This window comes from Rhipicephalus microplus, chromosome 1 (assembly GCF_043290135.1).
Source record: "Rhipicephalus microplus isolate Deutch F79 chromosome 1, USDA_Rmic, whole genome shotgun sequence".
NCBI classification, from domain to species: domain Eukaryota; kingdom Metazoa; phylum Arthropoda; class Arachnida; order Ixodida; family Ixodidae; genus Rhipicephalus; species Rhipicephalus microplus.
This window is the reverse complement of record NC_134700.1, coordinates 210,608,272-210,752,450: the sequence shown is the minus strand read 5'-3', so window position 1 is coordinate 210,752,450 and position 144,179 is coordinate 210,608,272. Positions and strand designations below refer to the sequence as shown.

Here is a 144,179-nt window from a genome sequence, read left to right as displayed (position 1 = left end):
GATTGGACTGTAGCCACATCCCTAGAATTCGAACGGTCATTTTCTCAAGAATAATATTGCCGTCTAGCTTGACCTCAAAGCGGGCGCTCGGGTCTGTCCTTTGTTCTTTACTTTTGGGGAACCGAATGTGTTTCGATTTGTCTGCTGAGCACTGAAGTCCCCTTTCTTTAGTGTACTCTTCGATTGTTGTAGCTGCTAGTTGGAGTCACTCTTCTTTTTCTGCTAAGCTACCCTTGGTTGTCCACATAGTGATGTAATCCGCATAGAAGGAGTGTCGGATGTTGTTAATATCTTCGAGTTTTTTGGCTAGATCAATCATGGCTATGTTGAAAAGCGTAGGCGAGATCACAGCGCCTTGTGGTGTGCCTTTGCGCGGTGGGTGAGACACTTTGGATTCGTCTTCTCTTACTTTGATGAGAACGGTTCTTTTAGTAAGGAAGTTTTGTACATATTGGGACGTCCTTCAACCGCAGTTTGTCGCTGCTAGCCTATCTAGTATGGCCTTATGGCATACGTTGTCGAAAGCAACTTTTATGTCAATGGCCAGACAATTTTTTCTCCTGCTTTTGGAACATTTGTTAGTACTCCCTTCTTTAAAAGCAGAAGGATATCTTGTGTCGGGAGGTTTGAGCGGAAACCAAACATGGTGTTTGGCAACAAGTTATTTTGTTCAAGATTCTGTTGAAGTCTGGTATTTATTAGTCTCTCACACTTTGCCTAAGCACGAGGCAAGAAAGATTGGCCTAAGGTTTTCTATTGCCAATTTCTTCACTGGTTTGGTTATCATAGTTATTACAGCATGCTTCCATTGCTGAGGTATAGTGCCATTTACCCGGTGTTTGTTAATGAAGTTTAGAAGCGCTGTCATGGCTTCATTATTCATGTTGCTAATCATGGCATTGCTGATTTGATCCGCTCCAGGCGTTGTGTTGCGTTTCATGCTGACGATTGCCGCTCTGAACTCGGCAAGCGTGAAAGGTGCATTCAGTTCTGAGTTTTGGAGCCCAGTGTATTTAGCCTGGTAAGGGGCTGTGATGGCTCGGGCGCCAAAACGTTTGATATAAATATATTAAAGGAGGTCGTCTCGTGTGCCCGGATATGTGTGCAATTATCTTTTTAAAGATATTTGTCATTTGCGTTTAGTTTTCAGAGGGTCAATCATGACTCTTCGCTGTTCCAAGGGTTCCATTTAGCGAATCACGAAATTGTTCCGATTTGGCTGTCGCGAGTTGATTAGCCTACTCTTCGGCTTGCGTTGTTATTTCTTTAGGTTTCGCTTTGAGTTTATTATTTCATTTTTGCCTTTTCCATCGTTTAGTGAGGTTCTTTCTTGCTTCCAACAGGGAGAGAAGGTGAGTGCCTACTTCAGGAATGTCGTCCGCTCTAGCGACAGTTTTGGTGTGCATTTGCTTTTCATTTAGGATTACTTTGCACCACTCGTCCAAGTCTTCTATGACAGTCACGTGCACTTCTAGCTATTTTCTATATGCATGTCAGTCTGTTATTTTAGCTGTGCTGATGTGTTTGCGGATTCGGCCTGTGCGGATTGTGGTGCTTAGTATGTAACGATTGCTGCCCAGGTTTTCAAGGGTGTTGTACCAGCCCACGCTGTGGTAGTTTTGCACTATCGTCAAGTCCGGACTTGTGTCCATGGATATGCTGCTGCCTGTTCTCGTTAGGATTGCAGGGTCCGTAAACAGCGTCATTCTTAGTTTCTATATTTGTCTTGCAATATTCTTTTATTTGGTGTCCTGGATAATATATCCCCAGATTGCATGCCTGGCATTAAATTCTCTAACTATGATTAATGAGTTCCCTTTCGCCAGTTTTGCTGTCTCTTGAAAGAGCTTGTCGAACGTTGTTCTCTTTAGTCTCGGGGGACTATAGTACGAAGGCGTTCTTTCCATGGCTCTCTTTGTAGGTGATTTCTGTTATGAGATGCGGGATATCTGTCTCCTCTATGGGCTGATGACATATTGCTGTGATTGAGTTGTTGACTAATGCGGCAACTTTCTATTGTGCGTCCCCGGTACAATAAGTCTCGTAGCCCCGTAGTTTTGGTTGTGTTCCGGCTTCCTGGACTGCTATGACAGCAGGAGGCCTTTGTTGCGACGCCACCAGCTGCAACAGTTGCCCTCTTTTCCACCAGAAACCACGGCAGTTCCACTGCCACGTTTCGCACTCTTCTGACCACTGCATTTGACATTTAGCCTTTTTGCGTCTCCTGGTTCAAGGCCGACAATACGGGTCTGTTGTAAATTTTCTCAGTTTTTTTTTGATGTTGGCGCTTGTGACATGCTTTCGGAAAGCTTTCGTGAATTGTATGTGTTGTGCCTGGATTTGCTTGTCCAGAACCTCGAGCTTTCTATCTATCTTTATCATTACTTGCTCTATAACTGTCAGTACAACTTCCTTTAATGTTTCTTTCAGCATGAAGTTTAAATTTTGACGGAAGCCTGTCTGGTCGGGATGATGCATGGCTGAAGGTAAAAAACCTGGATGCACTGCACCTCCAAGTTTATTAATGAGTCGCTTCCGGCATTCGGTTGTGTCTGCAATTTCTGGCCACTCTATAGGCTAGTATAGAGTTTTGCGGCGGGTGCTGGGTTTGTTGCTTTTTTAGTTCCCTATGTTCGCGTTCTAGGTCACTTACTCTCACCGCATTATCTGTAATTCGCGTTCTAAGTGCGTGGTGTTTGGTCTGTGTGTAGCGAGGATTTTGCTGCCCACCTCTTTGGTTCTTTGCTGTCTTCTTCTGCGCCTTCTTGCCCTTGTGTTATTCTTGCTTTGCTTGGGCCTGCTTGTGGTCACCATTCCTGGAGTTGCAGCGTGGAGCGAGAGCCGGACCTGGATCAGGACGTAGACCGAGACCTGTATCGGGAACTGGAACGGGCCCCGCCTGGCGGTGCCGAGTACTCACGGTCTGTGCTGAACCAGCGTCTAATAAATATTCCAGTGGTTTGTGGTTTGCTGTGTTTATGCGACAGCAGCGATCGGCCCCTTGCACTCCCATGACACCGGGGGGTGGCCTCCACCACACAGGGCACATTCCGGTTCACAAGTGTTGTCGTCGTCTTAGCCGGCAGTTACTGAACACCTTTGTCGCCAAAGTAGGGCAAACATCCGTCATATATCCCTGGCTCTTGCAGAGTTTACAGTACTGCCGTGTGGGTTGATAAGGCACGTACGGCATTTCGCCACCTTAATAATACACGAAGCGCGGCAGTATTGGTTCATCGAACGTGATCACTGCAGTTTGGACTGTCCGAGCATGCGGGATTGAACGATTGTCACTCCTTCAGTGCGCACTCGGAGATGGCTCAGGAGTTCAGCTTCTGGGGTTTCGCGTTCTAATTCGAGTACCACTCCTTTCAAATATCCTACAGGTGTGAATATGTAGGTGTTTATGGGGTAGTTGGTGCCATTGAGCTCCAGTGTCTATATCTTCAAGATCTTTTCCGCTACATCTTCGTAGGAAGTGCTTGCAATGATTATGTTTGATCCGCTGCGAATGCGAAGCAGAAATGTGTGGCTGTTATAGGCCTCTGGGTGACCGCTTGCATGTTCTATCGCTCGCGCAACCTCGTAGACTTTCAGTTCCTTCACAACTAATTCTGGTCTGGGCTACATGATAACCTTCATATCGTTTTTCGGCAGCGGCGCCGCGCGCGTTCGCCGTCAGCCCCTTTCAGATGCTCTTCCGCGTCGCTCTTCTGCAAGCGTTCTGGTGCCGCAGCTGTTGCTCTCAGTTGCTCCTCAAGCAACGCTGTCATCACGGACTGCGCGTTCTTGTTTCCCTGATGCGTTTTCGCTGTCACAATGACATTACAACCTGCGACTGACCATTCCTGGGTTCGTCGTCGCGTTCCTCCGCAGAGTATTTTTCCTCGCTCTTGGCGTCGCTGGTCCACTCCGCTTGTAGCCCCACGCCAGGTGAACAGAAAACTCCCAAGCATTTCCCCGAGGGTGAACATGGTTAAGTGCGAATACACGGGGTGATGCTATGAGGAGATTTATTACTTCGCACTATTATATTTATTAATCACACTATGGTGCCTTTATGGTGTAATGGTTCCTGGGAATCGCAATTTGATCACACGGGGGAGTTTACGTTAACTCACTGGCGAATGCCAATGGATTTTAACTTTACTCCCCCTCACGACCCGCTCTCGACGGGAGGCTGAGAGAGAAGGTGGGCACGCGAGAGAGAGGGGTGCGCGCGCAGCTGCAGCGAGCGAGGAGAGCGGAGGAGCGAGCGGAGGAGGAGGGGGTATAAGGCGCGAAGGGGGAGGGGGTATAAGAGAGAAGACTGCGGACGCCGCCGACAGCGGTGGATGGTTTGGGGTCGCTTATAAAGTGTATTCACACTTAAAATCTTCGTCCGCGTCCGCCACAGAGCTCACTTGGGTTTCGATGCCTTGGTCATCCATGTCCATGATTGCCTTGGCTAGTTCTGGGTCGTTGTCCGTTGGGGTTCGGGCCGGTGCAACGCTGCGTGCGGCCCAAGAGCTGGCTGCCAGGTCTCCGCGTTCCGCTTCGCCGCGAGGCTTTGCGTGGCGAAGGTCTTCACTTCTCAGAGTAAACCGGGTTCGCTTGTCGAAAAAGGTGGTGTCAGCGTGCACCTGACGTCTTCCTGGACAATTCCCGTAGTTTCACTGGTAGTCACATGATTTTAACCGCTGCTAGGCACGATGACTGACGGAGCCGATGTGAACGCGTGCACGTGCACTCCTCGACGCCCCCTGGCGGTCTCCTCCTTCTGAACACTTTAAATAATTTTCGGGGTATGTTTCGATGCTTAAACTGAAAAAAAATGGCCCGAATCTACATGTTACACTGTAAATGTCGTCGAAAGACGCTAGTCTTGCGTCTGGAGACAGTGAATAAAACGTTTATTTGGTGTTCTGCGCAAGAAAATCGGTGAATGGTATTCTGCAGGCGCTGCGTTATTCCTAGTTCACACTGAAACATCTGCTTTCTACAGCGACCGAAAATCCCCTGCCGCCGAAACGCAGCGTTGTTCGCACTGGACGCGCCCCGCGCCGCCGAATATGCCATCTACTATACGGGGCGAACGCGGGATGGATGCGCTGTCACCCGGTTGTTGTCGCGGCTCGCAAATGCTACTACGATATCCGGTGCTGTATACTTCGACGATTCTCGTACGCAAGAAGCAATAAAAGACAGTACTGCTTACTTTGCTGGCAAGTCGCTGTCTCGTAATGCACGAAGAGCAGAAAAAACACCGACGCCAGCGGCGTTGGTTGGTTCGTTTTGCTCTTCAAGACCACAACAAGCTCGGTCACGCCAACAGCAAGGTCGGTCACCTCTTCCACGAAATACGGACGCGAAGTAGGCACAGAGTAGATTAAACTCCCGTTGGTTTCAACATTCAGTTACGTGCACTGCGGCATAAGAAGCGAGTAGGGCTTGGCCACCATTTTTCAAAATTCCTTGACTAGCGCTCCTATTGGTCCGCGGTGACCGATTCGGCGGCAGACGCCGCAAAAATCGGTCCGAGAGCGACCGGCGCGGAGAGGGCCCTTTCGGCGGATTTCGCTGCCGCCGAACCGGATTCGGAGCACTTTCGGCGGCCGGAATGCTCAGTGCGAACGCGGCTTTAGAGTGCCTCGAGCGTGTGACGGAGGCGAACGAGCTCATCTAGGCACGTTAGACACAAGTGCCATCTGGCCGTTATCTTCAAAAACGAAGGCGTGCAGCACGTGGAGAAAGACACGCGCCAGTCTCGGAGGTGATAAGGTGTAGAACGCAAAGCGATGGGCAGGTGCCACCACCGTGACGTCATAGCAAAGCGTTAGAAACACCTTTTTGAGCATCGCGTTGCACTGCCAGCGCACGGTGATTAAACGCTACATTTCTTAGAGTTACTTGTGTGTGCCTCTTCTAGTATAAAGGCAGACATAGAAAACATCGAGGCGTTGTTTTGGCGCCTGAGATATGCGCAATAATTGCTTTTTAATTGACAATCGCACAACTATGAACGCTAAACTTTGAGCACTGGGGATGGGGTTGGTCGTTTGATGCCGTTTGAGGTATCGTTAGAGCGGACAAACAGACAAATGCACAGATAGACAGACAGACAGACAAGACAGACCAAAATTTTTCCGTCGAAGGTCCCCAAGAAAGACTATCGTTTTTAAAATTCAGTGGCAACCTTCAATGAACTTTGCCCTAAGAACTGCTTGCTATTGGCCAGTCAACTAGATTAGTCGTATGTCATGAGTCAGGATTGGTTGAAATATTCTCTTTAAAAAACTTATAGGGTATGAGACTTCTGTGAACACTGGCTTAGGTTTTCGGTTGCACAAGGAAAGCAGTTGCAGTGTGTCCAGCAGAAAATTTATGTCCTCCCCATTTTCGAAGTTAACAAAAAACTGTATACCCGTTTTTTAACGAGCACGTGAGAACGCCGGAACACCTGTTCTTTCCGTTCTTCGTAGAACCATCACACCTCACACTCTCCTGACGCATTCGTTAGCGGCTAACACCCCACCATTTCAATGGGAGCACTGATTATCGGTAGAACGTGAACGACTCATTAGTTTAACCAGCTGTCTTGGTCACACACCACATGCACTCTATAGAAAAGGTGTGCATAAAGGAAAGAAAAAAAAGTGGTAGGATTACATTGAGGGGCTTTTCGAAAGACCACACGCGGTCACCATCCGACCACGCACGGGCACTGGTGCGTATACAGGAGGAAAAGAACGCGTTTAACATAGCGCGGTCCTAGAAAAAAAGACGAAAAAAAAAACAGGAATGTTCATTTTACAGCCTTCACCGCGGGCGCAGAAGGAAGGGGAACGCGAAGAAGTCCGGAGGACATCAGACGAGAGGGATAGCTTTCGACGGTTCGACGACGTATACTAAACCGTCAAGGCGGCCCGCACGTCAGTCGGTGTCTTCCGCTTTTTAAAAGAGACGCCCGGAGAAAAGCTAAAGGAGCGCGCACGCTTTACGGCCGCGGCAGTGGGGCAGTGGAGCGTACTGCTTTAAACACACACACACACACACACACACACACACACACACACACACACACACACACACACACACACACACACACACACACACACACACACACACACACACACACACACACACACACACACACACACACACACACACACACAAAGAAACAGCTGAGAGCCAACCGCGGACGATAGCAGTTTCATAGGAGCGTCGACACGCAAACGCATGGGCCCGCCATCACAGCCGGCTTGATTGGGCGGCGGAGACGGAGTGTGGTCTGTACGGTGTGAACACACGCATGAAGTCAGATGTCGGCTCGTTCTCAAAAAGGCAAATGTGCCGGCGTGCTCGCGTGGAAATAAATAGGGAGTTCATCGCGAGACGAGTGATGGCTTCTATGGAGGTTTACCCATAGAACGGCGTCATGCAGTGCTCGCTTACATGCGTTGCTTGTGTTTCAGCTCCGTTTTCTCAGTGCGGTGTTGTTGTTTTTTTTTTCGTACGTGCAGGTTGGTTGGAGGAAGTGTAAATGAGGATGGGAACACGATTACCGGCAGGATAGCCATTGTTTGGGGTAGACGTGACTGCCGAACTAAATGACCGAAAACGAAACTATTGTCTGAACAGGGCCAGCAACTGACCGGGCTCGCGCGGTCTATATTTCATCAAACGTATACGCCACAGTTTAACTGTTGTTCGCACGTAGACATCACCTATATCGGTAACAAATAACACCAGGAAGCGACAAAGATATGTGGCACTAAAAACAAATGTGCAGTGCTGCAAGTTTTTGGAAAATTACTCAGGGGCCATGGGAATTTTCGCTCTTCTGTAAGGGTTAGCGTGTCTGGACAACCAACTCAAGTAAAACCTTCCGACTACAAGTTTGGAGGAAATGGGTGTATAGAAGAAAACTGGACCAGCATTTATTTGACCAAAAAAAGCAAAAAAAAAATATGGCAGCATATCCACGGAGTGAATGATGGAGAGTGGGGCGAAGAATTCGACCGTCCATTCGTTCTTGCTTCCGTCCATCCATGCGCCCGTCAGTGTGACCGTCCATGCGTCCATCAGCCCGTCCGTGCGTGCGTTTGTTCGTGCGTCCGTCCCTGCGTTCGTTCATGCAGCCGCCCCTGCGTCCGTTCATGCGTCCATCCATGCATCTGTCTATGTGTCCGTTCGTCCATCTATTCAACACTCCAAGTATCACCATCTCGCATCTTTTCATCATATATTCCCCATATAGAAGCACCGCCATCCAGCGGACATTCCAAGGACTAAACGAGAGGTGGCACACGCACACTTTCTTACGGCTTGCGCTTCGGGTCCACTTCCCACCTTTAACCACCTCGAGTTCATGGTATATACTAGTTCACTCTATTCATGGCACTGCGGCTGAACGCTCGCTAAACCTTTCTAAAGCTAAGGAGGTTACACCCAGCGAGTATAACGTAGCAACCCTTTCTTGTCAGATAGTGCTCAATGTACATGCCAATGGCTGCTAATGGTGATCGCAGCCTGCGCGTTAACTAAAAGCCGAATGCTCCTGTCTCTCATTCCCCATTAGCAGCCATTGACATGTACATTGAGCAGTATTTTTTATTGTTCAACAACGCACAGAAGAAGTCTCTCGCCGGCACCACCTTGGAGGTCAAAATGTTATACTTGTTACATACTACGGGGGACGAACGGGTGCCGCTATAAGGAGCTTCGCCCCTAAAAGGACGTGTCCTGCAACCTGAAAGGTAGTACTCGTAAGCACGCGCTCTTGTTCTGGGAAGACAGGGCATTTGCTAAGAAAAAGTAGTGCATGACCAGGTAAGACGAAGAATGAAACGATTCCCTCGTGCCTTGCTAATTGTCAAATATATATACCATGCGGGAGATAAAAAAACATCCTGGGTATTTATTACTAAGCCAAGTTGACCACTTTGATGAATGTCGATTGCAGGACAGCAACTGCACCGACCACGATGGTCTAGTGGCTAAGGTGCTCGTCTGCTGACCCGCAGGTCCCGGGATCAAATCCCAGCCGGGGCGTCTGCTTTTTCGATTGAGGCGGAAACGCTTGAGGCCCGTGTGCTTAGATTTAGGTGGGCGTTAAAGAACCCCAGGGGGGTCAAAACTTCTGGAGCCCTTCACGACGGTGTCTTTCATACTCATAGGGTAATTCTGGGACGCTAAACCTGAGGAAATAATATTGCATCATTAACATCAACAAAGGCACCATAAAGGCGATGAATATGACGATTGAACAAAAGCTCGTGGGTGGTTGCCACTCCGCCATCTTGGTTCAAGGACACTGTGTACTCCATCTACAATCGGTAAATATATTTCTACCCTCTGCCTACCCTCACCCCGTGACAATATTATTACAGCAACTGGAATTTTCCCAGTAAGACGTAGCACGCTTAGCAAAATATATGAAAAGTACAGTGCCGGCTATACATTGAAACAATGTACAATGTGGTGAACAAACGCATTCACAGTAAACTTTCGTGTTAGCCAAGAGAGAGAAACAAAAGAGAGAGACAGGGAGGTTAGCCAAGCTAGGCTCGGCTGGCTACCCTTCACGCGAAATGTGAAAAATAGGGAATAATAAAAGAAGAAACTAGAGAAAGAAAGAAACGGAAATAGCAGTTAGAACACACACAACACAAATTCGCGCTGACACTTCATAGACGCTCGTGAAGTCCGGTCTTCTTCAGGTAGCTCAGTAGGGCTTTCGTTGCCTTGTGCACGTCCGAAACCGTAGGCCACAAGGTCTCAGGACCTTCTCAGGATCTTCTCGGACAGCGGTCTCGCATCAAGACGGTCGAGTTGGGCTACGAGAACACGTCGTTGAGTCTGGTAAGATGGGCAGTGGCATAAAATGTGTTGAGTTGTCTCCTTTCAGTCGAATGAGTTGCATGCCGCAGTGTTTGTCATTCCTTTGAGATGCGAGTATGCATTCGTAAATGCCATTCCCAACCACATGCGACACAACTAAGTTTCACCTCGACGGGACAGTCCGTATGGCAAGCCGTGTTGTAATTGGGGGTCAGTTTAGAATATACGCGTGAGTTGGAGAAACCCTTCTTTCTCCACTGTAGAAGTGTGACGCGACGAGCAAGCGATTGCACTTGTTGCGCCACGTCTGTTCCAGATATGGGCATCCGCCGGTATTTTTCATAAGCCGATCGTGCAGCTTCATCGGCGCGGTCGTTATCGGCGATTTCACAATGACTCGGCAGCCACTGAAATTTAACATCATGTCCGCTCTCGAGTGCTTGATTGTAGCATTGTCTCATTTCATACAACAGTTGCTCGTGTAGTTCATGCCGCAATGCAAACCGTAGTTTTAGTAAAGCTCACCTCGAGTCGCAAGATATGGCGCATTTGATTAGGTGGCTGCCGAAGTATGTACTTGACCGCACCTTGTAGCCCTGCGAGTTCCGCAGCCAAAAGTGTTTGTTATGAGTGCATGTGTACCACACACGCAGGTTTGATCTAGAATACCGCGAATGCGGTAGATGCATGGCGCAAGGCGAAACCGACGAAGCACATCGTTGATGTCGCATACAATATAGGTCCTGCTTGTACAGCGCTCATGAATTAGCAATAATTGTCGGGGTTTTATGTGCCAAAATCGCGATATGTTTATGAGGCAATTCATTGTGGGGTATTCAAGGTTGCGCCCTCGAGCTCTGCAATGTGACACCCCATGTGCTATAATTTGCCACGGAGGGTATTGCTCACTTATTGAAACTTGGCACTTTAAAGCCAGAGGTGGGAGGATAAATAACACCTTTACAAATGAAGCCTGCGCGGCTCAATAGTATCCTTCAATACCCGGGGTGCATCGCGGCGGTATTTAGAGGTTACGGTGTGCGGCTGCTGACCCGAATGTAGCGCGTTCAAACCCGGCCACGCCTGTTTGCATTTCGAAGGAGGTGGAATTGCAGAGGGTCGTGTACTGCGTGATTTTAGTGCACGTCGAAAAACACCCGATGATCGAAATTAGCGGAGCCCTCTACTGCGTTTTTTTTTTCATTTCATGTCGTGGTTTTGGGACGTATAACCCCGATATCATTTCCATTATTACCATAAGCAAACGGGTGCTTTTGTTTCAAGCGCCTTCAGTTCATGTTCATATAGGTGCAATTTCGACTCAAGCACTTACATCAGAGCAAAAACTACCTTTAGCGGCCATAGTCGTAGCGAAGTGAGGCGGTTACCTCGAGAGTACTGATTGTAGCAATTATAATAAATGTTCTGAATTCGTGCTTCAATCCGTTAGCGCTGCATAAATAATAGAGAGTTTTAGTACTGCGGAATGGTGCTACGTATGCATCACGCAAGCGCCTTGCGTTACGTGGCGTCGTTTGCCACTAATCGGCTTTTAGTACGCCGCAGTACCCGCGTACGTAACGAGCGTGAAACGTGTTGCGTCATCTGGTAGATCAAAATAGAAGCACGTGTTGTTGACAGCCAATGTGAGCCAATCCAAGTGTTATAGCCAGATTATGGCCATATTTTAAGCCACAGAGCCGGTCGGTGCTTGCCTTCGATGCCGCCATTTTGCAAAACGAAGTCTCGCGCTGTCGCGAACTTCTTCGAGAGCGGCGCGATCAGCTCATACGTACGCACGCACGCATCTCATGCGTGCGTACGTAGCGGCTGCGGACGTAACGCGATACGTGCACGTTGCGGTCTGCGCATGCGCACTACGCAGAACGTGGCGTCCTTACGTACGCAACGCCGCCACGTACGCAGCGTACCCAGTACTAAAACTCTCTAATCTTACGTAAGTTACGTGGGTACCGCCATCATGGGCTGTAAACGAATGTTTTCTTACTTTTTGAATATTGCGTCGGGAATTAATAATGCTAGGATCAACCATTTTCATCGGTATGCACCCACTCTAGCAGCGTTTGTCCAGCTTTAAAATACAGAAAACGGCAATGTTGAGCTGCGAGTAGTGACCTCGTCTCTCGGTTATAGCTTCTGACGAGCACCGACTGACTTGCTCGTTCGCCTCTCCTGTCCGCGTATCGTTGAGTCGTCGCTCTGCAACGGCCTAAGAGGTCGCAGATGCCGTACAAAGGAAGATTGACACCCGCCGCCTCTACTACATCTGTCCATAAAGGACAGCATGCTCCTGCACAAGGAAACACTCCTGCGCTCCACGCCTGCACTCATTCCTCGGTGTGAATTGGAACTTCCCGGCTGCTTAACTCTCCTAGAGGAAGTTGTGCTCAGGAGTATTCGTGTGAACGCTGCCCTGACTCCTGCACATCCGAGCTGTGCGGACATCCGGTGCGAAACCTTCCCCAATGATATGCCCCTTCTGCGCAGCCCCAGCCACAGAGGCAATGCTCTGTGACCTACTGTGGACCTGTCCGGGCAGTCACAAGGCCTTGATTATACCACCTGACCTAACGAACTGGACGCACGGTCCTTTGTATCACCCACTCCTGCATGCATTTTGTCCAGAAAAGCCTTTTGTTTAGCTTATGCCGTAGGGCGTGCCAATATAAAAAAAGAAAAAAAAACACGGCGTACCCACGAAGTAAAGGATGATGAGTGGGCAAAGTAGTGGCATCTTTCGGCGTTATCGTAAATCACCCGCAACATTGACCACTCAAGCGTGTAAATGAGTACCAAGTGGTGTACAGATGGTCATAACTGGTATGTTAATTGTGTTCAGTTGGGAATTTCACTTTGCTTTCATTATTATTGCTTTGTGGTATTGAATCTAGAATGAAGTTGGCGAAAACAAGGTCTGGGCACTCCTGGTGATTGCTGGTTGATTCCAGTCATACGAAATAGATCGTAGAGCATATCGAGACGTCATCTACTGCCCAAGCCTATCGTTGTCCGTGATCATCACCGTCCTCATCCTCATCGTCATGGCGTATAGTGGGTGCGCTATATATGTTGTAGAGCGCATGTGTTTTGGCGTGATGGCAGCAAGATAATGTGTGATCTGGAACGCGCTTGTTCTTCATCGTCATCACCATCGTCAGCGGCGAGGCGCACAAAGCCAACACCAATAGTCAAGCTTCGACCGTAAAGAGCTTCGCCCCTAAAAAAAACGAAAATTGCGGCATCAAAAACACACATCCGTAAAACAGTCTGTACGTCACTTAAGAACGCAAGCGATGCTCACTTGGGACCACCTCATAAAGAGCCCGTTAAAAACACGTCATCAACGTCCGTAACTCGCTGTAGACAGCAAAACCACGCCGCTGATGTTGCTGCCACGCCGCTAAACGCGGAATGTCTGGCGTGGCGCGCCATGGCTTTATCTGTAGAATTTGCTCGGCCAAATGGACGCGGTATTTGTCTGAAGCGGACGAACAAGCCGAGGGCGGTAATCACGTGTGTACCACTCACTAGACACGCGCGCCGGCTGTAGCTTCCGTCAGCTGGCCACCGCCTGCAGGCCACATTAGGCGGAGAAGTATCTGCGTGGCTGACAACCATGTTCGGACCTATATAGCCATTTCCACCTCCATCGGAAATGCAGCCGCCGCAGCCGGGATTTGAACCCGCGACTGCGGGTCAGCAGCAAAGTACCTTAGCCACTAGACCACCATGGCGGGGCTTAGATAGATAGATAGATAGATAGATAGATAGATAGATAGATAGATAGATAGATAGATAGATAGATAGGTAGGTAGGTAGGTAGGTAGGTAGGTAGGTAGGTAGGTAGGTAGGTAGGTAGGTAGGTAGGTAGGTAGGAAGGTAGGTAGGTAGGTAGGTAGGTAGGTAGGTAGGTAGGTAGGTAGGTAGGTAGGTAGGTAGGTAGGTAGGTAGGTAGGTAGGTGCTCAAAGTGGCTGCAGTGCGCCAAGATATAGTTCACATTTAAAACACTCAGTCACGCCGTTGGGAAACCTATAGCCAAACTCGCCAATTCTACTAAGGTGCATATTTGTATCCTGCGTGTGCTCGACTTATGTGAGCCTATAACGTGCGCGGCGTATGCTCCTTGCTTTTTTTTTTTAAATTAATAACCAAGCAAGGGACCCTGCAGCAACTCCTTCACACGATGCACTCGCGTCGTTTTTCACATCGCGCGTGTATGATGGCACCATACGCGAAGTATCATGCATGAAAGCATGATACTATTGCTGTATGTCTTGCAGGCTACCCCTGAGAACCCACGCATTGGAAGAGGCACATGATAGCAACTATTACGCCTCAGTCGTAAAACTATTTATTGTCAGTCCTGACGTGGTCCTGACTTGCCACGTCTATGAATGTCTTTAGAGACACACGTCTCTTCTCTTTGGAAATCATTACTAGATCTTTGAGTTTTTGGACCCTATAGAGAGTTAACGGGGCTCATAAAAAATAGTTCATATGTGGCAATATAGGAGTCACATTCTTTTTTTGCTATATTTCTAAATGTAGATTCAAAGAACTATATTTTTCCATAATGTGGTGGTGGGCATTAGTGATTTTTTCTGTTCAATTGGCTTATTTGAATTAGTCATTTACGTGCTACTTGGTACGATGCAAAATTAACATAACTGCTGTCACTCGCATTCAATGCCCTTTAAATTAATCTAATCAAAGCTTATTTTTCTGCACGATAAGTATGAGTCATAAATATATTAAAACAAGAATGCTTGACAGAATTCTGTATAGTTACACATCCCTGGTGACTAAAGGAATCCTAGTTCGAATGAACAGTTTTGGTGCAGCATTACAGCGTCGACATCACGTTGTCCAAGAGATTTTGTATGAGTCAGCCCTCTTAGAACACATTGCTGTCATTTGGAGCAAATTTTTAATATAAAACGTGGCAAAATGTCCTGTAAGATGGCGACCATTTTTGTCTTGGCTGGAATTAAACGCACGCAAAAAAAAGAAAGAAAGTATTTTCACCTACCTATACAAAAACCCAGCAATTCTTAGTTCCTCCTACAGGTCGATTGTGAAGAAGAAATGTTTTTGATGTTGCATTTAATCCTGGTCTGCGTGCTTTAAATGAACTGAAAGTATATTTGCTTGGGACGCTTGCGCATGCTAAAATTTTCGGCGTCCAATACAGTAAAATAGCCTCATTGAAAAAATAAACAGAAACGTACGAACTTATTGAATCAGTAAAGTTGGTCTGCAGAGACATCATCCAAGCAATCATAACTCTTTACAGCCAGCACGCGGTGAACAACTGCGTGTTATCTCTGTTCTCTTATCTCTAGTAGTTTTCTGCAGTCTCCGAATATGAAAACAACATCGCTTGTGTGAATACATCCGCAGGGGCAGCTCCGCAGATCCGGCGTTGCGCTTAAAAGCTCCAGGACCTGTATGTAATCCCTAACACTGCGTCCACCTTTCGATCAAGGCGACATGTGAGAACGCTACTGTACCTACTTAGAGTTACGTTCACTTTAAAGAAGGCTATAGCATTCTTTAAAGCCTTCTTTAATCAGCCTTCTATAGCCTTCTTTAATTTAGGCAACCTATAGGTTGCCTAAATTGACCCAGAGACACTCCATCATGCAGCGCGCCTCATGGACGTACAGTATACAGTTTCGACGCTTGAAGGGCCCTCAGACCTCTGAAAATAAAAAAAGAGCGCGTTATTCTTTCCTGTCGTTTGCGGTCTTTCCGGCACAATTGCTGACGCCAGCAGTTTGTCGACGCCGCGACACGAGGAAATCAGCTATCGATTGGTCCATTTATGGGAGAAATATATCAGTCTCACACTGATGTTGCCTTGTTTCGCATGACTATCCTGTGCGATCAACTCGTTTAACTTCGTTACGCGCGTTCGCGACTGCGCAAGCAGAGATGACAGAGTGTACCCGTAAAGCACTGATTGCCGACAGGCTCAATGCTTAGTATTTCCCCGTGTTTAGAAATAAATAAGCAGTGAGGAGTAAATAGCGCCAGTATAGGAAGGGCAATGAAGGCCAGGAAGAAATCACTCTGTCGTCATCGAGCTCAGAGTGGTTTAGAGGTTCTTTGAAACCACACAACAAGTTCCTTTAGTATGACGTCACGCGAATACATATTGCCAATAGCGCGGAAATACAAGAACATGCAGGCTCACGTGCCCGCTTTGTATAGAATCCAGAGGGACTGCGCGGCGCAATTGTGCGGCCATTTTTCAACCTGGCTCTAAAGCGGAAGAGTTCACTTCAAATGTATCGTCGCAAAAGCTTTACAGATTGCCCCGCTCACGTGTGGCCGCGTTTGAACGGCGGCGAACAATAGCGAATGACGGCATACCTGTCACCTCGCAGCTGTACTAGGCTATATAGTTCGGAGTGGTGTTTTCCCTGCCATGGTTGCGTCTTTCATTTCTCCGGCCTAGGTGCGAAGTCACGTGATGTACTTTAGGAAAGTGAGCGCGCGCGTTCGGCCGGCAAACTGTTCTTATTTCTTGCGACGAATGAAAAAGAAATGAAGCAAAGCAGGGACGTTGAGGCAAAGAATGGAACGGTGATGCCACACCCGCATCTTTTGTGCATTCGAGTGTCTGCGCGCGTCACTGTTCGATCACGCTTCGAGCGCGTGCGGTAGCACCAAAACAAGGAACGAATAAATTTGACGGTAAACACGCACGAAAAATGTTCGGAACTTGAGGAAGCGATTTTAGAATTCCCTTTAAACGATTCCGGACCTGCCGGTTGCATGCGAGATTCTTATCTTGCGGGATCGAATCCGGAGGAACTTCGAAGATTGTGACGCCTGTGTCCCGGTTACTTCCTAAATAAAGCTCGGTTTACAAAGCGTTCACGACCATGTGGGTGCATTTTGAGCTTTAATAAATATACCGATCACTGTAGTATAAGTCTGAGTCCACAGCTCCACAGAAGAATGGGTCGGCACAGATACGACGGTGTGTTTGGGCGTTGGCGCGAGCGCGCGTCAGACTGTACAGCGGTTGAGACGGTGATGGGCCCGGCATATTTAAACGTGGACTCGATCGAAGGAAGTGCTGCAACCACTGTCCACCGCGCCGCTCCATCAATAGGTTGCCACTGATGGCGCCTCCGCAAGCTCCTTGGAACGCGTACACGCCCCGAGCGTCGTCATCTATAGCGATCGCCATGGATATGTCGTTGAATTCCTTTCGTCCTGTTCCATTTTTACGGTGCTTATGTTTCTAGAGGCGGCACGAAAGTGGCATGCGCGCCTCTTGAATCGGTGACCCACCGCACTGCGATCGTCTCTGTCACGAATGACGCTGTTTTACCGACGAGGTGTTTCCATCCGTATAAGATATACGTTGAGTATGTGCGAGAACGCAAGAAGGCGGGCGTGCCCGAAGCACGGCTCGCACGACTTGAACATCACTGTAACGCTACGTGCTGTTAAACAAACATCTTCTACAGTGTAGAACGTTTCGATGCACGCATATGCTGAGCGCCACCCTATCCCTTTTTCCCACCGGTAGCCTCATACCATAACCGAAGTTCCATTCATTAGTTCAAATGGTCGTGTCTTTTGTGTGGCGCAGTCGATCTTTGAGAGTCGAAGGGGGTTACTGCGAAAGACGGTGAGCTGGGAAATGTTGACGGAGCAAAGACGTAAGAACGAACATCGGTGATGCGCTGGGCGTTTCTTTGCGTTCCATTGTTCGCGAAGCCGTTCCTTTCAGAACTGGTGTGCTGAAGCCGCCTTGTTGGGAGAATTTCCGGGTGCATGCGTAAAAGCGGCACCGGCATCGGGTTCCGATAATTATAGGCTTGTGGTCGTGCGCTAACGCGGGGCTTGTCGCTTTTGATGGAACGGTCTATCAATCCCGGACGAGAACTGCATAAGCTGTGGTTTTTCGATGCATACGCGTCTTCCCCCTCCCTCTCCCCCCTCATTTTTTATGTGCTTGCGCAAGTGGAGAAGAAGATGCACTTCGGTGATTCATTGAGGACGTAGGAATGCTTGACAGGTTGCCATAAATGAAAGCGTGGGCTGCCTATTTGTGTAAAAAGAAAAATAAGAAGAATGGCGTGGCGGTTGAGAACTGGAAATTGAGGAAATTATACCACTTATTATGTCGTAAACAAGGACGTCAAGACTGAAACCTATAGCAGCGTGACATCGCCGCTTTTGTGTAATATTCTTTGCAAAGAAGGTTAAAAAAAACTGACGAAACAAGCACCGCAATAACGAAGTATGAAGTACGATATTTGAATAGATTTATACTGGAGACGTTTCGGTCAGAACGAGCTGGAAAGAATCGTTCGGAAGAATAAATTCTGTGAATTCGTTCTGTCATTTTCAAAACTTTTTTAGCAATTTACACTTCCTCTCTCCACCCACTCTGCTTGAACTACTACGTCAGTCCGCCGTGGTGGAGTGGTGGTCTCGGCTACTGACCCGAATGTCAAGGGTTTGAACCGAGCTGCAGTGGCCTCCTTTCAATGGAGACGAAATGGTAGAGACCCATGTGCCATTCACTAAGGCGATTCATAATCATATCGAGGTCTTGGGACGTATATATAAAAGACCAATTATTGTTACTGTTACTATCAAAAACACGCATGGCAAGCATAATATTAAAGTTATTCATCTACCTCGTTTTATTCAAACCAGGATGCTGCAAATATTCCTAGAATTTCGTGCCGCACACGTTAGCGGACTTACGAACTAATAGCGTTTTGAATGCGGCCTATTCTCTTTGCAGTTCAGCGCGTACGTGTACTGGTCTGATAAACGAGTCACAGGCAGTACTTTCACAACTTTGTCTGTGACAATGTGATGCAACTTAAAAAATATTCTCATATCTTACACTTTTGCTAATTACGTACTGAATACCTATTAAGCAAGAGGCCCTAAATCAAGCTTTCGAGCTTGAAATGCCGCACGATGTGAAACGTTGCGAACTAGCGCACATCAAGATCAAGCATTGCGAATAATATTGCGTAGGAGATATCTCTTTAAAAAATAATGACACTGTTTCTTCAGATTATTTCTTCCACATGCTTACAAGGTTATCAGACTTTGTTTTTGCTTATATCAGAGTGAAATGCAGCCCCTGTCATTTTACAAAACACTGTGAATAAGTAGCCCAAGTAAAATACCCTCAGAAACCATTACTATATACAAAACTTGTGAAGAAGTTCTCGGGGACATTCTTTTTTTTTTTTTACCTCGCTTCAAATTTTATCTCTCAATACCTCGACACACCGGGAGACTTGACTGTTTGCAGCTCTGAACACAAAGTCCAACAATCTACTAGAACTTATCCTCACCGTAGCTTACAAGAGCAGTCACGGTAAACTGAACCAAGCTACTACATGTTTCAGCAAGCGACACTGCCAACAGCGAAAAGCAAAGCCAACCATGCTTAGGTGAAAGCTGTAAACAAGCCGATAACATTGTCACCGTTCTCACGCACGCAGGCTGTCACCGCGAGTCATAGGACAGATCGCTTAGTGAGTTGATTGTGGACATACGCGAAGCAAGAGGGAAAATGTACTATTGTTGGAAAGAACGTGCTAGTTTTCTCGCGATAGCTGAATTTCCAAAACAAACAAAATTGGAAGTAACAGTGAAACACACTCAAACTTGTTTCATTAGGTTATGCATAGCCGGTGTTTAACGTGTGACGCCTGGAATGAATCGAACCGATCGACAGTCTCGAGTTATGTCCGCTTAAGAATGGGTCGCTTTTAAAAAATAGGTTAGAATGACGCCAGTGTCCCACCCTGCTTTTGAATTCACCTCCTACGTCAGCGACCCGCTTGTGCTCGCAGCGTATATGCTTTCAAGGACAACCCCTTCATTAAAATGTACACGACGTTGTCTCCGACTGATGTAGCATTGACGGTTTAGACCTGCGAGAATGACGCGTACGTCACCAGATAGTGCGCGGCCGAGAAACGCCGAAAATGTTACTAAGCGTCAAACATGAGTTATCACGAAGTAGTATACGCACTTGTCCAACGATTCTTTATATCGGTTGTTCTCCTTAGATTGGCTGAAGTGCAGAAATGACATCAAAATACCCCTATTCCGACGCTACATTACTTCTCTTGCTTCACCAGTGTTCTGAGTGGCATTTTATTTACATTACTATACATAACTAACCCAAAATGTTGCATGGTCACTCGTGTATTTTCATGAGACGACGGGAAGGCGAAAATCGCCTTCTTTTTAGTCTCACTCGATTGTATTTATCTCGCCCCAAGACTGATTTTCATAATCCGACGAGGCTTTACACAGCCTCTGGCATAGGAGGAACTGAGAGCTTTCTGCTCCTCATGTGGTTTTCCAGTATCTGCGTTACCATCTTATCTTTGACCGAAGTCACCCATTACGTCACCCCATGACGTTACGATGGCATCCTGGGGTGACGTCATCACGTGAAAGTTTTTTTTTTTTCGTGACCGGAGTTGACGTCGAAGAAATCTACGGTCACTTTCCACGTTTAGTGGGGCATCCAAGGTTTTCGCCCTATAAGCCAACCGTGAATGGCGTAATACTATAGAAAGGAACGGAATTACATAAAGAAACTACTTCACTCTCAGCGGCTATAAACCTTTTTAACAGAGTTAAAAAGAGATAAAACAGAGTTTAACAAAGTTAAAACACGTTTGAAATACAATGTAAAGCAATCCTGCTACATAAGGGTACGCGCGGCTATAGCGCACAGTTCAGTGCATTAGGTGCCAATGCCGGGATGTGATCATACGACATGTGATGTAGTCGTGGGTTAAAGACAGACTTTGATCACCTAGGAACGGCTCTTTGATATACCCCGAATCAAAGCATAAACACAGATCGTATGTGTATGTGAACTTAACCGAATAAGGCCACCGTGGCTAAAATCGAACCCACCACATCGAGCCAAGAAGGGCAGCAGTGCCATAGCGTCTGGGCTGCTACGAAAACTATTGACGCACTTGAGCTAACTAGACCCATTTTTTTGTGCTTTTATATTTAAAAATACAAGTAGTTTGGTATCACAGTGAGGCGAATTTCGGACTAATCTTCAGTGTAGTTTTTTGTTGATACGTCATCTTTGGGACTTTTAATAAAATAAGTTACAATTTAGGGCGTCTAAATTTTTGAAAGAATGGTAATACTGTGCAGATTCTCACGTCATTTAACCAAAATTTCAGGTTTCAAGTTCACTGTTGACAAATCAGCCATGCATAAAATGAAGGACGAGAGAAGAAAAAAATACCAGAAAGGTCGGGAGGTTAAGTTGACTAAGTCCAGTTTGCCTCCTCTCTCCTCCTCTCCTCTCCTCTCCTCTCTCCCGTGTAAATAACACGGGAGAGAGGAGAATGAGTGAGGATAAAGAAAACATTTTACGTACTACAGCAAACATATGTATACAATAATTTAAAGGTAATATCCTCCTTTAGCAGCTTCCATATATCTTCACGAGGCCTCCACCGTAGTTTTCCGAAGCCAACTAACGGCGAATTTCCCCTTTATTTACGTACAATTGTGATACGAGAGTCAGCAAAGTCATTTTTCCAAGAACGTGCTTCGTACCACGCGATGCCTTTGAGGACACCGCCGAACAGAGTGAGTCAGAAAAGGAACGAAAACACCGTAACACGTACTGCGCAGGCGTTTAACATCACACCTGTAGAGGCGGGAGGGATCTGTACGTGCGAGTGAACTCGTCATTTACAGCTGCCATTTGGAAAACAACTCACGTATATCCTTTTACCCTTGTGTATCGAGTGGGGAATGTTTGAAACTAAGAGAAATGCATTTCTTCCGCGTGGGATATCCCCCTCCATTGCCTGTTCGTGGTCTCAAAGCCGGAGAGATTATCTTGCTATTCTTCATACAAATCCTGCGACGCAGGCGACAGATGTAGAGCGTCCTTACAAACGGTACTTCCGTCGAAGCTCTTCTGTGCCGCTCCTATAAAACGCCTATCTCGAGCTGCTTTCACGTGCGTGACTAAATCGACACCCGGATGCCTTTCACACGCGGTGCGCAGCTCGATACTGTTCCCGATACGGCTTGTAGTGCCGTATCGTGCGTGTGGCATACTTGGACCAACCCGCGGTGCTCTCACGCTATAATCGCGACGTCTTGCGAGGAGACTTAATTCCGTTCAAGAGAAAGAGGCGTTCCTTCACGGACCTCTTTACATGTGGGCCCTGACGTGCGTGCAAATATACTGCGGTTTCTAATCCACTGTTGAGCGCCCCATTTTTCAGTTCTCTCATACTAAGCAAATAGCATTCTTTTCGTTTCTGTTTTTTTTTTTCGTCTCGTTTATTAAGCAACACTGTTTCCGCATTCGTATCGAAGGTAGAATCTCGCCGATGCATGCAGGCGGCATGTAGTGACAGCGTCCACCTATCGGCCGAACTCCTCGCTTGATTTTTTTTTTTCACACACCCAGCCGCATGGCAACCACTTGCCCTTTTCACGCCCGCACGTCAGAAAACTTGCATTTCGCGTGCTCACTTACCCGCGACGCTCGCTTTACCTTTCCTAACTCCGGCGGAGTGGCAGTAAATAACCACTTTGCGCACTGGTGCGGAAAAGAGACTATAAAGGGAGCAGTAGGAAAACAAAGAGTAATCGTGAGGTGCATAGGGGACGGCGTTTAAGACTGTAGGTGGTCGTGAAATTTAAGAGTGGTCTACACGCGGCTGTAAAAGAGGCTGTGACTTGACGTTTTGTTGCATCCGTAGCAAGCGGCAATAAAGAGGATGAACGAGGGTCTTCGATATGCTGCTTGCCTCTGCGGTATGCAGGCGTCATGTGCTATAAGGTGATATCGGCGATGAAATTTGTGCAGGTGTGTTACGCAGTGCGGGCGTGTAGATCTTTTTTTCGTGCGCTTTCGTTGAGGAAGGAAAGATGTAGTTGGTGGTTCCGGTGTTACGGAGTGCAAGCATTCGCTTCTGTGGAGCTCGTACGTCTATTGGACGTAACGGCGGCAGCCCGTTGCGCACCATAGCTTTAGATCTTATGAAGGGAAGAACGAGCTGTCTCAGAAACGGGGGTAGTCAGGCGTTACGCGAGCCACGGTAGCATCATGTTTATCTATGCGTCCACGCTCTGAATTCGATCCTTCGGGTGCCCGGTTGCTAAATGCGGGTCGCGCCCAAAATCTATACACAGTGTCTTTGAGAGGCGATTCCAACGGCTGGCTTTTATGACCCGTTATACCACGGCTCATTTGGGGTTGATCTTTTCGGGTGCAATCGCCCAGGCGGTGTCCGTTTAACTTCCGCAACATTTCGTGTCATTTATTAGCATCACTTCTTTTTTTCTTCGCCTTCGCGTGAGAGTAAGCATCAATAAAAAAACAACTTTTCCGTAATGTAGATGGCTCTGGTGTAATACTTACTGAAGCGTTCTGGGTTGAGCGGAATCACTGTTTACGAGGTTCCAGTTGACCTGGATAAAGGATGCATTAACATTGCGTGGAAAAGACAGGCGAACATAAGCATTATATTTTGCACTGTAGTAGTGGAGTCGTAGCCACACTGCTGATGCTTCCTTTTCTCTCTCATTGCTTTCTTTCTTTTCTTCATTCCAAGTGGCTACACACCTTACTGGCCACTGCAAAGACATCGCGGAATTAAGGAAGACGTCGTAAGGGACCATAACGACATCGCACATTGCAAAGAGAGCTACTTTCTTAGACTAATTAACTCGGGGAAAGCACTGTGGCTGCATTTCGCAGTTCTGTGTGTTTCAAACTGCCGAGTGAGGCTCATAGACTTGTATTGTACGTGATAATGCAGCTCAGTGAAATCCAATATGTGGAACAAGTACTGCGAAATAAGAGAAAGCAACTAAAATATTCTGCATATATCTCATGCATTGCGGGAATAAATGCCATGCGAAGCTGTCAGGCAGTAGCAGCTCATGCCAGATTTTTTTTTCTTGCTTTAGTTTGTGCGTTAAACGTCTACGTGTAAATTGAGTTGTTGTCAAAGTTGTTGTACGGCACTGAGCTAAAAAGCAAATAGTCATTATAAAAGTAAACAAAAAAGCGGGGTGACTTTCGGAAAGAGATGCGACAGAAACAAAACTTTTATTAATTTTCCAATGCTTGAAAATATCCTTAATATAATGAAATATATCACTCCAATGGGAAAGGACGTTAAAAAATTACTAATTATACTATACAAAGAAAATACGCGTATATGAACGAAAGCAAATATTTACCCCTTTTGACGCTGTCTCCATAGTAGCCTCCATTTTATTCAATGCACGTTCGCCAAGGCATAAATAGCAGTATAGTTCCTGATTTCCCTAACGCGTGTTTGACTTGAACACTCAGCTACTGAAAGTCATCGACAAATTCTCAATGAGTGAACGAGAAACACATTATTGTTGAACATTGTGATCACTAAAATATTTGCGTTTGCTGAAAAAATGATAATCAGCCCCAATATATATATAAATACCCGTCTCAGAGCCACTCGCTTCGCTTTTCCATGAAAACTGCCAGATAGCGCTCATCTCTCACGTCTGACGTGAGTTGATGCGCTCGTTCGCCTCCGCTGCATGCTCGAGGCACTCACTTTAACGCAGCGCCTTCAGAATAGCATTCACCGATTTCTTGCGCAGAACATCAAATTAATGTTTTGTTAACTCTCTCTACACGCAAGACTATCGACTTTCGATGACATTTGCAGATTACATGCAGATACGGGGTCAATTTTTATTCTGTTTCCTTACTGAATGAAAATCTGTTGTTAGTCAGCGCTGGTCTCTGCGTCCCTACGAGTGTGCGCGCTTCAGCTTCAGTACATAGCCAACCTAATTGACTTCGTTCTGACGGGGCGTTTGTATATTGTTTTTTTTTCGATACACATTGAAGCAATGGCGTGTCGCTGTGGTAGCATTCTTGACCCCAAACACAATGCCCGTAGAAGCGAGTGCTGCTTGAGCCATGATTTTTATTTATTCTTTGTTTTCATCGGGATTTTTTACGCATCGCCAACGCTGCCGACCCCAGCTTGGCGCTTTCTGTGACACGCTTTCCTTCACACTGTGGGACAGTTTTTTCCAAAATCTGATGTGATATTAACCGTGAACCATCTGTGGTGCGCACTCGCCCATCACGGGGTGCAGTATGTGGGTATGTGCCGCGCGTGACAGGTGAAAAAGATATCTTTTAAGTACGAAATAGGGCAGTCATGTTATTCATGTCGTGACCCCCAAATAGCTTCGTTGTATACGTTCGCGTCCTACTGAACATATTTTTGGATGAACGGATGAATGGACGGACGAATGGACAGACAAATAGATAGATAGATAGATAGATAGATAGATAGATAGATAGATAGATAGATAGATAGATAGATAGATAGATAGATAGATAGATAGATAGATAGATAGATAGATAGATAGATAGATAGATAGATAGATAGATAGATAGATAGATAGATAGATAGATAAGAATGGTCAGATTGCATTTGGTTCACTAAGAAATGCTACGCATTTCAAAAAGAAAATTTCCTCCTTCCCCTTTTCACCATTAAACAGAGAGTATACAGTTTTCTCAGTACATTCTATCAATCAAGCTAAATGTACACGACCAGACTCAAACGTGTGGTGTTATTTTTTACTTAGTGTATGTAGATTTTTACTATATGTTGCTATGTTGCATTGAGTAATAGCAGCGGTAACGGGTTCCCCCTCCCCCTCCCAGAGCCAGGCAAGGTCAATGGTGGAGTAACTTGCTGAAGCCTACCAAAGAAACATTTGATTACACGCATAGGATTATCCCGACATGCATATAGCGACCTTAATAGCAGTGCACTTGGGTAAGTTACCATGATATATAAAAGTTTTGTTGGAAGGACACAACGGTGATGGTGTTGATGCAGAAGCAGGCTGGCAATTGTAAACCAAACCATTATCTCCGCACGCTACCATTATCTTCAACAATTAAAACGAAACTTTAAAGCTGGACGTTGCTTTGAGGGACAACGCATTGTAAAAATTTTAATAGCATGCCACGACTTCCCGTAGTTTTGGTGATTATGGGACGAGAGTGTGTTTGCAGCGGTGTGTAGGTTCGTCCATTTTTCTCGTTACTTCTATACCAAATCACAGTCAATTCATCTGAATGCCGCAGAATAATAATAATAATAATAATAATAATAATAATAATAATAATAATAATAATAATAATAATACAATTTTCGGCTGGATTGTCCAGATTACAAAACATAAATTAAAGGCACATTCTCGTGTGATACTGATACAGTACGGACGTAAACACAAACGACAGACAGGCAGCTGTTTGAGGAGAGAGTTGACCACTTTCGCCTCCACGAGGTGGTCTTTCAGCGGACATGCTACCGAGGGGGGCGAGAATCGCCGAACCGCTGCGGGCCATCCTCCGGCGGTAGTCGTTCGCTGACCCAGTTCTTCCGCATCGGGTGTGTTGTGGGGGGGGCTCTCTTCTGTCCGAAGGAATACAACCGAGCGGACAGGTGAGGGGGGGGGGGATCCGCCCGTATATAAGGACACGTCGAGGGCCCCTTGTCTTTGACAAGAACCGTTCTCACCGCCGAAAGCCGCTCGGAAGCGGCAACCGAAAAAGCGCCACGCCCACCGACAGACGAGGAAGGAAAGGACGAAGCTAACGAAATTGCTTCCTCGGGATTGATTGCTCAAAAGGGACGTGCTTGCATCTATATACGGCCTTCTGGACCCCGCACTCCGTGCTGGTTGGTGGTGGTGACCCATCCGCTGTGATACTGGACAGTCAGTCAATACGGGCCTCTCGCGGATGCTCCTATAGAACATACGTGTACCCACTACGCTAGTAGTCACCGAGAAACTGCTGCCGCAAGAGGGAATTAAACTTTCGCGCATCTCCGGAGAAGAACCGACATGAACAAGGTGAGATACATGCATACATGTTTTGAGAGCGATATATGTAGAGCCAGCTAATGTTCGACGGGGGTATTCTGACGGGTTCTTTCTCTCGCATACTACCATAGGGTGGCTGATGCCGTAAACTGTTCTGCTTGCCGAGATTTTCGGGGGCCCTTTTCAGCACGTCGTCCGTGATAATGTGTACAAATAAAAGGTCATAGGAATGCACTCACCAAATGTTTAGTGCACTCGCCACTACGGCGGGCTATACCCGTTCTGACGTGAAGGTGAAACCGTCCAGTTACGTTTTTTTTGTACTTTCATCAACTTGATCGTGCGTTAAACGCGTTCCAATTTATTTAGTGGTATCCTGTCATCATAAGGGGTATTATTAATAAGCCTTAAAGTTATCGATGCCAGTGTCTTGGGCCCCCAATTCTCAAACTCTATAATAATGAACATAAGGAAAAATGAAGGTATAAGAGCACGAGTAACCTTCTGAGTGATATTAAGCACCTATAGTATCTGCCTCTGTGATATGATCGTCAATGCAGTTGATAGAGCGGCGTTCTAGAGAAGCTCGCCGTGATCTGTCTGGTTGTTACATTGATTTGCTGCTGACCCGAAGGTCACGGGATCGAATCCTGATGGCCACTGTGGCCGCATTTAGATGAACGCGATGCGCTAGATCCCCATGTGCTTAAATTTCATAATCAGTTTAAGTGCACTCCCAAGTTCTCTCCTAAGTTCTGCCAATCAACCCGGTCTTGTGCTACTGCCACGTTATACCTGCAAACCTTTGGTCTCATCTGCCCACCCAACGTTCTGTCTCCCTCTCACGCGCTTGCCTTCTCTTGGAATCGAGTCAGTCACCTTTAATGACCAGCAGTTATCCTGCCTACGCGCCACGTGCCCAGTCTATATCCTTAAATTCAGGAGCACGTTAAGGTATTCTAAAGGGTCGAAATTGCCGGAGGCCGTCACTATAGCTTCTTGATCACAGTGCAATATTTCCGTGTAAAACCTAAAGAATTAACATTCCTGACGCACTGACGTAGGTAGTCGATTTAGGCGTAGCGGCATGGGAGAACTCGGTCTTCAGAGCAAGCATGATTCATATGTCTAGAACGTTGCATCCCTCGCTGCAGTCCTTGCGCTGTGCACTATACTATATATCGGAGATTTTGTAGTAAGGCGCTGCTTATGTCATTTTGCGTGGGTAGGGACGTTGCTCTTCCGAGGAGTATGCAACGAAGGAATGTCGTTTTTCAGGGCCGCTCAGCGGGTAAACAAGGAAAATGTGGCATCTCGGTGCCGAAATTATTCCTATTTCAGGTTTCATTAATGCGTCTTGGCAATCGTGTTAGCAGCAAGGTTGAGCAAAATCAACTGAAAGTGCCACAATCGGGAAAAAAAAGAGTTGCTGCTGCTTCGCAGTATGGGGCGTTACATATTTTCTTTTTACGTTTGCATTTTCTTTTTCTCAGCAACTGCAACAGATTTCACATTTTAGCTTGCAAGAAGCCGCTATTTGCCAAAATTGTAGATAAAGACAGGCAGGAAAGCACTCAGCTTGAGAGCAATATAAATAAATCAAAACCATCGAATTTGTTTATGCGATTCACGTCCGCTAAGAGTAAGGTCCACTTACGCTGTAAAAAGGTGATGTAAGGTTTCAGAAAACTGCATGTAAAACGATGATAGTTATAGCGCGAGAACAGAACGACGACAAAGAGACAAGAAAGACACGAGCGCTAACTTCCAACCATCTCGTGTCCTTCTTGTCTCTTTGTCGTCGTTCTGTTCTCACGCTATTACTATCGTCAAGTCAAACCGACCAGCTCAAACTGCCATCCTTCTAAGCTGCGTGTAAACGTGTGGCGCGTTCTGCTGGGTAAAAGGCGCAAGATGGGAGAGCCATGAGCAGTCGATCTCTGAGAAAGCTGCAGAGATCACGCGCTCGCTGGGTTGGCGCCCGTATAGAAGAGACGCCGGCGTGCCCATCCGGTGTCATATTGTCCGTGCACGTGCGTGCGCGTCTTCGTTGCGTCTGCGCATGCGCAGCTACTCGTATACTGCCCCTATACTATTACCATCCGGCGAAATGTTCCGCACCTATCCGGTGACTGCATGCCGACTGCACACATACATTCGCCACACGTATTCGCTCGCTTCACGGGAGCATTGAGTTTCGTTCTGAGTTTCACAATATCCGAAAAGAGTATAGTGATCTCTGAAAAAAGCTCGGGTATGTCGTTAACGATAGTATTTAACGTAGTATATTAGGACTCAGAAAAAAACAAAAAGGAGCCTATAGTGTCTATCTTCTTTTTTTTTTTTTTTTACAGTGCACACAGGGGTGCGCAAGCGGACACAGTAAACACTGTGTGCTGAAACGGAGGCTTCTATATACTGCGGTGCAATGCACATTCGTGGCATCGCCGGAAAAAAACTCTCGTACTCGTATACAACGCGCACTGCTTGACGATACGCATTGCTCAGGCGCATTTAGTCTCGTTGTTCCTATGGGGCTCGGAAGGCCACATAGCTTCTTAAAACAGTGACTTACTTCCTCGAGTAAGTTAGGCTCGGCCACCCGGACGACATCTTTTGAGGAAATCCTTCTACACTATATATGCGCGAAGACTGTGAATAAACATTTACCGAAGATCTTCCGTTGTGTATAGGTAAAGAGTAACCTTCCTTTACTTCTTCCTACATGCCCTCAGCCTTGCCGCGTGGGTTACTGTCTTTTGAGGAAATCACTCTGTGGTATATGCAAACAAGGAAAGTCTGGTTAAATTTTACCTTAATCACAAAGGCAAATGATGGTTATCTTTTGCTCTCTCCTTTGCGTTGTCACCTCACCTGTACACCCACTTTCATTTGCTCCAAGCATTGTTCAGTGCCGTTCTTTTTTGAGCAACCGAAGCTGCACGGGCTTGTTACAGAACTTCAGCCGCAACTTCCTTTTCTTTCGCTTTGTTTACTTCTTCGTTTTATTGATTTTGCTAAACCAGCTATCGTGTAAAGCATCGGCGTTGTTTTACCGTTTTTGTCCTACTTTTGTTTCGCAGCTCACAGTGTTGCTGGCGTCTTCCCTGTGCGCCCTCGCTGTCCAAGCGGGGTACCTCGGCCATGGAGCTATTCCGACCTACGTTGCGACGCAACAGGTTTACGTAAGCGATGCTGCGGAGTCTCTTGTTACTCGCCTGTATAGCGCCGAGCTCGCCGACGCTGTCGCTTTGCCAAAGGAAGCGGCACGGAACGTTGCAGCAAGCCTTCCGTATTGTGATAAGGAATGCGATGCTTGAAAGAAGATGGGTAGAGGGGCATAAGCGCACGGCGTAGATTGCACAGACGTTGACGAGTTACTCTGGGTGCATTGCATCAGCCGTCGCAACCTTGAATATTATATGCTTTAACAGTGTGCTTGATTGGGATGGTTGGTACTGCATGGTATTAGATTGAATCGAATAAACTTGACGAAGAATAGACACAGCTTGAAGGACGAAAGTTGAAGAGGTACACGAACATGACGCTGAACTAACAGCCAATGCATATTGCAAAACTACGTCAATAGAAAGGACACAGGTGTCTGCACCAAAACCACGAAACGTAATCGGAAGTGCACGTACGTGTGATAAAGCACTAGAAGCGAAAGTTGGCATAGTTGGCACTTCATGCTTGGACATAAAAACAGCGCTAAAATATAGACAAAGACAGAAGAAGAGACCACAAAATGCTTTGTAGTCTCTTCTGTCGTTGTCCATATTTTTGTCATCTCTTCTTTTGTCTTTGTCTATATTTTCGCGCTGTTTTTACATCCATACATGTGATAAAGGCCATACGGCAAACATTATCAAGAACCTGTCACATCAGTGCAACTCAAATATCTAATTTGACAGACGTGAAACGCAATTTATGGTACGCTATAGCACAAGAAACATCATGTTGTTCAACGTAAAATACTTTGCTGATCTCACGTTGATGCTACTCGATATAGCACCCCATGACTACACATTTATCAAAAATTGGTTGACAACCCCAATTTTGAGAGTGGTCAACTAAGTGAAGTCGGACTGAGCCCGTCCTCCACGCTGTTTTTATACTTGGTTTATCATAGTGAATGGAGGTACTGGGATCGATACCCAGCACCTCCCCCAAATATGTTACGAGAAGGAGACCGACTCGGAGGGGTAGTCAGAGATGTATTTACAGCTGGTTAAGCAAGCAGCACCAGCCACAGAAATTAGCTCGCGCCTGTCTTCTTCTTCGTCTCCATGCACTGGCACGTAGCAATATCATACGCCGACGAGAGGATTAGGAACGATACAGAACGAAACGTACTAGTCAAACTACTTCGCAGAACGTATAGAAGGAGGTAGAACGAGTACACGTATTTAGTGCGCTCGCGAATGCGTTATCATACTGTTGTAGAAATAAAACATGCTTGCATTGTCGTAGACATTACAGAACTTTAAAAACGATAGTGCCCGGAATTTCGGATGCGTGATCACTCGGGCGAATGCAAAGGAACACAGAAAGAAAACAGAGAAACTGAAGCCGAGTTTGTGTTTCTATAGGTACCACTCGGGAGCCAACGCCTTAAGTACACCGGTACAAACACTGCAAAAAGTTTAAGTGCAAATCTTCAAAGTTACGCTCACAAGAGTATAACAGAAAATTGGCTCAAGCTTTTTCACGCCAGAGTGATTTCTCTTCCGCTCTGCAATCAAACTTTCCCCTTCTCCTTCCCCACCCATACGTGTCCCCCGAAAAAAAGAAAGTGTCACAGCACGGAAGTAAACTTCCTGTCTCTTGAGCCACGGCGTTTGTCACCTTTCCTGAGGTTAGCCTCCTCCGTCGCTTCCCAGTGCCTTCTTCATCTGTTTCGAAAGATAAGGCTTTAGGTATATTCTGTGTTTTGTTTCTCAATAACAGATTGTGTACACCCGCAAATGATCCTAAACTGTTGCACATTATCACTTTTTTTTCTTCACAGTACAAACCACAGCCATACAAGTTCGGCTACGAAATCAAGGACGCCTGGGGCAACACGCAACACCGGCACGAAGTGGGCGACGAGTACAACACCAAGCGCGGCTCGTACGGATTCACGGACGCGCACGGGATCTACCGGCGAGTCGAGTACGTGGCCGACAGCAACGGTTTCCGAGCCATTGTCAAGACCAATGAACCCGGCACGAAGACGCACCACCCGGCGCACGCGCTGTACCACTCGAATGCCCCTGAACACATAGTCCACAACAGCCAACAAGACAAGGAGCAACTCGAAGTGCCCATCTACGTGGACGCGATACCACAACACACCTTGGTCGTCGCTCCCGTGGGTGACGGGCATCACGGATACCATTGAGTTAGGCTATCAGTGAAGTTAGAAAGCTACCGTTAGTGTTGTCGCTAACGCTTCTTTCGAACTGCGCATGTGCCGTAAGTTCTTCGCATGCCCAGTCGGTCGCACAACTTTTATCAAGAGAGGGGGTGATGTGACAACTTGTTGACTACGCGGTGGGGCTTGCGAAGGTGGGTGTTGCCTTGAGTCGTTTTCATCTTGGTATCCCATTGCACGCAGAAGTGCCTGGTAGTCACGTACTAGTAGATGGTGTGCGATCATCTGCCCACGGCTATGTGGCAGTAGGCTGTATCAGTAACGGTAACAGAAGAGTGGTAGAGCTGCGGTAATTTATTCTAACTGGGGCCAGAGCGAGTCGTGTCGAGTGTTGTCAACCTTCGTTTCAATGAGATCCACTCGCATTTACATGATCCCCGAGAGGAAAACGTGCGCCAGACTGCAGCGCCGCTATTGTCGAGTGCGTGTAAACGAACCGCGTGTCACTCCTGAGCTCGACTGCAATTGCTGTCGAACAGGAATCATGTTCTTATGGATTCCTTGCGCCTAATGTTATACGGTAAGTCAAGTGCATTTGCAAAGCGCTTGTTTGAGCGAAGACCCTATTTGCGTACTAGCACAACTTGCATCAGTGCGTGTTGTGACTTGGGAGCGCTAGAATACAATGGCTGCCTATAGTACGTGCACCTTTAAATGGATTTTATTTGTTTTTTTTTCTTTTTTAAAATTATTATTGTAGCTTTACCTCGGAAGCTTCAGTTTAAGGGTATTTTGTTTTGCTGTTAGGTGGTTCAACACACTTATTATAGCAACATAAGGAAAAAATTTTATCGATATGCTATACCCTGGCTGTGAACCTTGATCACGAATAATTTATGTAGATGTACGTAGCTTCAGCTTCTATTGTACAGGGGATATGATGAGCGCTTGAAAAAAAAATGGGTTCTCCATCCCGTTAGGCTGGGTCTCCCTAAATATGTCTCGCGATGGCGTGTTGTCGTCATGCGTAGAACGTACAGTAAGTATAATGCGTAAGTATCTGGTCTGCCGGTGTGAGTGCGTGAAATAGTGCGACCAACAATCAAACAAATGAAAGAAAAAGCTCCAAGATAGCTGTTTTTAAACTGCGATTTGACAAAGCAGGCTTTGTTCGGCGGTGCGTCAACCGGCGAACAAAGTTCATCGAAGAAACGGTTGAACAAGTCGATTTTATGTCAGATGAAATGTACAGAGCATTACCGATTTCCTTGCAGAATAATTGTGATGCACGAAAAAATGCAGAAACTTAGCCAAAACTCTCACAGAGTTTAGACCATTGCTTCTTAGAAACATCCACTCGTTGCCTGTCTTAGAAGTAGTTCTCTGGTGGTGTTTGAATCTCTGATGAACTACGCAATGACGGTGTTGTGCAGCATGTGGCAAAGGAGGAAAACGAAGTGTATAATAAAAAAAGAACCTTCTTACATCCATAATGTCTCCTGAGTTACGAACGCGCATGCGAAAGGATCGCACTGCTGTTGTGCCTGACTGTATTTCGCGTTTAATGACGACATTTGCAAGTGCTGGCAAGAACGCTTATCCTACACACAGTATTACATCTATGCAAATTATTTTTTTATCGCACGTATGCTGTCCGAACGTCGTGTTACTGGTCTGCTCATTAAAAAAAAAGCTTTATTTCATCGTATTCACCAGTTCCTGAACGAATAGAGCGCAGGGAAGAATGTTTGCTGCGCTGTTGCGTGGCGAACGCCATCGCATACTCGTGGCTGAGTGCATAAATGTATTCGTGTTGGAAAGCGCTCCTCGGTTGTGGTCCGTCAACTTCGCAAGTAACATTCCTGTAAGCAGGATTACCCAACACCTTCTCTTTCGACGACATTTTACGTAAGGGTTCATTTGTAATTGTGGACCGCACAGCCTGCATGCTGCTTCTAAATACGGCTACATCAGTTTTAATCTAAACAGAGTAGCCACTGTGTGGCGAAATGATTAAAAATGGAAGCTTTCAAAACACGCATCTATACGAACGGGTAAACAGCTGCGAAATTATGGGAATTAGAAGACCATATATTTGTACAATGAAAGTGGCATTTCGTGTTTCGGGATAGAGTACCATTAGAAAAGTCAGTCATCATAGGTACAAAAATATTAGAAACGTTTCATATACGAACTCAACTCCTTTAGTTATTTAAAAAAATTATTTTATATTTGAAAGTGCTCAGCTTATTTCTACATTGATTTCATTATTTCCCTCCTTGTCTTGTGTGAGTCCTTCTTTTGAGTCCTGCGATGGTCACAATGTGATAACTGTCCTGCTTGATTTTTCTTCCATTCTCCACTGGCTCCAATACGGTGTTACATTCGCCATTTGTATCGTTCTCGACCTATCGACATGGAAACGTGAAGACCACTCCTTGCCTGTATTTCTCATTTACGTCATTATATTATTATTTTATTATTAGGTAGTATACTTATGTGTTCAGTGAGAAAGTAACCACAATTTCACCTTGGCAAAATCAAAATGCGAAGTTGTGAGACTAGAGCGATTTTTCGGCTATTCATTATCCTGATGATGAATAAGTGTTCAGTTTTGCAGACCAGCCGTATTTATCTCCGTTTTCGTGTTTCGCCAAATAGTCCTGAGCACACGAATTATGAGTACATGTTTTTCTGTTTCTTTTTTTTTTGTATTGCTTATGCAGAGCGTCGGAACTTGTTGTTATGTGAGTGTTTGATGTTTCCTGCTAATACTTTGCAGAAAACTTTGAATAAATATTTGCGAAGAAGCCTACTTTTATTGTTCACCTAAAATTGGCCAGCCTTATCGAGTTTCCAAAGTCTTTTTTTTTTTTTGAAAGGGGGAGGGGGACTCAAAAATCAAATTGTTATAAAGTTTCTTTGTTTTTAAGTGTAGCTTTCTTTTTACAGCGAACGCTGTTTGGAGAATCAAAAAACCGTCCGGAAGTGATGTCATGAGCGGTCTGCATTGGCTTTGTTATTAGTTACGTTCGCATGCAGCGTCGCACCCGAGCACACGCGTCATTAGATGCCTTGCGAGTTAGCCGCGATATTATATTGTCTAGAATATACACCTTTTCACAGGAAGGAAAAAACACCGCCATGATGGGCTGTGCGCGGGAGTACAAAGGCTAAGGAGGCAGCGTTGTCAGTGCATTTTCGAGGGGACGCGCCAATTTGCACAGCCCAAGGAGGGCTATGGCGGCGCCCAGGGAGGCGTTTATGAAAAGGTGAATACTTACGATAGCGATATCAAACGCTGGCAACAACGGGGCGTTGTAGCGTCAATAGAGAGTTTTAGTACTGCGGAATGGTGCTACGTACGCATCACGCAAGCGCCTTGCGTTACGTGGCGTCGTTTGCCACTAATGGGCTTTTAGTACGCCGTAGTACCCGCGTACGTAACGAGCGTGAAGCGTGTTGCGCCATCTGGTAGATCAAAATAGAAGCACGTGTTGTTGACAGCCAATGTGAGCCAATCCAAGTGTTATAGCCAGATTATGTCCATATTTCAAGCCACAGAGCCGGTCGGTGCTTGCTTTCGATGCCGCCATTTTGCAAAACGAAATCTCGCGCTGTCGCGAACTAGTTCGAGAGCGGCGCGATCACCTCATACGTACGCACGCACGCATCTCATGCATGCGTACGTAGCAGCTGCGTACGTAACGCGATACGTGCACGTTGCGGTCTGCGCATGCGCACTACGCAGAACGTGGCGTCCTTACGTACGCAACGCCGCCACGTACGCAGCGTACGCAGTACTAAAACTCTCTAATGTGATGGTGGTGGGAGCGCGTTCGCCGGAGCGAACGCCCGCTTTCAGCGAGAGTTTCTCCAGCAGCAAGGCATTACCCAGAGAACGCAACGCTGCGGACGCGCTTCACGTCGGCTCTGCCTTTTATGAATGTGTTCCACAGTTTTATCAAGTCAAATACCTGGAAATCGACCACCGCTAGTTAGAGCGGGTCCATCTGAACGCTTTGACACCAAAAACCTGGGTGAGAGACTATTTTTGAAGCTTTTTCGATGTGAAAAAACCACCCGAGTTACAAGTGTGCCCAGCTAAGCCTACACCGACAAGGCCGACGCCGGCCTCGGGAAGGGTGATCAACGGTGCCGAGTTGTAAGCCAAGGGATCGGACGCACATCCGAAATGGACGTAGATGATGCAGAAGTGGGGGAAACTCCAAGTAATGATACCAGAGAAGACGATAGCGATCCAACGAGACGAGACGCTGACGGCGACGCGGAGGGCTGGATCGCAGCCACGTATAAAAGGAAGGGCCGTGTGAGCTCTGGCAAAGAGACAGCTCAGAAAGGCACCCGCTCGAGAAGTCCGACGCGCAGAGGTGGGAAGAGCATCGTGAGCAAGATTTTACAAGCAAGCAAAATGCCAAGGCTACCTGCAGATGACATCAAGATAATCATCAGACCAAGAGACGGGCTGAGCATTAGACACACGTGCAGAGCTAGCCTTGACGAAGCGATACGGCAAGAAGCAGGGGTGAGCAACGACGAAATCTTCACGATCTGCCCCAACCCTACACAAAATATCCTGGTGATCAGCACAACAGATGAGAAGACGGCGACGAAATTTGTCAAAATCAAGAATTTAAAAATCAACGGGAGGAAGTACGAGACCAACGCATACGTCTCGGCACCGGAACACATGGCCAAGGGGATAATCCACAACATTCCCCTGAAGTACACACATGATCAGCTCATGCATGCCCTGGTGAACGCGAGGAACCCTTCATTGGCGTACGCCAAGTGACTGGGGAGCACGACCACCGTGATACTACTGTACGAAGGCAACAGGGTCCCCATGTGGGCTTACTTCAACAGCATCATGATGAATGTTTCCCTCTAGCGGAAGCAAATAGACTTTTGTAAAGAGTGCGGGACGCTCGGGCACAGGCCCGATGTGTGCCCAAGACCGACAGACAAGTTGTGCCCGGCGTGTAGTGCCAAAAATCCTACCAGAGACCATGAATGCATTCCCAAGCGCAAGCTCTGCAAAGACGCACACCCCACGGCTGACCGGACTTGCAGGGCTAAATTTAAGACGCCATACTTCGTAAAGCAACGAAGCTGCATGGGCTGCGACGAGAAACGAGGAAGAACTCCAGCGTGAAGCCGACTCACCAGACCAGGACACCTGGGGAAGCAGCAACACACAACCAGCCCGTCAACCCACATCAAGGTCCAGATCAAGATCCAAGTCCAGGCTGGGAGCCTGGGGACTACGTCGCTTGGGGTCAAGGTCCAGAAGCAGACCCAGGACCAGGAGCGAGCGGAGATCCACCTCGAGGGGAAGGACGTCGCCCGACGCGACAACGAAGCAGCAAGGAGAACAGAAGACGCCAGACAAGGTGGGCTGGTCAGACGTAGTGGCCAATCGCGATTCGGCATGGTCCGGCAATAATAGTAACGCTAGGGATAATTACAGAGACATAGAGAAACGCGTAGAGCAATACAGAACGGAAAACAAGCTACTCAGATGGGAGCTACAAAAATAAAAAAAAGCAAAACAGTGAATCAGCTAAAAAATTGATGAACTACGCAAACACCTAATAAAATACTCATGAAAATGCAGATACAGACGTCGCCTCCGTCGACCGCCATCGCGGCCTTCTCCACGCCAGCGACCAAAATCACAGGGCAGAGAGAGAATGAGGAGGTAGAAATGGTAGCAGTGGAAACACAGCAACTAGGCGCCAAGTGAAAAATCCCGCTGACGAATACCAAAGAGCAAAATGACTCAGAAAAAGAGGTCAAGAGGCCCCGTTCTAGCACGAAAAAAACAAGTGCCCTCGAGGACATGATAAAGAAACTGTCGGACAAAATGGAGAAAATGTTCGAGATGCTGGTCGTGCGACTTAGCGACAGTGAGGCGGAGAGTAAGGCGCTGGCACTAAAATACGACAAGCGGCTCGAAGAGCTAGAAAAGAAAATTTGTTAGACATGGCGGGCACCAAAATTAGAAAACTCGTCATATGGCAGTGGAACTGCCGTGGCTTCTAAATAAAAAAGCATCGATGGCGCAACTAATCAAAATTACCACAAAAAGAAAAAAAAAACTGACGTGATCATTTTGCAGAAGACATTCTACCACGCCAAAATTGCCGGGTATGCCACCCACAAACAACGCACAGAAGGAAAGGGGAGAGATATAGTCGTGACCACCTTAGTGAAGAAGGGGCTAGTTGCTATCCCACGCATTACGAAGCAAGTCACGGATATCAACGACATTCTTATAGAAGTCCTGCCACGCAGCAAAAAGGAGAGCAGCACTTGTGTCCTAAACGTATACAGCAGCCCGTCTAAAAAGGGCCTAAAGCATAATTTCGAAGAACTAATTAACGAAACGATGAACATCGCAGGTGACAACCGACTTGTTATTGAAGGAGATTTTAACGCTCCACGCACGCAGTGGCGATATGGGCACTCGTCGAAGAAAGGAAAAAACAATGCCGACCTCATCGAAAAGGCCGAGCTAACCATTCTGAATGAGCCAGCCTCGCACACCAGAATCGGTGTAGGTCCGCACAGAGACACCACGCCGGACCTAACCCTCTGCAAGAACGCCTGGCAAATCACGTGGGAAAACACCTTTGAAGACCTGGGAAGTGATCACAGGGTCCTCAGCATCGCCCTAGGGAATCCTCCCACCAGGAATCGCAAACGGACAATCAGGCGCGTAGATTGGGACAAATTCCGCAAAAGCAGAAACGAGAAAGAACAGGGACCCATCGAAAACATAGAAGAATGGAGCAGGGAAGGAAGGAAGGAAGGAAGGAAGGAAGGAAGGAAGGAAGGAAAGGAAGGAAGGAAGGAAGGAAGGAAGGAAGGAAGGAAGGAAGGAAGGAAAAACTTTATTTGCAAGGGTTTGGGACAGGGGTCATGAGCTTGATGGGTGGGGCCCCAAGTCCAGGGCTCCACTGGCTGCCGCCGTCTGTCTGGCGTGCCGCAGAAGTGCAAGCTGCACCTCTGGGTTAGAGCTGGCGAGCTGTGCCTCCCATTGCTCGAAAGTATTACAAAGCTTGTACTGACCTAAAAAGGTATCTAAATTTGGTGGTCGTTTTAGGCATCCCCACGAAATGTGGTAGAGCGATGGCGAGCCGCCACACCACGGACAAGCACACCCATACAGCGTTGGAAAAATTTTGTGCAACCTTTGAAGATTGGGAAAGACTCCCGTTTGAATTCGGCGGAGGTCAATCGCGTCCTCCCCTTCTAATGATTTGTAGCGGTGCTGTATTTTTGTCGCATGCCTCGCTGGTTAGCAAGAATTTCGCGAGGGGCCATTCTGGATGGGTCATTATCCTCCTCGATAGCTTCCTCCTGGAGTGTTTCAAAGGATTGAATGTGCTGTCGAAACTCTGCTCGGTTCGTGAGCCCTCGAGCACAAGCGTCAGCACTTTCGTTCCCCTCCAGGCCTGCGTGTCCTGGACACCAGATCAGTCTGTATTTGTTCGTCAAGCTCCCACCTAAAAACTTGCTATTTTTATCGGAAGGCGGCCTCTTAAAAAGAAACGGCACGCTTCCTGCGAGTCGGAAATCATAGTTGTCTGCGGTTCATCTCTTTGTTCCTGCGCTTTGATTGCGAGGGCAATGGCAAAGCATTCCGCCTTGGTGATCGAGGACGTGTACAGTGATGCACATGTCACCATGCAGTTGTCGTTGCTAAGTACCGATGCAACTGACCGTTTAAAATTGTACCTTGAAGCGTCCACATACAAAACATTTGATTTGTTTTTGAATGTTTTTCGGAGCCATCGCACTCTCCCCTCTCGGCGCTTTCTGTTTGTTTTTACGTCCATGTTCTTGGGCAGCGGTGAGATCGAGATCTTGCTGCGGACGGGATCCTGGATTTCTACAAGAACCTCGTCTATGTTCTGGGGGTATGGCGGAAAGCCCACCATAGAAAGTATTTCTCTCCCCGCTTTCGTTTGACTTAGACGATTTCTCTGCGCAATCAGTACCGCTGTCTTTAGCTCAGGGTATGTATTATATATACCGAGGTCCAAAAGCTTTTGGGTTGGTGTGCTTACCGGTAGCCCTATGGCCACTTTGTAGGCACCCCTAATTATAGACTCGATGGTTTCTTCTTCTGATTTGTTTAACACGTGGAAAGGTAGACTATACGTAACCTTACACAGTACAAGTGCCTGTACTAATCTAATTGTGTCTCCTTCCTTCATGCCCTGTTTGTGGTATGTTATTCTATGGATCATTCGTGCAACTTGTTTCGTGGCTGATTTTAATATGTTAATTGTATGATTCGCTCGTCCATTACTTTGAACCCAGTAACCCAGAATACGTGCGGTGGTCACCTCACGTACTTTGACGCCTTCAATGTTTATGTCAATGCTTCCGTTACTTTTGTATCTTTTTCCAAGTACCCTGATAATTTCAAATTTTTCTGGGGCACAGCTGAGCCCGCTTGCCTTCGCAAAGTTTTCAACGGCTGTTGCAGCCTCTTGAAGTGTCTGCTCTTCGTTAGCTAGAGATCCACGCGTTGCCCATAGGGCGATATCATCCGCATAGAGAGTGTATCCTAACTGCGGAACTCCATCCAGAGCTTGCGTGAGTCCTAACATGGCGATATTAAAGAGCAGGGGAGAGAGGATGGCTCTTTGAGGGGTACCTTTGTTTGGCATCTCAAAAGCGTCTGACGTGACTTGTGCTACGCTTATCGAAGCCCGCCTTTCTGTGAGAAATGCCTTGATGTAATTGTAGGTGTTTGTCCCACAGCCCATGTTGTTTAATTTTGTTAGGATGGCCTTATGCGAGATATTGTCGAATGCTCCTTTTAAATCAAGGGTTAGTATTAGATGTTCTCCTCCTGTAGGTATATAGCTCAAAACTTCCTCTTGTAATAGGAAAAATGCGTCTTGTGTGGAGAGGCCATTGCGGAAACCCAGCATAGTGGCTGGAAAAAGGCCGTTGTCCTCTATAAAGGTTTGGAGCCAATTATGAATAACCCTTTCGAAAAGCTTTCGCATGCATGACATCAAAGATATGGGCCTGAGTGCCTGCAGGGATGGCTTCTTCCCGGGTTTCGGTATCGTAATAATTTTGGCTACTTTCCATTCCTCGGGTATCTTCCCTTTGAGCCAATAGTTGTCATTAAAATGGTTTGTCAGTGCCTCTATAACCTTATCGCTGAGGTTCTTTATCATTGAATTTGTGATTTGATCTGAACCAGGGGTAGAATTTCTCTTGGCTGCTTGGGCAGCCGCAAAGACCTCTTCCGTGGTGATTGGGGCGTCGAGTCTCTCGTTTTTCACACCAGTGTACTGCCTTTCAATACCGCAACTATCGGTATTCTCTCCTATGTATCTGTCCTTAAGTGCTTGTATTAACTCCTTCTCTGTGCCCGGAAAATCATGCATTATTCGTTGTAGTGTTCTGCTCGAGGCCGATTTTGATTTTTCTGGGTCAAGCATGTTCCTTAGGATTGCCCAAGTTTTCGCAGTGCTCAGAGTGTCCTGTAGTGAACTGCAGAACTGGATCCATCCCTCAGTTGCAATTTTGTTAGCGTATTGATTTGCCTCCTCTCCTAAAGCAGCGATTTTGCGAAGAAGGTTCCGGTTGAGTCGCTGGTTTTTCCACCTTTTCAGCATACGGCGCCTGCTCTCCCACAGGTGGAGCAGAAGCCGGTCGACTGCAGGAGTCTCTGCTGTTCTTGCGATACGTTTAGATGTTTGTTTGTGAACTGAGATTATGTACTCTGACCATTCCCCAATCGACTCCGGTACAGAGTCGGGTGAGGGATCACGTCGTCTGTATCTTTCCCAGTCAGTGATCACCACGTCTCCTATGACCCTGCGTAGTTTTGGAGTTGAGAGGAAAATACTGATTGTGTAGTGATCGCTGCCGAGATTCTCTTCCAGGTTTGTCCAGTTAGCGTCGTTAACATTACGTGTGAATGTCAGATCTGGGAACGTGTCTCGACTTACGCTGTTACCCAGCCTCGTAGGTGTTGTGGGTAGAGTAATTGAGCTCAATCCTAGTTTGGATACGGCGTGTTCGAGACGTGTTCCTTTAGGGGAATCTCTCGAATAACCCCATGTGGTGCTGGGTGCGTTAAAGTCGCCCAATACCAGAAGTCGATCTTTCGCCCCTGCAATACCGACGACATTTTTAAGCAGTGCACCAAAGTCCTCGTGTTTCTCTTTGGGAGGGCTGTATATATTTAATATTACGGTTTTCACTTTGCCTGTCTTCAGAGGAAGAAGGGTGATTATCTGATGATTTATCCGTTGACTTTCTATGTGCTCAACCTTTGCTGCAATACTTTTGCTAACCAGCGAGGCTGCGCGGGGATAGTTTGGATCTTGCAAACAATAATATCCCTGCAGTTTGACCATCTTGGGCCCAACCTCCTGCAGGCATATTACGTCTGGCTGAATTGGTACCGAGTTCATGTAATTTTGGGGTGCTGCGGCGCTTGTGAAAAGTGCGACAGTTCCACTGCCAAATCTCTAAATGTTCTACACTTTTTATATTATTTTTGACCATGCTGCATGGTCGTATCCATGCTGTCGCGGCCCGCTTTGGATGGTTTGTCAATACCTGGGGCGGACATGGAGCGTTTGTTTAGTGCCCTCTGCAAGCCTCCTACAGCATCGTTAACATACTGCCTCTGAATTTTCAGTTCTTCTACGACAAACGTTTTCATTTCCGCCATGAAATCCCCTAGAAGTTTATGTAAAGTAGCTATGCTTTCCCTGTTTGCTTGAACCTGCGTCTGCACTAGCTTTACTAGTTCACTTCTGATTGATTAGCGAACGAGTCTTCGTCTATTGTTTCCGCGCTCGTTTCTGCACTATCCTTCATGCGGGCTAGACGCTCTCGCGCCTCTTTATTGCCCACTGTGGGGTTGCCTATCGACCCTGGGTTTTGTATTTTCTTAATTGCATTTTCTAATTTGATTTCCATTGACGAGATGGCCATTTTATACTCTTCCCGCTCCGCAGCCATTTGATTTCTAAGCTGTTTAATTTCTTGTGTTAATCTTTTGTTCTCCTCTAGAATTTACCTATACTGTGGGCTATTAGTTGCAGGAACATTGGGAGGCACTGGACTCGCCCAGCTCACCTTGTCTGGTTGGTTGTTTTGTACGTCCTGCGTACTAAGGCCAGTGGTTGCTGCTACTGCTTCTTCTTTCCTGGCATGGGCGGAGCTTGTTTCCAAGCTGCTGCTCGGTGTTTTCTTCAAGTTTGGCTTGCCAGGGGCCTCCGCAGGCTTGCTAATATTCCGCTGTTGTGGGGTCTTTGATGATGATCTCGATCTTGATCGTGATCTGGAGCTGGATCTAGATGCCTGCCGCGTCTGGAGCCTCGCTTCCTCTCAGTCTGAGCTGAACCAACGAGGAGGTTTCTGCTGGTGTTGCTCAAATTGCGGGAAATTCTTCTCGGCATAGGTACACTCTGTTTGTCTTCGAGGCGTCTCCACTCGTGATTTTCGGGAGGCCACATTTTTCAGTTTCTTTTTGCATGATTTGTCTCCTGTAGCGTGCTCTTCACCGCATATGGCGCAGTTCAGGGCACATTCATGTTCTTGAGTAGGATCACACGTCCCACACTTGCAGCACACATTGGCGTTCGGAGTCGGGCACATGTCAGTTCGGTGTCCAATTGACCGACAAATCTTGCAAACCTGTACGGTAGGCTTGTATGGATAATAGTTCGCCTCTGCACCCATAAAATAGACGCACCTGGGGAGCACGTCACCCGTAAAAGTTATTATTGCTGACTTCGAAGAGCCCAGCATTCTGGCTCTCTCTATCTTCACCCCTTGTGTCCGTATTCGTAGGTTTGCCATCAGGTTGGCCTGAGTGGTTCCGGGCGGTAGTCCGTGAACGATGCCTCGCAGCACGTCTTCTGGGTCGGCCACGTACGCATTGAAGGGGTGTATCCGTCCTCTGATTTTCAATTGGTTGATCTCTCTCAGCCTGCCCGCCACTTGTTCGTGTGGCGTGGACAATATTATGATGTTAGATCCGGGGTGGACCCGCGGCAAAAAACTTTCTTCTCCAAAGCTCTTCCGGCAGGTCTCTATCACTGCCATAGAGAGCTCGGATCCAAATAGATTTTTCACTGTGAGGCCCTTGTGCGGTCTCAGGAAAACCTTTATGTCTTCCTTTGGAAGGGGCGTCGGTCCTAGGCGTTTTCTGCGCTGGAAATCCCGCTTGACTTGGCTGTCCCGTGCTGCGTCGGCAAGCGGATGGCCTGCTGACTTTTCGTTTTTCTTCTCTAGTCCCTTCTCGGGTTCTTTCTGGCTTTTAGGAGCGAAGCTCCTTAAGGCGTGGGCTGTGCGTCCCCTGTATGTAGCCACCTCTCGTTCAGTTCTAAGTATTACGCTAGCCACCGCCCGATCTAAAGGGTACAGCCATATCCATCCGTCCATCCGTCCGTCCATCCATCCATCCATCCATCCATCCATCCATCCATCCATCCATCCATCCATCCATCCATCCATCCATCCATCCATGCATCCATCCATGCATCCATCCATCCATCCATCCATCTATCCATCCATCCGTCCGTCCGTCCGTCCATCCATCCGTCCGTCCGTCCGTCCGTCCATCCGTTCGTCCGTCCATCCATCCGTCCGTCCGTCCGTCCATCCGTCCGTCCGTCCGTCCGTCTATCTGTCCGTCCGTCCATCCGTCCGTCCGTCCGTCCAAAATATGCAAGACGTTATAAACTAGACGGTGGTACGTGTAGTTGATTATGAAAGATGCGAGGTGTTATAAAATAGGAATGATGCCACATATGGCGCGTGTCATCGTTCGATATAGTGCGGCGACGTACGCTAGGGGGAGCGTTGCAATAAAATCGAGTGGGCAAAATGTACGGAGGATTCATAGTTTACCAGGTTTACCTCCGGAGCTTTGCCCACTCATCATCATTCACTTCGTGGATATGACGGCATTTTTTTAAGGTTCTTTTTCTTCTGCGTGAAATGATGGTGTGCCAGCCGTCCCCCGTCCAAGTAAGAGCCAGATCCGCGTCGTCATCGTTCTTGTTATCGAGAGACGCGGCGCTGGGCGCTCGTGCGTCGTTACTTGGTTCCTCATTTGACGAGACGCTACTCGCGTCGCTCGGTCGATTCTCCGACACCAGAGATGCGCCGGGAGGGTCTTCGTCAACGTCCATGTAGACGAAGAATTTCTAGGCGTCCTTATGCATGCATGCTCAGTAGAAACAGGGGAATGGGCCGACCTCCATTTTCCTCTGCGCAAGACGCATAGTCCGAAAAGGAGGTTAAATGGCACTCACCATTGACCTCCAACTCGGTCAGAAAATGTCGGAGAAAGTCGGTCGAATAGTAGTAAGCCAGTCGACGCACCCGTCGCCGCACCGCGCCCGGTTACGCGTCCCGGCGCCGCCGACCGAAGCCGGTGATACGGTAAGCTGCGTTCGTGCACGTCGTATCTTCAAAGGTTGATAATTCCTCGTGAAGCTGGTCCAGGTCCCAGATTTTGGTGTCCTTCAAGTCCTCGCAACTTCACGGAAAAGATGACGCACTCTTCAAGTAGACTTGAATGAAATTTCCGCCTGAAAGCGTTTCATAAAGCGGAGAGCGATGTAAGCACGTCCTCACCGACCTACGCCACCTAGCGGATCCTGGAGTAGGGAACTTCTACGAGACGTAGAAAAAGCCACAACGGAAATGGAGTGGGATGACTGGTTGGCTCGATGAGAAGAGGAAGATGAGTGTGGCGGAACCCTCTCAATGCGGATGGACAGCAGGCTTGCACACCTTGTCGAAGTCAAAAAATCTATTCAGAGACGGCTGCATAGGCAAAAACACAATCGAAATTTAAGAAGAAAACTCGCCGAGCTAAACAAACACAACGAAAGACACTGTACCCAGCTATGCCATCAGGGATGAGATGAAGTGTGCGATGCCATGGACGGCAACATAAACAAAGGCAAGACATGGAAAATCCTCAAGTACCTGCTGGATTTGTCGGCCACCAAGACGGCGGTGAAAGCGTAAATGACCAAGTTAAGACACAGGTATAAAGGGAACATCCATCAGATGGGTGATGAAATCGTCAAGCTTTATCTCGGCAGACCCCCGGCAGTCGAACACCAGGAATACTCGGGTTCTGCCAACGAAGATCTTGACAGAGACTTTTCACAGCAAGAAATCAGGGCAGTCCTGCAGACTATCAGGACCAAGTCAGCTCCAGGTCCCGACAAAGTGTCCAACAAGATGCTCCGGAACCTCGACGACCAGGGAACGAGCCGTTTGACAGTCTTCATCAACGAGTGCTGGAGAAACGGGAAGATACCCGACGAATGGAAGAAATCCGACGTGATCCTCATTCCTAAGCCGGGTAAACCCCTAGAAATCCAGAACACGCGGCCCATCTCCCTGACTTCTTGCGTCGGTAAAGTAATGGAGCATGCTTGCCTGAACAGGGTTAACGGCTACCTTGAGTCCAACAACGTATACCGCAGCAACATGATCGGCTTCAAAAGAGGGCTCTCCACACAAGATGTCATGATACAACTAAAGGAGCAAGTCATAGACCCCATTGGACGAAGCATGAGGGCAATAATCGGGCTAGATCTAAGGAAGGCCTTCGACATGGTCGAGCACGCAGCCATTCTAAAACGAATTGCGCAACTCGGCCTAGGCGAGCGCACGTACAAGTAGATCAGAAATTTTCTTACGGGAAGAACTGCCACGGTTAGACTGGACGATGAGGAGAGCATACAAGTGGACATGGGCAGCGCTGGCACACCGCAAGGGTCCGTCGTGTCACCGATGCTGTTTAACCTCGTCATGATGGGATTATCAGAAAAATTAGAGCGAATCGAAGGCATCAAACACACAATTTATGCAGACGACATTACGATTTGGACTACGCAAGACACCAGTGAAGACGACATGGAGAATAGAATTCAAGAGGCGGTGCATGTAGTCGAGAGTCATCTGGATGGCACCGGATTGGAATGCTCACCGGCCAAATCAGAACTGCTACTATACCACCCCAAAAGACTGGACATACATTGCAGAAACGTAGCAGAGTTACACAAAAGAATCAGGATAACCACTAGAAATGGCACGGCAATACCTTTGGTTCAGAAGATCAGAGTCCTGGGTCTCTGAATTGAAGCCACGGGAGCCAATGGGGAAACTATAACGCGCCTGGAATAGAAAGTCATGGCGGCCGTTAGGCTAATACAATGAGTATCCAGTAAACGAAGGGGCATTAAAGAAAGAAACGTTGTACGACTCGTCCAGGCCTTCGCGATCAGCCATGTCGCGTACGTAGCGGCGTTCGCCCACTGGAACAAAGCCGAGAAAGACAAAGTCGACGCACTGATTAGAAAAGCGTATAGAGCTGCGCTGGGTCTACCGCAATACACAAAGAACGAAAGGCTGCTACAACTCGGAGTACATAACACGCTGGACGAGATCACTGAAGCGCAAATGATAGCGCAACTCGAACGATTGTCTGGAACCATGGCGGGTAGAGAAATCATGGAAAAGATTTTCATTAATTACCACAGAATGAAAGGTCCCAAGGCGCAGATTCACCCGGACGTCCGGTCCATGATAATTACGGAAAACATCCCCAAAAATATGCACCCTGCACACAACGTTGAGAGACGAAAAAGCCGCACGAAAATGATCCCTAAAAACCATGGCACGCGGGAGGGTGTGCTTTTTGTAGACGCCGCCCGGTATTCCGAAATAATAACATCAGTAATAGGTTTGTGCATGGCTCCTTCTTCGCAATGGTGGTCATAGGCACAAAAGGGAAGACCTTGACCGCGAGCTCCGTAAGGACCAGATCGTCGGAGGCAGCGGAAGAAACGGCCATTGCACTGGCCGTAGTCAATGGTCGAAAACACGACAGATTAATAATCAGTGACTCCAAGATGGCCATTAGGAATTTCACGAAGGGGTTGGTTTCCACCGAAGCAGCCAAAACCCTGAACCGCAGAGCAGAAGACTTCTGGAACGGCAAAATTGTACCCAAATACCTCAAGTATATCCCTGCGCACATGGGGGAATTAAACATCAAAGACACAACCATCCCTCAAAACCTCAACGATAAGGCCCACCGAACCGTGCGAGACCTAACCCACCACGACTCGGACAGCGACGGCCCGGCCCCCCGCACCCACCTCAGATGGGAGGACGACTCCGGTGGAGGTGATGGGGACGATGGAGGTGATGACAATAATGAATATGCGATACAAGACGACAGAGACAGACTGGTCACGTATCAAGACATATTGGCACATTATAAGCGACAACGACAAGAATATCCGCCACTACACAAACAGCTAGACAGATCTCAAGAAACAGATTGGCGAAGATTGCAAACCAGCACCTTTTCAAATCCAGTACACCTGAACAGAGTAAATTCCAGACAATAACCGCAAACAATCTGTACCCTCTGTAAGCACGAACACGCCGATATGGCACATATTCTATGGCAATGCACACAGGTCACAGTAATATACCGAGAGGGCAATATAAAACCGGACCTTCTCGAGGAGCGTTGGCTAAGTGCGCTGACTAGCTCAGATCTGCACGACCAACTGTGGGCAATCCAGCGGGCCCGGACAGCGGTGGAAAGGCTATGCCTCACCGCACAAAACATCGGGGTGGCCTGAGCCCTGGCCGGTAACCCTGCAGGGTTTCCTTTTTTTAAATAAATTTTTTCTGTCCGTCCGTCCGTCCAGCAGCACTTCGGCTTCGGCTACGACGTCTGTGAGCACCGGTGATTCGAGAATAACCACTGAGATTAACGCTCTGTGAAACGCATTTAACCGCTCATTACACTCTTCCATGACTGTGATCATGTGAGGCACAATGTGCGGCATGTGAAATAAACACTATGGTAAACACAAGTCAAACGTGTGTCTAACCCCGTCAAGAAGCAAGAACATGTAACCAATAGTTGTGAAAGGCTTCAGTTTAGCGTCGGGTTGAACCCCCTGCTGAACAACAGGACCAAACGCTTCAGCTTTCGCTGGTTAACCATTTGTGCGCAGTGCTCGGGCATTGATTTTTAGATGCGAAGCAGCTGTTTGACCACGGAGTAAGAATAAGTTAGATGCTGACAATCGCCGCTTCCCGTAAGGAGAGGCCGTGGGCAGCTTGTGTTCGCTGATGACCTTGAGCTACGTGTAGTTTCCGTCGCGCGAGTTGAGATGGCGCTACTCTATGGCGTGCCACGACCGGCCATTTCTGCGGCGCTCATTCTGAAATTCTCGCGCAAAAGGACGTCTCCCTGAAAGCTTTGTGTGCATGTTATTTTGTGATTTTGTCCTTGTGCCTGTTAGCATTGCCAGTGAATTTGTTACGCCGATTCGCACTTTGCGATTCAGTGCACGTATACCTCGACGCTGCATATGACAACGAGTGCGTGTGAGCGGCCTTGTCGCTGGTTGCGCCTCAAAATGGGCAAGTGGTGTTTTGTCCCGAATTGCAAGTCGGGGTATCGCGAGCTGGTACAGAGCATGTGTCGCTTTTCAAGGCACCGCGGGAACGAGAGCGCTTGGATAAGTGGCGATGGGGCAATTCTGAGAGCTCGCAGAGCCTTGCAGCCTGCTGACCATGTGTGCTTGAAGCATTTCCCGGAAAAAGCGATCTCTACCACATATCATGCAGAATACAAAGGAAACGACCTGTTGCACGCACAAAAGAAACCTGCGCTCATTTCGGATGCTGTGCCTGCGATTTTACCGGTGCTGCCCGAAATTCCTGACTGTGTAGCGAAAAGCCAGGAAAGCTTTTCGAAAACGATTGACTCTATACTACCGACATCTCGGAAGCGACGAGGACCAAAAGGTTCAAGTGCATCTGAGGAGTCTGACAAGGCCGCTCAAAGTGCGCGATATTTATTGCGCGTGGAGACAACGACTCCACAGAATGGCGAGAATGAATGAACAGGCACGCATGCAAGAGGCAGTGCTTTGACTTCAGCAGGGACGGGCCTCCTCCAGTGAAGAGGAGGATGCATCTCAATACGACACTGATCGTGTGGGTCTATGCGTCACAGTTAGTGTCTCCTCATGCCGGAAAAGTAATTTCTTGTTTTAAATTCAGATGCCATTTTTCGAGTTGCCTCATTTATGGCCATTTGGACCAAGAAAAAAAAATAACGTTGGGCAGAAATCATTGTGCATACTAATTCAGTGAGGCAGCTGCGTTTTTTTATGTTAACAGTATTGACGTGATTATAACTAGTTTACCGTACTTGCATCAGGCCGGACTTTCTCGTTTTTAGATGTCTCTATAGCACTTCATCGTCACCATCTTGCAACATCACAGGAGCACTTCCGACACAACTCCGTTTGTTAAGTCGAATGCCTTAGACAGGCTTAGATCCCTCATCAAATTCGAAACATGATTGTCGGTGTCCCACGTCGGCGACGTGGGATGCAGGCAATCTCATCCAATCAATGTCATTGTATTATTGGTGTTTTTTATTTACAGAGTGTTTTTTTTTCTGTACTGGTTACGGACAGCGGCAGCAAACATTTACGGTGCTGCACATTACCCGTGTTATGACCTCATAACAGCTTTCGCAGTAAAAAACTCAGCAAATAAAAAAAAAGCACCAAGCACTCAAACACTAAGGAAATCGAACCCGGGTCCACTGTCTGCCAGCCCAGTATTCTACCACTGAGTCACGCCGGTGATTTTGGCAGGCTTGATGTCGGGAAAGAAATCGCACTAATATGAGAAATAAAGCGTTTTAGAACATCAAAGGATGCTTATAATTGCTTATCAAAGGATGCTTATAACACGATGCTTATAATTGCGTAACAAGTGGGTTGTCCAATGATCCAACCCATTACAAAAGCTTGTTATTGTTCACCTATTAGCTGTGACGCATACTCACATCAGGTATAATTCTTCGTCATCAGCCACAGCCTAAAAATATTGCACAATATTTTTAAGTATGTAGCGGATACCACGCTTCTCCGAAGAATGATAAAGGTATAAATGTATAAAGGTATAAATGTATAAAGGAAAAAGGTATAAAGGTATAAATGATAGTGAGTGCTAGCATACTACACAAAAATTATGATTTTATATGGCTTAGTGGGTACCCATCAAGTGTGATTGTAGTAGTTATTCAAAAAGTATTGAGAAATGGCTCTGAAAGGCCGTTCTTATAGCTTTCGCTGTGACAATGCTGCGCGTTCCATGCAGGCCTAGCGTTTTTCATCTTCCCAGGAATGGCGATAACCACAGTACGGTACAAACAACTTTAATCAGAGCAACATGAGAAGTGCCACCATTTCGGGCAACAACACGGCTGCTTCCATGTAGGCCATTCAAACTTAGCCTAACCTCCATATCGCAGGCTTCCTGGACAGCCCAAAGTTGATGTTCGTACCACGAGATAATGAGGGGCGATCTCCGTTTTTCTTTGAGGTCCTTGTCTCCATGTAACGAGTAGCAGCGTCAGAGCATGTGCTTTAGATTGCACTTCCCCCTCGGTGAGGACACTGTGACCTAAATTCACTTGGGTGCAGGCAGTGCATGAAAGCGAGAATAGGATATTAATTAGTACGGGGCATCTTAAGCGTTGAGCTTTTTGCGGTGTGGAAAAAATGATGTCTTTTTCGTGTAGAAGTGTTTCATGAACTCATTAAAATGAATAAATTGTGATTGGTAATTTAGATACGTCAAGAAAAACTGACATCAGCCACGTTGACCCGACAAATGCAAAGAGTAGAACAACTAGGATCCCAGCAGGAATAAAACCGAAAACATTCAGCGAAGCAGTCAGGTATTCTACCTCAGAGCAACGCCATGCCTTGGAAGTTGAAACTGCTATGACAGAAGACCCTTTGTAGGCCAATGCATAGTGTCAATGCAACGCAAATTGTGGTTACAGGGCTGACTGTCTAATTTTGAAAAATTAGATGTGGACCCCTCAAGCAAACCACGTTTGCATGTACAGTTTGTCCAGCTGTTATCTACTGAAATCCATTGTTGGACGGGATGTGAAGTTAACGATACAGAATACAACTTCCACACGAATAACTCGTCTGAACTTCAAATTGAAAAATCAAAAATAATGAACATATGGCTAGAGGATTAAGCATTCGTCTGCTCGACGCAGATACGTTGGTCATTTGATTTTTTGTTGCTTTTTATTTCTTCTTTTGAATTCTTCAGCAATCTAAAAACGAATAAAAAAAGGAGGGCGTAGTCATAGAAGTGTAGCTCCTTAGGAGAGTTTTAACTATTCAAATAACTACATTGTCAACAACTACTATTGCTTACCGGCGTTGTCAAACAGCGGCATAGCTATTTAACGTAACAATGCGCGAGAAATTATGCGTAGAGGTGAACATGAGAAGTGGCGAAGTGTGTTAGCGTGCTTACGATACTTTTTTCAGATTATGAAGTTTGTTTCCGTGAGTTGTTCAGTATAATCGCACTCGTCACGTGTCTGTCGATGAGTCACAGATAGACTGGAAGTGATGAACACATTGCCCTGCCGCGGTGGTCTAGTGGCTAAGGTACTCGGCTACTGACCCGCAGGTCGCGGGTTCGAATCCCGGCTGCGGCGGCTGCATTTCCGATGGAGGCAGAAATGTTGTAGGCCCGTGCGCTCAGATTTGGGTGCACGTTAAAGAACCCCAGGTGGTCGAAATCTCCGGAGCCCTCCACTACGGCGTCTCTCATATACATATGATGGTTTTGGGACGTTAAACCCCACATATCAATCAATCAAGTGATGAACACATGCTAAGACCAAAGGGGGTAGCCATCTTTGACCAGTGGCAGCCGATCGCGTGGAATGGACGAAAGAACGATCACGATATCGTCCAACTCGTCCTCATTGCTTGCTTGACACATGTTAACACGTCATCGGCTGTGACGTAACCGAACCGACACGTGACAGCTGGAATCAACTAGAGCCATAAAACATGTCAAGCCTGGTTGGTTGATGTTCACCGTCTTCGAAATCACTTGAATGTGTAAGTAAATTTTATTTGATTTGAAGGTTACGTACAGGCTTGCTCTAAACGCGGTTGTGCAAGAAAAAGAATCTGGTCTATACATCATCATCATCATCCTGAATACGCCCCCTGCAGGACCTTTCCCATGTTCCGCCAGTCAACTTAGTCGTATACTTGCTGCTGCCCCTTTACACACTCAAACCTTCTAATCCCATCTGCCCACCTAACTTTCTGTCTCCTCTTCACCAGCTCACGTTCTCTTGGAATCCAGTCAATGACCAGTGGTTATATTGCCTTTGCGCTACGTGCCCTGCCCATGACCATTTATTCTTGATTTCGACTATAATGTCCTTAACACCTGTTTGTTCCCTGATACACTCTGCTCTGTTTTTGTCCCTTAGGGTTACACCTATCATTTTCCTTGTCATTGCTCGCTGCATCGTTCTCAAGTTATAGAAACGTCATTAAGAAACGTCAACATTAATAAACGTCAAAGCACGGAAGCCTCAAACACCACAGACAAATTAGAACTGGCAGATCTTTCGAAGTTGCTTGATAAAAGTAAGGTATGTGATGTAAAAAGGCATAGCATGGTGTGAATTGAACTTGCTCTAAAGAACGGACGAAGCATAAAAAAGGGTGAAGAGGAAACTTGTTATAGGCAACAACCAGATGTATGCACTTAGGGACCAGGAAGGCAAAGTAACTACCAATATGGATAGGATAATTAAAGTATCGGAGGAGTTTTACAGATATCTGTACAGTAGTCGTGATAACCACGACCATAATGCAAGAATGAGATGTACGCCAGATGAAATAGCACCAGTAAGGACAGAAAAAGTTATGAAAGCGTTGGAAGGAATGCAAAGAGGCTAGGCTGCTGGTGAGCACCAAGTAACATGATATCTGCTGAAAGACGGAGGACAGATTGTGTTATAAAAACTGGCCACCCTGTTTACGATCTCTCTTTTGGCGTGGAGGGTACCAGAATCTTGTAAGAATGCAAACATCACCTTAACCCACTGTAAAGAGAATGAAAAAAAAACTTGAATTGTTACGGGCCAATCAGCTTGCTCTCCGTCGTATACAAGCTATTTACAATGGTCATTGCTAACAGAATGAGGGCCACATTAGAATTCAATCAACCAAAGGATCAATCAGCATTTCGTACAGGCTACTCAACAATCGACCACATTCATACTATCAATCAGGCGATAGAGAAGTGCTCAGAATACAACCAACCACTACACATAGCCTTCATAGATTACGAGAAGGCATTTGATTCAGTAGAGGTATCAGCAGTCATGCAGACACTGCGGAATCAGGGCGCCCACGAAGCATTTATAAATATACTAGAAGAAACCTACAGCTTATCAACTTCCACCATAGTGCTCCTTAAGGAAAGCGACAGAATACCAATAAAGGAGAATGCAAGACAAGGGTATACAATCTCCCCACCGCTATTTACGGCGTGCTTACAACAAGTTTTCAGAGTCCTAGAATGGAAAAAGTTGGAAATACAAGTTAACGGAAAGTATATCAATCACCTGCGCTTCATCGATGGCATTGCATTGCGGAGTAGCTCAGGGGACGAATTGTGATTCATGATTACTGAATTAGACAAGGAGAGCAAAAAGGTAGTTCTTGACATAATCTGCAGAAAACAAGAGTAATTTACAACAACATCGGAAGAGAGCAGCACTTCATTATAGGTGGCAGCGCACTTGATATTGTAGAAGAGTACATATACTTAGGACAGGTAGAAACCGCGGAGCCGAACCACGAGATTGAAGTAACTAGAAGAATAAGATTGGTGTGTAACGCATTCGGCAAGCATTCTCAAATCATGAATGGTAGATTGTCACTATCTTTCAAGAGGAAAGTATATACCAGCTGAATTTCACCGGTACTTACCTACGAAGCAGGAACTTGCAGAATTACAAATAGGATCTATACATAGAGTTTCGTAAAGTTAACTAGAAGGGACTCCGGAGGTGCGATTGTTCAGCGATATAGAATGATGTGTAGTACATGAATTTTCCTAGTCTTCATTCTTGCGGACCTCGAATGCATTTGTGGCTTCGTTTATTGCAATGTTTTGTTTTTTTAGAGAAATAAAAACAAACTATTTGGACTTCGTTACCCGATTTGCATTCGTGAGCCTATACGGCTAAGGTGATGAAGTGCAACTGTCAAACATTTGCTGTTGGTCACTTGATAACAAAGCGGCTGCAACTCACGCGAAGCCCAACGGAACTGAAAGTACGAACATTAGACAAATTCATGTACTGCGCATCGTTCCCATGCATGCTCGCTGAAGCGCCATACATTGCAGCTCCCATAGACACTAGCACCAGAACTCCCTCTAGTGTATATATAGGAAACTCTGTGGGTCTATAGATTACTTTACGGATAGGTTTCGGTGCCACCATACTGGCCGATCATCCTTGTAGTTTTGTATCTTTACCGACTAAACAAACAGCGCTACGGTAGATGCATAAGCATTACAACAGTTGGTTAGGGCATTATACGTTTCACGATCTAGCTAGTTTCAAGTGACGTTGAAAAAGAACAAGAAAATATTCGTTCAACGGCCCTAGTTGAGGGTGCCCTTATGACTAATGTAAAATCGTCTATAGAAGCACAGGGAACCTTTCAAGAAACTTCGGCCTCGATGCAGCCCTTATTTATTTTTCTGTGCACATAACCTCCGTTGTTTATATATATATATATATATATATATATATATATATATATATATATATATATATATATAAGGGAAAGAAGTGTATACCTAAGGGCTCGTTTTTCCGTGTTTTTAACACAATAATAATGAGATATAACAGACAGTAATGCCAAGGAATGTACAGGGGAAGTTATTAACATTAATGGAATGTAAATAAGAAGAAAGAAAAGTGGATGAAAAAATTACCAACTGTAAGCAGGAATCGAACCTACGACCTTCGAATTACGCGTTCGATGCTCTAACCACTGAGCTATTACAGCGGCACTCCCTCCATCCACTTTTTTGGGTTTATCTGTGAATTTTTAGAAGTAGGAGCGACAGTCAGCGCCATCTATATATATATATATATATATATATATATATATATATATATATATATATATATATATATATATATATATATATATATATATATATATATATATATATAGTGTTTTCCAACACTTGGTATATGAAGTGTATGTGTACATTTCTAAGTTTAATGAGCAATTTTTAACTTTAAGATATATAAAAAAGCTTTCAATAGTCCTGTTTTATTATTGAGTTATGTTAGTCAAGAAAGCGGCGTATACCGTACCTTTCTTTATTCCACGCTTCTGCAGTGGCCAATAACACGGGAATCGTTTTAAATTTCCACGTTTTCTTTCGGTAAAGTCTTTTTTGGTACAAATTTTCTTCTGGCGTTCGCGCGAGTATAGGGTTTTCTCAAGGCAGGCAACGATACGTTTCAGTATGGCGGCGGATACGTACACGTTACAGCAACGTTCTTACGTTGGCGCTCAGTTGTAGGAAATCGCGAGGCGCGTCGTCGGAGTGTGCCAGCCGGCAATCAACCGAATAAGCGATGAGGAAGAATTACAGTGGAGCGTGTGGCCTTGTCAAGGTGTTGTTGCTCACGGCCTGTTGGGTCCCTGATGTGACGTCCTTGCAGCTCCCGCACATGCGTGTTGCATGCCTGTCTGGCTTTGAAAAAAAAAATATAAAAAGATGGTTCCACGTCGAAGGATTCTAGTGGTTCCATGCGTGAAGAGATTTGTGTTTTGAAATTAAATAAATTTGACGTGTCTCTTAAGGAAATAGTTGTTTATTGGCGCCGGTAGGCTTTGCGTCCGCTTTCCTTAACTTAACCGTGCTGAATCACGCAGGGGCCCGTGGGAGCATTGGCAATGCATTCGCACGGTCAGGCTGTGTTGGGCTAGAGTGGCAACGATGCAGTTTTGTTGCTCTTCTTCTTTTTGTGAACTATGCACTTTTGAACTCACCAACAGCTCACCATAGGTTAGTATGAGCTTACTATTTCGGTGAACAACAACAACAACAACAAAACGACTAACTCCTAATAAAATGTCAAGGGAGGAACAGGAAAATCAGGATTTCCCAAAGGTTTCTTTAGCGGTCGTCTTTGGTCAGTTGGCAGCAGTTCAATTGAAGTGCACACTGACACCGTCGAATGATGAACATATGGAACAAGGGCAGCTTGCACTTGCTTTTGGTGGGCACCTTCTCGCCAGTTACCGATGTATTCGTTACTTTACAGAACTTCACAGGCGTGCTTGCAAAACGCTGTTGTTCGGCGAGGATTTCGCTTCCTGGTGCTAGGAACAGAAAAAAAAATGAACTGTGAGGTCACGCGTATCATTTAATGATTAGTTGGACAAAAGTGATTAAATATTCATTTCATTGCATTTTACGTTGCAGAGAAGAGAACTGCTAAGTCAAAGGCGGTTATACCATCCTGATCACCAAGCTTTCATGTAACTTGTTCGCCGTTAGGAGCACATTACGTTGGACGTATCTTCACGGAAAGAAGGTATAAAACCCGTGCCAATACCGCCAGCAAACGTCATGAACTGACGCAAAAGTGAAAGGGAACGTTGAACGTATTCTTACAAGTTGCGACGGAAACGATGTTCTCTTTATGTTTCCCAGTCCTCAGAAGCAAGTGTTGGGGTTTTCTCCTTTCTAATGGCAGGTTGATGCCTTTATGCAAGCAGAACTCGTTATATGTAATTTGTCTGCCACGAGACGCTGCTTGTGCTGCTCTCTTGTTTTGGATGCGCCGGCCTGCATCTTGAGAACAAGCGCCGGTGTTATTAAGACAGCGCCTGACGATCCACAGCAGTCATTTTACCTGCCAGGGTAACAGCCGCCTAAAGACCATCTCTGCATGTGACATTAGCTCTCGGCCATTACGGAACACAAATTGACGTTCGGCGTCTTGAATGCAAAACACGAACTGTGCTGGCAATGCTCCGAGATACATGACATCGTGGCAATATGATATATCCGTCCTCTTATAAAATATCCTCTTAAGGCTTTTAGCGCCATCTCTCTTCGAGCGTGAGACACATTCATGCGCGTCTGTCTTGCGGCGGGATAATACAACTTCCTACTTTCAGCGCGCTCGGATTTAGGCACCGATCTCGAACAGCACAAACTATTTTAGACTTTGCGTAGTCTGACATTTTTTTTTTTTTCATGTATGAGCATGGTTGTCCGACATGTGGGAGATGCAAGCTTTAATTCTTTGATGCGTAGGCGTAAGTCGCTTGAGGCTACGGTTCGCTACAGCTGCGTGTAATATATGTATAGCTCACCACCCAGTTAAGAAGTAAAACATCTGCCTGCAGTTTTGTCCGTCTATGAAAGCTTATCGGCAATTCTGTTTGGATGTATTTAAATGTATTGGGTGCTCGCCTTTACGATGGCTTATCGTCTCGTGCCACCAGAATGGTTTTATTTGTCTATCTATAGTTTGTCGTCGACATCTACCAAGAGAGCTTCTACCAAAAACAATTCGATGTGCTAAATGTATTAGTTGTTTATGTGGGTCCTTATCTTCGCGACACTAGCGACACAAGCCCTTACGTCGCTTTTAATAATTATGATGGAAGATTCTTCTGCCTCTTTTAACTTATATTCATTTTTCAAAAAGTCAAAGCTTCAAATAGGATGAACTATATTGTAATCGCCGCGCCGTGGTGGTCTAGTGGCTAAGGTACTCGGCTGCTGACCCACAGGTCGCGGGATCGAATCCCGGCTGCGGCGGCTGCATTTACCACGGAAGCGGAAATGTTGTAGGCTCGTGTGCTCCGATTTGGATGCACGTTAAAAAAAAACCCAGGCGGTTGAAATTTACGGAGCCCTCCACTACGGCGTCTCTCAAAAACATATGGTGGTTTCGGGGCGTTAAAGCCCCCATATCAATCAACTATATTGTGATCGGGAAAATGAACCGCAACATAATCACTGACCAGCCTATAAGCACACTCTTCAATGTAACCATGCGGTCTCCGACGGCTGCATTACAAACGAAATGTTGCAGTTAAAAAATCGAGATACGTAAGTGAGTTCGTGTTAAAAGGACATAGTGATTGGTTACTCGATAATACGTAATTAACACAGTAGCGCGAAGAATCCCATGGACGACGAAAGAGCGAGACAGTATCCCGTCTTGATCTTTTGCCATCCACGTGATCCTCTCCGCAACTGCGGCTAGTAAGCGTCACAGCGCTGTCAGCTTGTTCGGTTTTCTATGAAGAAATGGAATATTGTGTCCTACCACGCCGTTGCCGTTTGTTTCTGTCTGGCGGCGTGCCTTGCGGCGGTTCCGCCTCGCAGACACGAGCGGGCAGAAGCAAAACGACTGCCCTCGGGCGAAGTTCTCGCTGTCCTCGATGCTTTGAGGCAACGCCTGGTTTAGGGTCTCAGGTAGACAGAAGAGGAGCACTCCAGCGATCAAGCTCAGCACTCCCATCACCATCATGGGCAGGTACTTGTCGTACTCGGTCTGCGTGGGAGCCGAACATCTTAGGTACCGCCGTTCAACGTATTAGAATTGTGCGCACAAAATTGTATGCACTGGCGTGAGTCATATTCAGTTTTGTGCCGATTACACTGTTCATCCGAGCGATTCTATATTTGATTCGACGGACTCTTACAATCAGCGTGCATGTCGTGAAACTCAGACCCTCTCATGTGAAAGTCTAGTGATCTTGGCCGACAAGTCATGATCGAGTCGAAATTCTCGATGTGTTATTGTTAGGAAAGACAGTTCTGTTGCAACAGAGTTTGCAGATTACCGGCGTAATCCGTCGCTATGATATTTAATCGTACGTAGTTATCTCCTACAGCCAGAATAAAGAGGGAATTTTGAATTTAGATATCACTGCTATTATTCGTCATCAGCAATCGTCCGAGTGGGGTACCTGTTTAAAACATTAGTTAAACTTCAGGGCTGCTAACTTGGTGGTTAACTAACTCACAGGGTTGAAAACTTGAGGTGTTAAAAAGTTGGTTAAAACTTGCGGACAGGAATTGAATAGTGTGCCCCCCAATGAAAGGGCTTCAAAACTATCTGAAAGGTTTGTTTCGAGTACGGGCGTTCCACTGGTCAATATGGTTTATGGGGCGAGTTGGTGATCCATGATTGTTTTGAAATGAGAGCCCACTACTTAGACGTGGACAGAAAGACAGTAACAGTTCCTCTGGGGCAAGCTCTAACCTTATATATGCTTTTTTTTTGCTACAACACGGCAATACTAAAATTGCGGGATACAGGCAAGCGCGTTATGAGGGAGTATGCATGCCGGAAGTGCCATCTGCCTGGCATAAGTAGAACACGAAGAACTTAAGAACTTAACGCTTACCAAGGACGCCACTTGGGCTCCCAAGAGGCTGCCAATGTCGCCCACGAGGCGCTGAAGGAAGAGTACACGTCCTCGGATCACCGTTGGATACAGCTCAGAGGACGCTTGGAACGTGATGTTGTAGCCTCCCGCAAAAGACATCATCGAGACGACGCCAATAACCAACGTCCACGTCGGATCATCTGCGACACAGAGAAAAGGAACTTTACGCTTTGTCTAGCACATGCATGAGGATTTTTTCTCACAATTTGTCATGTTTGACCGTGCTTAGAAAAATCCTGTGCTGTTATTGTGCTACCAAGGTCGCTCAGTACGCAATATGCGGTAGTATATAAGAAACTACAAGACAGCACCATACGCTCCACTTAGCTGTACACCTCCACAGCATTTAGACCTGCTGCCTATGATAAACGTTCAGTTCTTTCCCTGCGACGGGTAGTGCTAGGCTCCCTTTCTTTTCCTACTGCAATCGTACACCGCACAATTAGAAGGCGTGTCATAGGAAAATCATTGTCGCTTCTCAACGGAAATGTGTTTCCTTATAAGGGGTACAAAACATAAACCAGATCAAGTGCGAAAACAACGTCATACAAACGTTAATAAAGTCAGGCTGAGACACGTTGCGTAGTGTCGACCGCATTCGTAAAACTGAATGTTCACATTGTTGATCGTGGATGTTTGCTGCTCGGACCAACTTCGTACCGCAAGGCGTAGTCATACATGACTACGCCAAATTAACCAGCTATGTCAGACAGTATACTTTCTGGCATTGCTGGCTAATTTGGTCGTTCACCAGCTTCCAAAGGTATCATCTATATGAAATTGACTATTTGCTCAAACTACCACAACTATCGTATAGCTTTTCCGCTCCTATGCAACACTGCTATGCCATCGTTGGTTGGGTGTTGCATTCACAAAGGCGTGCTCGTTCTATTCGCATCGGTATGGCGTACACCTCTACATGCGACTCTTGTGGAGCTGAAGAGACGATCGAACACGTCCTGTGCAGCTGCACTCGGTACGACGCCCAGCGATGCCCTTGCCGGGTGGTTTGAACCAACTGGACTTCAGACCATTTTCGGTACAGAAGTTTCGAAGACCTTCGACATATGCTTCGATAGCACAGAAAGCTACTAAAGCGCTACTGAAGCACCTGTTATTTGAACTGGTTTCAGTGTGCTATTATGTGTTTTCTTTTTCCTTTTCCGTATTGTTAATTTTTGGGTACCGTTCTGTATTATTATTTTATTTTTCGCTGCAGAACTTTGTGATATGGAGTAGCCGAGGCAACAGGCTTCTCAACCTCTCCACAGCAAAACAGTTAAAAGAGAACAGAACAGAACAGACGCACCTGAACTCAACAAATGTGAGTAACCGCCTGTAAACTACATGTGTTCCCCCTAGTGTGCTCGTGTTTCTGTGTATCTTTCTTTTCCCTCTTCTTCTATCTCCCCCTTTCATACCTTCCCCTATTGCAGGGTAGCAAACTGGATGTGCGTCTGCTGAACCTCCCTTTCGGTCCTTGCATTTTCTCTCTTGCTAGTTAATTATTAAAGATGTTAGAGCATTCGAAAATCTTGAATGCCAAATAGGTTAGCTTTCTATTCAATTTGGTACTCGAATTGAATAGCGCATATTCAAAATGCCGAACATTTTTCGCATAATCAGCAGCGATGAAAATCGCTCGAAAGTACAAGATATTGCAACAGCGAAGGCTAACTTATCTTGTTTCCTTCATCGAATTACCCAGATGCAAGAAGTTCATATACTCACGGGACTATCGATGCTATATCGGTAAAGTTGTAAGGAGTTTTGCTGAAAACTCCAGTTTCGCTAGAGTGAGGGTGTCATCAATGCCTAACGTTAAGCATGACGTTCATGAAGTTGCCCAACGGCCCTTATCTTATTTCCGTCATCTAATTACCCGGATGCAAGAATTTCATATATTCACGGGACTATCGATGCTATCGGTAAAGATCCTTTTAAAGTTCGCCGTAGGCATTAGTTTATTTTTGTGATCATTAATTGCGGCACGTAATCTTGTAGCTACAGGCTCAAATCGCGTAAAGACACAGACATCCAGTGAGACATAGCAGCAGCTGAGAGTGTCTTACTAAATAGTGAAAACAAGGGTAGATTGGTGGATTCAGGATGTATAGGGAACCTATGTCATAGTCTACCAGCAACGTTTTGAAGAAAATACGTCTGCGGTGGCAGATAAGCTGCAAGTAACACGGCCAGAACCACAGGAAGAAGTAGCGATGCAATAACATACCGCGACATCAATAATGGATCAAACAGTTTAGTGTTCTTGTAGGCAGAGGTAACTCTGATAACATTGCAGTAATTTAATGGCCAGAATTGAACCTTACTCTCTTTGAAGGTGCATTATTACAGTAAAAAGATTCCACGTAAAGATGAAACAGATTAAAACCTAACATTCACTACATGATGTGGAGCCAATGAAGAACGCTCCCACTGCGAGAGAATGCAGGTGAAGCGGAAATTATTGTCTCAACCTCAAAAGCACGAACGAACCCTATAGACGTGAACTAAGCCCCACGCAAGTTAAACCGCGGAGGTTACTCCCACCCTGTGGCAACTGCGTCTATAGACGTACCAGTTCTCACGATGGCCATCAGCAGGCACACTGCTCCTCCAAGCAGCATGAAGCAAGCGTTGGGCCAACGCCGGCCCAGGATATCCAGCGCCGTGATGCACAATATGTTGACGGGCATTTCGAAGGCGATCGCAATCGAGTAGATGGCGTACAGGTTCAACCCCAGGCGGCCCAAGCCGAGGGCGTTCGAATTGTAGCACAGACACACAATGAAGCTGCACAAAAACATATCACAGAACCTATGACGCAAAGGGTTATACTTTTTTCAAGCAGGAGACTCGGCGGCACCGGTTCCGGTACAGCGAATAGGCAGTGAGAAATAAAGAGCGAGAGGCACGCCTGCTTTGCTAATCTACGTTGAGAGAAGTACAACGGGAGCTGTAGATTACAGAGTATGCTACCTCAAAATGCTATAAATAAAAGAAGAGAAAGAGCGATGGTAACGTCGGTGCTTCCAAGAAATGTTTATGTTTTGAGGGATTTGCATTGTGACTCTGACGGCGTCGTTCGCGATCAATCTATTGTATCGTTATACCATTGTATCATGATGTCGCATTGAGTTCTTGTGTACATATATGCCAACATTGTCATGTATATTATAGCAAATGTCTTCACTGTAACGTAGTGATGTTAGTCTTGAAATATAGATGTGCCGAAGTGTATGTGCCCTGTTACTGGAATGGTATGAAGCCTTTGTGTTCTGTACATGCTGTAAATAAAGTTTTTTTTTTGTAAACAGGAGAATAATAAAAAAACTGTATTAAATTTGTTCGCATCACAGTGAGGGTGCTGAAGTAAAGTTTGCCGTTTCTTTTTTTCGTCGGCCGCTACGAAAAACACTTCCTCAGGCATACAGAAAGAAAAACAATGCCACTATCATGCCAATTTCGGCTGGATACAAAGAATAAAGTCATCTTAAAGTTAATATATGTAGATCAAATGCGTGCGTTCCAGCAGTCAAAAATATGAGTTTTCTTCGATAAACGATAAGCCTCTGCTAACCCTTCAGAGCAAAAAAATAGTACTTTATAAACCAGAAGAAAGATAGTGTAAGTTTTTCAACTGCTGCTCGTAGGAGAAGCGAGCACATATCTTAAAGGGGTGGTCAAGACATGCAAGCGTCCTAGATCTACGCATGCCGAATAACATGCGCATAAAGGAAGAACACAAAAAAGAGAACTTGCACACACTGACACGGCCCGGATATGAAAAACCGACTATTAATTATCGAAACGCTCGGTGTATTTCATGCCGGATGGTCTCTCACCGACGACCACTCGCTGATCGGGCCTCCGTGCACGGACTTTTCTAACAGACTCCCATTTTTTTTTTAAGGGGTGAAGCTCCTTATGGCATGGCTTGTGCGTCCCTCATAGTACGTAACCACCAGTGGCACATACACGAAATAGGTATAACATTTGACCTCCAAGGCGGTGCCGGTGAGAGATTTCTTCTGTGCGTTGTTTAACAATAAAAAATAGTGCTCAATGCACATGCCAATGGCTGCTAATGGGGAATGAGAGACAGGAGCATTCGCCTTTTAGTCAACGCGCACGCTGCGATCCCCCTTAGCAGCCATTGGCATGTACATTGAGCACTATCGGACAATAAAGGGTTGCTACATTATACTCGCTGGGTGTAACATCCTTAGTTTTAGAAAGGTTTAGCGAGCGTTGAGCCGCAGGGCCATGAATACAATCAACTAGTATATACCATGAATGAATTCGAGGTGGTTAAATGGGGGAAGCAGATACGAAGCGCAAGCCGTAAGAAATTAAAAGCTGAATCCTCCTGTCTCTCATTTCACATTAGCAGCCACTGGCATGTACATTGAGCACTATCTGACAGGAAAAGGTTGCTACGTTATACTCGCTGGGCGTAACCTCCTTGGTGTTAAAAAGGTTTAGCGAGCATTGGGTCGCAGTGCCACGAATACGGTGAACTAGTATATACCATGAACTCAAGGTGGTTGAAGGCGGGAAGTAGACCCGAAGCGCAAGCCGTAAGAAAGTGTGTGTGTGCCACCTCTCGTTTAGTCCTTGGAATGTCCACTCAATGGCGGTGCTTCTATATGAGGAATATATGATAAAAAGATGCGAGATGGTGGGACTTGGAGTGTTGAATAGATGGACGAACGGACACACAGACAGATGCATGGATGGACGCATGAACGGACGCAGGGGCGGATGCATGAACGAACGCAGGGACGGGCGCACGAACAGACGCATGGACGGTCACACAGACGGACGCATGGACGGACGAATGCTCCGCCCCACTCTCCATCATTCACTCCGTGGATATGCTGCCATGTTATTAGGTATAAAATTCAAGGCAAATTTTATTGGCAATTACGTCAACAATTCTCGTCTCTGTAAGTTGTTTCATAAGAGCAACTATCTATTTATTTATGATTAACGTGCGTGGGTTTCCTCCTCTATTGAAAAGGGTGCGCGCGTGCTGCTCCTCCGGCCGTGGAAGTGGCTACCTACTACTACTACTACGACTACATACATCGCGGACGCACAAACCATAGCATAAAAGCTTCGCTCCCCCCCCCCCCAAAAAAAAAACAAAAAATGCCTATGGACTTTAGGTAAAGGTGGAGCGCACATACTCTGTTTTTACTTTTCTCCTAAACTTTACTTCTCATTCTATCTCATTTAATCCCTCTTTATCCCTTCCGTTGTAAACTACTGCTGAGGCGTCGCGCTCTGATGCAGACTGTTGTGGGGCTCACTTTTATTTGCGTTTTTCCTATCAGCGCCTATACAGGAGGCGCTGTTCCTGTGTAAAAATCGCCACTCCTGCCCTCTTAAATATCGGCAAGAATAAAAAGTTGAATATGTATTTCCGGGTAACGTGCTTCATATATTACTCCCTTCGTATTCGTTATTAGTCGATATAAGTATATTTTTGTTTTAGCAGATATATTATGAGTATCCTAAAAAATAAAAAAATGAACCAAAAGTGTGTAGAGTGTGTTGCGCAACCAATAACGTAGCAAGCACAGAGAAATGGCATGACGTTGGGCCTTCATATCAAGGAGTACCCAAATGCTTCGTGAGATTCGTAAGGTTCGTAAGTGCTGTCATTAAGATGCTTTTCAATAGCTCTATCCTGTTTCTACGAAATACGCTACGCGTGACGTGTGACAGATAAAACGGTATGCAATTATTGGCCTACATGCTTACAAAATACATGATGGCACATGTAAATATTTGTTCGTATGTGCTGGGTAATATTTTGCACATACGAGGAATGTCAGCATTGTAACGTATAGAAGGTGTTCAGAAGGACATCGCAAGATGCATGCGCTTATTGCTTGGAGTTGGCTGGACTTGGCTTATTTGCTTGTAGTTGTTGCTGTATCAGCTGGGCTTATAGTGTGTGTTACCTGTATTGCTCACCCTGAGGTTGTGGGATAAAATTGCTGTCACGGCAGCCGCATTTTTGATGGGGTTGAAAATGCTTGATCATCGTGTATATAGAGGTAAGTGCGCGTTAAAGAGCACTAAGAAATTACAATTTCCGAGGCCCTACATTATGAGGCGTTCCTAATAATTATATTGTGGTTTTAGGACGTTAAATCCATACAATTATTATTATACCATGTTTATTTCAACATGTGACTGTTACCCCAGAAAGTGTTGCAATATAAGAGCATAAGAAAAATGCGTCGTTCATTTTCGACGTAAAGTCGGGATAAAAAAAATAAAACATAACTTCAGCGCTGTACCTCAAGTATTATTATGTTTGGTGTTATCGTGAGTTCATCCAAAAATTAAGCCCAGCGTTTTGTAATGTCGCACTGATTTATTAACGTCAAGCAAGAGAGTTTATAGGCTCATTCTTATCGGAAACAACAAAAACACGGGCAGAGCGGCTCACTCACCAACCAAGATATGAGAAGATGACGATCTTCCGCAGCCTGGGATACTTGACAACGGCAACAGTTGTCTCCCAGAAACCTGTCTGCTGTTTCTTGTCGTTTCCCTGGGCATCTTTGGGTTCCGGGTCCTAAGACGGTAAAGATACCAGCAAAGATGTGAGTGCATGAGACCTTAGCTCCAGAAAAGGGCATTTAATATGCCTCGCGACGGCGATGACGACATTCTGACCACAGTGAGGAAGGCTATTTTTAGTAGCGCTTGCATGGCGTTAGCGCTGCATTTGCGTTCGTATATGACAGTGCAACAGAGTTGACTTAAACTGTCTGTATCCGACAAGCAGGATGCATGTAAGCCTCTTTCACTTCTTAGGTGGAGGCTCCAGAAATGTTGGCGTTTGAACGTACTTTTTTGTTGCGTACAATATGTAATACCAGGGCCCTTCAATGCTTTTACTGGTCACGAAGCTTCGGAGAAAGTTTGTTATAGGCCCCGCCGTGGTGGTCTAGTGGCTAAGGTACTCTGCTGCTGACCCGCACGTCGCGGGATTGAATCCCGGCGGCGGTGGCTGCATTTCCGATGGAGGCGGAAGTGTTGTAGGCCCGTGTGCTCAGACTTGGGTGCACGTTAAAGAACCCCAGGTGGTCGCAATTTCCGGAGCCCTCCACTACGGTGTATAATCATATGGTGGTTTCGGGACGTCAAACCTCACATATCAATCAAAGTTTGATATAGGAAGAGGAGCAACTGCTTGGGCGCCTTCGTCCGCGCCAGGGTATCAGAGCGGCCCTGGCGCTGCAATGGCACGGCGTGCGTTGGAACTGCGAAACGTGAATAAATGTACCCGTGAAGAATAATTACATCGTCAGAGTAATGGTACCTTCAAGTGATTTAGGGGAAACTCTTATAGAGTAAAATTTAGCGTCGACTGGGGCCTTGGACCTATAGAAATTTGATGTCAATGAACGCGTGCTGCTTTCACTGTGAGATATACTACAGCTGTAAACGCACGCTTCTTTTTTTTATGAAACATGACGAGCTAACAATAAAAAATGAAGTGTACCACTGTCCATTTGTATTATGCGCGTCCAACTGCGGCCGCTCATTACTATGACCTAAGAGTGACGATGAACCAATGACAAATTCAGCATGGCGCCGTTCGCGACGAGAGGCGATGTGCCACTGCATCGAGACAGTCAGGCGTCCATTCGAATTTTTGTGGTGGTTTCTTGGTCAATAAGAGGCTGTTGTTGTTGTTGTTGTTGTTTCCCTGTAGAAATGGCTCGTACCCAAAGAAGGGGATTGGCCGATTTTAAGGTGAATTTGCCCTAAACTTTCAGCATTGTGTCATTCCTACAATTTTTTTTTGTAACTTAATTTTGATTTGAAATACCGATATCAAGTTTGCAGAAAAAAAAATAAGACAAATTTTGAGACAGCAATTTAGCAAGAAAATCGTTTAGTCGCAATGATGTATTCTTGAACGGCGAATAAAACATCCCTGTGGCTGAAACCCAGTGTAGAGGCTCCAAATGAAAGAAGATCAGGCTGTGATAGTTGCAAGCCCAGTCTTTGAAGAGGTGGTGCTAGTATGCTTTGCCTGAATGAATCGAAACGGCGACAATGTAATAAAAAATGACTGATCGTTTCCTCTTGATTACAGTAAATGCACATAGGGGAATTCAATATGCCTGATCTATGCAAGTAAAAATTGAGGGAGGTAACGCGGCAACGAAATTTCGTGATGACAACTTCCATCATCCTTGATTTAGTCAGTTCACTGCGCCAGGGAAATAACAAGTGTTTGTACTCTGGAGAAGCCGTCAGTGCAGGGTCAGATAAATTTTGCCTGATTTTAAGTGTGCGAAATCGCGCCACCGTAATGTATACTGTATGGGGGAAAATAGGAATAATTGGTGTCGAAAGGGATGCCTTCGCAAGAGAATCAGCTATTTCGTTTAACAACAAACCTTTGTGCCCTGGTGTCCAGATTAAATGAATACTTCGGAGATGACAGGGGATTAACGATTTAAAAAGTTTCACTATAGGTGAGTGACCAGATGCGAACAGAGAAGAGCACACTGATAATGAATCAGTTATGACTGCTACAACTGGAATGGAAATATTTACCTTTCGCAAAGCTAACATTATTGCCATGAATTCAGCCAGAAAGACAGGAAGAAAGTCCGGTAAGCGAAGAGAAAATGACCAATCAAGTACGGGGCAATATATTCCAACGCCTGATTTTTCATGTGATTGAGATGCGTCCGTTGCTATAATGACATTTGTTGGCAGAGTACTTAAATGGTCCTGCAATAAACCATTTAAAATGCCTGTAGGTAATAGCTTTGCGTGAGTTGGGAAGATATCATGGTAAACAATTTCTGGAGAATTTTGTTGCTCAGTTAAAGGAATCAGATCACGAACGTGTACATTTAGGGGCTCAAGTAACGATTGAACAAATACTATTTGTGGTTTGGTAAATCTGGGCCAATGCACGGAGAAGAATAGGTCAGGATTGGAAATAAAAATAATTTGTTCAGGGTTAAACGGTGCTTCATATAGTCGTAAAAAGGTCTGCACAGTAAGAATGTTAAAGCGACATAATAAGGTTGGTATTCGTGCTTCAAGGTATAACACTGCATTTGCAGTATACTTTGGAAGTCCTAAGCAGAGCCGTAAAGCCTCTCTTTCCAACAGAACGAGCGGCCGAAGTTTGTAGGCTGGCGCACCAGAAAAAAGAATGCAGCCAAACTCCAACACAGGTCGGACATACATTTTATATATAATCAAAAGTGCCTTTCTTCTCATACCTGATCTGCAATTGCTCAACCTCCGCAATACCCCCATCGCGCGTACTGCTTTTGTCGCGATGTATTCAATGTGAGGGCGCCAATTTAGATGCTCATTATACATAACTCCAAGATATTTCAATGATTGTACTTGTGGGATATCTTGAAGCTTGTAATTAATAGATATGTGCACGGGATCTTTGATTGGAAAAACGAGAATAGCACATTTACCGGTATTGAGGTTCAACATCAATCCATCCAACCAATGTTCTATTTTATTAAGATATGTTTGCAAGATAGTGTAGAGACAGTGGAAGTCATGTGACATAGCAAAGAAAGCAATGTCATCGGCATAAACATAGGTTTTCACTTCTGGATGAACGGGGATGGTACTAAGCAATATGTTGAATAAAACCGGGGAAAGTACTGACCCCTGAGGTACACCTCGGGTTTGCTTGTGCTTACAGGAAGAGAAACCGCCTTGATAACAATAGAATTCTCTTCTACTTAAAAATTCCGTCACCCATGCTACTATATAAGGTGGAAGTCCATGACTCCATAACTGACTAGTCAAGATAGAATACTCTACACTATCATATGCTTTACATATGTCTAACGTTACTAAAGCCGCAAAGTGCTTTTTGTGACGGGCAATATGAATACGACTTTCCAGATCTACATGCGCATGCCATATGGAATATCCAGATCTAAAGCCAATTTGGGAAGAACTCAACAGTTGTTTCTCGTTAATAAACCTAATTATACGACCATGAAGTACCCTTTCAATAAGTTTTACTGCATTAGATGTTAAGGCTATCGGTCGTATGTTGTCTAAATTATAGCCTGCCCCCTGTTTCTTAAGCAATGGTACAATTTTCGCAATCTTCCATTCAGAAGGGATCCATGCTCTTCTAAGGGAATAATTGACGAGACTTAACAGATCATTCGGATATTCCCTGTGAAATATTTTTAGCATTGTATTTGTTATTCCATCGGGGCCTGGTGCTGCATTTGGCAATCTTTCCATAGCCTGATTTAATTCGGAAGTCGATATTTCTGTATAGTCATAGATGGTTGTTGTGTAAGCCGAATTAGGAAGATGCGTTGAGAACCTGTTTTCTAATTCTTTAGCCAACTGATTCAATGATTGCTGTAGTTCCTGTGAGGTGTAAACTACTGAGTCAACGTTTCCTGGTATAGGGGTCTTCTTCCTACCACGAAGGAAGTTGAATAAAGCACGTTTGTTATTTGATTTAGACAGGTACTCGAAATGTTCTTGGTCATATTGCTCTTTCGCTCGCGATACAGTGCGTTTAAATGTTGCCGCAATGAACTGATAATCCTTCCAATTTTTTGGACTCTGATTACATATAAGTCTTTTCCATGCGGCTTTTCTTCTTCTATAATCTCGTGTGCACTCATCATTCCACCATCTACTAGGTTGGGCACTTTTGGATGACGACGAAGCAATTACAAATTCTGAAGTGTTCTTGGAGATTTTTAAAGCAGAACAGAGATTTCTGCCGAGGTCTTCATTTTGACCACTGGACACTGCCCTAATGTTGGAACGCAAGCAGTCTTTAAATTTTTTGTAATTGATCAATGTTTTCTTTGTCCTTTCAATAGATTTCACAGCACATGAGATTTCAAAGTATACAGGAAGATGGTCACTGTTTGAAGAGAAATCAATTGTTTTCCAAGACTTTATTGAAACACTTGGGCTGCAAAACGTGAGATCTAATACCGATCGTGTCCGTCCGCGAATAAAAGTAGGCTGTCTATCATTTAGGCAGGTAAGATTTTTATTAATCATCCAATCCCACAGAAGAGTACCAGAATGGTCTGTTCGAAATCCCCATGAAACATGATGTGAGTTGAAATCACCAGTCAGAAGGAAATCATTCTTGCAATTAGCTAAGGCAGTATCTAATTGTTGAGTATTATGCAAACCCGTTGGAAAATATGCGTTTATAAGTGAAAAAGGGTGGTGCCCGGGCAGAAGGAGGTCTATTGCCAAAATTTCACAGTCTGTGGACATAAGCTGAAAAGCTATGCTCGCTGTGCGGCAAAATTTATTCGAGACTAGTATAATTAGACCACCTCCTAGTGATGGACGATCTAACCGAAATGCTCTAAAATTGTTTAAATGATAATTCTTAACAGGGTTAAGCCAGGTTTCTTGTAATAAGATTATATCCGGATATAACTGATTAATTAAGCAAAGTAAGTCAGTAGAAGCAGAAATCAGAGACCTACAATTCCACTGCAGTACTTTCAAGGTATCTATGTTGACGAGCGAAACACTTCAGCAACGGCAGCTTCTAAAATACTCTCCTTAAAAAGTGCACTGGCATTTTCGCTGCCCTTTTTGGGTTTTGTGTTTGGGCAAGGAGATTTTAATGGAGATCCAGTGCGCTTCTGACGCCTGAAATCTTGGCATACGTCCATTTCATTCTGATCCTCCACGTGGGTCGACGTAGAAGGTACGGACGAAATTGGGGTTTTCTCCTCGCGGGATTGTCGCTGTGGGGCTAAATTCGGTATAACTTCCACTGCACAAGGTGCCGACTTGGCCATCGGTACTGCTATCGCAGAAGCCAGCTGTGTCATCTGTGAGCAAAACACTTGAGAGATGCACTCACTCACGCTCGTAACTATGTGTTCCAGCGCTTTCGACATCGCCTTTTCTACTGCAGCCTCAATAAGATTAAGAATCTTCGTCTCACTTAGTTGTTCGTGCCTCGACGCGACTCCGGCATATCCAAAGGCTCTATCCTTCACAACTGTTATTGCTTCTCGCCGCGAGCAACGACGTCTGTCCATGATTTCTAGAAGTTGCGTTTCATTGGACCTTGCGGTGCAGTTCAGATAATCGGCCGCGTGATTTCCTGCACAGAGGCAGCACTTTTCGATTTCGGCGATGCACTCCTTCGATGGGTGGGTATCGCCACAGATGCGGCAACGTGAATTTGATTTACAGCCCCCTGCACTGTGACCAAAACGCCAACAGTTTTGACATTGGAGAGGACGCGAAGCGAGACGTTCGACTCTGAAAATGAGCGGCCATATTTTCAACTCGGATGGACAGGAAGTGCCGGCAAAGGTAGCAATAACCGACTCAGTGGGGACTTTCTCACCGTTAACTAATCGGTTGCATCGGTACACAGCTATGACCCCAGCATCAGACAGCTTTTCCAGAGTCTCAGCGGGCGTTAATGTAGAGTCGACTCCTCGTACAATTCCCTTAGTGCACGCTAAATGAGGCGGGATAAATGCACTTACCGGGACCGAAGCAAATGTCTTGCATTTTAGGATGTCAGAAACGCACGAAGGATCTGACGATCTGCATACCAAACCACCTCTTCCGAACTGACGAACATCACTTATCAGCTGAAAGTGCGGCGTCATGGCCTGCAACCCCACCTGGATCGCCTTCGGGTTATTGAGCCTAATAAATCCACCACTCGAGGGCACCAGCGCAACAGGGATGCTTCCAACACCACTGCGGAAAAAACATTCCAATGGCAATTCATCATTAGGCAAGGAGGCTGATCAAGGGCTATGCCCTTGGCCAGGAGATGAATTAGACATTAGCACTAATTCGATTGCTTAAAGAAGTAATATGCCACGTCAGCTAGTTTCAACAGGTCAAATTCACCCAAAAACTCAGCCAAACCACCGTCCGAAAGAGTCCGAAGGGACGAGCCCGGTTCAGAACGAAGCCCGGTTCAGCGGAAGATCAGCGGTGATGGCGTCCGAACCAGCGTTGGCGCACTTGCAAGGCAAAATAAGAGGCTGTTTCATTCAATCGCACTCACCATCGTCGTCTTCGGCCGTCATTCGATGTTGGCGTTTATGATTTCGCAGCGTTTCAAGTGCACCGAAGCGGCAGAGCTTGACCGCGTTCCGTCGGTGCGTGAAGAAGCAACACGGCGTCTATTATCTGCGTCGCTAGGATGACCACTCTCGACGACTGTCGTCGTGGTCATTCGTGTGCAGTAAGGGGAAAATTGACTTGTGAATGTGCGCATCTGTGATTTAGCGCCCGCAAAAGGTGTGGCATCAGCGGTGCCGCATGTGCGTGTGTGAGTTTGTTACTTGGGTGTCGCAACGTGAGAATCTTGGTGATCGTTTGCGATATGCGCTGTGTTGTGCACCTATATGAGTGTTGTAAGTGCGGGCGAGGTGTTAGAAAAAAAAGTAACTGAGAGGACCTGCCAGCGTCACACATTACGAGAGTAAACAAACCAGGTGGGGAGAATATGCATTGGTGCATGCATTAAAAAGCAAATCGTAATCATCGTGCGCGCGCGCGCGCGCGCGCGCGTGTGTGTGTGTGTGTGTGTGTGTGTGTGTGTGTGTGTGTGTGTGTGTGTGTGTGTGTGTGTGTGTGTGTGTGTGTGTGTGTGTGTGTGTGTGTGTGCGTGCGTGCGTGCGTGCGTGCGTGCGTGTAATTATTTCGACGTGTGCCAAATGGCACAGCTGCGTTATTTTAACAGCGTCTATCGCCACCGGCTCATAACTACGTGCCAGAATAGAGTGTCCGTTGCGTAAGCACTTGTCTCACACTCGAAGTACGAACGCTTTGCATAAAAATGCCCTGCAACGTTTTTCAAACCGGGAAATGACGCGAGATATGTAATATCACTGCATCGATCATTATCGACGCAGTGATCATGATCAATCACCAGTAGTTACATCGATCGTGATCGTCAGTGAAGCGACGCTGCTAAAACTATGGTTGAGCAAAAAAAAAAGAGAGGAACGTTTATTATTTTAAGACATTGTATCATCCTTAACGATATCATATTAGGAAGTCTCAATTTTTGCCTCTTTTTATTTTACCTCTATTGCGTGCATGTAATAGGCATAGATATAACTTGTTTATATTATATTAGAGTCCCATGAAAGAAAAGATGGACGCATTACTTTCCTTTGTGAAAGAAAAGCCTGGCACGCTATTCACTCGTATTCCCCGGAAAGAGCAAAACCCCCTGCCAGCACAGACACACTTTCGCACATACATGTTCTTGGAAGGTAGTGGCCCCTGTTGCAGCAAAACTGGACCCCACTTTGAAAAAGTTGAATATTCAAGGGCTGACGGGGTGATGGCAACACCATGGAGTGCAAATTGTCGAAGCTAGAGAAAAAAAAACTTCACCTGCAGATTTGAGTCGCCGCCACTCTAGCCGCGTACATCACCTTGGCCATTAACCTAACAACAACGTATGCAATGATACCTCTGTTAAGCACAATGTGGGCTACGCGCTTTTACTTAGACGAAACAACACGTCGAATAAACACTAGCGTTTACCTCAAACACGGTGACGCGATACGCGCATTCGAAAATTAAGGCTGCACAAGAATCAAATTTCGTGAAGTCAACCTCAGATTGCTTCTCCATTTTTTTCGCTTTGAGTTATAGTTGCCGTAGTTACAGAAGACGGCGTAGAATCCAGGCAGCAAAAGTTTCGTAAAAAAATTGCAAACAACCTAATGAAGTGTGATTATTGACCCTGTTTTATTTTGTGGAACCACAAAAAAACAATTTCTTAATTTTGATTTTTAATCACTTTCTTAAATGTGGCATTGTTTGTTTAGTACATACTCATGTACCGCGCAGAAACATTGCCTTCGAGAGATGTGTATTGCTTCTTTGTGGACCCCGAGATGAGCGCGGGGGGGGGGGGGGGAGGGGGGGAGGCGGTGCGATTTAAACAACACATATATTGCTAAGCTGTCACGGAAATCTGTGCCTTCTCAAGTTTGTTCATAGAGCTTCGGATTCTGCATTTCAACACCATCTAAGTATTGTAAGGTATTGGTTGTGTGCGTGAAAATTATGGCCACTGTTTGGGAACTCCTTCATTTGTAGCGCGGTGGCAAGGGCAATGAGGCCTCGTGGGTGGAGCCTATATTTATTCGTATAGGTTGTCACTGACTATAAGATATTTCTGGATAATTTAGAGTTCTTCTTGGATCTTCGTGACCTACTTGGCACCGCCTTAACACCTGGCGTGAGAGGAGCACAGCGCGGCACGTTGTCACGGAGACATGGACGGACAGCGTCACGCAGGCTAGTCAAAAAGCTGCTTCGCATCTAAAATACTGCAAGAATGCTACAGCGGCTCCACAGCCACCGTATCCCTCGATATATAATGAGACAAAATTCCAGTAGAGAAGGGTGTGAGGCAGAGACACGATATCCCCAGTGCGATTCACTGCGTACTTGCATGATGTTTTCAGGACCCTGAAGATTGGGAAGAGTCACTGAAGAGACCCCTAGTAGCCTCTGATCCACTGATCACACTTTAGTGATACGTAACTCAGGGAACGAATTGTAAGTCATGACTATTAGATTGAACAAGGAAAGCAGAATAGTAGGTATGAAAAGTAATGGTATGAAAATCATTATAGTGCAAAAGTCTCAAAAAAGACCAACGTTTTCAAATGCGTAGCGAGAGTGGTAAAGGGGTTCGTCTACTTAAGTCAAGTAGTGACCACGCCACCTAACTTTGAGACCGAAGTAACTGCAAGAACTAGAATGACTATGAGCACGTTCTGCAGTCCCTTTCACATCATGAAAGGCAGCTCACGGCTATCCCTCAGTAAGGAGTTACATAACAGCTGCATCTTACCAGTATTCCCCTACGGAGCGAAATTCAGGCTTACGAAGACGTTTAAATTAGATTCAGAAGAATGCAAAAAAGATGGAATTGAAAAATGACAGGTGGCCGGGACAAGACGAGAGCAAAAGGGGTCCGTGTACAAATGGTTGTTTTGGGTATCTTTGTCAAAAACAAGAAGAAACGGACATGGGCAGGGCATGTAACATATATAGGCCAGATAATGCTGGCCATAAGAGTAACAGAGTGGATTTTAATAGAAGACAAACGCGTGATGGGGAGACAAAAAGTTAGGTGGCCCGCTGAGATTACGGAGTTCACGGATTTAACGTGGCCGCAACAAGCACAGGACTGTGTTGATTGGCGGAACACGGGAAAGAAATTTCGCACACTCAGGCTGATGATAATGATGATCATGATGATAGCAGTAGATAAGGAGATAAGAAAACCATGATACAGATTTGGGTTTCCTCATAATGGAATCGTGATAATTTCACAGAAAGGCCCGAAACTTAACTGTGATCAGATAAATTAACACCCAGAAAAATCACTGATCAGTTTTTTTAACTAACGTTCAATAAATATTATACTTTTATATAGCTTTATCGCATGATTTCCCTCTCATGTGCAGCCTTTTTATAGCTACCGTAGAAGTGTGCCATGGACCTTAAACCGTTTGCAAGATTAAGGGCGTGAGGTGTTTCAAAAAGGTGCTTACTTGTAGCAGTTCGTTGAGGCGGTCCTCGCTCACTTCCTTTCCGTTGAATCGTGCGATCTTCTGAAAGGTCTGCAGGGCTTTCTTTTTCTTGCCGACAGAGAGCAACCACCCAGAAGATTCTGGTAGCCACCTGTTTCATTGAAGCACGTGGCAAGGAAATATTACTTTGTACGTGTAGTGTACAGACGCTTAGAAAGAATGGTAGTTAGGTGCACACGCCCTGAACATTCTCACACGCACTGTCGATTGTGAACGGAAACGCCACCGGGTCACAGTGAGTACGTTCGGATGGTGTCTTTGTGCCGTACGGCAGCTCAGAAGTTGGCGATCCTCAGACTCGGAGGGGTGAAATTGGCGGGTGGAAGTGGCGGGTGGTGGTGCAGATACACTAGCAGTAACTGAAGGACGTACACTCATGTTTGATTGGGAAAAGAGGAATCAGGGATCATATGGTTTAGTTCACGCGCGTTTTTTAGTTGTGCTTGTTCACGCTTGGGACGACCGAGCTGAGCGATCTGGACCACGCATTACTCAGTCCGAGCCCCCTCCCCAACCCCACGCCGGTGTGCCACAGTGCCAAGCTTTGTGTCGCGACGGTGCGGTATAAAGAAAATATAGAGACCTTCCGGAATGACAATTATTGTTTAGGTATTCAATGTCGCAGGTAGCTGCAAGTTCTAAAATACCAGATTCTGGCGTTTGCATTGGGAAAACTGTGCTCAGTACCACAATGGAAAGAAAAAAGGAAGAAGCTGCATAATTTTCTGGTGTGCGCACAACTATGGTGTGTTAGATGAACGTGGCACAAGAGAGAGAAAGTGAAGCCGGTTTTTTTTTCTTTTTGACTAGCGCCAATACTAAGGAAAAATTAATAATATCGCAGAAACATATGAGGCCATAATCTGCGTTGACCCGTATATGTCTTGCTCTGTAGGCGGTGCTCTTTGTTCGGAGCAGTTCTTCGCTGCAAAATCTTAAGCGTCACCTATGACGACGTCGTATCTGAGCTTTTAAAACTTGATGTCACACGGCAGAATATCAAGCGTGAAGCATCGGCGTCTGCTGAATATTTGTATATAATTTCCATTGCCTTGGCGATAAACGGCTTTCATAACTCGACTGACCACTAACAGAGGTGCGTGTGGATCCGAATTGTTCAAAATTGGCAATCCTGCTAAAACGGGTGAGACACAACGGCCTCGTGATATGGCCAATATTGCATAAACTGCGAGGGAGACTTGAGAACCCTGCAGATTTGTTACACGGTGACAAGAAGACCTTTCGTGTACCATCGGGTTTTTAACGCTAGGCGAGATAAGCATGTTGATTGTACGGCATTCTGTGCTGTGCATGCACGCACTCTCGATTGTACTACGCGTAATGGCCTTTTTTACGGCCTACAAAAGCTTTGTGAACGGCACCCACCAGAGGGAGATAAGAAGGACGGCGTCGACTGCGGTGTTTGTCATAAGGAGGCCCCTCCAGCTTTGAATGAGATAAGTGTACCACGGCAGCGCAGTGGCCAGCACAGACCAGTTGATGGCCCACAGGAAGGCGACCAGCGTGCGCCGCTCTTTCACCGTGTACTCCAAGGCTGCAGTGGAGCAGAATATTATGCAAAGAAGAATAGAACCACACATACGCTAAGAAAATTTCAGTGATACTTCAGAAGATCGTTTTATGACCCCTTCAGAATTAGCTAACGATGCCAGGCAGTGGAAAGGACAACACACGATGAAGAACACAAATACAGTTGAAGTTCTTCCTATTTTCTGTGTTTTTTGCTCCACTGCTCATTCACCCAAACATGTCAAGTTAAACCAATTTGCTCTTCCAAATTACCTTCTTTAAGGCCCTATCGCACACTCGCGGAAGTTAATGTGATACATGCGATTTAACTGCAACCCTTTCCATATTTGAAGAGCTAACTTTCCTGCAATGTACTTCGCTCAACTAGAGGCGGCTATAGTCACTTTCATGTGCAAACAACGTGTTTAAGAGCAGTTTGATTATGCTATGCCGTGGAAAACGTACAATTGGCCATCTTACTATAAAGAGCATATTAAACAAGTCCCAGCCCTTGATACTAGCGCCCCGTCTCAACTTGAAAAACGACAAGTGCCGTCATTAGTTGGGCTGATATGCAGAGCAGGAAAGCGCACTTGTGGCTTTTGAAAAGTGTCTCTTCATTCGGACTTAAAGCCACTTTCATTCTTTTTGTCTTCGTCACGCGTGCTTCCTCCTTCCGCTTTAACAAATGACCGTGTGATCGTCTTACCGATGACGTAAATGGTGGTGCACACGGTATCGGATCCCATGGACGTCATGAACCTCCAAATTGGGAACGTCGAGAAAGTGGGAAAGAATGTGCCAAGCAAGTTGCCAGTTGCACCGATGAGCATGACTATGATCACTGTTTTTTTCCTGCCTATCCTGTAAAAATACATTGTTTTAAAAATCATCGTTGTCATCGCTCTGTTTGTAAGAAAAAAGTAGGAAGTAAAATCTATAGTACATCACAAAGAGGTTCGGTAAGCCGGAGGAACAACTCGGGCATGCTTTTCTCACCTGTCTGCAAGGAACCCAGAAAGTAAATAGGAGATTATGGACCCTGTGAAGTAGGCTGTGTGGACGGCATACATCTTCCAGCTGTCTCCACACACCCATTGATTCTGCATGAGTTCAGGAGAGTAGCGAAGATAAGGAAATAAACACTAACTTGTTGAGTGACACGTACAACGCAATCCCCTATTTTGGTTGGTTGATATATAAAAGGACTGATAGTTACCACTAATTAACAATATAAAATGCCGAAAAATGACAACCTACCTCCATGGTGACTGTGGTGTAGATCTCACTGTTGTCGTAGTACCATCTCGTGGGGCAACTGATCCACTCGCTGCCGCTGTCAAAGATCGTTGAGTCATTGCTGCTGTATGTGCCATCGGGTTGTTGCTTGAGTAACTGTAAATAGTATAGGTGACCCATGCGTGTTTATTTTACACATTTAGTGGCCATGGAACACACTCAGCAGGACCTCTGCTTGTTTTATCTTTTTTTTTATCAAACAGTTTGTTAGGGTTGATTGTATATTCTTTTTTCATGTGCAGAAGCATGCACTCAAACATTTTAAATATATCTGGCTGAAAGGCAACAGCGCTTTCATCTCTTGAAATTGTGCTCTCATTTTAAATCCTGGCATTTTGGTTAGTTGCAGGATTCGATGAAGATGAGGATGTAAATCCTTGCTTCCCACAACGCTTTTAAAGGCCCCCTTAACAAGAGATGACACTATAGGGCCCAAAGAGTGAATAAACGACATATGAGACAATCATATCTCACTAAAGTACGTTTTTGAGCACAATGTATAGGTTACCTTAACGCTGAGTATGATGCGTACGCACCTGACAGCGACCTGTTGGAAGCTCCTTTACGTCTACAGGAGGTGTAGAGCTGTCGCCTGTATAATTGAGGAAACACCACTGGCTTGCTGGTGTGATGTGGATGAACACTTGACCGAAGTAGCACAGCGTCGCATGCCACGCGGAGAGCATCAACGCTGCCGTGACGATTGTCTTATTAAAGAGGCCATAGCCCCCGACTTCGCGTAGAACCTTCTCAAACTCCATGGTCACCCTTCACAGCCCAATGAGGGATCCACTTCGTTCTTCAGAACTGGGCTGCGTGTGTCAAAAAGACGTAAGTCGCGTGACAAATACATGTTTGAGGCAACGTTTCCGCGTTGTGGTGCTCCTTATTGCGTCACGTGCATATTGCCTGGCCTGCGAGCGAGGCAATACATAACGATCAAGAAACACGACTTGAAGAAATCATGCAGTCACTGTGACAATCAGCCCGTTGACTGGGTAAGGCTTTAATTTTAAGTGCTGCCAGGAAAGGCAATGATATGGCAATGTGCAAAAACACTAATATTACCATTGTTGTTGTTTTTGTTTTCGCGCAGCACCCATTTCCGATAGTTTAATAAGCCAGGTCCCAATGGCTCTGGCAGCTTCAAAACTTATTTACCAAGTGTACATCGCTCGCTGTAAAAGATCAAGCATCCTTGCCCCCCCTCCCCCCACACCTTCTAATGTGGTAATATTTATGCCTCATTTTTTTTTCAGTCTCGCAACATAAAAAAAACGTCTTGAAATTAAAAGATGCACACTGCATTCGTCCCCTTTGTTCGTAGTCTCGTATTATAAGATTGCTTTTAAGTGGTTCGCTTTCGTGTAATTGAATTGAATATTAATTACATTGCGTGCCATGTCAACCGCCACGGTGGTCTATAGCGGTTGTAGGACTCGACTGCTTACCCGCAGGTGGCGAAATCGAATCCCGGCCGCGACGGCCACGTTTTCAATTGAGGCGAAAATGCTCCATGCTCGTCTACTTAGATTCAGGCCATGTTTTAATAAACAACCACAGGTGGATAAATTTCCGGAGCTCTCCATCACTGCGACGATCATAATCATATTGTGGTATTGGGAAGTTAAAACCCATCGATTATTATGATGTGCGCTGTCGACTTATCTTTAAAACTAACTTCTTGCCCTTTCTGCCATGAAATATCACCTGAAAGGAGCAAAGGTTTTGTATTTGCCGAGAAGTCTACGTGAGGAGATACGTTTAAACTTACAATTAATAAAAAAACGGTTAAAAAGCACGTTAATAGTTTGCAGTAGTCAACAATCGGCTTCTTTTTTTTACCACCTTCACAGTAATTCTAGTTTCACCAAGAAGATATGGGGACATTGCTGAGGTGGTCTGGAAAACACTGCCATTCGTTCCAAAAGAAGCTTTGTTTCGCTAGCGTGTCATTACAGCAACGACGGAGCTTCTGCAAATCACTCTTCACTTTTAAGCGAAGTGTTGACGTTTAAGTCGTAGGCTAATCTGTGTGAAAGTTGGCGCAGCACTAACCAAAGCACAAAGATAGCGCAGTTCACATGCACGATGAGCGCTCGTATTGCATTCTTTTAGTGGTCTGTATGCAGTGCTATTTTATCATTTGAATTTTTTCGCATGAGTTGCAAGAAGCTACATCTCGTGTGAATTGGGTCCTCTCTGTCTGTCTCTCTCTCTTCGTCTGTATGTCTTTCTCTCGCCTTTACAATCACTTCATGCTCTTGCACAATTTATTGGTGTTCCGCCGCTTATCAGATTTCGCATCCGCTTCTGTTTCCTGCCTGCTTCTCTTGCCGTCGTAAAATACTGGGGCCATCTTAGTTACAATTGAGGTTATCTAAGGGAGGTTTTAGTTAAGCCTGATAAGGCAGTGACAGAGGCGTGCACCGCTAACTGCCTGAAAGCCCGTAAAAGATGACCGCTGCCTGCGAAATCAAGTTGTGATATCTGGAGACCGGAACTTTAGGCACAAAAAATGAATGTTTTAGGCGCCTACTTAAGGCCCTAAAACTGCCATTTAGGCATAAATAGGCGTTAAAAACTATCGTTTAGGCATATATACTTCAGTATCGTGCTCAGGACAATTATTCAACTTCTAACAAACACAGCAGGCAAATTCTGTGTTTTGAAAAAGCTAAATTTATTTTTTTCATTAAAATAATTAACAAGAAGCATAATCATTTGCATATGTTTAGGCGAAGGCTCAGGTAATTTCACATTGTGGGAAAAGCTATGAGAAGAATGACAAACCAGCATCATCTCGGGGTATTCGGGCTTGAATTGTGCTTGCTTTCAGTCAGTGTTTTCTTTTACGCGAAAAAGAACGCTCGACGTTCGCTTAAATTAGTCAAGCGTACTTGTGGCAAAGCACTTCCAATGCTTCAATTGCATCTAGAATATTTAAATCAGCACCACTCGAAACTTCAGACACTTGCTTTAGCACATACGATCCGGGATTCTTTCCAAGGCAGATTTAAGCTTTGATGCAAGCTTGTCAGCGACCGGTCTATCGGGGACGGGGCGAACCTGTCCTGCACGTCCGAAAGAACTGGGTATCCGTAAGCTTTGCGTTGAACGCGATAGTGATATTTTGTCACTGGTGCGTACTTCAACCACTTAGTGCATAATTTTTCTTGTATGTTGTTACTTGAGAAGTTTAAATTGTGGTTTATTATACAGTGCAAGCGATAAAGTTGAAAGGGACTTGTGTCAGTGAAGCTTTCGCATATGGTTGCATTCTGTGGGTGCATGCGAGTTCAAAGTTGCGGATTTAAAACAAAATAAGAAAATGATTCTGTGTGCCCGTGGAATGGCCACAATATACATGCTATTTGCGCAGGTTCATGGGTTATTTAAATAAATTAACAGTAGCGTAAGCAATGTTGGGAGCTTTATGCCTGTGCGTGCTTCAGAGTGGACGTCAAAATCAAAATATCGTTGACCTTTCCAATGTCCTCTCCCCTGCTTCGCACATAGACCGTTTTTCGATCGATGGAGTACCGCTGTGATCGACTGGTCCAGTGCCTGACAAGTACATTTCACAACTTTTTTTTATTCCGCATTGCTAGGCAGACTTCCGACAGCTGCCATTATGAAGAACATAAGTGCCAACGAAACATACGTGTAGGCTGTAGGCGGCAGCACTAGCCTAGCTTAGTTTCGGCTGATTAGAGTACGTTGTAGCTACACTGTACTCTAGCCTCCAAAACGCAACCGCCAGGTGGCGCTTCTCTCGAACCTAGCGACGGGGATCTTCAAGGGGCCGGGCGTACACTAGCGTTAGCCTCTCCACGCTTCGCTACAGTACACTCTAGCGACGCTCTCGCAACTACCATGCTGCACTATTCTCGAACCAAGCAACAGAACATAAATCTTTTAGGGGAGGGCCACTAGCGCTACAAATGCTAGCTTCGTTTTGTCTCGCTTGGGTACAAGCTCTGCTCACGTAAAGGCGCGTTTATAGTGCTACGTTATCGGTGCGTTGGCAAACGTCACATGCGTCGTAGAGCATTGGCCGAGTCTGATTATACGTTGGTTGGGGTAGTCGACTTAGGATCTGTGTCGACTTATGATCTGTTTTCACCGACATGACACAGTGTATGCGCGCGTCGACCCTACGCCAAACCATACCTTACCAGGAGCTAAAAACATGAATGAAAAAAGAAACTAGCGTGGTAACGCACGGGTTGTCGTTAATATGGCCACACCAAGTGATCCTTGTTTTCCTCCATATGGACAGTTCATTTAGGCATACGTTCACTCAACAAAGGCGAAAAGGCATTTTTAGGCGTGGAAAAGCTGGCATGTACCTCGAAATAGGCAAATAATCACACAATAATTGTGTGATTAAAATGTTTCCTATCTTTTAGTTCGTGTTTATATGTCAAAAAGGCTCGAAACAGACTCCAGGAAAAATGGGCATTTTGCCTAAAGTTCCGGTCTTTACTATAATATCAGTTAGTCTACGTAGAGAGATGTGCAGTGGAACTAGTGGGGAGGTAGCCAGGCACTGTATGAAATATCGCACGCATCAATAAACTCATGCTATCACTTTTCGTGGTGGTTATCTCTATGCTGTTCACCACTTATTCTACCAAACGACGTATGTGCAGTTAGAAATTACCGGCGAAATGTATGCGTGCAAGTGAAGGATATTTCGCGAAGGATATTGCGGACATCTCTGCTATAGTGGCAAGTTTTGTGCCTCAACTACAATGGGCCGAATATAATGCAATTGTAGCAAAGTATATTCAAATGCTTCTGCATTTGCATATGCTGCTTTTGTATGTGGTAGTGATTATACTGCTTCTTCTGCGTATGACAATAATTAAGGAGAGCCAATAACTGAAGGTTCATGGCCGGTTTTCTGTGCGAACCATGCTGCGTGAATAGATAGGGTTATATAGGTGAGGTTGTGGTCATGTCGCTTGAAGCGACAAATACAGTGAGCCCCGCCGTGGTGGTCTAGTGGCTAAGGTACTCGGCTGCTGACCCGCAGGGCGCGGGTTCGAATCCCGGCTGCGGCGGCTGCATTTCCGATGGAGGCGGAAATGTTGTAGGCCCGTGTGCTCAGATTTGGGTGCACGTTAAAGAACCCCAGGTGGTCTAAATTTCCGGAGCCCTCCACTACGGCGTCTCTCATAATCATATAGTGGTTTTGGGACGTTAAACCCCACATATCAATCAATCAAATCAAATACAGTGATGTTTTCAAGTGAATAATGTAACAGTAAGCTTGATTTCTTGTAGCTTTCTAAAGTAGCCATAGCGTTACTGATATTATATAAAAAGATTTCACCTGTGCACAGATTCATCAGAATTCGGAACCATCAAACAACCCGAACGATGGCGATCTAAAAGCGCCTAAATCTCTTTGAGATGGCGCACCTTCCGCTTGGAGCCCACGATTTCAGGCCGGACGAAATACACAGCGCCACCTCGCCGGTCGAAAGATCCGCTGATCCTCAGTCAGCAACATTTAATTCTACTCTTGAGTGACGTGTTACGTCTATAGTACGCAAGCGTGGGTTTTGGAGGTTACCTGCTCTCTCCCCTCAGTGATAAGGAATCACTCAAGAGCAATCACAGACGCTAAGTGGTAATTTAGTGCATGTCGTCTATTGTTACTCATGATTGGATATTATACCAAGATGTGCGAGTGTTATGTTGATCGTTTTATGATAAATAAAGCAACGTGGTCCATCCTCAAGATCCGCATTGCGAAATTATGCTGTAGTAGTGGCAATAGCGAGATGAGGACGTGAGCGAGATAATACAAGGTTTATAAAAGAATGAAGGATATCTTGAGCGTTCTACCATAGCAGTCGATGTGGACATTGCAAGCGAACTTCCAGGGAAATTTCAATCGTTCCTTTATGAGCTTCATTTTGAAACATTGCATATCCGCATATCTCTTATCGCATACCAGACATGCCAGGCATAAATCAGCGCGTGCGAGCGAAATTTACTTGGTAATAAATGAAGCGTCGTCCTTGCTGCAGATTGGGGCCCGCGTAATATGGTATATCATTGACACCTTCACATATACGTATGATCATTCTGTGTGACGCGTTTGCAGCATTTGGTATTATGTCTACAACGCCTTTGACTTAGGATGCATGACGAGAAGAGCATGAACTCATGACCTTCGGGATACGACACTTTTCGTTGCTGACACACGGAGGGCACAAAGTAAGAGAGCGTGTGGTTATCGTAAGCATTCATTGAGGCGACTTCAGCGACTTCGGAATGCCATTACTGTATGAAATTCAGAAGTCGATATATATATATATATATATATATATATATATATATATATATATATATATATATATATATATATATATATATATATATATATATATTAATTTCACGGCACCTGGACGAGAGTAGATGTAGATGGCACAAAGGTCGATGTTCTTGTTTATTTTTCGATGTTTGGCCACATTATACATATGAACATTCATGATAATTGCCGAAGTAATTCATCAGTACCAATAAATAATTATGCTGTCCTTAGAAAACACATTAAAAATCCTTGTCATAAACGTGGTTTGGTGAGCCAACCTCAAGACGGCGTCGAAGTCTGAATTTCTAGATTAAACAATTTATTTTTTTTTTGCGTTTTCTCGTTTGCTGAATGTTTTGTTTCCGCAAGAGTGATGTCGTTGGGAATGTGCAAGTGCACCTTACTTATACGAGATAACAAAATCTTTATTGTGCCCTTTTGAGCAACTCTTAAGACATCGGTGCACTTTCCTTTTCCAGTTAATTAAGAGATAAGAACGTGTGGACCTCATTGTGCTCTAAGTGTTCCGGCGAGTCACGCTTCTGTAGAAGTCAGAGGTGAGTGGCCACAAATTTCTGAACGGAATCGCTCCTTAACCAGAGCGTAGCGAAGGTCAGGCGCTTTATCTGAGGAACGCGTCCTCTTGCCTGCAAGTGGCTGTGGCTGAAGGTTTTGCAAGCGTTGCTATAGTCGCAGAATAGACAAAAATGCTGCGTACTTTTACTTTATATTTAACTGGCTTGGAATTCAGCAATATGCGTCGAGAGTGCTTGAGGGAATGCACGAAAACATCTACGTTTAAAAAAAAGATAGAAAAAGATGGTGTTCTCTTGTTCTATATTCCGACTTGGGAGGCATGCCGTAAAGTGGGACTGCAATTTGACTTTTATCACCTGGTGTTTGTGCAGGTGCACCTAATCTATGCACGTAAACCTTTTTTTCGTTTTTTTTTTTAATTTCTCTCCCGTTTAAATGCAGTTGCCGTGGCCGAGAGATAAACGTGTCTCCTATAGCTTAGCAGCGCTACACAGTAATAATCATGTTAATAGTAATGTCCCAGTTTTACATCCCAAACCACGATATGATTATAAGAGACGCCGTAGTGATGGTGGGGCTCCAGAAATTTCGACCACTTGCTGTTCTTTAGCGAGCATCTGAATCTAAACATACGGGTCTCTAGAATTTCGCCTCGACCGAAATGGGGCGAGCGCGGCTGGGATTCGATCCCGCGTCCTGCTGGTTAGCACGCTAGCACCATTATCGATTAGACCACTGCGTTGGGGCAGCACTACACCGTACCCACTAAACTACCATAGTGTATGGCGTCCATGTTTGTTTGTACAATTACTTTTAAAGGGACACCAAAATGAACGTTTTAACCATTTACATTGATGAACTTTTTTTGAATGCTTGTGTGGTTAATCTCACCATCTTGGGTTCATATATAGGGGAGAAAATCAAGGTCGAACTTCTGTTTTTTTGAAATTTTCGTACCGAAATCTCAGCGCATTGCGTCACATATACCAAAGTTCATTTTTCGTGTTTCGGCAACGTTGCCTCAATGAAATTTCCTGATACTTGGCATGTCAAGCGACTGCGCCCGCCCCCCTGAAAATATAATGTACTTCATGGTTACCGATTGGTAACTACGTAGTCTCTTGCAGGTGACGTCATATTCTAAGACGTCACGGTGATCGATGCGGGAATTTTGACGTGGTGTCAGCTCCCACATTTATTTTTTTTCGCGTGTGTTTTTCTCCCTTAGCAAGAGTCTGCTCGTCGCAAGCGTGTGACTGGTATTGTGAAAGAGTAATTCTCCAATACTAGAAAAAAAATTCCTTTTATAGTCCTTTCAAGGCATCGAATAGATTCTTCAACCAAGAAGTGTCATTGATTACGATGCAGTTGTAACAAAAAGCGCTTTTATGAGAGGAAATGGTTGAGTAGGAGGTGACAAGGTTATAAGCAGGTCAGGAAAAAAAAAAGAGATGAAGACAGAGATGAAAGACTCACCACTCTTCGAAATGAACCTTTCCGACGGATTCAGCCCGGTGACCACGGCGGTCCACATCCCCTGGAAAACGAGACCGCAGGTGGTGAAACCGCACACTCCTCGCACCGCCGTTCGCCACGAGTCCTGCACAATTTCTCGACGCGAAGTCGTGGGCGAACTACGCGGCGCTGGTGGCGTGCAGTTCACACACCCAGCCACAGGCACACCTTTGCCGCGTCTGCTGGGCCGCCTATCCCCGCTCGAGTCGTTGGAGCGCCGTCTCCCGTCCGGCCACCTCCACTTTATAACCGTCGTTTGTCCAATGGTGGCCGTTGTAAAGATAATGTTTACCGTATAATGTGGCCCTCATCGCAGACGACGGCAGCTCCTTGTCTCAAGTTTGACCTCCAGGTTCTCGCGTTTTTTTGTTGACCAGGGTGTGTTCTATCGCTACGTCAGAGCGGTGTTAGACAAAACCGATAATTGGACAAGGTTGCACTAGCAAAAACAAGCATTCCTGCTTTTCCTGGGCTTTTCTAGAGTACTGCTCTCCGAACAGTTATCAATTAGCCGCTGGTGCGGTTAAAGAGACGCACTGCTAAGCTGCAAGAGCTCCAATCTTATTTCCACTCGCTGTAAAAGAAATCGTTAAGCTTTAATGCCACAAAACCACGACTTCATCAAAAGGGACGCAGTAAGGGAGGTCTCTGAAAATTTTGACCACCCGGGGTTCTGCTCTATTCTAAATGGCTTGCTGTCGAGAAGTTCGGCATTATGTCACTTCGGTTAGTCCATTTCTATATTTTACAAAAGTGGGTGGGCAGAAGGACATTACAAAGAAGTCGAGACACCACAAACCAGTTGTATGTGCTGTCATAAATTCTTTCTCGTGTGCCTGTTCGCACGTCCTGTCTTTGAGGACGAATACACGCCAACTAGTTTTGCCGCCTACATTTCCTATTGAGGGCCACGAGTTTGTGGCCCAGCGAAAAAAAAGATGAAATATGTGTGGTTACTCAATAAAAAGGAATCACTTAGGGGTTTTTACGTGCACTTAAACCTAAATATACGAGTCGAGCATTTTCACGTCTATGAAAAATGCAGCCGCCATGGCAGGGATTCGATAGCGCGACCTTCGAAGCAGTAGTCTAGCAAAAAAAAAAAAAACCGTGGTGGGTAATTTCTGAGAGTTGGGGCTTTATTTCGTTGGCGGCAAAATGCAAGAACACCCACGCGCTTAAATTTAGGTACACCCGGCAGAAAAAGTACACACGTCACAACATTTTTGGATAAACTACCATCCAGCTTTATCAGGGAACGCATCCTACAGTTGTTCCATCCTGTAGTAGCTTCTGGGACCGATACAGTTACCGCTCGATTAGAAGTGTCATTCACTCTAAAGAACACAGAGACATGCTTACACTGAAGCCCCCGTCCCATTAAATTTTTCTGGCAGGTGGACTTGTTAAAGAACCCCAGATGGCTGAAGTGAATTCGGAGTCAACCACCACGACGTTCCTCATAATTATAACCTTGTTCTGACGTGTAAAACACAAGAAATTATAATTTCGATCTTTTTTCAACCTTCTTATTCCAGCACAAGTACCCATTACAGTACATAGAGGCTATGTTCTAGACTAAGTGTTAATTTTACTGCGAATGTGTAGAGATCATGTGTTTGTAAGGAATTGCAAGTAAAGTGTCTTTAGTGAGTTTCTATGAAATTTCTACTCTGTTATTTTCGTGAGAAGTTCGTATGAATAAAGTGAGACGTATATGTGCAGCTATAGAAATCTTGCATTGCTTGCAACTGATGACAGGTGGGTTTATTTTTTTTATTGAAGTCATGCAAACAGATGTTGGCGCACAAACAAGGTGCAGTCTGTACCTTATCCTTTAGAGATATTTAACATAGGGCAGAGCACGTAGCCTCGAAGTTGCTTTGATTTGATTGATACGTGAGGTTCAGCGTCCCAAAACAACCATATAGTTATGAGGGACGCCCTTGTGAAAGGACGCGGAAATTTAGACCACCTGGGGTTTTAACTTGCATCCAAACCTGAGGACACGGGCGTACAGCATTCTCGCCTTCATCGAAAATGCAGCTGCCACAGCCGGGATGCGATGCGGCGAAGTTTAGCAGCGTAAGAAGTTCACAGCACGTACAATATACAGGGTGTTTCAAGAAATGCGTCCAATTTTATTGTAAAATCACAGAAAGGAGGTATCTGCACATGCTACTTTCGGCGTTGCCTTTCCTGAGGCAGAAGGCATCTTCAGATGCATACCAACAATAATACAGCAGTAATTATAAAAATTAGGACAATTAACTTGCTACGCGAAACGTTAGAGACACTAGACAGTAGACCTTTTTCCGAAGAGAAGATACTTGGCTCATGGCTCTACGCGTCGCTGGCCAGCAAAGCGACGCGGGCATTGCTAAGTTTTCTAAAGACGACCGGACGCGACCGCTTATAAGCGTGCAATGGACAAGGTCACATCTACACACACGTTGCCCTTCACTTCTTTCTCTCTTCTCCTTTAATCCCATCACCCCTTCCCCCAGTGCAGGGTAGCAAACCGGACGTGCGTCTGGTTGACCTCCCTGCCTTTCATTTCTTCCCTTCCTCCTCCTCCTCCTCCTCCTCCTTAACCAGTGGTGATAGCCAGTCGAGTCAAATGGGCGAATTGAAGCCCTTTCTAGTAGTCTATAGCCACTCTGAAATTTTCGAAAAGCGGCCACTGGTAATTACCGCTAAGCGACGCAATGTCCCTAATTTAGCTGTGGAAACCGAAACGGACTCACCAAACAGCGCATCTACCATTCACTTCGACAACGCTTTCAGTGACGACATTGTTTCTCTCGCCGTTATCAACCGCCAATTTAGAGTGCACTTCACTTCGAGGCCGCTGATCGACGCTCGCTCATTTTCCTCCTCTAAAATGAGGGAAAAAGTGTCAAGGAGGGTGTCAGAACGACACCCAGCCGAAGGAAACCGGCATATTTGTGTGTCTTTAATTGTTCAAGTTTGTTGCAAGAAACAAACAGAGGGAGAGAAAAAAACTAATAAGAATTGTTGTGGTTTAACGTTCAAAAACCACTCTATGATTATGAGAGACGTAGTAGTAAAGGCTCCGCAAATTTCGACCACCTGGGGTTCTTCAACGTGAGCCTCAATCTAAGCACACGAGTCTCAAGCATTTTCGCCTCCATCGAAAATGCAGCCACCGTGGCCGGAATTCAATTCCGCGACCTGTGGGTCAGCAGCCGAGTTTGTTAGCCACTACAGGCAACCGTAATGTTTTTTTTCTAATATTTATTGTAGACTGTCGCAGTGGCTTAACAAACTAAAAGAAAGCGCCTTTTTATAAGTAATTTGTTGTATACTGTCGCGGTGGTTTAAAAAACTAAAAGAAAGCGCCTTTTTATAAGTAACTGCAAGACGCATATACACAGAATCGAGTGCTGCCTGGATATTTTATTTTGACCAAGAATTAAAGTTTACGCGCTATTGATATACAGCTGTCACCAGGCTTTTTCGTAACGGCGGCTTGAATGCGAGGACTGAAAAATTGCAGACAATATTTGCCGCATAGCAGTGCGTGTGCAAATCTGTCAGGTGACCAAGCAAGTTCCGTAGAGAGAAGCCATTTTGCTGTGACGCAACTATCTCGGGAAAAAACGAGGACGTTTCTTACTCTTGTTGGTTAGTCCTGGCTTAGGCCATGTATAGATCCCTGTCAAGGTACATTCTAACGCTTTCTTTGTTAGTTGAATCACCCAGGACCCTAGGAAGAGAGTATGATGCTTACCTAGAGAAAACGAAGAGCAGCATAAAAGCATTGCAGATAATTTTAGTACTCCCTGAATGTGTGCGCATGTGGTTTTTTTTTTCTAATTTAATTTTTATCTCTCTATTTCTATCCTCTTTCCGACCCTTTTCCCCACCCCCGTACAGGGTAGCAAACCAGTTCGTCTAGGTTAACCTCCCTGTCTCTTCCTTTTATTTATTTCTCTCTCTCTTAGTGCTATAAAAAAGTTTCCTTCCCGTTCATGGCTTTCGTAGCTCGTTATCGTCACAGTAACGGTTAGCAAAAACAAAAAAAAAACAACTTCTAAAGCACTGACATTGCACGGAGAGGTTTTTTTTTTTTTTTTTTGACAGAGCTGTACAAAAATGCACGCGTGCCGCTGCTAACCCACGTGGTGCGTCGAACCGGAAGCCGGCGCACCCCACAGTTCCCTGCGATTCCCCATATTACCGGTCACCTATTGCAAACTGTTACTGTCCCTTGAGACGTACGGGCTATCGGCGGCTAGCTTTCTGTCATCGGAAGGTTTACAGATCGCTTTCACACGGCCACCCTCGCCGGTAAAGAAAACAACATTTATAGTGGAAAGCGGGACTTGTGCGACGAGCTTCAAAAAATATATTTCTCATCGCATAAAGAGGAGGAAGAAACAGGCGGGAAGGCACGGAGATTAACCAGTTATCAGTGCAGTGGCTACCCTGCATGTGAAGCAATGCGCATAGATAGGGCGGAGGAAAAACGTCCTTACCTGTACTGTCGTTTGTTCACCACTCTATCCTTACGCCTTACTTTGTACGCTGTAACACGTCGTTTTTCGAAGATACGTGGCGCACATATCTGACAAGAAGCAACACCCTCTTAAGCACTATTGAAACGTGACCCACGCTGTTGGAGCGTCGTTTGATAGCGGAAGTACCCTGCGTGTCCGCTTCCGCTGTTCCCAGATAAAACATCCTGTTGTAGGCTCACTTGTTAGGAGCAGCTTAAAAATAGCACCCTTGTGTTCGATTTGTTGCTTTTATCGAAATTCAGATATACGAATTGGCACAGACGTGGGTAGAGCTCTCTCACAAAGAAGGGGGAGGGGGAAGAAGGGGAAGGTTCGAGCAAGTGCTGTTTTTCAACTTTGATAGCATAACGTGAATGACATTCATTAGGGCACTCAGAATCGGAGTAACTTGACGATTGGCAGTGGGCACATCGCTGGCCGTTTGAGTTAGCATGCCATGAACAGGTGCTGAACGATAAAAGAAAAGCGGAGAGTTTAACCAGGTTTGAGCCCGGTTGGGTATACTCTGCCCATGGAATGGAGACGTGCCTGTAAAGCTCAAAATGTCGGTGGGCTGCATTATCAAACCTTTTACAGTTAAAGCTGTTATGAGATCACAACAAGGCTCGTGTGCACCATAGTTGTCCGCCGTTGCCAAGCCCGATGTCCGCAACCACTATCACTCTAAATAGAAAAAAAATTAAAACAGTATATAAAAAGAACTAAAAACACAATGTGATTAGAATCCGGGTCCGCTGCGTGCCAGCTCTGTATTCAACGACAGAGCCATGCCGGTGTGTGGAACTCCGTGGAAAACTGGCCTTAGACAGGCTTGATGTCGGGAAAGGAATCAATTTATATGCGTAATAAAGCATTTCAGAACAGCAAAGGAGCATCCAGGCGTCATGCAAAGTGAATTGCGTAACGAGTTGGTGGTCGAATGCTCCAGTCCATCACTAAAGTTTCAGGCATAATTCTTCATTGTGGTCAGCAACGGTGTCAAACGATTGCGCGAAATTTCTTGCAAGTTGTAGTGGGTACCACGCTTCTCCGAAGACTGATGAAGGATGGCTTACTCTATACTACACAAAAAATTATGATGCTTTATGGTGCAGTGGGTAACGTGACAGTGTGATAATAGGAGAGACCCAAAGAGTCTTTAAAGAAGGCTCTGAAAGGCCGCTCGTCTAGCTTTCGCTGTGACTGTGCAACGCATTCCACGCCAGCCTGGCGCTTTGTTTTTGCTGATCAGCCGCCATCGAAGATAACCTTAATTACATGAAAATTTTTAATTAAAGTAAGAGTTTCAGGTAGCACCTTTTGGAATTCAGTTTGTTCAATTTACATAGAAAAGTTAAAAATAACAGCTGGGGTTTAACGCTCCGAAATCACCACATGATTATGAAAGACGCCGTAGTGGAGGGCTCCGCAAATTTCGACCACCTGGGGCTCTTTAACGAGCACACAAATTGAAGCACACGGGCCTACAGCATTTTCATCTCCATTGAAAATACGGCCGTCGCGGCCACTATTGCTTCTATGGTCTGCCGCATTAGAGTCGTACAAGACTGACATTGACGTCTATCTTTCACCGAGAGCAATAGTCAGGAGATGCGTCTGACCAACCATGCATGCTTCATCGTACACAACCGTCTAACTCGACGCCCTCATAGCCATGACGCATTGCTTTAGATCACCGAATTCATCGACGTCCATCAGTCTCTCGTGTTCATCTTCACCTAACTCCCCCTCATGCGGACGTTCAAAACCGTGTGGGTTGAAGGTAATGCTGTACAACTTGTGTAGTGGATTCTGGAGAAGGACGTCTCTTAACTTTAGAATCAGCAACCTTGAAATGACTGATAGCGTCGTCCATTCGTAATTTACGCTGAGCGCATGCGAGAAGTGGCGTCGAGCACATCTGTTATGTTTGGAACCTACACCCTTGAAACGGAGCGTCAGAGCATTATGCTATTTATTTCTTTCTTTCCTTCCTTTCTTTTTTTTTTGTTTTATGTCCCAGAGATTATTGTCTGCCGATTTTAGCTTCTTTGTTTCTTTGCCCACGGAGACGGGCCCGTAGCGGAGTAGAGGTGTGCAGCATCGCCGTAATGGAAAGCTATCTTTTCACTTCTCCCAACCACGTGTCTGGAATTTTTCAGAGCAATTAACCAGCTACTGGTCACACAGTCCCACAATTAGGCCCTTGCAACATCAACGAGAATGTCCGTAAAGTGAAAGTGTTATCAAGGAGGTCCTCAAATTTCCATTGCTGGTGAAGTGGCCTCCAGGACCTCGTGTGGAGGGAACCGTGACAACAGCCGCGTCGACAAGGGAGTATTGCATCCAATAAAAGAGCAGCGCTTTGACAAACCGCTGGCCAGAAACGAAACGCCACTCGTCCTGGCGCTGAGTCGTCGGCCGCCTCCGTACAACGTGGTGTCATTCTCGTTTAAGCACAAAAAGGAGCATGGATGGTGAATTAAGAAACGATGATGAACAGAAAAATAACGCATACTCTTACGGAAAGGTTTCAAGAAAGAACAGCCTAGCCTAAGCTATAAAGAGAGAAATACCAACAGTATTGTCACCTTGTATCGTATACGCAACCGGTGTAAAAAACAATATTATCATATGGTACCATCACAGCAGAAGCACATTTTGGCAGTATGGTCACGCCCCTTGCATTCTTACTTCCTGCCAGCAGCAGCGTATGTGAGCATCATAGGGGCGGATTTTCCACAAGTATAAAAGGAAGCACTGTCTTTGTTCAGTGACTATCTTAAATGTGCAAGTCAAAACGGAGGACATCACATGGTAGCAAAAGCCGACAAAATCGACAGCTACATCAAATAAGGTTTATCAGAAAGGCACTCCACTTTGGAGATGAAACAGCTAAGAGGTTAAATGCTATATTGCGATAGGTGATAAAGACAGGGCAATTGACAGTGAGAGAGAGAGATGAACGAAAGACACAAAAATATTCTATATTGCCTTGATGGCTATCTTTCGCTCAGATTTCAGAAGCGGTTAAAGTAATAGCGAGAAAGAAAGAAGTGAGGAAAGAAAGGAACAAAGAAATAAATAAAGAACAAAAAGAATGAAACAAACAAAAAAGAAGGAAAGAAAGAGAAAGAAAGAAAGAATGAATGAAAGAAAGAAAGAATGAAAGAAAAAAGAAAGAAAGAAAGAAAGAAAGAAAGGAAGGAAGAAAGAAAGAAAGAAAGAAAGAAAGAAAGAAAGAAAGAAAGAAAGAAAGAAAGAAAGAGAGAAAGAAAGAAAGAAAGAAAGAAAGGCGCTCACAACAAGGCACCCTTTGTTCTTAAAGGCTGTCGCCTTGAACTACCACAAGAAGTATTTCTGGCAGCACCCAGCTAACACCGGCTGTCGATTTTAGTGAGACTAGCATTCAAGAGTTGTAGCAGCTCCGCTTGTTGAATGCACCTTTATTTACTACGTGTAGTAGTGACTATGCTATTTCCATTGCTTCAACCATATGTCATGTGCACTGTCTCCTGTGTACTCCGTAATTTAATACGGCGCTTGATCATTAGTCTCCGCCATAACCACGGACGTCATCATGACAAGTGTGCTACAGTGTGTGACGGTATCAAGTGTGGGACGGAACCACAATGATTGAATTAATGCTGTTATGCAGAAGCATTCGCACGGGGGGAGAGGAGAATGCGCCCTATACATTGACTTAGTATATAAAGGGAAGGGCGCTTCAATGAACCTTCACCCTACCCCCTTCCTTAAAGGAACCCTGCGCACGCCCTGGGTTGTATATCAACCATTGGACAACAGTTTTGAAATGACAGTGTTCGTGTCACATGGAGTTTGGCTTAAATTGTAAGATGTATGTTTTGGTCAAACTATAGCTGCCTGAAAGATAGTCATTTGGCATCACAGTTAACATAGCGACCACGATATACTGTAAGACCATAGTCCCAGATAATTTTATAGCTGTGCTAACAAACAAAAAATAATAAAACGTTTTTAATTGACATGCATTTTAAATAAATGCTTGTAAGGAAAGACTGACACCAATGCGCGCCGCTGGCTCTTCTTTTGCCCAAGAGCTGACGTCACGAAGTAGAAAACAAGCACAAGGCGCATAGTACAACAATCGAACACTCGGTCCTTGATCTTGAAAACAAAAATGTGTTCATGCAACACTAATGTTGACAACACTAAAGCTAAAGCTGGTTGGAATGCCCACACAAAACAAAGAAGTTACCATAAATATTGTCACAGCCGATTGTGTCACTTGGTAGTTGTCTATGAAACGCGAGCGATTGAATTTTTCACGAATTATTATCTGCTAAAACTAAAACACAAATACATTGTAGCCAAGCATAATGGTTAAAAACAGCACTAACAAAGTTTTATCGTGTTTAGTACTTTTCTGTTCTATATCTGATTCCCCCGAAAATCACACTACTGCGTGCGCAGCAATATTCTGTGAATCTTATACTGTACAGTAATGCATTATTATAGGCCGTGCCTAGGAAGCCTATTAACAACTATTTCTATACAGCTCAGCCAACCTTTATTGGAAAATTAAAGATACACTGACGAGGAACAATTACTTGGTTTAGATTGATAAAATGCAAGCTGAGTACTCTACTGTTTTATGTTTCCCTGTCATAAGCTCACATTTATAGGAGAAAATGAAGGTTGAAGTTTCATTTTCGAATTTCGCGCCAAAATTTTATTGCGTGACAAAATGTTTTTTTTTTTCAAATGTTTTTTGGCATTTTTGTAGCATTGGCTTGATGAACTTTTCTGAAACTTCGTGTGCTCGGTCTACGGCAACAACATATTACAATGTACTCCTTTTTTATCCATTGGAAGCTATTTAGGACCCGGTAGACGATTTTAACTTTCTTACGTCGTCTTCAGTGCGGGAATTGCAGCAACCACATTTTCTTTTCGTGCGTTTTCTCACACACCAAGCGTCATGTTGTGGTAAGAGTGGTGTTTTCAGAACTGTGAAATTGTACCTCACTAATACGCGAAACATCGTATTGCTCTTTAGTGCCCCTTCAAATCGTACGCCTGGCTCAACGCTGCTTCACAGAGAGTTCTGTGCTCTATTTACAAAACAAAATTTCTCCGGACAATGTACAGCACACCATATACAGTATACATCTCGCATCACTGGTCGGTAGACGGTACAGTATAGTGATAAATTCTTCGTGTGATGCATTGCATGTGCCATGCAATCAGCTGTGCCTTTTCCTGTGATTTCACCATGACTTGGAATCCTTTGGAACATTACGCTCTGGTTTCAATCTCTCGCTATTCCTATATCGGTGCAATGGTGATACCATGCTAGTCAGCAAACAAGCTAGTGAAGGTTTCTTACAGCTTCCGTTCTTGACAAGCTGTCGCAAACTTGATTGAGCGTACCCAGTGTCTAGAACTTTCGCCTACGTATACTCGACCTATCAAGAAAGCCGCAAATCTCGTCGCATCTCTCTCACCGTGACCTATCTGTACTGTGTCACCAGTTTTTGAATGGTTTTGGAGAAAGCATACTGGTTTCACATAGGAATGGCAGGCACGTCCACATGTGCCTTGTGCAACCGTGACAAAAGAATAGAACATATCATGTGTTCTGATTATAGCTTTGTGACAGAACATAACGTTCTTCGCACTGCGTTCAAGAAAGTATACAACCGGCCGCTTTTCATAGATAAGATCCTACTGATCGTAGCCTTACGCATAGCAAGCCAGCAAAGAGACGCGGCCATTTATGCTGTCCTTAAAACGACCCTCTTAAGAAGTCACTTTTCCCTTTGTTGAACTTTGTAAATTATTCGACCAAGCGTCTATATTGTTATATAATAACATTAGGTGAACTTCAAAACCGTATGTAGTTAACGTTTTCAGACAGTTCTCTAAGCCATTCGAACGTATTAGATATACAATCATCCTAACTATTGATTCACGCACAATGTCCCCTCTGTATAAATTGTAGATGGTGTCTTGAAGGCTACTAGTTCAAGGTCACTAGATCTGAAAACTAGGAGGTACTCTGAACACAAACAAGGCGTCATAAAAAAGCCTTCAGTGAAGGCAAACAGACCAAGCAGGGCGAGGGGATGAGGTATTGTTGTGAAAGGGAAACAAAAGAATGGATGAGGAAGGGGTACGTCCGATGAATGCCACCGTTGCGTAGTACTCACGAGTGGCGTCCTAGTTCCCGTCTGCCGACCGCATGACTTGCAAAGACCACTATCAGCTGCAGTAACTTGATAACAGCCAGCCTCTTCTCTTACCAGCACTCACTCATCCGCACCTGCGCGCGGCAATCCACCTTCCGGTTTCCTACAGCTTACGGCGCCTCGTTGTACTTCTGTTTTCATTCCACGAGCTATATTTCAAGCTCCTTGCTGCGCGCTGCCTCTTTTTATCGCCGCGTTTCACTATTGCCTGACAATTAGTTTTGTGCTCGTTGATATGGGCCTATGGGCATTTCACTCCACTTTTCGAAAAAAAATAATAAAACGGACGACCTTTTGCAGGATGTTGTGGCTTCATCCTTTCCGTCAGTGCTGTCCCACTGATGGAAAGGCGGATTTTGCGGACGCTCTTGTCCCTGACAGTTTAGAATGATGTCGTAGATGAAGATATGTGGGGTTGAATGCCCCAAAACCACCATATGAATATGAAAGACGTCGTAGTGGAGGGCTCTGGAAATTTCGACCACCTGGGGTTCTTTAACGTGCACCCAAATCTGAGCACATGGGCCTACGACATATCCGCCTCCATCGGAAATGCAGCTGCCACAGCCGGGATTCGATCCCGCGACCTGCGGGTCAGCAGCCGAGTACCTTAGCCACTAGACCACCGCGGCGGTGCTAGAATGATATCGTCACAGTACGTTCAGAAACATCAACAAATACTTTCATCTGTGTTTTCTCTTCCCCTATTGGTTGTTGGTTTCGTTAGTTGTTTCCAAGAAAGAAACGAGACCCTCGAGAAATCACTTTCTACATTTTCTGTGCCACCTTTTGCCGTTTCGGTAGCGTTTAGATAGGGCCTGGCGGTACCGCTATTCTCATAACGAAATCCTGAGAGATAGAGAGATATTTCGCAATTTTTTTTTGTTAAGGGAAAGGTACATGCGCAGTGGCATCGAGAAAAAAAAAAGAATTCCCTTTTTTTTTTGTAGGCTTGTCTTACATGTGTTATCAATCAGCAAAAGCCGCTTCTTTGTACAAAGCAAGCAGGCTTCCGTAACGTTGTCGATTATATTTATCAGATCGCCTGCGCTGAGAGAACAACTCAGAAGGTCTGTTCCAGCGGCCCTACCATAACACAAAGCCCTATTCTGCATTGGTCCTTTTATACTGGTAACATCAAAATACGTCAGGGCCTCCCATATGGACATACGGGCGCACAAAACGGAACACGGAGCGAACTTTCCGCATTCCTTGTTATGGTATCAGGTACAATAGTGAATACTGGTGGCGTGGCATATGCGGTGCTTTGACGTCACGACGAGTATTCGCTTGCTCCACGGCCGAATTTCACGTTTTTCTGCACCTACCGTGTGCCCGCTCTCTCGCGATACCGCGTTGATTACTGCTACCCGCCACGGTAATGCAGTAGCTAAGGAACTCCGCTGCTGACCCGCAGATTGCGGAATCAAATCCTGGCTGCGGCGGCCGCATTTTTGGTGAAGGCTAAAAGTGCTTGAGGCCCGTATGTTTAGATTTAGGTGCATGTTAAACAACTCCAGGTGGTCGAAATTTCCGAAACCCTCCACTACGGCGTCTCGTAATCATATCGTAATTTTCTGACGTTAAACCCTAACAATTCATGTTTACAAAGTGTTGATTACTGCTCATTATTGTGTTGAAAATATAACAGGGTAAAACGTGGCTGTTAATTTCCGCTACAAGCGAACGGGAAGTTTTCAGCAAGAATCTTCGATAATACAAGTTATAACGGGCAAAATCCCATCTGAGTGGAAGATTTACTGCGAAAATGGCGATGTTGGATAACAAGGCGTTCGTTGTTTTCACCATTTACTCCACCATATCGGTGGTAAGAAGCATTTACGCGAATGGCTACACTTCCATTACTATTCGGGTTACACTTTGCGGTCAGAACATGTGTCACAAGGAATTGCAAATGTAATCAGGACGTTTTCAATTCATCAATTGCATTGCGGTTTATCCAGGGTTTATCCAAATTATTTGACAAAGCTTTCCTTTCTGCTACAGGAGACATTGGATGAATCTGTCTACCATAAAAAAAAACGTAATATATGCAGGCTATTAAACAAAATGACACTTCTACACGCGAAATATTTATAGAATTGTTAAGATGTTGCTACGCTTGGATTACGTAAAAATTTCTTCTAAACAGTCATTTTGGATTATGTGTTCATATGCCTTGATTTGAGTCAACAGCCCCGTCGTAAGCGGTATCATTGATTCACGTGTGAGCACTATTTATCGCAATCGTTTGCAATGATGAACAATATCCAAGGCTGATATTGAGCATAGGCCTGAGGTGCAACGCCCGAAACAACCACCCACTCAACAGTGAATAACCGTCTTTAAAGAAACAACGTCGGCGGAGGCACATTAAAACAAGACAAATTCTGGGCTTGTAATTCTGACGTCTTTTTTCTTTTTTTATTGATATGATATATAAGAAGATGTTGGCGCACAAGTATGGCGCCGGCTACTTCTTAGCCCTTCAGTGAAACTTGAACACGTATCTTAATGTAAAACATACAAAGCAGTGCACGAAAAATAGAACACTTGGTCACAGATATGCTAAGACACACTTATACGCACATATCACAACCAAACGATAAGGAAATGTACGAAAGTGAACGAATGAAGTCTCTGATAATGTCCCTCGTTAATATTCGGTCCTACCAGCACAAAACAGCAGAGTCCACGTCTGGTCCTTATGAAGATGTATTCGCTCGTGTGTGTACAACAGTCGACACGTCATTCACTTCACTACACACACATGATGGGTGAATTATGACGTCTAAATATCTAAATTGTCCCTCAGCTACAGGAATCTCAGTCTGATATTCTCCAACAGGAGACCCTTTCTTTCATTATTGATTGATATGTGTGGTTTAACGTCCCAAAACCACCATATGATTATGAAAGACGCCGTAGTGGAGGGCTCCGGAAATTTCGACCACCTGGGGTTCTTTAACGTGCACCCAAATCTGAGCACACGGGCCTTTCCCTTCACGAGAGCTGCTCACTGCATCGCCCTCCTTTTTCAAATTATTCAATATTTCTAAAATTTATGCCCTTTGCATTGGTGTGGCAGATACTAACTTCTGCTGCCACCCAAGGCTCGCGAGTTCAATTACCCGCTCCGGAGATCACATTCTGACGGAGACGGAGTGCCTCAAAAACATGTACTGTTCGACAATCTCAGGTGACTTATAGACTAATCTGTAGCCTTCCATTGTGGTGTCTGTGCACGTCAGCCACGGTGGTGTATTCCAATGAGGGCAAACTTGTTAAAAGCTTATGTTTTTAGATTGATGTGCACACTGAAGAGCCAGATGGTCGAAATTTTCAGAGCCTTGCACTGCGGTGTCTCTCATAGCCATATCGCGGACGCAACACATCATCAATTATATTGTTATTACAGTGTTGGTCATTACCTATACTGAGCAGCTACGTGACACTGAGCTCACCAATTTTTTTTCAAACAATTACGTCGTAAAAAAGATGACTCAGCGCACCTGGGCTTACCTTGTGTCTTTTTCACACAGACCCTGGTCGATCAGGTCGATGTGATGTCTCGCGTTTTTTTCATGTAGCGTCGTGTCCGGGTATCCCGCCGCGCGATGTCCCGGATATGAGCCGCGCTGTCGCAGAGCGCCGCACCCGTGGCGAGCTCCTTTCTTACGCTCGCAAGGACTGCGTTGAGCCCTGCGCCGAATGGCATCTCGGCCGAACGCTGCGCGGTTGCGACAGAGTATACGTTGACGGGCAAGGCCGTGTCTCATATCCCAACAAAGACTTGAACCAGGCCCTGTATGCGAACGGTCGCTTCTAAACGGACTCAACAACCGTGGTTGCATTGCCGGAATGAAATTTCTTTTGCGATGAAGCCCACGCTCACAGCGGTGCTTAGGAAGAATCCTGGTTCTTTTTTTTCCCCCTGTGCCATCGTTGTCGTCTTAAGAAAAATACAACATATACGACACGACGTGAAGTGCACGTTTGCAACATGCTTGATACGTCTGCACAACCACGGTGGTCTAGTGGCTAAGGTGCTCAGCTGCTGACCCGCAGGTCGCGGGATCGAATCCCGGCTGTTCCGGCTGCAATTTCGGTGGATGCGAAAATTCTTTAGACCCGTGCGCTCATATTTAGGTGCATGTTAAAGAAGCCCAGGTGGTCGCAATTTCCGGAGCTCTCCACTATATGGTGTTTCTCATAATCATACGGTGGTTTTGGGTCATTAAACTCGAAATATCAATCAATAAATCAATTATTCAGTTATTAAATGTTTTCCACTGACGTCCCTGAAAACGCCGCATTACAACACCGCAGCGTTAATGGTGACGTTCGCGATGTCACATTAATGTTATCAAATCATGTCGCGCTGGTTCTTTCGTAAAGCAAGGCAAAGAAACAATCAAGGGCAAGCTTGTTAACGCTCGTGAACAGTACACGTTTCGGACGCTGCGCACGGTGAGCTGATGCTATAGGAGGCAGCCTCACACATAGCATGCGCTGCGTGCCAATTATTGCGGGCATATAGCCTTGCGTACGCTAAAATAAAATTGTTGATTTAGATGGCAGGTTGCATGACTCCTACTTCTAAAAAAAAACAAAAAGAGGGTAACGTCTATGCACACAGCAGCTGTTCTCCGCGCACCATCACCACTGCGCAGCATACATTGCCTTTACAATCGGGTATTACGGCACCTGTGGCGCAGTACTCTGTCCTCATTTCGCACAAAACACGCATGGTTGCTTGTGAGCGAAGTGGGTCAAACAAACGTTTGACTCACTTCGTAAGCTAGGGCTAACGAGGGTTAATACATCCGTGGTATGTTCATATTATTCCTATCTACTATGCTTGCATAAAAAAGGTTCGTATTATTCCTTATGAAATTTATGTTTGCCCTTCGATTTTACTCAGTTCCGCTTCCCTTTACTAGCAATATTTGAATGCACAGTTTACCGTAAATATGAACAGACTGTTTCTCGTTTGGTTAAAAAAGCAGAACAGTCTTTGTTTTTTTCAAGCATTGATTTATTTTTATATGTAGTTGAAGAGGTTTGTGCAATACAGAACGAAAAAGAAAATCTAATTTGGAAAGAAATCTTCTTAAGCAGACAAATTCACTGGTAAAGTTACGGATAATTTATTCATTGAGTGATAAGTTTCCTTTAAAAATGTGTCGCGCAAATTTACGGAGGAAAAAAAACAAAAAAGCACAGGATTGACATTCGGCTATACACGTTTTCAAGTTTTCAAGTTAGGGGGAAATGTGCCATGTTTGGATGGATGTATGTATCCGGCTGTGCCCTTTAGATCGGGCGGTGGCTCAGGCCACCTAGCCGTAAAGTTAAGTACTATCACTGCGTGTTTAAGGACTGAATTTCACTCGCGCCTCGATTGTAGCCACCAATCAGTTAGCTTCTTCCTGGTTATTTCTACCCGTTTAAAGTCTATTACGCCTTCACTGTCCCTAAATCCCAAAGCTTCAAAAAATTCGGCCCCATTATCTTCGACAATAGGATGGAGTCCTTTACAGAAACAATCTAATATTTTTAGTCATATCCTCCACTTCTCCACAAGCACTACATATCGTGTCTGTGCCTTCGTATTTTGTTCGATCCTTCTTGATCCACAATACTCCCGTTATACCATCGAAGAGCAGAGAACTACCCCGAGAATCGTCGTAGGTCTTTCCCTTGCAATTTCCTGCTTACAAGCTCGGTGGGTCTCCAGTGAATGATTTCGTAAGCATTCCCATCTTCCACATGTCCCTCTCTGTTTTCTTCACCTTCTTTTTAACAGATGTTTCCTTTTGGCTTGGTATTCTGCTGTTGTTTAAATACTTGCTTGGCAATTTTCGAGTTCGTTTCCTCCATTTAGTATCCACATTCTTCATGTACAAGTAACTGAAAACTTTCCTAGCCCAACGCTCCTCTCCCATTTTTCTCAATCGCTCCTCAAATTTTATCTTGGTGTTAGCTTCTTTTCACTCAAACGATGTCCATCCCATGTTTCCCTGTATCCCCTGATTTGGGCTATTCCCGTGTGCTCCCAAAGCAAGTCTACCTATGACACGTTGTTTAGTTTCCAATCTTGCTTGAACTTCTGATTTCATGCACAAGACCGCATTGCCGAACATCAAATCTGGGACCATGACACCTTTCCAAATCCGTCCCACAACGTCATACCTATTGTAGTTCCACAGTGTCCTATTTTTTCATTACAGTTGCATTCCTGGTGCCCTTGGTAATTACGTATCTTTCGTGCTCCCTTAGATACGCAGCCACGATATTTATTCGTACGCCTAAGTATTTGTATTTCTCCACTATTTCTAGCGTGACTTCCTGTATCTTATGTTCACTGCCTTTGTTATCATTAAAAATCATGATTGCCAATTTTTCCCTGCTGAACTTCAAATTTAACCTATCTCTCTCATTACCACAGTTGTCTATCAATACCCGCAGATTTTCCTTGTTGTCGGCTATTAATGCTATGTCGCCTGCATAGATCAATGCTGGTAATGACTGTTCAATGTGTTTTCCTTGCTTGGCAAAAGAGAGACTGAATCCGAGTCGACTCCCCTCTAAATTGGCTTCTAGTCCCTGGAGATACAGCATAAGTAACAAAGGTGACAAGGGGCATTCCTGTCGAAGCCCGCGTTGTGTCTCTATAGGTTCAGATGCCTGTTCTTCCCATTTGATAACTACCTTGTTACTTTTATAGATATCATTTAGAAGACTAGTTATTCCATCTTCCAGATCTAGTGTGTCCAGTATTCCCCACAAGTATTCCTGAATCACACTATCGTAAGCTCCCTTGATATCTAGAAGTGCCAGCCACAGGGGCCTGTGTTCTTTTTTCCTCTATTTCAATTCACTGCATCAATGAAAACAGATTGTCCTCCAACCTCCTTAGTTTACGGAACCCATTTTGTAGTTCTCCGAGCAGCCCCTCATTCTTCACCCTTGTCTGTAGTCTTTCTTTTACTATCTGCATCACCAGCCTGTGAACTACCGGTGCCACTGTTATAGGACGGTAGTTGTTTATGTAGGCTTTGTCCCCTTTTCCTTTGTAGATCAGTCATCCTGCTTATTTTCCACCCATTGGGAGCTTCATCATTCATTATTGTCTTGCTCGCTGCCTCTCGTAATGTTTGCTTAGAGTTTGGTCCTAGTGTCTTTATTAGAATGATTGGGATGCCGTCAGGGCCTGTTGATGTGCTATTAAGAACTCTTTTCTCTGCCCTTTCCCACTCTCGTTGCTCCAGTGGAGCCACTGAGCTAATTGGTCCATTCTCATCTGGTATGGGGCATGTAGTGTTTTCTTTGTGTTTAAATTTTTCTGTCATCATTGTTTATATATATTTAATTGCCTCATCGCCTTCTAGTCTGACCCCTTGAACTGTAGTAATAAACCTCTGTTTCATGCTTGTCTTATTACTCCGAGAATTGAGATGGTTGCAAAACTTTGCAGCTGCCTTTCTATCTTTTTTGCTATACTTCCGCCATCCGTTGGGCCCCCCTTCTTCTAATCTTTTCACTGATCAAATCGGACGCTTCCCTCTACAGCTCAAAATGTTATCTCATTTTCTTTTGACATCATCTTCCGGTTCACCCCTCTACTTAGCATACCTGTGGCTCCCTTAACTTCCTCATCTCACCAGCATTTGGGTTCGTGTCTGCTTTTCTCGGTTGATTTGACTCGTACCTTAGCAAGCGCTAACTCAAACAATCGAGCTAGATTTGTGTACGTCCACTCTGTTTTAGTATCTTCGATGTATGTTTTCTCAATCTGTTTAGTTGCTATTTTCATTTGCTTTTCTGAATAAATATTACCATGTTGCTGCTCGTAATGCCGTCTTTCCTATTTTATTTCTCTTCCAAAACTCAGCTTGATACGCTTGTGATTACTATTTAAGCTTCTGGACCCATATTCATCTATGTTCATCACCCTTAGCCGATCATACATCCTATGACATTATTGCGTAATCTATCGTCGACTGTAGCCTTCCCACCTCCCATGTTATCTGCCCTTCGCATTTCTCGGCGCAGTTGCAAATGATTAAATCATGTCTTTCACACATATTCATTAGCATTCTGCCTGTTGGGTCAGTATATCAATCCATATCTTCTATGTTCGCATTCATATCTCCTAATATAATTACCTCGCACTCTTCTCCTAGTTCGTCAATGTCCTTTCCTATGCACTGCACCATTTGTTGATTTTCCTCTCTGGCTTTTGCCCCTGTCTACAAGTATACAAAACCTGCAGGACCGTCATTTGCCCTGCCACTTTCCCTTTTAGCCATAAGTGTTCCTTGCACTCCTGCTTCACCCTTTGTGAGTCTGTACTTATAAGAATGAATGCCCCAATACCAACCCCCTTTCTGCTGCCTTCTGTTCTATTACAATATTCCCACGCGTAGTCCGGATTGTTAGGGAGGTTGTTCCATGTCCCTAAGATGTGTTTCTACAAAACTATACACCATCAGCCTCTCTTCTCTTAGTTGCTCTTCTATCTCTTCCCACTTTAGCCTATTCCTGCCACCCTGCATGTTAATATACCCTACGTCTGAATTGGCTCGGCCCTCGGGGCTACGTCGATTTCTGCCCCGGACTCTACGTGTCTTCGATATTGGTGCCACTTTGGAATCGTATCTGTCTATACCACCTGTCAAAGATTCCCCCTGATTGTTTTCATCGTTACTAGCTATCCTGCCCCCGAAAGACCCGCATGCCCACAAATGCTTGAAATGCACGCCGTATGCTTGCCATATGTCAAATGCTTGAAATGCGCGCCGTCTGATGTGCACGTTTGGCACGTTTGAAACCGGCGAGATATACGTTGGTGTGAGATCCCTGCTACAGTCTGTGTTCGCCACTTTTTCGTTTGCTGAGACTGTTTTGTGTGATATCGTCGCTGCCACCGACCGGTCTGTCGGTGTCTGAGCAGTTCAGCGGCACTTTTCCGCGCTATAGCGACGCAAGAATGTGCTCCGTGTCGGTGAACGATCGTGCTTCGTCGTCCAGCGATTTGCGTATAGACGTATTCACATTTCTCTATAGAGCATCGGTGTACATGGTTGGAGACGCTGTTGTCTGCAGCGGATACTTCACATTAGCTACAAGCATCTGATCATGCTTGAATTATAGCAAAATAGCGCAAGCGATGTAATTACGTTACGTATTAATGCAGCATAGGTATTTGCACATATTTGGCAGAAAATGGCAATAAAAGCGACTAGCTGGGCACTCTAGACACGTCTGCCTCCATCTGTACCTTTTTTTTTTCGGCATTCAAGATGCTGCACAGGAACGTAGTTCTCGTCGGTTTTCTTGCGGCTATAAGATGAAGTTCCATGAACAGAGGCATGATGGTGGCAACACGTGGAGGTTCTTTTGATTTATTAACGACACCTACTGCTTCTTCATTTCAGGCGACGAGAAAAAGCGATGCAGCGTGAACGTATCCCACATCTACACTCATCGCGCGGCGTGCTGTGCTGCAGACACGAATTCACTCAAATTGTTCCTCTTGCGCTGATTGTACGTGCACCCGTACACAACGCAGTGATGACCAGATAGTCCGTTCTTCGAATACACACTATTTTCTGCTACGGCACTCCCTTTTTTATTGAACGGAGGATCTTATTACACATACTACGTCCAAGCGTACTGCGTGTGCAGCTATGACTTGCGCAGCTCAAGGTACGATGGCAACACTGAGAACATACCTTCGACCCCTGCAGCTCAGGGGTTCGAGAGTGTTCCTGTGAAAAGGTGTACAGATATGATGCACACGCGTGAATTCCTGCATATAGCTTGCTGCAACGAAGTGCTCAGGCAAAGCAGCCCATGATGGCCTTTTATCGGTTGCTAAAATATGGTCGGCGTGGAATGAATGCTCTGAACATCATGGCGCATAAAAGAGGTGTAAGACACCGAAAGTTTTGTCGTCTTTATCGCGGGTGTCGTGGGTGTTTGTATTCTTGATGGTCATGATTACTACGATGTCACTTGATGATGATGATGATGATGATGATGATGATGGTGATGGTGATGGTGATGGTGATGATGATGTTCTCCTGGCTGCTCAAGAGCTTGTGGAGATGTCAGATTCTGGTAGTTATAGCACAGAAAACAAGTGTAAAGCCATCTTATTTGGAGCAACGCAAGTACGTTTAGTTACGCTATGGTTTTGTTTCACCTGGAGATTGGACACAATTATGTTGCATTTAGGAACGTGGTGAGCTTTTTTGTCAAGGAAACAGTTGATCTCTTTAACATTCAATTCTTTTCCAAGTTCGTGATTGATTGCCTTGTACTCCTGCGAAACAATTTCGGTAGAACCTTTATTTCTGTGAATAGAATGTTCTTTTTTTTTTTCGTGAATGTTTCAAAGAGGTATCCTGGATCCACCCTCTCTTCAACATTCACAACACGTACACGTCGTAAGAAAAAGACGGCCAGTGTGATGCCTCTATTCTCATCATTATCTCTGCATATTTTCTGCAAGGGCCGCTTTGATAGTGATTATAGATAACTATAACATTGTGATGCCATCAGCTCACCGTGGCAAATCTCTGATTACAACGCTGGCCCCGCGTCACTACGTTCATCATTCGCAAAGTCTATAGTGGTTTCAACTTTCCCTTATTTGAATTGTATATTCTTCGTATCACCAAGTCGTGTTCAAAGGCTTTGTTGAGTGCAGGCTTCTGGGACACCGGCATACTCTTCTTGTGGAGTTAAAGGATACTAGTCCTGCAAGCAAAAAATAATAAAAAGAAAACTAAGTAAATATCCGAGGAACAGGCTGTCACCAACGTTTAGTTTGGCGGCCTTCACAGCACAGTCCTTGATATAATGTTCCCAGTACATAAATTTAAACGTTGTTTATGCGTTTTCCAGGTAAACTTGTGGAAATTGGGACACCTTAGGCGTAAAGCGTGTGTTTAGTCTGAAACTTCTGAAATAAAACTTCTTTGAAGATTTGGCCAATTACGTACCTATGATAACCAACAGAACAGGAGAACACCAATGGAAACGCGCGAAAATAGATTGGTATTTATTGCGGCTTGGTCTACGTGGCTTGCGGTGGTTTGCGGCTTCGTCTACTACGTAGACCAAGCCACAACCACGTCTAAGCTTCGTCTACCACGTAGACCGTCTAGACCGACGTAGACCGAAGCTTCGTCTACCACGTAGACCAAGCTTTGTCTACCACGTACACCAAGCCGCAAGCCACCGCAGGCCCCCGCAAGCCACATGTCGCACGTAGAAGTAGGCGGTATTTTCGCAAACGCTGTATTCTTAACAGCGTTATGATGTACAACGTATGTGCTATGCACTTCAATGAGTCGAAACTTCTTGATTTAAAGTAATAAACATTGAACAAATTGCTCAAAGCCTACATTGCGTTTCGTAACTAGCCACGGACTTCCAACTGCTTTAACGCATGATAAAACGGAACCTGTTCTTTGAGCACTGCCACTTTGTAAAAAGCAACTACTTGTTTAAACCACTCGCATCTATCGTCCCCTTCAAAACACCGAACAGCAGCGCTGATTTTCTTAGAATTCATGCACTCAGAATTCATTCAAAGATGGTTTCTCCTTTTCGAGTTGTGGTGATTCGGCAACAAAGAGCGGGCAGAAGCAAATACCCTGTTCTTTGCCGAAGTTCTCACCATCTTCGATGGTCTGCGGAAGAGTTGTTCCAGCCGACTCCGGCAGCAAGAAAAAAGCACGCCGGACACCATGGCCAAACTTCCTGTCTCCAGGAAAGGAACTTACTCGTCCAGCACGGCCTGAAAAATAGCATTCTCACCTAACTCGAATGTCACAGTCCTCAAATATGCACATCGGGTAAACTACGAAGGACCAGCATATACGACGCTTGACACCACCGAACCCATGCTATAATATAGTCGAATACAACAGAATTCGACGGCATTTTCTCCTCAAAGGCGCACTCACACAAGCCTGGACCTATGGGCACGTACTCAAGATTGCCGTCATATGTTGGACGGCCGGGGACTCCGCCTTCGGAGAACATTGCCGAGTGCACGGCGCGGGACTATATTTTAGTCGCGGAGGCGACCGACTGGCACGCTAAGGTCATCTGTGCGTGGCCTCTCTGGACTTCTTAAACTATATGTGACTTTGAATAATACGAGTATTTGAACAAATTCCACGCAACTTGTAGGTACTATCAAATTTATACCATGCAATTTCTCCCAACGACAGTGTTTATGTATAATAACGACAATCTGGGTTAGTAAGATGGCCAATAGCGGTGACGGTGCTCAGCTGCTGATCCGAAAGACGAGGGTTCGATAGAGACTAAGGTGAAACACTTTGGTGGGGGCACTTTGATGGAGGGAAAATGCTAGAGGCCTGCGTATTGTGCGACTTTGGTGCCCGTTAAAGAACCCCAGATGGTCTAAGTCATTCGCAGCCCTCCAATGCACCGTCTCTCGTAACTCGAGTAACCTTGGGACAAACCTAATCGAGCAACAAACTGACCAACCGACCCGAGCCCACCTACCTACTTTCATTGGCATGCAGCAATACCGAAATGCGAGCTTATCAATCAACGTTAGGAAGTTGGGCAGCCCATATTCGAAAGCACTTGAAGAAGTTCGAAGAATGGCGAAGCTCGACAGTCATTAGGCTCAACAGTCATCGCTGTTAGCAACTAAACCTGTTGCCAAAATGGCTGATTGAGCGAGTTTCGTGATTCATAATTGCTTGAAATATGAGCGCGTTACATGGACAAGTACAACTAAGTTGCTTAAGCGCTTGTCAGTGTTTAGTGGTCCTTGTCTACGTAACGCAATCGTATGTTAAGCAACCATAAACCTGTCGTACAGGTATGCTTATTTAAAAATGCACTCAGTGTATATAATGGTAAAATACAATGGACGTTCTGGCGGTACATACCGATGAGGCGGCCTGAGATTCAAGCTGGCCGCCTACATGCCCCAATACTCTCTGGAGCAGCACGTTTCGACCCCGAATCACAGTGGGGAACACCTCGGATGCCACTTGGTGCGGGATATTGTAGGCACGGGAGAACAACATTGTCAGTAAGGCCCCCATGATGAGCGTCAAAGTATTTGAACTTGCAAAAAAGGAGTTGCCAGGGTAACGAAAAAAAACTTTTTGCGACCAGCTCCCTTGCTTTAGGATCAAGAATGTAAAGAAAAGAGTGCTGCCATCTAGTGGCTTCACTTACGTTGTCTGATCATCCACATTAGGAGGCAGGTGATTCCACCAGCCAGCATAGACGAGCTATTGGGCCAGCGTCGCCCAAGTGCGTCTAACGAAAATGCAGGAAATTTTCATAGGAAGCTTGAACGCCAGGGAAAACAAGTAGGTGGTGTACACATCTAGGTTAAGGGTACCAAGCTCCAGGGTGGTCCCGTTGTAGCAGACGCTGAATATGAACCTAGATATGAGTAATGGCATCTTCGGAAAAGCGCACCGGTGCCTACCAACCATCTTCGATAACCAAAGCGCACCCTGTTGGGTCGCTTTTTTTTTTTTTGCTCCGAGGTGCTCTGAAAAAAATCGGTGAAGCAACGCTGTGCAATCCAAGCATTCGTTGCGTGCCGCGACTCCTCCGGGGCACAATTCTCGAAGATGCTATACACCTTTTCATAAACGCCTTCCTAGGAGCCGCCATAGCCCTCCTAGGGCTGTGCTAATTGGCGCGTCCCCTCGAAAATGCACTGACAGCGCTGCGTCCTTAGCCTTTGTATTCCCGCGCACAGCCCATCATGGCGGTGTTTTTTTTTCCTTCCTATAGAAAAGTGTATAAGAAGGTGTGGAAGACGTAAGACAGCGCTGTGTTTCCTGTGGCTAGTACCAGAGCCAACACCTTGAGGGTTTTGTTGATAAGGCCGAAGCCACCCACTTCATCAAGAACTCTCTCGAACTCCATGGACCGAGTTACGTCCGCTGCAGAGGGTTTCCCCTCCTGAGATGCTTGTGACCCTCTCCTGAGAGATGTAATAGACATGGTGAAGTATAAGCTTAACCACGTCCTTTGAATTCAAAGTTATCGTGGTCCACCTAGCCTAAATAGTCCTAATACTTCTACCGAACACATTTGAAGTGATGGGCTGCTCACGCGTAGATGCACAACATGTTCGCCAAGAATAATCAGAAGTCTGTTTATAAGCTCGGCCGCCTGAACGGGTACGAAGCCTCTGGGTGCGATTGTGGCTTGAGCCGGAGTCTGGCATCGTTTAAATGCGCGAACCAAAATGCTCTGCAATGAACTCTGAAGCAAACAAAAGCGCGACACAACTAAAGAAAAACGAAATTCGGCTTGCCAGAGCCGAAACACGCATGTTTCGCAACGAACACCGATCTGTCAGCTGTGCGTGACGTGTGATAGCACCTTTCATTCGGGGCAGACTTGCTCTCGCCCATTCGCCATTGATGTTTACACCATGCAAGCCACGTACCGGAAACCGCTTGAGAGAGTACGGCATGCTATCGCAGAAGCGATTGACTGTACGCTGCGTGAAGACACTCATCCTGAAGTTCATCGTGATTCGTACCATGCTGATATGCACTGTAAGCGGAAACGCCAAATTAGCCTGTCCAGCAACTCATTGTATGCATCCACGTTCCTATTGCAAATGCATGCGACTGCGGCAAAGTACAGTCTCTCACAGTTGTCACGGGTCCCGTTAATTAGGGAGGCGATCGCCGGGCTAATTCCAAGGGCCGAAGTATCGGCCCCCCGAACCGCACCACGAAAGCGTGGACAATTTAGAAGTGGTCCTTTTTGGAGCGCCAGCGGACGCCGGCTGTGGCCCAAAGAACAAGTCAGAGCCGAGAGTTAGTAAACAAAACAGAATTATATTCTCAATAATGGCAGATCAAAAACAATACACAAGTATGCACACTCCACAATAGTTGAATACAATATGTCACCCACCAAACAACGTACTACACAGTACAATCAGCCACACTCGAAACAACGGACACAGACAACAATACGCACTACAATGCAGGCACATGCATTGAACAACCAAAACACTTAAAGACTAAAGAGATAGAAAACCTATTCAGTCCAAAGTTCTTGGAACAAAAGTCTAGATGATACTCCTCCGAGAATCACTCACTTAAAGTCCAGCGTTGTTGTCGTTCCGCTGCCCCCGAAGTTTCTCTTCCAGGAAACCTCACGTCTTCAATAGGCCACTCTCCAAGCTTCAAACTTCTTCGCCGGAAACACGTCGGCTTCACACACGCAGCTGTTGCCATGCGTCTTCGCTCGATAGCGGTAAACACACACTCTTGCCTGTAGCTCGAGTCGTCACCCCTCAGGTGGAAATCATCTTCTTCTCCTGCTTTGTCTCCACGGACAAAACCTTCGCCGACTATACGGCGGAATCCCTACGTGCTCTGGCACTAACTTCTGTCTTCTCCTGATCTTTCGTCTCGGCTGCTCGATTAAATACCTTCCGCGCGAGATTCCAGAAAGTTCTCATCTTTTCGTTGGCGCGATGCGCAGCGAAGGCTGGGGGAAAGGTCGAGACGATACGAGGGCCGTCCGCGACGGATGACTACACCCGGCATCACCACGCCTCTTTCCATCTAGAAATTTCGAGTGCTTGCTCGGCCGCCGATGTGGGGTGAGGAGGTTCGTCGGTGAACCTACACTTCCGAGGGGAGAAGGAGCGTGCCCCGGGGAGCTTGTTTTCTTTTTTTCTTTTTCTTTTGACCTCGCGGCGTCACTCCGGCGTTTCGTCGCGAGAATTTGGCGCCGCGCCCTTTTTGAGCACTCGTTCTGTGACACTGCCCCCCACTTTAAGAATATTATCTCATAATATTCAAAACCACACAAACGAGCGCGAACAGTCACCACACACTCTGAAATACTGTAACACAAACCGTCGCTCATGACACTTCACATTCACAATAGATCACTCAATACAACTGTACATTCCAATTCAATCTCACAACACATAGAATATAGCCACCGGTACATGAATACAATACTCCATCACATATTACAAACAATACAAATATACAAAGCTCTCATTACCACAATTGCACAATACTATACATCACATCACCGCAACAAACATTTTGATTCGCTCGACATACAGTTGTGACACAGAATAACAAGAACATTAACACAACATATGGCACTCAGCCCTGCCAAACACATTCCGATTTGACCTCAGCACCTATCCTGTGCATTTCTAGCGGCGCTTGCGCCCTTTTTTGCGGTGCTCTCTCGATCTCTTCTTATTGTTTTTGCTCGTTTTGTTCCGGCGAGCCCCTTCCAACGACGGTATCTGAGGCAGCGTCTCAGCCATCGTTGTCACTTCCGACACTGCTAACGGGTCATGATACTCAACCGATCCTGCCCGGTTATTCACCCGCTTGTTCACGTTCCGACATTTGGCCTGGCTGGCCGACTCCATCACATTTACACTGTCGCTCGGTTGAGGTCGTGCCGACGTAAGTCCAGCTGCCCAGTATGTGAACTCATTCAACACGACCATCTTCTCATTCACTGTCTCTTGCACCGCGGCATCACCTTGGGCTCTAGTGAGATCCGTCACGGGCTGCTCCTCTACTGTATTTCGCGGTCGCTGGTTTGGCAAAGGCTCTATCTTAGGGTCTTCTCCCAAACATTCCGGATCATTCGGTCCACGCGCTGGGTCGATGTCTCCGATGACAAGGTCGTACAGGGGGTCGTCATGCATAAAGCAGCAACCTTCCCGCTGAAGTACGGGGTTTCAACCTCAATTTCTGCTTCGGGAAGCATCCGAACCATACGGTCAATTAGGCAAACCGGTTTCGTTTTGCCGGTTAACTCACTTTCCCGTACCAAATTTCTCGGCACGATATCCGTGGAGCTACCGGTATCTCTTAACACCGTAACCTTTTTGCCCGCAACTTTTCCAGGCAGCGTTGGAATTCCCTTCGTAACACCGGTTGGCTGTTTTGCAATTACAGCACCCACAATAGGAATTTTCTCCCCATTTTTCAACTCTACGAATCCGTCGGTGACGGCATTATCATCGGATTTCGGTGCTGTTAGCACGCAGGACACCTCGTGAGTTTGACGCACTCCGTTTCGACATGCGTCTGCTTTGTGCCCAGTCTGACCACACTTGAAACATTTTACAACCGTAGGGCTCGTGAAGTTGGTTCGGCAGTTTTTAGCACGGTGACCCACTCGGTTACACAGAAAACATCGCGGAATGCTCTCCTGTGCACGCTTCTTTTCTTCGGGAGCCGATTTCTTCGAATCTTCAGGACACTCCTTCTTGACCATGGCCAAATTAGTTCCACCTTGCGCTTCCAAGAATTGATCAGCCAATTCGAGCATGCCTTCAAGTGACTCAGCCTTCCTCTCTTTCAAGTACAGCGACAGGCTTGGGTGGCAACTAGTAAGAAATTGTTCTCTAATTAGGAGCTCTCTAAGTTCATCGTACTCCTGCGCTGTCCCTGAAAGTTCAATCCATCTGTCGAAATAATGGCAAAGTCGGGCGGCATACTGCGTAGCCGTCTCCCCATCAGCTGGCTTTGCTGTCCGAAATCTGTCCCGGAATCCTTCCACAGTAAATCTAAATCGCTTCAGCAAAGCAGCTTTCACCTTTGCATAGTTGGCTGCATCGGTCGGCGTCAGCCTACCGTACACACTGAGCGCTTCACCACTTAAGCAAGTACTCAAAGCAGTTGCCCATTGATGTTCCGGCCAATTCTGGCTCCTCGCAATCGTCTCAAATCTGCGAAGGTACGCGTCAAGGTCGTCCTTCCTTTCATCAAACGCTACGAGCAGCTTGCTTGGGTTCAAGCGGAAGCCATGATCTTCTCGTTCGCTACTTTCAACTCTAGCTTGGACGGGAGTTTCACTTCGCTGTTGCAAACGGAGCCGCTCGAGTTCCATCTCGTGCTGCCGCTGCCGTTCCCTTTCAGCCATCTCCGCTTCTCTTTCTCCTTTCAGCTGTCGCTCCCTCGCTTCTTTTTCTTCTCTCGCCTTTTCGGCTGCCAACTTCTCTCTCTCCAGCTCGAACTTCAATTGCTGCTCTCTTTCTTCTTTCAGCTGTCGCTCCTTTGCCTCTCTTTCTTCTTTGTCTCTCTCAGCTGCCAACCTCTCTCGTTCCAACTCATCTGCTTTCTCTTCCTTGGCCCTTTCAGCCGCCAACTTCTCTCGTTCCAACTCAGCTGCTTTTTCTTCCTTGGCCCTTTCAGCTGCCAACCTCTCTCGTTCCAACTCAGCTTCTTTTTCCGCTTTGGCTCTTTCGACCGCCAACCTTTCTTTTTCAAGCTCAGCTGCCTTTTCTTCTTTGGCCCTCTCTTTTTCTTCTTTTTCCTTCTGGGGGACCAACTTCCGTAGTTCGGTGCCAGAAAGACCCATCTTCTCACCAAGAGCTACTAACTATTCGAGATCCATTGTGTCTCGCAAATGAAGTCTTGCCACGTGCAAAAAAGTATCTGCCTAAATCAGTCTATCGGAACACTCCACTGCCCTCGTTAACGAGAACACTGAACAACACACAAAATCGTTCCGATAGCACTATAAACAACTCGAGGCTCTTTCTCACTACTTTGGACACACTGTGTGCCAAAAGGTCCTGTCGCGGACGCCAGATTAATTGTCTCGGGTCCCGTTAATTAGGGAGGCGATCGCCGGCCTAATTCCAAGGGCCGAAGTATCAGCCCCCCGAACCGCACCACGAAAGCGTGGACAATTTAGAAGTGGTCCTTTTTGGCGCGCCAGCGGACGCCGGCTGTGGCCCAAAGAAAAAGTCAGAGCCGAGAGTTGGTAAACAAAACAGAATTATATTCTCAATAATGGCAGATCAAAAACAATACACAAGTATGCACCCTCCACAATAGTTGAATACAATATGTCACCCACCAAACAACGTACTACACAGTACAATCAGCCACACTCGAAACAACGGACACAGACAACAATACGCACTACAATGCAGTCGCATGCATTGAACAACCAAGACACTTAAAGACTAAAGAGATAGAAAACCTATTCAGTCCAAAGTTCTTGGAACAAAAGTCTAGATGATACTCTTCCGAGAATCACTCACTCAAAGTCCAGCGTTGTTGTCGTTCCACTGCCCCCGAAGTTTCTCTTCCAGGAAACCTCACGTCTTCAATAGGCCACTCTCCAAGCTTCAAACTTCTTCGCCGGAAACACGTCGGCTTCACACACGCAGCTGTTGCCACACGTCTTCGCTCGATAGCGGTAAACACACACTCTTGCCTGTAGCTCGAGTCATCACCCCTCAGGTGTAAATCATCTCCTTCTCCTGCTTTGTCTCCACGGACAAAACCTTCGGCGACTACACGGCGGAATCCCTACGCGCTTTGGCACTAACTTCCGTCTTCTCCTGATCTTTCGTCTCAGCTGCTCGATTAAATACCTTCCGCGCGAGATTCCAGAAAGTTCTCATCATTTCGTTGACGCGATGCGCAGCGAAGGCTGGGGGAAAGGTCGAGACGATACGAGGGCCGTCCGCGACGGATGACTCAACCCGGCATCACCACGCCCCTTTACATCTAGAAATTTCGAGTGCTTGCTCGGCCGCCGATGTGGGGTGAGGAGGTTCGTCGGTGAACCTACACTTCCGAGGGGAGAGGGAGCGTGCCCTGGGGAGCTTGTTTTCTTTTTTTCTTTTTCTTTTGACCTCGCGGCGTCACTACGGCGTTTCGTCGTGAGAATTTGGCGGCGCGCCCTTTTTGAGCGCTCGTTCTGTGACAACAGTGAATTCAAGAGCTCTTCCTTCAAGTAAATTCCTGAATAATGCACAAATTATAATGCTGCCATCTTCCTGTTTTCTTTTCTCCGTAATAGACATATCTTTTGAGTCCAAAAAATTCCTAAAGGCGGCTTAAACTTCTTCAATTAAGTTTGCGTGACAAAAATTGCTCTTTATTTAGGCTCGAAATTACAAGCCAAGCTCGTGGTTTTTGGCGTTTATGACGTTGTATTGAAAAAAGCTCATTCATTTATTTAGTGAATAAACTGCCTCCAGATTCCTCACTTTTTGTTTCATTTCCCTTCATTTCAAGCTCTTGCAGACCAAAAGTTTTCAGTATGCCATTTCCTAAGTGCAATGCTATCAGAACATTCTCAATAGAGTTAAGGTTTTGCTGCACTTTCAAATTATATAACTCTTCCCAGGGACGTCATTGTTCACATAGAATGCGTTTGGTTCCCCAGTGTAGGGTAGCATACCAGTCGCTCTAGACTGGTTAACATGACTGCCTTTCCTTTCCCTCCTGTTTCCTGTTGGCGCCTTACATACCGTTAAATCTCGGTAACATGCACTCGCAGCTTCACGCTTTCCGTATTGGGAAGTGTAATTTCTCTATCACCCCTCTATTGTAAGAGAATTGCGAAATACGAAAAATTGTAGTCCCCCAGTTGGTTGACACACGGCCATAGATGGATTAGGAGGATGCTCTCTTATTCTTTTTCGGTCGTGTGGGATCAAATTAAATAGGCACACAGACTATGATAATTAGCTCTGTGTTCTTGATAAGAGGTTTTTTTTCTTCTCGGGTGATCAAGGAACATATCGAGATTCGTACAAATAACGAAAATGTATCGCGAAGTCATACGAAGAGCCTGTTATAGGGAAACCACTTCATTTCCGTAAAGTTTCCCGCCCATTACGTCTCCATTCAAAAGTATGCACAAGCAACAAAAGTCCATGTTACCAATAAAGAATATTTAATTACTTGCCAATAAGGTTATTTCATTTTTGTTTTATAAGAAGTGAAATTTTGGTCACATTGCTAGTATTTATGCTTCAAAGGAGTGCAATAATACAATAAAAAAAGCCGAACCATATTCATGAAGTGAAGGATGTTATAAGAGCGTGCTTTGAGAGGATCAAGTAACCCGTGAATGCTCCGCACAAATTTTTCTACTGTAATATAAAGATGTAACCACGTTGTTAAATAAATAGATCACGCGCAATGTTAATATTTTACATTTTGATGGACTATATATACATTATACACACAAGTTTAAATAAACTTTTATGAATTACAAGGGTGTCCCTCGATAAGCTCGGTGACTTGTTTCCTTTTGTAGATGACTGCTTTTTGATCCGTAACGAACATGATTATACCATAGCATCTGAGATAACAGCATGCAATGGAAAATACAAATTCGTTGTGCGTTCGCTATCCAATGAATTAAGAACACTGAACATTACACACCATAACTTTAGCATAGTTCTTGAGCTAGCATTTTTTTTTGAAAAAAATACAGGGAGTGACGTAAGATCAAAAAAACGAATAAGCAGAACATGTAAAAAATAACAACAAAAGAAAGTGCAAATTACTTCGACAAACAGTTGGGTGCAATGCTGTATATAAAAATTACAACATTACACAGTCCATGAGGAAAATACAAACGCGAGCATGTACGTACTCAAGTTAGCAAACAAACCACAAAGAAAAAATGCACAAGAAAAAGCAGTTGATATACATAGATAAATATACGAGTATACATGTTTTGACAATCCCTTCATCAAACCCCGCGTTAACAACAATTCCTTCGCATTATTTTGAAATGTACTTCCAGTCGCATAGGATTCAATGTTACCTTCTAGCTTCTTTAGGATTGTTTGTACTTGGTGGGGGACGACGACGAAGTGTCTATTTCATAGAACGCTTGTACCCCTGTCTCAAATTTTCTATTTGTTTTACGGCAAACTTCAGCCCAACATTACGTTGTGTTTGAAAAACCATAAGCCTTTTACTTAAGATCCTGCCACCCAGTTCTTGGCTGATCCCCCTTTGTGGGTGTGCGCCAGAGTATCAAGGATCATCATCATCATCATCATCATCATCATCATTATCATCATCATCATCAAATTCTGGGAGCTACCGCTCCCTCATTGCGAGAATGGATGAAGAAGACTCTCAGGATTTTCGAGGTGGACAACCGCTACATCTGGCAGCGGCTAAGAAACGTGGGACCCCCTCAAGTGGCACAGACAGCAAGGCAACGGAGCTCTACTCCGACGGCTTCGAGTCATCGGATGATGACTACACAGTCATCATGAGCCGCAATGCAAAAGGAAGACTGCTACGAACATCGCCGACGGCGAGTCTATCCACCGTGCAGGCTACCGCGCAGCGTTGGTCACACACTATACTTTTCATGGCTGTGATTTGTGAACCGAACCTGTCAGCTCACATGAGACTGTATGGATATGAGTGCCTTATGTCTTCTACCGACGGAGAGCGCAGGAAGGTCGTTCTGTTCATACGGCGCGACTTAACGTATGTTCATCACTCTGTACCCCCTGACAAAGAAAACCAGTACGTTTGCCTAACAGTAAAAAACAAGACCACATTCACCATCATCGGAGCCTACTTACCTCCATCAAGTCGCCTAGACCATGAGCGCTTGCACGGAATTTCGAATTCAACTATCCAGCCATGGGTGATAACTGGCGATTTCAGTGCCCACCACTACTTATGGGGAAGCTCCTGGGTCAACAGTAGAGGTAGACAGTGTCTTTCGCTTCTGAATGTGAACTTATCCTCGTGAATGACGGCAGCCCTACTTATCTGCACGGATCGGCCTATAGCAGTTGCCTGGACCTCACTTTCGTCTCACGCTCGTTCACCAGCAGAGTGCACTGGTTTTCGGACTTGGAAACAAGGGTAGTGACCACACCCCAACATACCTGAGGATTGACGGCTTTCCAAGTCTCAAGTCCTCCAGAGCCGTCCAGTGCACCGATTGGCAAAAATACAAGTTACCCATGGAGGACTATGTTGGTGCCTCACCCTTCAACCTAGAGGACACAATAAAGAGTGCCCTACAGTCAACCACGCGTTCGCTTCTGGTGAGCTCATCTCGCACTGATATGGACATTGATCTCGAGAAACTCCGAGCGATTTGTCGTCGTGCAGAACGACGTTATAGACGCACGAAGTCACTTGATGATCTGAGAGTGGCCAGACGCACACAAAAGAAAATACAGCGTCACATGGACAAGTTGGACAAGCCACGATGGGTATCTTTTTTGCGAGTATTTGGATCCCAGAAAGCCTCTGTCACTAATCTGGAGAACTGTCTGGGATGTTCGTACAAGCATTACTCAGCCCTACCCATTAAAATCTCTGGCACTTCACTTACGCTACGAAGAGATTGACGTCGCAGAATCTTTCTGTAGAAGGATCGTCTGCGGGGAAAGTTCAACTAGGACGAAGACGCCCAACTTTTCTGTATCCTCACGTGATCCCCGAATGGAGATTTCGTTTTCAAATGACGAACTAAAGGCTGCGCTTGCTTTGCGTAAACGTTCTTCAGCGCCAGGACCTGACGGCATCACTTACCGTGCTCTGTGTCACCTAGGAGATCAAGCCCAGAAGGCACTCTTGCTGTTGTACAATGACTCCTGGCAAACTGGCATGGTTCCACAGGAATGGAAGTCAAGTCGCCTGATTCCACTTCTCATAGCCGGCAAGTCACCTTTGGGCATTGCCTCTTACCGCCCGATTGCCCTTGCCAGCTGTGTGGGAAAAGTTATGGAAAGGATGATTTTAACGCGTCTAGAATGATACTTAGAGTTTTACGAAATATATCCAGATGCTATGTCCGGGTTCAGATGAAGCCGCTCATCAACTGACAATGTAGTTGACTTGGTGACATATGTAGAACACCAGAAGGCCTGCAAACGGTTATCTGCTGCTCTGTTTCTTGACGTTAAAGGGGCATACGACAATGTCAGCCACGAAGTCATTCTCAGCGCACTAGAAGGAGTGGGACTCGGTGGCAGGATATATGCATGGGTTCAAAGTCACCTACAGAATTGATCATTTCACGTGCAATCAGAGAATGGCCCGACACTCGAGTATTACTGCAGCCGAGAAGTCCCGCAAGGCGCAGTGCTAAGCCCAACGCTGTTCAACCTAACACTCATTGGACTAGTTGCCAAGCAACCAAGCAGTGTACGACTTTCTATTTATGCTGATGACATCTGTGTGTGGACATCAGGTGTGACTCGACTTCAACTTCGCGCTCCACTTCAAAAGGCAGCATCAGTGACATCGCACCACCTACGCAAACAAGGGCTCGAAATCGCAAGTGGAAAGTGTGCAGTCGTGGCTTTCACCAGAAAATCTATGTCCGCCTATGGCATATCAATTAACGAGCAGTTGGTGTCATGCAGCCGGAGTCACAGGTTCTTGGGAGTCGTAATCGCCCGAAACCTGTTTTGGACACCCCACGTAAACTACGTGAAAAAGCGGCTGACCACCATTTGTCACTTATTCAAGTTTCTTGCCGGGAAAAGTTGGGGATTGTCGGTCTAGTCTATGTTGCAAGGTATTATCTATTGGATTCCTGTGGTATAGCCTACCTGTTATATCTAACATGTGCAAAACGAACCTGTGCACAATCCAAAATATTCAAGCCCAGGCGCTTAGGATATGCCTTTGTTTACCCCACTGCGCATCGACAGCTGAAACAATCGCCATTGCACAGGACTACTCGATCATGACGCACATAACCATTGAAACGATGCGTCCGTACCTCAGGCAACATGCTAGGAATCCTTCCCACCACTTGGCAACCCTCGCTTTTGAGAGGCCCCGCATGAAATTTAGTGCGATTATCTGTGCACATCGTGCGTCGTTTACGTCAGGTTTTACGCCTGCTGAGAAACTGGTGTATCCTCCGTGGTGCCTGGCACTTCCGCAAGTATAGGTGTTTCAATTCCAGGAATACAGACAAAAATCAAATTTGCCTTCATCAGCCCTAAAACAATTGAGCTTGAACCTTCTGCACGAAATATACAATAACCACGTGCACATATACACCGTTGGTCAACCACAGCGTCTGGTTCTGGCGGTGCGGTGGTGATTCCAACTCTGCGAATCAAGCTGTCACGCGTCACTACGTCTACGGCGGCAGAACTTGCGGCTTTGCGTGGCGCCCTAGAGTACATAAAATCTCAAAGACCGAGTAAATGGGCTGTGTTTTTCGACTCGAAACCGGCCCTACAGAGCATGCAGTCAGTCCTTCGACTAGGTTGCCATGAACATTTAACTTACGAAGTTATCAAGCTTCTTCACCACGTCGCCCCGCCGCGGTGGTCTAGTGGCTAAGGTACTCGGCTGCTGACCCGCAGGGTGCGGGTTCGAATCCCGGCTGCGGCGGCTGCATTTCCGATGGAGGCGGAAATGTTGTAGGCCCGTGTGCTCAGATTTGGGTGCACGTTAAAGAACCCCAGGTGGTCTAAATTTCCGGAGCCCTCCACTGCGGCGTCTCTCATAATCATATAGTGGTTTTGGGACGTTAAACCCCACATATCAATCAAATTCTTCACCACGTCTCAGAAACAGGCCACGAGGTCAAGTTTCAGTGGCTTCCTGGCCATTGTGGGATCAGTGGCAACGATTCCACAGACAACGCGGCTCGCACATCGCACCAAGAAGACCACATCCTTCCGATTCCTTTGTCAAGGACTGACGCTGCAAAGCAACTTCGTCACCTGGCATGTAGTCTGTGTCTGCAGGAGTGGAACACCCCAAGTATAAGACATACGAGACACTACCAAATAAACCCTCGACTGGAACTTCGACCTCCATCCGGACTTCGTCGACGTGAAGCTTCGCTTCTTTGTCGCCTTTGGTTGGGGGTTGCCTTCACAAAAGCATATAGAACCCTCATCGGATTGATCGACAATGCGGAATGCGACGTCTGCTGCGCCAAAGAAGACATCGACCATCTGATATGTCATTGTCCTCGATTTGCCTCCGAAAGACAGAAGCTTTCGGACGCATTGCGACAATTGGACGATCGGCCACTCTCTATGCAGGTGTTACTGGAATACCGTCCTCGCCTTTCGTCGGCTCAAAATGTAGTCAAAGCTGTCTTGTGCTTTTTGAGGACTACAGGCCTACGTGACGGCCTTTAACTTTTGTGTAGTGCCACTGCTGCATACGCGCCAGCCGATTGACTGAGAATCCTTTTTTCTCTCTCTCTTTCGCTTCTCTTTCCCCTCTCTCTCATCTTTATGTCCCATTCCCCCAGTGTAGGGTAGCAAACCGGGCATGTGCCTGGTTAACCTCCCTGCCTTCTCTCTTGTTGTTCATCTCCCCCTCTTTGTACTTGGTAGCTGTTGTTTGTTTATTGTAGTTCGCCTTTGTTGTTAGTGTCCGTCTTCTCATCTGTTTCATATCGTACAGAAAATTATTACTGCTGCCGTGTAGATATATAATGTATTTATATGTACTATATCTAAACCACACAAATAACCTTGAAATCGTCCGTAAGTATAGCGATTATTAGCGTACATGTCACCTGCGTTTTCAATCGGCGTGCCCACGACTGGCTCTCCCGGGGCGTGCCAGATAGGACAAGGGACATCGCAGGGACAAGGCTCAACCCTGAGGTGCTTGCTTCGCCTCTAGAACAATTGGAGGATATGCTTGATCTTCGCCTTCAAATGTACAACGTGATGCCTTTATCGGGCCCCGTCCGCAGCATCTTATCAATTACTAGCCCCACTTTGGTACACTGTGCATATCTCAACCATGGCGTAAGGAAACGAATGACTCTGCGTAATACTAGCGGTTTTAAACTCTCCTGGAGTTCAAACTGCAAGTACACTTGTTAAGTGCCCACGACGCCATAATTCTTCCTTTTTGTGAATCAGCGAAAGGCCCCGAAAATGTTTATATAAATTTCCTTTTATACATGTCTAAATTAAAAGCTAAATTTCAAAATGTGCATTCTACACCCGTAAACGGAATACTGCAATTACTCTGCCGATTCATGGTAAGCGGTGAGGTTCATATATAATGAAAGTGTTTTCTTTTGCAGCTGAGTGAATCGAGGGCAGCTCTGAAAATCTTAAGTACATCGTAATGTTACGGTAAGTGCACGCTGTTTCTTGCCCTGCGAAATCTGCTACAGTACACACATGGCCCCACCGCGGTGGTCTAGTGGTTATAAAGTACTCGGCTGCTGACCCGCAGGTCACGGAATCAAATCCCGGCTGCGGCGGCTGCATTTGCGGTGGAGGCGAAAATGCTGTAGAGCCGTTTGCTCGGGTTTGGGTGCTTGTTAAAGAACCCCAGGTGGTCAAAGTTTGTGGAGCCCTCCACTACGGCATCTCTCATAATCATATGGTTCTTTTGCGACGTTGAACCCCACATATGGATCAACCTAACTATAAAGTAAAAATGAGTGTTTTATTTATTTATTTGAATGCGCTGTTTCGTGTCCTTTTTCCAATGTGTAGTGTGGATTGGGGTTGGAAAAGGGACTTGAGAGTGAGGAGAAAGAATGATGGCTTATAGAAGTGATTGCATATATATATATATATATATATATATATATATATATATATATATATATATATATATATATATATATATATATATATATATATATATATATATATATATATATATATATATATATATATATATATATAAATCGGCTTGAGCGGACAAACGTACGAAACCTTTTATTACTCCTACGTTTCAGCAGGGGTCTGGCCTTCGTCAGTGAATACATTGCAAACGTCAACGTGCTGCTTATAGTAAGTTTTGTTGCTGCTGTTGTGATTGCTGCTGCTGGTGCTGTTGCTTTATTATGGGTAAATGAGTACCTCTGTCTGGCCTCCGGTGATGTGTGGGCACTAATATCGAAAAGTGCGCCTCATTAAAGTCAGCGAAGGCCTCCATGCGCAGCCTACCGCAACATTGGTAAAAACAATCGACTATATCTGCCACTGCTATGGGAGGCAAAGAATTGCGCATTTCCGACCAGATGCTCGATTAAACGACTCTGCCTGTCCTTATGGATAACGCCCCCACTGTAGTGAATTCGCTGTAACTCACCACTAGACCACAAGTTTAAGTCATTTTTATTACTTTTTTCAGATGGAATAGACATTTAGTCGAAGTCATCTATTCTGAAAATATTGCCTATAGTTAGCGCTGTTACGACGAACGTTGTTGTCCTGTGATACCCGCAAAAGTACGGCAATTAACATGTTCTGTTAGACATTTTGGTATTGAAAAAAAAATTTGGCCGCAGGCACAATAATGATGGTGGCGCACGAATTAGACACATTTACTTTTATTGAACACTCCACATACATGTGCAGCGTTATTTATCTAAATCTCGGCAAGAACTTGGTAATTCCACTATGTCATACGTCGTTTCATGACAATGTATACGTAGAAAAGAGCAAACATATTTTGCTCGTGAAAACATGCCAACGCACTAATTACACCTTGAACACACTCACACGCCGATTACATCCTGTGTGAGACTGCGCACGTTGTTTGTTTACGTATAAGGTCAAGCGAAGCTTGTCTGTTGCTTGCATCTGTTGAGTCAGTCCAAACACATAAGTGGAGCATTCGCTCGTTAAATGCCCACGTGGTGTGCACAGGCGTCATTTACATTGGAATCAGGTCTTTGGTCGCAAATCCTGCCTTAACATGAACACGCTATTGCGTATTTTTACGAATTTCTTTTATCTGCAATGTGATTTACAGATGTTGTCGTACAGGTGAATAAAGGACAGGAAACTCTTATAGTAAACTCGAATATTGACTACCTAATGTGGTTGGCAGCAGTGGTTCATACAGCTGTTAATAAAAAGAAACAGGCCTGTGAAAGAGAATTCAAGAAAGGCGTCTGATACGGAACTTACTTTTATTGAGCACGTGTGCTCGCTGCAAGAATACCAAGCTTCGGAGCCTGGCTTGACCGTGCTCAACCTTCTGTGGTGTTCTTGGCTGAGGATTGAGTGGTTTTAACTTTCTGTCTTAGAGTCCGATTCTATAGTTTTTCTGTTTCTGAGTCTAACCATATCTCTAGTGCTCATGTCGACTACTTCTCCTGGCCAGGCGCGATCCGCCTGGTCAGCGTCCCTGCCGTCTAATGAATTACCGCTAGACTCCTTTTTCCGCAGTGGTATCGACAGTATTCCCGTGGCACTGGTACCTACAAATGGAGGCTTCATCAGACTTACAAACCCTCAGGCGGTTCAAAAGGAACATAAGACAACTTCCAACCATTTCCAAACCATCACAGATGTGCGCCCATTTGGGCGAGGAGGTATCGCGTGTAGGTCACCGGATCAGACCTGCGTGCAGGATCTTCTCAAATGCACCTCCTTTGCTGCTACCCCAGTGAGTGCTTTTATTCCGCCTTACCTTGCATGTACCAAAGGCCTTGTACGGGGAGTCGACTCCAAGCTGAGTTCAGCTGAGACCCTAGACAGGCTCTCTGGAGCAGGCGTAATTTCAATTTACCGGTGTAATCGCCTAGTCGACAACGAGAGGGTACCAACCGAATCTGTCATCGCGACATTTGTGGGCACAAAATGCCCGTCAGAAATAAAATTATGGCCATTGATCTTCCGAGTAGAACCTCTCACTTCTCGTCTGATTATATGCAAGAACTTCTGGAGATTCAGCCACAGTGTGGGAGGATATGAATCTAACGTTCGTTGTAGCACCTGCGGAGAGAGCCATCCTTCAAGCAAGTGTACTGCAACAGCGGAAAAGTGTTGGCTCTGGGGGGGGGGGGGGGGGGGGCAGTCACTGCGCCGACAACTTTGACTGTTCCGCTCGTTCCCGGGAGGTTCAAATCCTAGAAGTTATTGACCGCCACCGCTGTTCTCGAAGGGAAGCCATTGACATAGTTAAAGACAGGGCTTTTGGATACTCTGGTATTACAGCGCGCTGCACTTCCAGTATGGACTCAAACCTATCGCAGGCTATTGAAACTGCTCTGGAAAAGGCAGTGAGTAAGGGAATGGATAAACTCATATCTAGCCTTTCCGACTGTTTGGTGCAAATTCTTTCAAGTCAGATTGGACAAACAGTACAGACTACTACAGAACCTGCAGTATTTGACATTACCAGCGATGCCACACAGCTACGCAATGTAGTGTTGGACGAACTTTCTGCATCTGCAGGCAAGGCTAAGCAGTTAGGAACACAGGTACACTTGGACCGACATTCGCCTCAGCCGAGCACAAGTACTGCTACAGATATGGAACTCGATATACGAACTAATAAACGTACCAGATCCCCTATCTTCACCGATCCCAAATCTAAACGGAATGAATCAGCTATTTCGCGTGAAGATGCTAACAAGGGCGCGACATGCGCCTCTGCGGTGCGCTCAACACCATAGGTCAGTTGAGGGTACTACAGTGAAACTGCCGATAGATAGAACTGCAATAGAACTGCTGTTCTATTCTCAGCCTCAACCGTCTTACATTACTTTTGCAATAATTTTAATCTTGATATTATAATTCTCCAAGAAACTTGGCTCACACCAGATAAAAATTTCCATCTTGCAGGTTTTCGTTCTTCTCGATTAGATCGCCCATCACGTTGTTGTGGCTTAATGATCATTGTATCAAGTAAATTATGCCATAGGGCGAAAATTTTTTTCAGAATGTTAGACTTGGATTGTGAAATAATAGCATTAGACTTGTGTCTCCCCGGATACCACCCTTTTTCAATGGTAAATTGTTACTTCCCCTCCGGTGTGCAAAGTACGCGTTATCTTGACAGCGTTTTGGTAGCATGTAGAAAGGAAATTGTACTCACAGGAGACTTTAATTCACATCATTTGTCTTGGGATATAAGGACAGATTCTTGTGGTAGGCGACTGTGGGAATGGACTATTGATCACAACATTTCCTGTCTGAATAAAGGTCATGTAACATTTGTCCGAGGTCAAACTAGCTCAGTATTGGATTTAACGTTTTGCTCCAATGCAATCAAGGTTTTGTCGTGGGCTGTTCTGGATTCGGCAACTAACAGCGATCATCTTCCTGTATTTTTTGACATTATTTGTCCAACAATAACTTTAGATCAGCCAAAACGCACATACATCAACCATAGCAAATTTCAAACCTGCCTCCGTTCTGCCATTTCCAAGCTTGGAAATGCCAGTACTAAGGAGATTGCATCTACGATTGGTTCAATGCTGCGGGGATCTAGAAAAAATTCCCAATTTTCTATTTCATTCAATAAACGATCCTCCTTTCGTTGGTGGAATTATGAGTGTATGCGCGATTATAAAAGACGGAAAGCCGCTTGGAAAAAACTTCTTCTTAATCAGAGCCCAACAAACTGGAAGGTCTATCAATTTCTTGCTGGCGTATTTAAGCGTACAGGGAACCGCGCGAGAAAAGATTACGACAGTAGACATTTCGATTATCTTTCTAAATCTAAAAATAAGCGTGCTTTCTTCGCTTATCTTCGGACAAGAAAAGTACTGCCAGCACCTTTAACGTTGCAGTCATGTGTCTTGACGTCGGAAGAAATGAACACCTCTCTAGAAGACATAGCGCAAGGTTTAGAACGCCGCTTCACTGCTAATTTGTTGGCTATTCAGTCCGCTCTGGTAAACGTGCATGAATTTCCAGAAATTTCTTTAGCTGAATTGAGTCAGACAGTATTATGCTTACCGAGGACGGCTCCCGGACCAGATGGGATTACGAACTCTATGTTGAAATGTTTACTCCAGGAATCGCCTAATCTATTGCTAGAACTAGTGAATTATTCGTTAGGGAAAGCATGGATACCTCCAGAATGGAAACTTGCCAAAATTGTATTGTTGCTAAAAAATGAAAATGATGCATACACGTTAGATAACATACGGCCGATCGCACTGACATCAAACTTAGTGAAATTGGTTGAGAGAATCATCAATATACGAATTAATGGACTTATTACCATGTGGTCAATTCTAAGTCCCTGTCGAATTGGGTTCAGGGCTGGTTGTTAAATTTAGGATGCCCACGTTGATTTAGAGAGTCAGCTTCAGTTAGCTCGGCTACATAAAAAATATGCAGCTTTAGTTACCTTAGATATGGCTAAAGCATATGATACCGTTGAGCACTGTATTTTGATAGATCGATTAGAATACTTTGAATTTCCATCATACATAGTAGCGTGGGTTCACAATTTTCTTGCAGAGAGGAAATTTTATTGTTTTAAAGATGGGTTTTCATCATCTACTCATACCCAAACGAGGGGAGTACCGCAAGGCTCGGTACTTTCCCCGGTGCTATTTAATTTACTAATGAGCACCATTCCACGTAAACAGGATATAACAACTTATGTTTATGCAGACGATATCGCATTTTTTTAAATGGCAGATAACATTCAGACCTTATATGAACGTCTGCAGACTTACCTTACTATATTGGAGAGCTGGCTCGATGGCAACAGCTTTTTACTTAATCCAAGTAAATGTGCCCTCCTTGTTTTCCCGCTGCAATACCCTGTGAATATCTCTCTGTCTTACCCTTATGAGGATATACCACAGGTGGAATCTGTTAAATACCTTGGAGTAATTTATCACACATCGCTTAACTGGCGACCTCATAACGAATATATTGCCGGAAAAGGTGTGCGGGCCATTGGCATATTACGTAGGCTAAGCAACTACCGCATAGGTATGAGAAGAGATACATTGGTAATGATATATCGCATGTACGTTCATCCCATTTTGGAATTTGGTTGGGTACTTTTCTCTGGAGTTCCAGCTTACAAGTTGCGGCCTCTAATTCTTCTGGAAAGAGAAGCTTTGCGCTTATGCCTTGGCCTTCCCAAAACAGTTGCCTACAATGTGTGTATCTCGAATCGAGGGTCCCTCCGCTTTCTTGTAGAATTCGCCTGCTGACTGTTCAGACATTCTTAAGAATTTATGAATCACCATTACGACATTCAGAAACAGCCTTTATTTCCACCCCTCAATCATTTTTTGCTGCTAGATGGCCGCGATTTCACACGCCACAAATTATATTTGTGCTAAATTTACTGGAGCCTCTAAACGTACGTATATGTGACAACATGCCGAGTCGTGATAATTTAGCCCCGGTGGAATTTCCATTCGATGACATTTTTCCTAATAATGCCAAATTACTTCCCCATAATATTTTGGATGGTTTACTACAAGATCACCTGCGCCGTATTAAAACGAACGTTGCTATTGCTACAGACGCATCGCAATACGATGAAAAGTCAGTGGTTGGTATTTTCAGCGCGATTTTAAATTGGATTTATTCCCTTCGACTACCCGATTTCATACCCGTTTTTGTGGCTGAGTTTCTGGCAGTGGTGCTTGCCTTACGCAAGTTAGATACAGCAATTACATCAGCTGTCATAATAACACATTCCCTATCTCTCTGTGCGGCACTTTCTGTTGGTGCTGATAATCACGTAACAAAGACGTTCCGTGCACTAGTACCTGCGCATTTGAACAAAGTACGATTAGTTTGTGTGCCTGGACATGAAGGTTTGTTTCTAAATGAAATAGCCGATTCCTTAGCTAAGTCTTCAATCAGCGAACCAATTCTACCGCTCTGTCCATCATCCGCTTATGTTACTGCTGCTCGATTCCGCAGACGTACGCTTATGCAACTTTTTAAAGGTTCAGCACTTACAAACTCCATAGAATATCGCCATTTATTATATCCCTGGCGAAGAGACTTTTGCCGCACTCGAAAACAAGAAGTAGCTATCACAAGGCTGCGTTGCCGGGTACCAAATCTAAATTTCAATAAACACAGGTCTGCTCAGGCACCTTCGCCCCTGTGTGCATTCTGTGATGAACTGGAAACAATAGACCATTTCTTTTTGGCCTGCAGGCGGTTTAATACATTACAAAAAACCCTATTAGAAATACCTTTACGTGGTATTTGTATGGACTTATCTCTGCCTGTCATTTTGTCTTTTGGAGCTTCCGTTTCTGGTTTATCTAATGTGACAGTATTCGCGGCCGTCCGGGACTATATTGATCAAACTAATAGGTTGACTAATTAACCAGTTTCATTATCCTAACAGGTCCACATAATTATATACGTATAAAATCAGATTATTGCTCTATTCTAAGAATAAATTCACTATGTATATATTTGTATGTATTAAATTAAGCATCACACTTTCCTAGGCTATCGGTAATCTTTCTGTTAAACTTCCATCATTCCAAATCTGAACATTAAATATTTAAACCACTCGATTCTTGGCCAATCCCCCACAGTGAGTATGCGCCACTAACAATAGGAGAACAACAACAACAACATTGCGAATGCACTACTATATATTCTTCCTAATCTCGCGCATTCACTTCAACGTGCAATACACCAATGCACTCATAATAATTTATTCACGGTGATCTGCTTTTTATGCTGTCACAGCTTAGACCGATACTGTTCCTATAACGGTTCATCTGTGTGCCAACGCGCACATGAGGCCGACATAGCAGGCTGCATATCGTGCATGTTGCCTGACTGGATACGTTGCAGTTGCTATGATATTTATCCATATTGTTGTACAGTAAAAGTACCTAAACACAAATCTCATGGAACCGACTGCCGAATCATTGAATGCATAAAGAAAACAATAAAGAAGTCACTATCACACCGATGAATTTAAATTGTCTGGGTGAATACGTAAATATAGCACTCACTTTGCGTAAAAGCAGTGTAAACGCTTCAATTTTTGTCGTTCGTGAATTGATTCACAACGTGACCACGGTTATACCTTCATGTTCAAAACATGCTGTGAAGCTACCCCTTGCTACGTGCTACCACAACAAGAACCAGGGTATATAGAGTCCAGTTGGTTGTACATACTGTAAACCTTCTGCATACTACAGTGAAAGCAAATAGACGAAAAAAGAAAGAAATAGGACAACACAACCGCAGACTGACAAGTTCACATTTTTCTTGTGCCGTTTTTTTTTCTTTATCGGTATTCTTTCATTGTAGCGAGTAAAAAGTGTACACTTGGCCGTCCTCGCCAATGCCACCACGCTATCGTCACAATAAATTTTTCGCTCAAAAATAACGGCTGGCAACGTATACTGGTTGCCAATCAGAATGTAGCAATTTTGTTTTATACCAGCAAGAAGCTCTTCGACATGTTCCAAAACGTATCCATCTTGTGTCATTGCACGTGCGTTGCCCGAAGCCAAACGAAGTCGATGGCCCGCGGCCATTTCAGTTGTCCGCGAACGCGACTTACGCTCTTTCGCGCCTCACATTTCCAGCGCTTTTTGCATACCGTGCTCTAATTTTAATTAACGAGGTTGAAGCCAAATACGGTCGAATTACCAAGTGGTTGATGCCTTTAAATAACGAGTACGTGGCCCGGAGCAGCCCAAACACCCGATTTTTTTGTTTATCTAGGCGTTTAATTACGAAACATTTAGTAATTTGTCGCCATTGCTTTTTTTCTTTACTGTGCTTTCTTTTTTTGCTATTTTTTTCACACATTGTTCAGTCGTACAGTTGTACAAAGACTAAGAAACTGCTTTCATAAAATCGCATAGTGACGGCATAGCGGGACAGGGTGTAGTTTATCATAGAATGATAAATGAAAAAAAACTTATGACAGGGAATGAAAAATACACCTTATAAACTTTTTATTGAGTGCGTGTGCTCACCGCGAAACGAAATCAGAAGCAGTGATCACCCCAAGGTAACAATTCGCCCAACATTTAGCCTCGTTGAAAACAAACAAAATTCCATTGGGCGAGATCCACAGCTTCCAAGCTCGGAAACGCCGTTTCTTATTCAATAACTTACATATTTTGACATTGCTCACACAAAGTACGACACTGTGGTGATAAAAGTCCTGTCGCTTAGGAGATGTGATTTTCTTTTTATTTTCATGGAGGACAACTTGATTATATCACAGTCACAGATCTTCAGAAGAGCGCATTATTATCTCACGGCAAACTGTCTTTAAAGGGTCAACGTACGCTGCACGGCATGTCATAGATGCTTGGAAAGGTTAATAATTTGCATGTCGTGATGGCAGTGATGCTTGTAGCCCCTTTCATAGGAGCAAAGCGATAAAGACAGTGCCCACTGTGGTGGTCTCTACACACAAAAACTTCACCTAACAGCGTTGTAGATCGTTGCCACAACAGATTCGTCGTCACGAAAGGCCTTGTTGACCGCAGGCTGCCCCGTTACCGGCATCTTCTTGTGGAAAGACGAGATTCCAAGCCTGTGAACACAAACAAGGAAGTAATTGGCATAAAAAATGCTCAACCTGAATTTAACAGGCTTGGGTTTTAGTGGCTATAATAGGCACTGATCTGCTCAAAAGGAGAATGCGGGTTACAATAACATTGCCATGGTGGCCGCGTTTCAATGGAGGTGAATGGGGAAAATGACATGATCACTCATATTTATGTGCGCTTCCAATAACAAAGAAGTCCGCCAAGCCTCATGTGTGATGGTATTGACACGCACCTTTGTGTTTTCGGAGACTTGTCCTGTGCGGGTTCATCAGCGCTCGTCGTGAACAGGGGGCATAACCAGAGCCCCTGATCACGGCCGAAGCGCTCGCCGTCCTCAATGGTCTGCGGCATGGCGGTGCCCACTGTCTCCGGTAGAAGAAAGAGCACTACACTGCCCAACAGCGCTAAGCAGCCCATGACCAGCATCGGCAAGTATTCGTCCAACTCAGCCTTGAGAGGAGGGAAGGAAAAAAAAGAGAAAAGCACGTCTGCAAGGTATACTAATTCTAACTAGCGGACCCATGATTCTCAATAAAATGTGAGGGTGTACATCAAGCGTATAGGGTTATGGTACTTCGCGTTGAGTTAACGGTTTTAAGTTAACGGTAAAGGCCGAAGGGAACTGGGGGGAGAGATCATTGAAAGATATCGGTGGTAAAAATGATTGCTGAATTATTACCGCACTTGAAAATCATAACCTACGTCATGAATACAGGAAATGCGGCCACAACTCATATCGGTGAAGTCGCAAATGGTTACTAAGACAGCATTTATCATGGTGTTTAAGATCCTATAAAGCTCAACGTAGCATTTTCCACTAGTTGGTTTAATGCATCTAAAGGTGTCATAATGCTCACCCACGCAGACCAGGAAGACATACCATGACAAGTGGTTGGTAGTGAATCGTTCAGAAAGTTTTGTCGTAACTATAAAACTATAGTACCAGGGATGCGACTTGCGCGCCAAGCAGTCCACCCGCATCTCCGAGCAGTCTCTGAAGCAGCACGGCGCGACCGCGGACGACAGTGGGGAATACTTCCGAAGCCATCTGGTACGTAATGTTGTAGCCGCCGGCGAACGCCATGATGAGCAAGGTTGCCATAACGAGCGTCCAGGTGGGCGACTCTGCAAAATCAGTATGAGCGGCAAAAGGTGACGTGATTGTTCGCTGTACATCACACCTTTGTGGAGTCTTATTTCGAAGAATTTTCCAGCAATGTTGTTGCTCTGCAGCTAAAACATTTGACAGATATGAAGAATGCGTGTGTTCGACTCCGTCTCTAAGCCTAATTTCAACAGCGAAGCTGCCCCTTGCCGACCTTTTCATGTCCGAGATCAGCGGTAACGCCATATGAGCGTCATAAACACGCATGTACCACAGACATGGAGCACATGTGCGTTTATCGCTACTCATCACCAGTACCCTAAAAATGAAGTCAACAGTTAGGCCGAGAGACAGGTATGTCCCACCTAAGTTTGTGTGTCACGATGTGGTGGTCTGGCTTGGCCTGACTGTCCCGATATATGAACGGCCCGCAGCGCGTTTAGTCGTGCGTCTCAGGACTTCAAATAAAGTTTCGCATTCATCCATCATAAACGCGTATGGGCCACAGAAATTGGGCAAGTTCCACTGCGCGCCGCTTCCCCTGAAAAGGAAGGGGGCAACTGTGAGCTCAACGAATGGCGTGATTGTTGCCATGATTACACCACTGTCACGTAATACGTTGTGGTTAAAAAAGGCGCTGGCTGTACTACCCCTTCATAACTTAACGATGACTGTTTAATGAAGAGCAGTGCTACAATATATCGGAGGATCTTAACCGAAAAGCCAATAAAGAGCAGTGATACAACATATCTGACACTTGCAAAACAGAATTGTGTAAGCCCGACAAAGTGGGAGTCACCAGCTTCGATTTTTTGTCACTGTCCGTGATGCGCAGGTGGATAAAATTGTACAAGATCTTTATGAATATCACATGGGTTATTTTACCGTGCGTTATGTTTTTTTTTTCTGCTGAGGAGGCGCTTAAGGCTTTTGCTTTAAAAGCCAACCATGGCGTTTAAATGCGAACATAGGTTTTCACATACTGTAGCTAATTGATTTGAGAGTCGTATACAGTGGCTCATACTCTTTTAGGGACTTTCTACACAGTTGCGGTTATCACATTTGCATGAGCCAGTCATACCAATTTGATAGCTGAATAAGTTGTTGATAGCTGAATAGCTGAATAAGTCCACACTGACCCATAACCAACGAGAGCACCAAGACGTGAACGACTAGATAGATATATACGCAGATAGACGCCAAAAGTGCTTGCAATACGCAAAGAAATGTTTCACATTTAAAATCCTTGGTTTGTCGACTCGCAGTACATCAGCCCAGAAAGCTACACGGGCCCTTATATACAATTCTTGAAGGCAACATCAATGAGCGACCGCTTGTGAAACCCTGCATTGTGAGTTGGGTGTGCGATGTGCACCTGCATCTTCTCTCTCTCTTTTACTCCCTTATTCCCCTATACCCCGAGTAGAGTAAGAAACTGGACGTATAGTCTAGCTAGCCTCCCTACCTTTCTTATATTCATTCTCTTTGTTTAGGAACTTGTAGTAACTAGCACCATTTTCACTCTTTCACGAATAAGTTCGATCCGTTAACGGTAAAGTAAATTTCCAAACAGGCAACGCTTACTTACTACCGTGTAATGATAGCACTCACCGGTCCTAATTAGCCACATGGCTAGGCAGACACCGGCACCGGCGAGCATAAAGATAGAGTTCGGCCAGCGTCGTCCAAGCTTGTCCAGTGAGGAGATGCAGATGACGTTCACGGGAAACTCGCACGCGATGGCTATGGAGTACGTTGAGTATATGTTCAGGCCAAGCCGTCCCAGCTCGAGGGTTGTCACGTTGTAGCACATGCAAACTATAAACCTGGATGTAATGTATGAAATGCAACCAGGCATGCGCCTACTCATTTCTGGTTTCTTTTCAAGGATTTCAATGGTGCAGCGTATCAATCAGGCGTGCGTAATCAAATGGTGGGTTCCGTTTGACTGATGCCTTGTAAGTTAGTTATTGAAATTGAATTTTCTATAAATTCGTAGCTAGAAACACTTGAAAAAATTCGGAGACCTTTTGATGATATTGCTGTTGGGACGGCTTTTCGCTCTACCATATTAGACCACCAAGTATTCTATATTGTTAAACACTTTTTCTGGCCAACCAACTGACATCTACCAAAAATGTTGTTCTCGTTTATCTCATGGCGGATTCTGAATGATTATTTTAAACATTTTAACGTAAAAAAAGGCGCGTCATGAATCGATGTATCACTCAATCGTTATGCCATCCGCAAGAGTTGCATGGTGACTTCTGTTTGATATCTTGCAAGTTTAGCACATCGAAGTTTATTTCTGTGTATTGTTAAAATCAGAAAACTAGAACATCTAGAAGTTTACCATACAATACTCTTGCGTCTTTTCGCAGCTGGCACCTTAATCACAGCCTAAAGTACAATGACGTGCACAAGGAAAAAGACTCAAGATAAAACAAGAACATTATTCTACGAATTAGACTTACACCCATCTTGTGAACTCGCACTGTGTGTAGGAAAACGCACGTGCACATTGGCTAGAGTCCCAACGTAATTACTACTGTATACATTATAAAACAAAAATACTGTTGTACCACTGCGTGTAGCCATGTTTCTTGCGTAAACATAAATATTGCGGCCACATACCAGCCGAGGTAGATTAGCACCATGATCTTCCTGATGTTGGGCGACTTGAGCATGAGCAGAGTGCCCTTCCAGAAGCTTGGAGCCTCCTCATCGACTACGTTGCTTTGTGGATCGCTGGCTGTTTTCTGCGAGTCGCGCAATGATAGGCAGCAGCACACAGTCAGATTTTGTTTTGTAGAAAGGGTACCAAAAAAGTGTACTGAATGGTGCTGAAAATTTTTCGCGCTAGTTCAGTGTCCTGTCTCAAGTCATGAGTCTTCTAATCCATTGGATGCTTAGCTTAAAAAAGAATAACGTCACTACAATTTAGGACTATCGTTCAAGGACGAATGGCTTGGCATGTCAGCGTTTCCACAATTTGCGCTCAAGTAACAGCTCAGCATGACAAAGCGCGGAAAGGTCGATCAATATTCAAAATCGCCATCCATTCGACCAATCTATGGCGTAACCAGAAAAAATGTCACATGCAGGGAGGTGCTTTTTTTATTTTGCCATTCGAATATTAATGATACGTTGAAAAGTGACTTGTGACAGTGCATCATCTTTCATAAAGAGTACTGTCTTGTATTAATGCCATCCCTTTTACAAGCTCGTTGCTTCAATAAATAATAAAAGAAACTGCCACAGACAATATCTGATATGCTACACTTCAATGGGACAGAAGAACGTGAACGCACTTTCTTGTAATGGACTCTCAAGCGATCGAAGGTTGCTTGTCCCTCATATGATGAATCATAAAATAATTTCCGTGTACAAAAGTGTTTTGGTGCGTGAGCTTACTTGCAAAAGTTTATCAAGTTGCTCCTCTGACACGTCCTTGCCGTTAATACGCGCGATCCTCAGGAGGATAGCGAGCGCTTCTTGCTTGCGGTTCACTGATAGCAGCCAACTAGACGATTCAGGTACCCACCTTGAAAGGAAAAAAAGAGGGGTAATTGACAAAGTTAATTTGTAACAAACAGGAAGAAATAGTGGAGTTATAGCTGCAAGCAAAGCTTAAAAAATGGGCCCTCCAGGGCCTGGGGCAGCATCCTGTAAAATTATATATTGTAACTAATTACAATTGTAATGGCGAGGATGAGTAATACACAGGGAGCAGTGGGGTAGGGGCCATCGATTTGACGTCAAGTTGTAAGTTGTTCGACCTCGTCTGCTTTTGTCCACCTCTCCTTCACCGAGAAAATTTAGGAAGCGCCAAGGAGCGCTTTCTAATTGGCCACAGGACATGAGCAAAAAGCTCATATTGTGCAGGGGCTTATCTCGCGGTCTAGCACGTCTACCAGCACATTTTTTAAAGAGTGAACATGAGGATGTAGTTAGCTATTATATTACAGACATTTTGCTTGTGAGCTAATTCGTAAGAACGGGACTGGTGCTTAAAGTGAGAAGTGCTACGTCTCCATTGTGCACAGGATACAATGAGGTAGGGTGGGGGGGGGGGGGGCAAAGGTTTTCCCACAAGTGCACAGGACAGATGGCGATTCCAAAAGGTGTACGGAGTTTTCGCAAAGAAGTGTCGGTTATTCGTCCAATGTATCTGAGAGACACTGGCCCGAATGTCTCTTGTTAATATTAGCACAAAAGACGTGAGCGGAGCAATTGCTGGCCAGGTCTGCCAGATTAAAGCCGCCTGTAACTGCATCCTCCCCACCACCACCAAATTCTTCGCTTCATTTATATTTCTTTCATCTAGTTTACTTATACTGACCTAGTGTGACAGCGCTATTCCTGTTATTGGCATTTATAGACTTAAAAGTGTCCTATATTCAGCTGGAGGCTGCATCCCACTTTCCGCCGACGCGGGGGCGCGTCTTGTGCTCTAAGTAAAGCAGTTCGTGAACTATAAGATACGCTGAGTCATACTTACCACAAGATGGCGAGTAGAAACACACTCATAGCGGCGTTTGTGGCGATCAGCACCCTCCAGTTCTGCACAAGGTACGCATACCAGGGCAGCAATGTGGACAGTACCGTCCAGCTGGTGGCCCACACAAAGGCTACCAGTGTCCTCTTTTCAGATATGGTGTACTCCATCACTGCGACATGGACATTTCAAATTTTTACACAAGTCGGCCGCATATTCCCAAATATTTGGTTGACTTAAACTGGTCGCAAGGTAAGCGGCAAGGCACCTTTTATATCAAACACAGAAGAAAACAAGACTGGCCAATGAACAAACAAAAAATGCTGTAAATCTAACGAGCCCTGCTGTAATAACGCTTGTATAAATACACGTCAAAGGCTGATTTACCCCATCATGAATTAGTGAGAGCGCGTTCCACACTGACGTCATAAGCGTGACGGCAGGTGACGTCACCATCTGAGACTATCACTGGATACATGAGCGAAAATATTTCATCACTGGCAGAGGCGATCGGTTGCCGTGCTTCGGTCATCTAAAAGGAGCCGCTGCTGCTTTGTCGGGTTTTATCCGGCAATACACACTGAAATCCTCCTTCGAGTCTTTGTCTTTCTCCCATCACCCATCTTTCACCCAAAGCTCGAGTGAATTTTCCGAAATCTGCCACTTCTAAGAGAGCTGCAGGCCGTGATACCACAGCAGCACTCGTTAATGCTCGTCTCAATACTTGTTGGCTCTCATGATACGCTACCTCTGTCCTAAGACACTAAGACGTTTCAGTTACTCACCTAACACAAACACCGTCGTTGTGATCGTGTAAGAACCTGCAGCAGTGAAGTACTTGAGTATCGTGTAGCTAGTGAACTGGGAGAAAAAGGCACAGAGCAGATTGCAGGTCGATCCCACCACTAGGAGTACGATGGTGGTCTTCTTCCGGCCAATTCTGCGGTAAGAAAGTCGAACAGATGTGCCCATAGGCATAATTTGCCCTTAATCAAAAAATAAAAAACAAAAATGTGACAACAGACCATGTAAGCCGCTGACAAAGAAATAATTCTGCTTACTATTCACAGTAACAATAAAAGAGAGTGATATGGCTCGTTGTGTAACATTGTGCTGCTTCTTCCAAGTTTTTCTATTTACCTATGCTTCGAAGCCACTGATCTTATAAGGCATGTCCCGCGTTTCTCAGCATAAGCGCTCCACATCCACTAAGCAAATTTTATTTCTTGCTATACCTTATAGTTCACTAGAGCGCTCTTAAGTACCTCACCCCGTCGGCCAGTACACTGAGCAGGAAGAAAACAAAACACGTCCTTTCATTTGTCCTTGAATTCACAAAGAATAAGCAGCTATACTTAACTTTATTATAAGCACGACTCATCGCATGTGTATCGTTAAAGCAATAAGAGGAATAAGTTTCTGGAGTGTAGTGCGCTGGTTCGGAAGCCGGAAACTTTCTATGACGGTTGATTCTGATGAAATGGTCTACTTTCTATGCTCTCTCTCTCCCTCTTTTTGCTAAGACAAAGACAATGCGAAATACAGTCTATAAATTGCACCTCTGTTGCCTTACGGTCTTGTCATCACAACTGCAATTACAGTAGAGATCTCATGGATATTACCTCTTCTGAAAGTTTTGTTTTGTTTTTTATGTACTCCTATACTTGCTCCATTTTAAGCCATCGGGTTCGTACGCCCTAAAATCAATCGTCTCCTATACATTTCATTTGCAGCGACGCAAGCAGAAAAGTGGTCAACAAATACAAAAGCCAATGTCCAGTTTCAGTTCGATAACAATTAGGCTATGATATTTGAGAAGCCAATAGACATGATAGCGTGGCAAAATATCCACCAGCGGATATATTACGGCTTCTTGCTCCGTGAATGAAAGGCGCCATCCACTATTTCTTTTTTTTTCTCTCAATTAAAGGAAAAACTTGAAGGGAAGCAGTGTGATTAGTATTATATCCCTAAAATATTGGTTTTCGTTGTGCACTTTTATTGTTATTCATATGTATACAATGAGTGTTAACCTTACTTGTCGGCGAGAAATCCTGACACGAAGTAACCGGTCATCGATCCTGACCAATAAGCAGTGTGGACAGCGTACATTTTCCAACTTTCGCCACATACCCACTGATTCTGGAAAAAAAAATACAAAAATACAGTAATTGTAATCATGCGCAGCCTTTCTTGGGTTGAGTGATGACGGGAAAATATTTCGTAGGTTACTCGCTCGTGCGACTTCAGGCTGTAAGGCAAAAAAAGATGTATGCAGTTGCACTCAACGCAAGGCTGTAGAAAGTGCGCACCGATGGTTCGCCGGCCCTTCAGCGATGCTCATGTTTAGAGGCAACAAATGTGCAGCCTGCTCGTGGTTTGTGGCACGAAATGGAACCATTAGTGATGCATCAGCGCCTTCTACATTCTTTCTCTCTATATTTTTTACCGTCACTTCCAGCTTCTTTCCGCTTGTTTCATTATTCTATACACTGCTATGACACGCTCTACCACTCCTTCATTTCTTCCTCCTCCCCCCTCTCGCTTCTTTTTTCCAACTCTTGCTGGACTGACTACATAAGGCTGTTCTGTTTTATCCTTCTTCTTCCCTCTTTCTTTGCACATCCCCTTGATATACTACATGGCTAAGCTGTGCTTTAATAAAACTGGCTGCTGTGCGAGTTGGTTCGTACATGCAATGAAAAATGGTTGCGCGTTAACTGGACACGGACGTAGAAGGCAAAGACGAGCTCGAAGCTCACTTATTCTGAGTGCTTGTCTGCTTTGCACTCGACCGATTATTCTTGAAAGCTATGCCTTTACCTCCCCATCCTCCTTTCCTCCCACTTCGCTAACACAACCCCTTTCCACCCCCATATATACTGTACATGGCTATTCCATGTCTTACCATACTCGTTCTTATTTTCTTCCTCCTCACCTTAATATTGCTACATGCATGTTCTCTTCTCTTCCGTAGCAATAACACTCCTCCTAAACCTCTTTCCTTTCCCTTCCCCTGTTATCCTTTACAACACATGGTAATGTTATGCATGGCTTTGTCATCGTGACACCAAGCGATGACACCAAATAACAGCATACGACATCCCGGGCCCCTAAAGTGCTCAGAACTTTGGAAGGCACTTTGCAACGACGTGTTGGAAGATATATGTGTGAAAGAGAACAAACATACGGCTGTACAAAGCATAGCAAGCACGTAATTTTCACGTAGAAACAAAATATGAATTCCTGTAGTCGAATCAGCTTAACTGCTTAGTTCATTGAGCAACTTGTCTACATTAGACCAGCAACTAATCCTCATGTCATCGTA

The 144,179-nt window shown here is 45.3% G+C and overlaps 3 protein-coding genes across 5 annotated transcripts in view; 1 reads left to right on the top strand and 2 right to left on the bottom strand.

The window, feature by feature from the left end:
• The first annotated feature begins 26,434 nt into the window (after positions 1 to 26,434).
• On the top strand, positions 26,435 to 34,935 carry LOC142805354 (cuticle protein 10.9-like). Its single transcript, XM_075891178.1, has 3 exons — positions 26,435 to 26,791; positions 29,845 to 29,946; positions 31,773 to 34,935. Exons 1-3 carry the CDS (start codon positions 26,783 to 26,785, stop codon positions 32,145 to 32,147), a joined length of 486 nt encoding a protein of 161 aa, XP_075747293.1. The 5' UTR covers positions 26,435 to 26,782; the 3' UTR covers positions 32,148 to 34,935.
• A 22,014-nt stretch (positions 34,936 to 56,949) lies between these two features.
• On the bottom strand, positions 56,950 to 102,851 carry LOC142805322 (organic anion transporter 3-like). Of its 3 annotated transcripts, none has more exons than XM_075891176.1 (13): positions 102,705 to 102,851; positions 88,388 to 88,448; positions 80,580 to 80,855; positions 80,005 to 80,139; positions 79,744 to 79,847; positions 79,454 to 79,608; positions 78,601 to 78,769; positions 77,176 to 77,305; positions 67,045 to 67,169; positions 63,153 to 63,367; positions 60,533 to 60,714; positions 59,446 to 59,673; positions 56,950 to 57,478 (listed from the first exon to the last, which is right to left on the bottom strand). In XM_075891176.1, exons 3-13 carry the CDS (start codon positions 80,802 to 80,804, stop codon positions 57,425 to 57,427), a joined length of 1,722 nt encoding a protein of 573 aa, XP_075747291.1. In that variant the 5' UTR covers positions 80,805 to 80,855; positions 88,388 to 88,448; positions 102,705 to 102,851; the 3' UTR covers positions 56,950 to 57,424. The 3 variants fall into 3 exon arrangements, with proteins under 3 accessions (XP_075747291.1, XP_075747290.1, XP_075747289.1); XM_075891175.1 differs by lacking the exon at positions 102,705 to 102,851 and adding an exon at positions 88,595 to 88,613; XM_075891174.1 differs by lacking the exon at positions 102,705 to 102,851 and having other exon boundaries at positions 88,388 to 88,638.
• A 31,774-nt stretch (positions 102,852 to 134,625) lies between these two features.
• Positions 134,626 to 144,179, bottom strand: part of LOC142805306 (solute carrier family 22 member 7-like) — a 14,890-nt gene continuing 5,336 nt past the window's right edge. The window contains exons 3-11 of the mRNA XM_075891173.1: positions 142,890 to 142,993; positions 141,637 to 141,791; positions 140,855 to 141,023; positions 139,768 to 139,897; positions 138,988 to 139,112; positions 137,965 to 138,179; positions 136,192 to 136,373; positions 135,481 to 135,698; positions 134,626 to 135,232 (exon numbers count right to left, since the gene is read on the bottom strand). Of these exons, the coding sequence (XP_075747288.1) occupies positions 135,118 to 135,232; positions 135,481 to 135,698; positions 136,192 to 136,373; positions 137,965 to 138,179; positions 138,988 to 139,112; positions 139,768 to 139,897; positions 140,855 to 141,023; positions 141,637 to 141,791; positions 142,890 to 142,993 (1,413 nt within the window). The 3' untranslated portion in view covers positions 134,626 to 135,117. The remainder of the gene's footprint in view (positions 135,233 to 135,480; positions 135,699 to 136,191; positions 136,374 to 137,964; positions 138,180 to 138,987; positions 139,113 to 139,767; positions 139,898 to 140,854; positions 141,024 to 141,636; positions 141,792 to 142,889; positions 142,994 to 144,179) is intronic.

Coding starts and splice junctions, on each gene's coding strand:
- LOC142805354 (XM_075891178.1), top strand. Junction 29,947..31,772: donor TTGCGACGCAACAGGTTTAC/GTAAGCGATGCT, acceptor TTTTCTTCACAG/TACAAACCACAGCCATACAA.
- LOC142805322 (XM_075891176.1), bottom strand. CDS start 80,804: ATGGAGTTTGAGAAGGTTCTACGCGAAGTCGGGGGCTATGGCCTCTTT. Junction 79,848..80,004: donor ACACCACAGTCACCATGGAG/GTAGGTTGTCAT, acceptor GAACTCATGCAG/AATCAATGGGTGTGTGGAGA. Junction 60,715..63,152: donor GATGGCCATCGTGAGAACTG/GTACGTCTATAG, acceptor TCTGTGTCGCAG/ATGATCCGACGTGGACGTTG.